Consider the following 144,179-nt stretch of genomic DNA (forward strand, 5'->3'; position numbering starts at 1 on the left):
TTCTAGTTAATTTGATTAGAAAAAGGAAAGAGAAAAATCAAATTGTTAGTCCCAAAAATGAAAATAGAGAACTCTCCACCAATGAAGAGGAATTCAAGCAATAATTAGGAGCTATGTTGCCCAACTTTATGCCAATAGATTTGATAACCTAAGTGAAATGGAGAAACACCTACAAAATATAGATTTCCCAGATTAACAGAAGAAGAAATAAATTACTTAAATAATACCATTTTAGAAAAAAAGAAATAAAACAAACTATTAATCAACTCTTTAAGAAAAAATCCCCAGGACCAGATGGATTTGCATGTGACTTCTACCAAACATTTAAAGAACAATTAGCTCCAATCCCATATAAATTGTTTGAAAAAATAGGAACAAAGGATCCTACCAAATTCCTTTTATGACACAGACATACTGATACCTAAACCAGCTAGGACAAAAATGGAGAAAGAAAATTATAAACCAATCTCCCTAATGAATACTGATGCAAAAATTTTAAATAAAATATTAGCAAAGAGATTACAGAGAATCATCCCCAAGATAAAACACCATGATCAAATAGGTTTTATACCAGGAATGCAGGGCTGGTTTAATATTAGGAAAACTATTAGCATAATTGAATATATCAATAGCCAAATTAACAAAAAACATATTATTATCTCAATAGATGCAGAAAAAGCATTTGATAAAATCCAGCATCCATTCCTATTAAAATCTCTAGAGAATATGGGAATAAATGGACTTTTCCTTAAAATAATCAATAGCATCTTTTTAAAACCATCAACAAAACTTCATATATAATGGTGATAAACTAGAACCATTCCCATTAAGATCAGGGATAGAAAAAGGTTGCTCCATTACTATTCAATATTATATTAGAAATGCTAGCTTTGGCAATAAGAGAAAAAAAAGAGATTAAAGGAATTAGGGTAGGTAATGAGGAAACCAAATTATCACTCTTTGCAGATGATATGATGGTATACTTAGAGAACCCCAGAAAATCAATTAAAAAAACTATTAGAAATAATCCACAACTTTAGCAAAGTTGCAGGATACAAAATAAATCCACATAAATCATCAGCATTGTTATATGTCACTGACAAAATCCAACAGCAAGAGATATAAGGAGAAATTCCATTTAGAATAACTGTTGATAATATAAAATATTTGGGAATCTATCTGCCAAGGGAAGATTCAGAAACTATATGAGCAAAACTACAAAACACTTTCCACACAAATAAAGTCAATCTAAACAACTGGAAAAATATCAAGTGGTCTTGGAAAGGTCGAGTGAATATAATTAAGATGACAATACTCCCTAAACTAATCTATTTATTTAGTGCTATACCAAACATACTCCCAAGAAACTATTTTACTGACCAAGAAAAATTAACAACAAAATTCATTTGGAAGAACAAAAAGTCAAGAATTTCAAGGGAACTAATGAAAAAAAAAATCAAATGAAGGTGTCCTACGTGTACCAGATCTAAAATTATATTACAAAGCAATGGTCACCAAAACCATTTGGTACTGGCTAAGAAATAAACTTGTTGATCAGTGAAATAGTTAGGTTCACAGGACAAAATAATCAATGGCCATAACAATCTAGTGTTTGACAAACCCAAAGACCCCAGCTTTTGGGATAAGAATTCAATATTTGACAAAAACTGCTGGGTAAATTCGAAACTAGTGTGGCAGAAACTAGGCACTGACTCACATCTAATACCATATACTAAGATAAAGTTGAAATGGGTTCATGACCTTGTGGTGTTCTTTTTCTTTTTCTAATATATGATGGTTCTCTCTGAGAGCAGGTTTCTTGGGGAGGTTTTCTGGAGGTAGCCTTAGTTTCAGTTCAATTGCCCCAAATTGCCCCAAATGCAGCCAGCTGTTAAAATCCAAAGATTTATTTTCTCCTTCCAAGTTTTGTCTCTTTCCTTGGGCCTGGTTAGCTTTCTTAGAGGCCTCTCTCCCTTCTTGGTTCCAAGAGCTCTTGCAGCTTGTCTTTTGGCTCTTCCAGCTTCTGCCTCTAGCTCAACTCTGACTCAATCTCCTCCACTGATTGACTGACTGACTGAAGCTCTAAGAGTTTCTTATATATGATCTCTTAAAGTTGTGAACCCAAAGGTTGACTCCTCCTTTGAGAGTGGGATTATGGGCGGTGTGAATTCACAAAGTTACAAAGTTTTGTGTATCTCCCATATATGTGAATGCCAATGTGTGAGCCAATGTGTGAACTCTCAAAGGTGTTAACTGAAGCATTGTTTCTATCAATGCTAGTGACAACACCTTGTAAGGATTTGCTCTAATGTGTAAACCAATAAGCATTGTATCAATTCCATTGAGTTAACACTAGGATTCTAACATGATCTAGACATAAAGAATAATATTATAAACAAATTAGAAGAACATAGGAGAGTTTACCTTTTAGATATGTGGAGGAGGAAGATTTTTTTTTTTTTGGCTGAGGCAATTGGAATTTAATGATTTACCCAGGGTCACACAGCTAGGAAGTATTAAGAGTCTGAGATCAAATTTGAACTCAGATCCCTTCTGACTTCAGGGCTGGTGCTCTATCCACTGTGCCACCTAGCTGTCCCAGTTATTTGTAACCAAAGAAGAACTAGAGATCACTCTTGATCACAAACTAGATAATTTTGATTACATTAAGTTAAAAAGGTTTTGTATAAACAAAACGAATGCAGACAAGATTAGAAGGGAAATAATAAACTGGGAAAACATTTTTACATTCAAAGATTCTGACAAAGGTTTTATTTCTAAAATAGAGAATTAACTCAAATTTATAAGAAATCAAACCATTCTCTAATTGATAAGTGGTCAAAAGATATGAACAGACAATTTTCAGATGAAGAAATTGAAATTATTTCTAGTCATATGAAAAAGTGTTCCAAATCATTATTGATCAGAGAAATGCAAATTAAGACAACTCTGAGATACCACTACACACCTCTCAGATTGGCTAAAATGACAGGAAAAGATAATGACGCATGTTGGAGGGGATGTGGGAAAACTGGGACACTGATACATTGTTGGTGGAGTTGTGAATGCATCCAACCATTCTGGAAAGCAATTTGAAACTATGCTCAAACAGTTATCAAACTGTGCATACCCTTTGATCCAGCAGTGTTATTACTGGGCTTATCTCCCAAAGAGATATTAAAGGAGGGAAAGGGGCCCACATGTGCAAAAATGTTTGTGGCAGCCCTTTTCATAGTGCAAAGAAACTGGAAACTGAATGGATGCCCATCAGTTAGAGAATGGCTAACAAGTTATGGTATATTACTGTTAGGGAATATTATTGTTCTATAAGAAATAATCAGTAGAATGATTTCAGGGAGTCCTGGAGAGACTCACATGAACTAAGTGAAATGAGCAAAATCAGATCATTATGACAAGGGTGAACCCTGAAACTGTGTCCCCTTTAATCTGTAAAAGAAGGGTGACTCTGGGTCTCAAGTTCTGCCTTGGGAAAAGCATAGTTTCCCAGACAACATCCTCTTACCTGAGTTAAGTGCTTTCATTCAGTTCAAAATCTTGTCCAGGAACTACTTGCACTTTGAGTGGAAGATTAGTCTGGGATCACTCTCAGTAGCTCAGACTCCTAAGATAAGTGATCTCTTTTCTATTAGAGATCTAAGCCCAGAGCATTGACAATAGTAAAGGAATCTCATTCAATTTAGAATGTAAGCCCAGTCCTCAGACTGCTAATAAAAGACAACTCTGAACTCCAAATCTTTGCAGAAGTCTGAAACAGGAATTTGCTTTGCCAAGGAAGCTCTCTTTTTGGTAAGATTGCCTGCCAGTACTTTTGCCCACTGTGAAGATAGTCTCTTCGCAGTGTTAACCTTTGTTACTTCCCTAACAGGACCTTTTTGCCCACTAAGAAGCCTGTCTTTTTAGCCAAGCTGGCTTTTTAGTGCCAATAAAAATCCCCTTTGCCGCTGACCAGAGGGGATTCCTCACACAATTCTTGCTCCTCTTCACTAACCTCATCATTTGCACCTCATCAATTACAAACAACAACAAGAAGACTAAATGTTGATCAATTCTGATGGCCATGGCTCTCCTCAACAATGAGATGAACCAAATCAGTTCCATTTGTTCAGTGATGAAGAAAGTCATTATATACCAGAAAGAGGCCTGTGGGAATTGAATGTGGACCACAACATAGCACTCTCACTCTTTCTGTTGATGTTTGCTTACATTTTGTTTTCTTTCTCAAGTTTTTTTTTTCTTTCTAGATCCGATTTTTCTTGTGCAGCAAGATAACTTAAAAATATGTCTACATATTTTGGATTTAACATATATTTTAACATATTTAACATGTATTGGACTACCTACCATCTAGGGGAGGGGTGAGAGGAGGACGGGAAAAATTAGTAACAGAAAGTTTTGCTTGCAATGTTGAAAAATTACCCAAGCATATATTTTGTAAATAAAAAGCTTTAATTAAAAAAAATAACTTGGTTTTCTGATTGAAGAATTTGTCAATGCAAGGAATTAAACAAGGAATTCAATCAGGGCCTACTGCAATTAAGGGCCACTTAGGATAACAAATGGCCTAATCCAATTCAAAAAGTCCACATAAAGAGATAATTGCATCAGGCTTCTCCCTCCTTGCCTTAGGTAATAGCTTGGCTTCCACATTGTTTACAATAATTCAGACTCTAACTGTTAATGCCCCTCCCTATGGTTACCTAGACACTGGTCTGCCAGTAGGGACATGGCTTATTGATGGTGTCTTTTTTACCCTCATCAATAATATTGCCATACAGAGATATTAAGATGTTTTCAGTAGTACTGAAGTTACTTCTAGTTTCAGAAAATATGAACAGGGAAGATCACAACGTACCAGAACCTGTCCAGGGGAGGTAAAACAAATACAGACTTACTAACTAGATGCCTACTCACAGAATAATTGCCGACAGCAATGGCTTGATTCCAAAAATGACAGCACAGAGATTAGCTGATCTAGAGTTCTCCCCAAAGATTAATCAATTGCTGTTCAGGCTGCTGTTTTGGAATCTGTAAGACTTATATGCAAGACCCTGAACCTTACAAAAATTACGCATTGAAGAGCAGCTGATTATCTAAATCTGGTCCTTGGCTGTGACCCTGAGAGAATAAATAGAAAAGGATGGTAAACAATAGTAAGAAATAAATGCAGAAAAAACACACCTGCCGATACATGTGGGGAACATTTTATTTTTTAGTATTCTGTGCGCATTTGGAGCAGGGTAAAGATATAAATACCAAGAACTTTTTTCTTGAAATAACAGTGCCTCCTCCTCCAAAATGAAGAATCTTCTTTTCATGTAAGAAGTTCATATGAGGTTCCTGAAGCCAACGGAAATGTATTCCATATGTTAGCATACTTGCAATATGCTGACTTCTGGGTATACTTAATTCCAAGGGGAGCAAGAAAAGAATCTCGTTTTGATGTGTCTTACTCTGTTCCCCTATCAGGAAGAACCCTCAATTCTGTTTGTATAGAATAATGTGAAGTTAGAGTCTACTGTTAATTCATCCATCCTGTCTCCAATCTAATGAGCATTTTTTAAAGACGTTCACAATAATCTTCGAGACAACCTTGATGGAATTCACGTTTCCCAAGCTGTTTTATTACCATAAGTTAAGAGAGTTGTGAATTTTATCAACCGTAACTGCATACAAAGATTAGTATAATTTTAGATAGATCTAGGACTTGAATTTGGTCTCAGCTTGTTTTGAGTAGAGAACACTGTTTTTCTCACTCTCTTTTGACTTGACCCCTAAACATAACACAGACCTTTTAAGGGTTTAATGGTATTGCTACTGTGGCATTACTGGGTTTGAAAATATACAATTTAATTGCATAATTTGGGAGTATGTTTCCAATTTACTATTCAGAATGATGGGGCAATTCAAGACTTCACCAATAGTACTTTAGTATTACTGTCCCCTCCACAAACCCCTAATAATTTTCATTTTTCTTTTCGGTCATCTTTGTCCATATGATGGGGTGGGAAGTGGAATCTCAATTGTTTTCATTTAATTTCTCTGATTATATAGTAACAATTGCAAATCATTAGAGTTAGAACATTTTACAGGATAGTTGACAGCTTATATGTCTTCTTTTGGACTACTTATTCACATCCTTCACCATTTATCTGTTGGGGAATACTTCTTATTCTTTGTATTGATTCCATATAAATCTTGTATGTTAGTCCTTTATCACAGCCATTCATTGTATGTTTCCTCAGCAATCTATTTAGTGTCCATTCTAATTGCTTTGTTTTGTTTATACAAAAATCACTTCAGTTTTATGTAATCAAAAATTACATAATCTGAATTTCTGTTGGCTCTTGGAAAACAAAAATTGCCTATTTTCAGGGTCAGCATGGATCAGATATGGCAAGACTTCAAATCTTCAATTGTTAGTTTTCCCAGACATAAAATAGCAATAAAAAATATCTGTATTATTTTCCTTTTTTCTCTAGTTTCAATTAAAATGCTAAATATGGATTATTTGATTAGAATTCACAACCCCAATCCAGAATAATCTTTGATAATAATAACATGAAGATGCTTGCCTTTCTGTTTTAAATAAATTTGAAGTAACCTTCATGAATTTTGACTTGTAAAATGCTTTATGTTCTCACATAAATTTTGTTCTATGAGTACAAAATGTTATGGATGCATTTATGAGTTATGGTCCTTGGCCAACCAGTAGAGTTGTTTAACTGCAGATGGAATAGTGATTAAGGCATAGAATTCAGTACCAGAAGTGGTTAATGCATATTGCATGAAATGTTTTTCTTTTTCTTTTTTAGATTAATTTTTGTAAATAGTTGTGTTTCTCCTTTTTAGTCTCCCCCTCACTGACGTGCACATTGGACAACTTAAAAAAAACAACTCATAACAAACACACATAATCCAGTAAAATAAAGTCCACAAACCAAATTTGTCACGTCCAAAAATGTTTGTCTCTTTCTGGATTTTTAAATCTCTCTCTTCAGGGGAGTGGGGTAAGGGGAGGAAGAAAAGGGTGGTATGATTCACCTTCAGTCTTCTGAACTAATAGTTTTTCATCTAAATGAAGTTTTCACAAAGCTGGGCATATTGGCAAAAAAAGTGGCAAAATATATTTTTTGTGAATAAGTATGAGATAAGGAATCAAAAGAAATGCACAAATAGTACTCAATTTTTCCCTGATACTACTATAGCCAAAAAGACTAATCAAACTCTAGGAATTATTTAGAAGTATCATGAAAGTAAATTGACAGCATAATACTTGTTCAAATCATGGGCATCCACAACTGAATGCACTTAATGAATTTCAAGAACATCATTAAGAAGCTAAAAGAATGAAAAGAATGGTAATTAAATAGATAAAATGAGTTGCATAAAGAGGCAGAAAAATTAAGATTTTCAATATTCTAAACAAAGTCAAATTGAATCAATAATTACTATAACTCAGAGATTGAATGGGGATGTGATTCACATGCACAAAATCATGAAGGAAGATATGAATTGGATAAATATATTCATAAGACTATAGATCTCAATAATGAAAAGAACTCAAAGGTCATCAGAGCCAATCCCTTCATTTCACAGATGAGGAAAATAATTCTCAAAGCTATTACATGCTTTGCTTAAGATCACACAGGAAATAAATGGGAAAAATAGCTTCTGAATTCAGATTCCTGGACTCCAAAGCCAGTCTTCTATATTCTATGACATGTAGCCTCTTTTACGTCTTGAAATGTGTATTTGTTACTTAAATGTTGAAGGAGCTAATTTTATAAAAAAATAAAAGGAAATAACAAAGGAACTTTGCAGCATTGTAAACGTAGAGCTGTTAGGAACTCTAATGCCTGGCCACAGTCTAACCCAGGAAGACTTAGTTTCAGGTCTTGCCTCTCACAAATGCTAACTAAATGACCTTGGCAATTTCTTTACCTCTTAGTATCCCAGGCAAAGCTCTAAGATTTTGAGTTACAGAAAGTTTATAGCAACCACTCTCAGAAGGCATTAAAAAATCTTATCAGAAAACAAAGCTCCTAATAAAAGTATAAGTAGTAAACAAATAAGGTTTAAATAGAACAAGAAACTCTTGAGGGTGGCAAAACTAGATGAGGGAAGGAAGATAGGGTGAGGAGGGATAACTTCATTATACCCCAAAGTATGGAATCCATGTGGGTACATCCATGCAAACTGTATTTGTGTGTGTGTGTGTGTGTGTGTGTGTGTGTATGCGCGCGTGCAGGTGGATCACTCCTTGAATGGCTCAATGAGCCTGAAACAAGGTTTCAATTGCTTGTGAATTTATTCAATTCAGAGTAGCAGTGCCCTTTCTCACTACTAGCTTACTGATGGCACACTTTCATCCATAGACTCTTATCGGAGAGCAAAAATCCCCTTCCCATAATCCTTCAATCCTCTCCTCTAACTGGGAAAAACTACGTAATATGGTTTCTTCCTTCACCACTTTACAGAAACTGTTCTAAATAAATAGGACAAAGGATTTTGAATGAGGAAAACCTGGGTTTAAATATTCTCACATATTTACTAGATGTATGATCCTCAGCAAATCATTTAACTTCTTATTTCCTCATCTATACAATGAGGGGCTTGGGTCCACTGGCCTCTAAAGTCCCTACTGGCTCAAAATTTGTGATTCTATTAAATCCACTGGATTTTCATCCTCTTTGACTCTATGATGCATTTGACATTTTAATCATATTCCCTGTTGAAACTCTCTTTCCATGGCTTTTCTAACACTGCTTTCTTCTGGTTTTCTTCATATATCTCTGTCTACTTCACTGAATGATTCTTCTTCATTTCCCAGCAGTTCTGTCTTTCTCTATGCCCTAAATGCAAGCAATCTAAACAAAAGGATTCTATTCTCAATATTTTTTCCTTTTCCCTTTCTACTCTCTTCTTTGGTAGTTTCATCTACTCACAGTTTATGTCAATAGAACTATTATACTCATTGGCCAGAAACCTCTAAATAGTTTCTGATTCTATCCTGAATGTCCAAGCAGTTACCAAGTCCTGTCCATCTTATACTTGGAATATCTTTTGGATTTTCTTTCTCTCTTTATACCTTCTACCACTTTATTTAAATGCTTCATTCCTTCTGTCATGGAATATGGAAAATATTTTCTCATTTTCTCACTTCAATGGGTGCTACAAAAAAGATGCCAGATTCATCTTAATAAAATAAATTCATAAAAGTCTTTTGGGTCCCTTTATACTTTGGTTGTAAACTATTTTCATCTTACGTTTGTTTTCATAGAGATTGAGTTAGAAACGAATTTTCTCCTTTTTTGGTTTTCATAGAAGCATAGATTTAGAACTAAAAAAGGGACTTTAAAGAAGATCTAATCCAAGGCCTTCATTTCACTAAGGTCTGGAAAGACCAAGTGATATCCCCAGAATAAGGGGCTTTCTGATTCCAGATATAGCATTTCTTCCTCTCCTTTATCATGACAATTCTGTACTATGTTGGAATGACAATTGTTTTAAATTTTAAAGGGAAAGATTTGCTGCACAGAAGGAGAAATAAAGCTACTAAAATTGCCTATTATTATTGAAAAAATGCTAATTAGTACAAACATAGCAATGAGTTGGAGTCTTTTTTTCAAAATGTAATGAAGCTAAGAAATAGCAAACATTTTGATCATCACCTAAGAGCCTGTAAATCTGCCAAAGTCAACAGAACCCATAAGGCTATATACGGAGGCTGACCAAACTCTGGACCCAGCAGCCAAGATCAAGGTTATCTCCTGATAAGAGTTAGCCTTGGACAACACTGGGAAGGTCTTTCCATACTCCACCTATCTAGGACATCATGACAACAAGTTGAACTTTCATTTAACCTTGATCCTTCATGCACCCAAATGCATTGATATACACACACACACAAACACACACACACACGTGTATATATATATATATATATATATATATATATACATACATGTGTATGTGGGGGTGGGAGGTAGTATGTGTGTATGTACCGGTATGTGTAGATAGATAGATAGATACGTAGATGGATAGATAGATGCGACCTGTGATTTCATTGCTTTAGGAAATTCCCTATAGTTTTAGAGAGATGCCTAGAGCTCTGAGAATTTGAATAATTTGCACAGGGTCATACAGCAGGGATATGTCAGAGATGGGAGCTTAATCAATTTTTTTTTGGTTCTGGGGTCAGCTTTCTATTACTATAATATGGCATATACATATACACACAGATTAGATAGATAGATAGATAGACAGACAGACAGATAGATAGGCAGATAGATAGAAAGATAGAGATATACACACAGATTAGATAGATAGACAGACAGACAGACATACAAACAAACAGATAGATAGGCAGATAGATAGAAAGATAGAGATATGTAGTTCTGAGAGGGGAAAGTTAAGGTTCCCCACTAGTATAGTTTTATTATCTATTTCTTCCTATAACTCATTCAACTTCTTCAAAAATTGAGATGTTGTACCATTGGTGTATATTTAATATTGATATTGCTTCATCATCTATGCTAGCTTTCAGCAAGATATAGATTTCTTCTTTATCTCTTTTAATTAGAATTATTTTTGTTTTTGCTTTGTCTGATATCAGGATGGTTATCTCTGGTTTTTTAATTTCAGCTAAAGCATAATAGATTCTTGTATAGCTCCTTACATGTGTATCTCTGCTTCAGATGTGTTTCTTATAAACAACATGTTGTGAGATTTGGGGTTTTGATCCATTTTGCTATCCTCTTTTGTTTTATGGGTGAATTTATCCCATTCGCATTTATAATTAGGATAACTAATTTTATATTTCCCTCCATGAGGGATGAAACTTTGCTCCTGTGTTGCTATGGAAACAGGGCATCCCTATTTGTAAGCCGTGGGAGTGTTGGTTAGCCTTGAGGCAGGGTTTCACTACTGGTTAGCAATGGGGTCAAGGCTTGGTTGATGAATAGTGCTGGGGGTGGGCTTCAAACATTACTTCAGGCTCCCTGCTATGAGACTGGCTGCTGCCACTGCTCTTAGACCTCACTCCTTTCCCATCCCAGTGAGACAGACCTTTCTTGTCCAGCTGTTAAACAACTTCCCTGCTCCTAGATCAATTCTAAGTTGATTTCAGGGGAATTTGGGAGAGCTATAGAGGATTCTTCCCTCACCATCTTGGCACTGGAAGTTATTGTATACATACGAATCTGCATATATGCATGTATGTATATACACACGTACATATGTTTCTGTTCTTTAGCTTAGCACATAGTAGGTGCTTAATAAATATCTAGTGATTGGTTGATAGATTGAAATTTATTTATGAGTAATTCATAATATTTGCTGTAGGAAATGGACTAGTTTTGTTGTCATCACCCAACAATATGGAAAGGAAAAGATCTGAAAATGGTTAAATAGATAAGGAAGAAAGTAAATGATAGGTGTATAAAAGTAAGTGAGGGAAAAGAGTAAGAGGCATGGGAACAGGAGTGAGTAGTAGCGAACATGTGTGGGGTAGAGTAGAAAGAGTGTTCTATCACAGGACCTGAATTCAAATCCCCATTTAAAGGATAATAGATTTAAAGGTGGAGAACACCTTTGAGGCCATGCTTCTCATTTATAAAAAAGAAAAATGGGGCACAGAGAAATTGTGGGTTGCCCAGTTATTCACCTAGCAAAGTCTGAGATAGGATTCAGATCGGGTTCTACCTGCCTCTGAGGTTTTCTCTCATCACTATGACACACACATACAGAACAAGTCACTTGATATCTCCAGATCTCAATTTCCTTACTTATAACATCAGGAAGTTGGGTCCATTGACCTCTAATATCCTTCCAGCTCTGGGATAGTATGCATGAAATATTTGAAAAAGCAGTAAGGAGGGATGAGGAGAACCCATAAAATGACCATGTCACACAAAGTTATCTGAAAAAGAACCCATAATAAGAAATTACATCAAAGGTAGAAGTTATGGAAAATGAATATTTAAAAAAAATTCAAGCTTGTCCAAAATAAGATTGATAGAGATGATTTCTCTGGAGCATTCAGCTTGAGTCGCTCAGTCTTTTAGATCCCTTCTTGGGAGTCTAAAACTTGGGACTTCAGAAGCAACCCCTCTCTGCATTATTATCCTACCTTTCTAGCCGCTTCTTGTCTCCTTTGATGACTTCTTGTCCTCTGTCAAAGTTGGTGTCCCTTCAGGCTGTTATCTCCAGGTCATTTTGTTAAAGCTCTTTCTCTTGAAAATTCTCTTTTTATAGCTTCAAACTCTTCTAAGCAGATGACTCCTAAATCTGTGTCTTTAATTCTGACTTTTCTTTTGGCAAAAAAAAAAAAAAAAAAAAAAAAAAAAGAATACAAAGATGTATTTCTACAGAAAATCTCTGTGTCTCCTATTAAAAGCTCAAACTGAGTCTGTCTGACTAAGCTCATTATCTTTTCCACCAAACTTGCTCTCTCTTCTTGATGCAGATCTAGTGATAGAGAATTGATGTGAGAATCCCCTCTTTGGTCCGAGGTGCAGGTCCAATGTGAAAGAATTCACAAACTCTAAATCTGAATGGCAGAAGGAAGTTTTGTTTTTCACAAAGAAGCTTTCTCTTAGTGGACAAATCTCTTACTGAGGAGATTTGCAAAGAATGTGTTAAGAGAAACCTATTTTATGAGCAAATCTTGGGTGCTGGAGGAAGTTTGAGTTGATTATCAGACCAAGATCTCCCAATTGAATGAAATTATTTTGAAGGCTTTCCCCCAGAAATTTGGAATTTCCTGAATGGGGATCCAGCTACCCAAAAAGATTAATGGGGGGTGATTTGCCCAAGATTTCCAATTGAAAGTATGCCCCCTCCCAGACTCTCTGGTGTCTGAGATCCCTGAATCTCCCTTCTTTTACAGATCAAAGGGGACACAGTTTCAGAGTGATTGTTTAACAGGTTAAAGGGGACAAAGTTTTAAAGTTCACCCCAGTCATTCTGATTTTAATATTTAAGTCAGTGACAGTTTTTCACCCAGTCTACCATGCTTAATTCAAGGTTTGATTCTTCCCTTTTTCTTATCTCTGATATACAAAGTGCTTACCAAGAAACAGAGATGCCAAATCTATGCCTTCACCACTTCACACTGCTGCCAATCAATCCATCAGTTAATGCCAGACTAATTTTATTTATCTATAGTTCTACTTATGCTTCTTCTCTAATCAAAAATCTTCACTGGTTCCCTATTGACAAGGGTGAACTCTGAAACTGTGTTCCCTTTGATCTATAAAAGAAGGGAAATTCCGGGTCCCAGACTCAAAAGAATCTTCCAGGGGGTATACTTTCCAGTCAGGCCTTTTCTAAGGTAAACAGCTCATTCAATTGGAGATTTTAGGCAAATCATCCCCATTGATCTTTTGGAGTAGCCTGATCCTCATTCAGGAAATTCCAAATTCTGGAAAAAAGACTTCAAAGTGATTTCATTTGGATCTTGGTCTGATAATCAGCTCAAACTGCCCCCAGTTCCCAAGATTTGCTCATAAAAAGGTTTCTATTAACACATTCTTTGCAAATTTCCTTATTAAGAGATTTATCTTCTAAGAGAGCAGCTTCTTAATAAAAATAAAACTTCCTTTTTTGCCACTTAGATTTCGGTTCATGAATCTTTCAGGTTAGACCTGTGCCTCCTACCAAAGAGGGGATTCTTACATCAATTCTCTAGCACTAGAACAGTATCACTGTTCCTCACCATATAAAATTTATTTTTATTTCAAAAATTTTTAAGTATATATCAAACTTAAGTACAAAATAAGAAAAGAAAAAGCCAACATTGTCATATAAAGAGTAGAATATAAGAGAAGATTCAATATAAAGCAATAAATTTCCATTTCCAGAAAACTTACATAATAAATATTACAAATTCTTTCAAAGCTATCCAGTCTTTCTTTGCCTACTTGTGGATTTTTGTTCTTTGCTGTGTACTTTTTACTTTATTTTCTCCCCTTCTCTCTGCATGCTTAATTGGGGGTGGGGGGATTTAGGAGGGAAGAATGTTTTTCTAAATCAGCCAGCTCATCATTTCCTCCACCACAGCAATATTCCAACTCAATCACATTCTGAGAAATGGTCTATGAAAAATTTTCTCCAATTTTTTGGATTTCGTCTATTCTTGGCTGTATAGATTTTATTTATTAAAGAAAATTTTAATTTAAAATAATAAAAATTATCCATTTTGCACTTCAACAATGGTCTCATCTTAAAATATGGTTTAAGATCTGGTACTACTGAATTTGCTTCCATTATATCTTTTCTCCTGGTTTCTTTGAAATTTCTGATTTTTTATTTTTCTAAATAAACTTCGTTATTATTTTTTTCTAATTCAGAAAGAATTTTTAGCAATATACTTATGATGGTATAACCTAAATAGGATAGTTAGGTAAATATGTCATTTAAAAAATCATATTGGCTTTACTAGCCATGAATAATAAATATTACTTCAATTTTTAGATCTAACTTTATTTGTATAAAAAGTGTTTTATGTTTATAGTTTTACAATTCTGGTGCCTGTTTTGACAAATATACTCTTAGGTACTTTAAACTAGTTATTTAAATGATTTGAAAAGTATTGAGTAATATGGCTAATACAGTGCAGTTTCCCTACTTTTTCTTTTTTGATTAAATTCATTTAAGCTTTAATGTTGTCTAAAATCATGACTGCTACCTCTGCTTTTTTATATAATAAATTCTGGACTTTTATTTTATGTTTATGTATATTTCTCATTTTTAGATATTTTCCCAAAAGCAACATACTGTTGAATTCAAATTTTTAATCTGCTTTGGATTCCTATTTTATGGATAAATTCATCCCATTGACATTCTAAGCTATAATTATTTGTATGTACTTCCTCCTTAATAGTATTCCTTACTATCTTTTTCACTCTATTCCTATTCCTCCTCACTCTTTTGCTTTACTTCTACCCACTATCTTGTCCTATTTCTTAAGATACCTGCCCCTGCATAAATCACTCCTTTATCCTTTTCCCTGAATCTAATTCTCTTGCTGTATTATTTCTAAATATAGAAGACTTTTATACCTTTCTAGATAGATATGTTGTTAATCCATTCCTGATGAAAAGGTTTCAGCTTGGAAAATGAATGGATGCCCATCAATTGGAGAATGGTTGAGTAAATTGTGGTATATGAATGTTAAGGAATATTATTGCTCTGTAAGGAATGACCAGCAGGATGAATACAGAGAGCACTGGCGAGACTTACATGACCTGATGCTAAGTGAAATGAGCAGAACCAGGAGATCATTATATACCTCAGTAATGATACTGTATGAGGATGTATTCTGATGGAAGTGGATCTCTTCGATAAAGAGAGCTAATTCAGTTTCAGTTGATCAAGGATGGACAGAAGCAGCTATACTCAAAGAAAGAACACTGGGAAATGAATATAAACTGCTTGCATTTCTGTTTTTCTTCTCGGGTTATTTGTACCTTCTGAATCCAATTCTCCCTGTGCAACAAGAAAATTGTTTGGTTCTGCACACATATATTGTATCTAGGATATACTGTAACCTATTCAACATGTAAAGGACTGCTTGCCATCTGGGGAAGGGAGTGGAGGGAGGGAGGGGAAAAATCGGAACAGAAGTGAGTGCAAAGGATAATGTTGTAAAAAATTACCCTGGCATGGGTTCTGTCAATAAAAAGTTACTAAAAAAAATAAAAAAAAATAAATTTAAAAAAAAAAGAAAGAAAAGGTTTCAGCTCTATTTACCCTTACTCCTATTAAGTTGTAATGTATCAATTTTTTTTAATTTTTTGTCTCATTTATTTAAGGTAGTTGCTCCTTTTTAATCTTTTCCTATCCAGTTTTATTTTTTAGAATCACCCTGTCATATGCAGGTCAACACATGCCTTTCTTTCAAACTATACAAATAAAAATTACAGTCATAAAAGAACTAATAATATTTTCCTATATAAGAAGTAAATAATTAGACCTTATTGAGTCTCTTATTTGGTCCTTAGTATTTACATTTTTCCTGGATGTGTGTGTGTGTGTGTGTGTGTGTGTGTGTGTGTATGTGTGTATACACACACATACACACACACACACACACACACACACACACACACACACAAAATACCTGCAAGTCTTTCAGTTCATTATATGTACTTTTTTCCCCATTCACTATCGATGTTATCCTTAGTCATAATCCCAGCTCTTTTATACTATGAAATAATAGCATTTCAAGACCTACATTACTTTAGGGTAGTAACTGCTAGGTTTTGTGTAATCCTTATTATAGCTCCACAATATTAAATTTTTGTTGTTGCTTCTTATGTTTTCTCCATAACCTAAAAGCTATGAAATTCCTCTAAGTTTTCTTCCTAGGTCAGTGGATTTTTTTTTTCTATTTCTATTTTTTTTAATTTCTGCTTTGCTTTCTAGTTCTAGAAATTCAGGACAATTTTCCTTGATAATTTTTTTGTAATATTGTATCAAGATTCATATCTTCAGGTTTAATGGAGTACCATGTAGTCTTCCATATATGTGGACTGCTCTGTTCCCTCTATTTCTCAATTCTGTGGTATAGTAGCAGAGTGAAGCCATCAAAGTCTGAGCAAATTTCTGCAATTTGGAGTTAGGATCTCTGTAGCATTTGGAGGAGGAAGGTGTCAAGGTGCAGCGCTAAGATCTACTGCAAGTACAGACATGTATCCCCCTGTTCCTTTGTTCCTTTACTTTATAGCAGTGTTGTAGCACAGAATGCTGCTATAGAGCTATCTCACTGAATACATTTTTGTTTGGAATTTAGATCTCTGAGGTGAGAGAGAGGTCTGAGGTGTGGAAGTGAGTTCTGTTACAAGCCATTGGCTTGTGAAGCCTTGCTGAAAGGAGCATGGTGGGTGGTAGGGGAGGGCAACTAAGTGAGTACTCATTAGGAGTTAGAGAATATTGGTTTTCTCTGCTCTTAATTCACCAATTTTTACATTGTTTAGCTTCTTGGTGTCCTAGACTGTAGAAACAACAAAAATTGCTAATTTCTATTTTGGAGAAGATTGAGAGGTTGTGAAAATCAGAGAAAATGTCTAGTCCTTCAAATGCCATTTTCTCCATGAAGTTTTTCTTCTTTCCCTTTTCTTCCCCCTCATGACTCTTTCCCACTCCCTCAATTGGTAAGGACATTTTTACCATGACAACTCACAAAAAACAAAACATAACAAAAACTTAGTTTCACATTTTTTCTAAAATGCTTTTAGCATTTTTTCCTCTGGAAAAAAAGGAATGGTTGTTTCCTAAGGAATATTTGAGGATTTAGAGAAACATAACTTCCCCTTATCTTCGACTATAGCAGCATTGACAAGCAGTTGAGACTGTTGACAATTTTGTGCAAAGCAACTCAGCTTTGGCCTTATTATCTGAGGGCAGATACCTTATTTCACCCCTCACCTACTGTTTTCCAGTATCCTGAGAGAACTGAGGAAAGAGAGATGTCTCTGTTCTGTGTCATTGGCTAGAGCCTCCAATGTTCCCCCAGTTTTAGGGAGGAGATAATTCTCCCCTCAATCCTTCCTTGGTTTTTGGGGAGAAGAGAGAGATAAATTTTATAGTTAATTCAATTCACACATAACATTATTCTCACTAAATTCAAGTCCTAAAATTTTCTGGGTTAATATCTGAGTCCCTTATTTTTCAAGGTTTCCCTATTGGGCTTAATGCAATATTAAGCCTGGAATCCTTGGCTCCAAGGAAACAACAGCTTGAGCTCTTGAGTCAGGGACTCCTCTCCTTCTACCTAGAACTGAAAAGGAAAAATGAAACAAAACTCCATACTTATTTTGGAGAGCCTGGTGACCTAAAGTCTGGGGGGGGTTGTCTCTTAGGTCCTTCTCTAACTATCCTTACTGCATAGTGTCACCTGCTTTGAGTGAATGAGTTCTTGAGTCCTTAATAGCCCTGAAAGAGAGTGCCCTTTGCTTAGTTTTTTAAATAAAGCGATTTCTGGCTACCAAGTCAATGGAAGAAGGTTACTTATTATTTAGTAATCCAGTACAAAATGTCCACACCTGTGCCAGTCTTCCAGTCTCCCAGAAGCAGGTCCCTGAAGTCTCCCACATATGTACTTTCATTTTAAGTGATCTGGGCATTTGCTAAATTGACAACTCTTATGTTATTGTTTATTCTGTGGTTTAAAGAAAAGTCTTCAGTATTTGAGAGATCCTGAAAGAGAAATTGGTGAGTTTTGTTGCTTATTAAACAAGAGGGAAGAATTGCCTTCCATGAGAGATACTTCTAGGTATCAAGAGAGAAAGAATTCCAAGGTTTCTAGTTATCATATCTGAACATGAATTGGTGACATGTTTTCTTTAGAAATTAGAAGAAAGTTAAGTATTTTGCTGTCTAAATAAATTTTGGCATTATTTTTATGGTAGTTATCTGTGTATATGTAACATCACCTTTGTGAAATATAACTCTATTAGGACAGGGAATATAAGCTTATCTAAATTTAGTATAGCGGTAGGTAAGTGGCACCATAATGCTGAGAGTACTAGGTCTGGAGTCAGGAAGATTCATCTTCCTGAGTTCAGATCTGGTCTCAGATGCTTACTTAGCTATGTGACCTTGGGGAAGTCACTTAATTATGTTTGCCTCAGTTTCCTCATCTGTAAAAGAACATAGAGAAGGAAATGGCAAACCACTCTGGCATCTCTGCAAAGAAAACTTCAAATGGGATCACAAAGAATCAGACATGATTAAAACAACTGAAAACCTAATATCTCTTCTAGTGATTTAACAATGTTTTGCACATAGGAGATACTCAGTAAATGTCTTTTAAAAGTATATGTTTGAATTTTTATTTTAGTAATAGATAAACTGAATAGACTTAATAGACTGAAGTCAAAGAAGGAATTGAATAAGCAATTGAGTTTAAACTTGAGTGGGAAGATTAGGAAGTATAGGGAAATGATACTCCAGTTTTTGCAAGCATTCATTGGTTTCTCTTGCCAGCTGCCTTGGCATTTTAACTCCCATGGTGGGTTGGCGATAACTCAGATTTGGCTAGTATTAAGAGATAGGAATACACTTAAATGAAAATACCTAGCAGGTGAAGACTGGAAGAAGAAATCCCTGTGTTTTGAAGCAAAAACTGTGATCATGCTGTTTTGTTCACTTAGCCTGTACTGCCTTCAGGAGATATTCCTAGAATGACCCAAACTTTTTTTTATTGCATCAGTGTGAAGTCATTCCAGCCCAGTCATTGGTAAATAAAAAGCTCTGAACCAAAGCTATAGGGAACAAAATGAAACTGAATGTCTGGGTTGACATTTTTTATTTTTTATATATATTTTATATATATATATATATATATTTTATTATATATTATATATATATATTATATATATATTATATATTATATATATATATATATTTTATTTTATATATATATATATTTTTTTTTTTAACCCCCTGCTCCTCACTTCCTCCTCCTCCAGTTTGGAGAATTACTTTGAGACCTAAAGGGACAGGAGCTAGATATAATCACATTGGATGGAATTGGTAATAATTTATTATGATTTGTACCATATAGTAGTCAAATGTCCTTTTAGAATAAGTTCTTGTAAACTTAAATTAAACACAAACAAGGGATGAAGGAATCTCTCATTTCTTGTCAGCTACACTGCTTTTAAACTTCTTTTAAATTGCCTAACATTTCATAGATCTAGCCTTGTGGTTTCCTTTTTCTCTGTTTCCCTCCTTTTCCACCTTCCTTTTATGTATAGTGTTCCTCCACTGGATTATAAGCTTTTTAAGGTAAGGACTGCCTATATTTATTTATATTTATATTTTTAATCCTTACCTCAGTACCTGACACATAGTGCCTAGACACTTAAATAAAAGTTTATTGATTGAGTTAGTGGGACTGGCCAATGGGTGGATTGGGTCAGAATTTGAGGGAACATACAAGCTAAGAGTTCTGATAGGAAGCCATAGATATACTCCTAAACTGAAATAACCTAATTTTAACCATAATGGGGCAGAGCTAAGGGGTGCCTGACAGCTAGCTATTCAGATTAGCTACAAGAGGCACAGAAAGGCTCTTTAGCACAGAATGCCCTCTTGTGGTAGATGGTACACCATGCTATGTAATATTCTAGGTATTTTGGAGATATAGAATCAAAAAAATAGTTTAAAATGTAATTCAAGAAAGACATTAAGAGAAACATGGAAATAATATAATTAGTAGAGACTTTTTCTGGTTACATTCTTGAAAGAAAAAAAAAAGCAAGTTAAAAAAAAGAGGAGCCGTAATGGCTTTCAGTAAAAGGAGACCTAAAGAGATTTATGGCTAAGATAATCAAGTACAATTAATGACTATTATTACTTACTGATAGCCACAAGCTACTAGAGATTGTTGTTGCTTTAAAAGGTCGAGAACAAATAGAAAGGAATAAATGTGGAATCAAAATTCAAAAATGACTCCTTTTTCAAAGACTACCTAGTAAGAGCACCAAACAAGCAAATACTGTTAATAAGATTAATTTCAGAGGAAAGTTTCTTAAAAAACAAGAAAGGAGAGAGGAGCCAAAGATTCTTGAGTGCCAGTAAAGAGGAAAATCATACAAATGACTTGAAAAATTCTAAGAATGAGTAGTAATAATAAGAGCTTATGTTGACATGGGATTTTTAAACTAAGTTTTTCTTATGAAAACCCTTGAGGTAAGTAGCACCATTTTACAAATGAGGAAATTGATGTTCTTCCTACAATATTTTCCTAATATATAGCATCTATGAGCATGACAATAGTAAGTCAGAAGCTGAAGGGAACTAAAAGCTTCATAAATTTGAGTGACATAGAGACTACATGACTTGCTGAACATCATCTAGTGAGTAAGTGTCTAAGGCCAGATTTAGACTTTAAGCCTTCCTGACTCCAGGCCCATGCATGTGAATTCTATTCATGTGAAGCCACTGAGGCTTCTTTGAGTACTACAAGTGTTACTACTACTACTACTACTACTACTTCTTTTCTTTTTTCTTTTCCTCCTCCTTTTTCTCCTTTTCTGTTTTCTTCTTTTTCTTTTCCTTCTTTATCCCTTTTGACATTTAAGCCAGGGGCACACAGACCTAATACTTTTCATAAATTAGAACTAGAGAAATTCAGAGCTGGAAAGGATCTCAGAGGCAAAATAATAAAGCTCTCTCATTCTTAATGAAAAAATGGAGATATGGAAACATAGAGAGGAGAAATAAGTTTTTCAGACTCCCACTTATCTCATGCAATTGAGGTCAGTGAAATTTGGATAATCTTAAATCTTCATATTAGCAAATGTTTTTGTTCTCTTCATTCTAATTTTTCAGAACAATACAAATAAACCTGAGTGTCAAAGTGCATTTACATAGCATTTTAAGGTTTGCAAAGTGCCTTACAAATATTATTTCATTTGACCCTACCAACAAAAATATCTCATTTGCCCTTAAAATATCCATGTGAAGTAGGTGATAGTATTATACCTTTTTTTTTTTTTTTTAAGAAATGAAAAGACTGAGGCAGACAGGAATTAAATCACTCACCCAGTGTCTTGCAGCTACTAAGTGTCTGTGGCAGGACTCTTAAGTTCCACACTCTAGCCACTGTGTCACTTAGTTGTCAATGGAATAGTGCTTTATTTTATAACTAGCTTTCCTATTCATTTTCTCATATGATCTTCACAATAACCCTATTGTTAATTTTCAAAATTCCTTAAAATGAATCACCTTCTCTAGATGAAAAGGAAAGGCCTGGATGTCACCTTGACTGGAGCTGTCCAAGACATGTCACACCAGCCAGAGGATTATCTCCTTCCTCAGAGTTTACAGGCTTCCTTGCTTATTACTTCCACACAATTGGTAGGAAAACCACACAAGCAAAGGAAACAGTTATGGGAATGTGTTCTCCTGTATTATCTCCTATTTGTTCTCAAGTAGTTCCATGAAGAAGACCTGGGATTTTTACCAGGAATTGCTAAGAGACCCATCTGAATTTAGATTTGTTCTTACCTGAGAGTTTTGCCTACACACATTTTCAGAGATACAAGTGAAGAAAAAATGGGAAAAGATAGGAATCACAGAGTTTGTGTGTTGAACAACCTCTACATGAAAGGAATCTCCACCATAATATACTGGACAGTAAAGGTGAACCATCATTTCTCCAAGTAGGAATTTACTTTATTGTGTAAATACACAATACACTTTATTGTGTAAAAATACAGGAATAAGAGCTACCGATTTCCTTTTCATTATGGATTGACATTTAAAAACCAGAATTTAGGTATTCTATCATCTTATCTAGTGCTCTTCCCATTGCATGGAGTTCATGTTTCCTTTTGGACCCTGATGCTCAGAAGCTTGTCTCTAGTATCTTTCCACCTCCTCACAATTCTTATACCTCTTCTACATTTTTGATGCTTCTAATTCTAGTGTTCTGAGATTTCCCAAAGTAGCATAACCCACCCAGCCTGCCATCTAAGGGAAAGTAACATATGGGAAACTCCCACTCAACCCCAGTAAAAATTTCAATCCTTGTTGTATCTTACTTTCCAACTAGCTATTAAAAAAGAAAAAAATCTGATAAAATAACTCAGATCAAGGTCATATTAACTGAGATTAACATCTCAGCATTAGTATTATCCTTGTCTGTTGTATCAATATTTTGAAAGAACTCTTTGAAAGGCAATATCTTAGTCAAAAGAATGACTCTCTAATTGTGAAATTTTATGCAGTCCCTTTGTCAAGGAGTGAGGTGGGAGGGATACTAGGGAAGGCATTTTTGATAGAGTTCCTCAGTTTAAGTGGCTGATGTATAGGATTAGATCTACTATAATTTATCACCTATAGATAGTACCTCTAAGGCTATGAAGCCAACTTTCTTTTTTGTGTGTGATATGGGAATATAATCCTGAAATAGTTAGAACATTTATGATATTTGCTCATTCATAGTTTGGTTATAGGAAAAGAAAAAAGCATAATATGCTCAAAATGAGTAATGAATTTAAAGTTAGATAAAGATCTGAATTCTGAATTGAATATTTTAGCCCACTTATTAATTGACCATAGATAAACCATACCCATTTCATGGGCCTGAGCTTCTTTATCTGTAAAATAAGATGGTTGAGTTAGATGATCTAAAGAGCCAAGCACTCAGGAAAAGTGGAGAGATGATAATAAGATTAAAGAAGATAATATTAGATAATTTGATTTTTTAAAATATCATTGAATCTTGAATGCCAGTTGGCTAAGCAAATTAAACCTCATCCCTCAAATGCAGTACTGAGTGTTCAGAAAAATAGAAGGACTTATTTGTAAATCATTGTCAAAGTGAAATAAGTGAACCTCTGTGTATTTACTTCTTGAATTTTTTGGACAGCAAAAAGGTAGTTTGATATAGAAATGGATCAAGAGATTCAGCAAAAAGATATCAAAGGACTGTGGAACTTGGTTCAAGTAAATGAAAAAGGCAAGGAGAATTTTGTTGTGATATGCAAAGAGAACTATTGGACAAAAATGTCCCTTACATAAACATTCCATATTCTGACTTTGTCTCCCATAACACTCTCTATAAGAGGTCCTGCCTGACTTCCTTCAGTTTTTGGTACCCCTCAAATTACTCTGTATTTTTTATCTTCTTCCCCCAATATGTATATCTTTTATTTATATATGTTGTACATAAGGTCTCTTTCTTCCTTGATCCCCCAGCTGAGTGTAAGCTCTTTGAGGGCAGAAACTATTTTTATTTTAGTCTTTGTATCCTTAGGACTTAACACAGTGTTTGGTACATAGAAGGTATTCAAGAAATGCTTGAGTTCAAGAATTGAACTGGAAAAAAATCAAAATCACACACTTAATTATGAATTTTTACAAGTATTTTGAACTTTTATTGTGGAGTGTAAGAATAATGACCTACTCCTTTAGCACTTTTCAGAAATTCAGTCCACCTTAAGAAGTTTGCCATGTAATTTTTTAATATGTCAATTTTTTTTTCCCTTTCAGGGATAGCTATTATTGTAAACTGTTTTCCAGCTCTATTTCTCCTTTTTTATTTTGGAGGCAATAATATTTAAGTGACTTGATGAGAGCCACGTAGCTAATTAGTAAATATCTAAGACTAGATTTAAATTCAGATCTTCCTGACTCCAGGGCTGGGGTTCTATCATCTCATCCCTATTCTTGAACCAGTTTATCACATCCCTTTTCACCTGGACTACTATAATAGCATTTTAAAGTAATTAAATTCAACAAATCTTTAATGCTATGTCATGTGCTAAGCACTGGGGATACAAATAAGAAAGAAAGTTCCTGCCTTCAAAAAGTTTACAATCAAATGGGGAAAGATAATACAAAAAAGCAAGCTGGAAAGGATTTGGGGAAGAAACTTAACAGGTATATAGAATTGAAACCAAGCAGAATTGCCTAGGGAAAGCCACATAGCTTTCAAAATATTTTCCAGAGGTTTAGGCAGCATGCTTATTCACTCTTTTGTTCAACAACCATCCCTGATTCCCTCTTAACTTCAAGTTACAAACTCTTTAACCAGTCCCTAAATTATATGGTGATAGCTATCTTTCCAGGTTTATTTTGCATGATCCCCTAAATACTCTGTGTTCTAGTCAAGCTGAACTATTATCTATTTTGGAAATCGACATTCCATCTTTCTTACTTCTGGGCATTTGCATGAACTAGCCCAAACCTGGAACAAGCTTTCTTTTTGCTGGTTATTAGAATCCTTTTCTTTTTTTTAAGGAAATACTTCAGGTGCTACCTCCTCTAAGTCTTTCCCTTATTACCATTGTCATTGAAACTTCCTTCTTCAAATTACCTTATATTTACCTGTATCCATATTGTCTTCCCCACTAGAATGTTAATTTCTTGAGGACATCCACTTATTTTTCGTCTTTGAATCTCTAACAGCTACCATTGTCTAGGTTCTAAATATAGTTCTGGATAGATATGGTTTATTTAAAAGAAACAGAGTAGCTAAAAGTAGTATTGTACACTAAGAACATAAATTCTTGCAAAAAAATCTAGGCAGGTAGGTGGTTCAGCAGATAGAATGCTGGAATCAGGAATCAGTGCTGGAATCTTCCTGCAATTAAGTAAAACTAAGGTCATATCCAGCCTTATGTGCCTCCTAGATGGTTGATCCTGATTAAGTCACTTAACTTGTCTGCCTCAGTTTCCTCATCTATAAAATGTGGATAATAATAACTTTTAACTCCCAAGTAGTTGTGAGAGTATTGTTGAGGTCTAGCTTTGAGGTACCTAAATGAAATTAGGGTTAAGGTCTAGTGGCAGGTTTGGGGTACAGATTTGGCACAAGGGGGTCTAGAGTTCCCAATAAAAGCATTTATTGGCCCGGAGAGCTAGATTGATAAAAGAGGTTTATTATTAGATAAGCAAAGTTAAAGTATAGGCGAAGGTAGAGATAAGGAGGGATAGAGGGTCCAGTGGACAGAGGGTCCTCACATGGTAGCCATGTTTGGAATCTCTGCAAATAGGGGTTCCCAGCGTGGACTTTTTATAATAGGAGACTTAGCTCGAGGGGCTTTCGGGTGTAGCCCCAAAGTTGGCTCATATCCGGGTGGGGCTGGGAACAGGTCAGATCTTCTATTGGAATTCAAAGGGACCAGGATTTGTGAGTTAAAGGGCAATTTACATTATTAACTAGGAGAGGGTGGGAATCTAGAAAGGAATCTTTCCCGCATCAGTATGAGATAATAATCATAACACATTTTACAAACCTATAAATGCTAACTATTAATTATTAAATCTAGTTACCAGATGGAAGAATGGTGAAGATCATTGTGGGAAGAAACAAGTAATTTTGTAATTATAACATATTACAGACCATGGGGGCAACAAGAGGCAATACATTAGAAATTATGATCTTAGAACAGAAACATCAGATAGTAGAAAAGAGAAATTTCAATTACAGATTTATCAGTCCAGACATGAACTAGAGCTCTGTCTTTGCTAAAAAGAGAGCAGTTAATAGGGTCTTGCTTGCTTGAATGATAATTTCATCCTTTAAAATGCAAAAGTATTAACTAGAGGAAATTCTACGATTTATCTGATTCTCTCTAATAGTGAGAAATTGCTTGCTGGGATGGCCCTCAAAGAGCAGTTGTTTTAATGGTTTGAAGCCAACTTGGCAGGTTTCCATTGGAATGCCTCAGGCACCTGTTCTTGACCTTGCATGATTTAGTTATTTTATTTTATTTTTTTAATGTATTAAGCAAAAAAAAAAAAAAAAGAATTAAGCACATTCTTATTGAAATATTTAGTTGTATGACAGATTTTTTATTAAAGCTTTTTATTTTCATAATATATATATGGATAATTTTCAACATTTACCTTTGCAAAACTTTATGTTCTAAATTTTTTTCCCTCCTTTCCTCCTGACGCCCTCCCTTAAACAGCAAGTAATCCAATATATGTTAAACATGTGTAATTTCCCTATACATATTTCCACAATTATCATGCTGCACAAGAAAAATCAGATCAAAAAGGAAAAAATGAGAAAGAAAACAAAATGCAAACAAACAACAAGAAAAAGAGTAAAAATACTATGTTGTAATTCACACTCAGTTCCTGTACTCTCTCTTGGGGCAGATGGCTCTCTTCATCACAAGACTATTGGAAATGACCTGAATCATGATACAGATTTTTAAAATACAGTTTTGTGGAGGGCTGAAATTCCGAAAAGGTGTGTTTAAATCAGATAATGAGCACTTAAGGCTAATTACCTATTCTGATGTGAGACAATGACTCTATTATCATATGTTTGGATAAATGACTCTTCTTACTGTTGAATGCTTGTGGAATGTTTGGTGTTATGATAATTATTGGCAAGGACTGGAGGTCAGAAAGAGAGGGGTTAGAGAGTCATTTGGTGGCAGGACAAAGACGAGAGAGGCTGGACTCAGGAATCCAGGATCCAGGAGAGCTGTTTGGCAAGTCTCGTGGCAGTTTGTAATGTGTAGAAGTGAAGGACTTCTCCCCCTAAAGACCAAGGACTTTAATTTATTCTGACTCTGGCTGACCCTGAAGCCCTCCAGGAAAGTAGCCTGTACTTTACACATTTTATTTCATTAAAATTCAAGATGAAGAGAGAAATTATAACACCAAAATTTCCTCTCTTCTGATTATATTAGATTCTAAATTTATATTAATTTCAATTCAATAGCATTCATTTTTTAAAATTAGTATTCTCAGATTTACATAATTTTTACATTTTTCAACTAGTTAAAAAGTGATCTTTATATATTTTTTAAAATCATACCTTGAGCCAACAAATGTCTTCATTAAATCTCTTGTTCAAGAATAAAATCCATTTGAATTAACAGTTCTCAAAAATATAAAGCACCAATAGATATCAGATGCCACATTACTTGCAGATTTCAGAATAAAATTGGCGATAGAATGCTTCTTTAATGAAATCTTTAGTCAAAATTGGACCTAAAAGCCAAAACAGTGTTCCAACCACCTGATAACCAATCAAGCAGATTTTTAAGTTTAGAAACATTAAGAAAGAGAAGTTCATTTATAAATATGCAAGGAACAAAATACCACCAATCCTGAGTCAAAATAATATTATTGAGAGAAATATAAAATTTAAGCTAATTTTGCTAGATCCCACAGTTACAAAACTCCCTCAGCATTTGCTGAGAATGTTGACTTTTGAAAGTGGAATATGGAAATTGCATAGAACTTTCATATAACACTGCCAATACAGTCCATTATTAAGCAAAATATACTGTAAAAAAAAAAATCGGTGGCCCCAATCCTATCCTGCCCACCCCTAACCTTGCCAATTACACATAAAAGAGAACAGATATATGAGAGAGACCATGAAAGACACAAAAAGATCCACCATGATCTGAATTAAGATTTGAACCTAGGTTTTTTCCTCTCAAAGGTAAAAGGCTAGTATCAACTCCCTGTAACACATTGCTCATTTTATAAAGGGAGAGAGGGAAATCACTGAGCTTTAAGAACTAAAGATAACTAGGAGCAAGAATAATGATCCAAACTCAAAATTTGTAACAGGCAATTGTTGGAATCCTTACTAACTGCTAAGTAATTAGAGTTGATCTAATCTTACAAGAAGTTGTTTTGGCCAGAACCTGAAACAAGGTACTAAGTAGAACTAATCAAGACAAGGCTTGTGTTCCCACCTTTACTCAAAGGAGTCCACACCTTAAAGCTCTTTGGGCCAGAGAGCACTATGGGAGAAAACCCATAATCCCATTCTCTCAGAAGGTTCACATATAAGGCGAGACAGCCATTCCAGAATACTCTTATTTCCTCTTGGCTGGCTGGTCGCAGAAGAAAGTTCAGCTGGACTCGAGAGGAGAGACTCTGGTGGCAGACGAAGGGTTTTCAGAGGATAAAGCTACGAGTGGAGAGTTCAGTGGACAACCAGATTCATCTTCATCTCACACCACTGTAGTTGGTGGCTGGGCTCCCCAGAAGGAGTCAAGAGAGACATTCCATCTCTGTGTTGGTTGGAGGCAGAAGAAAGCAGAGGCAGAGGCTGAAGGACAGAACCTTTGGATTTGGAGACATCCGAAGGGCTCCAAGCCTCTAAACCGGCTGTGCCTTTGAGAAGAACAAACTCCAACATTTCTTCTCAAAAAGCAGCCAGGTGATAAAAGTTCAGATCTTTTATTATCTGCAATATAGCCCGGTTAGCTTAGAGGCCTATCTCTCTGCTTGGTTCCAAGAGCTCTCTCCAAATGTCTTTAAATAAGATGATGTAGCCCCATAAAGAGTGCAACCCTTTTTCAAATCTTTAATTTTTTCCAAATTAAAAGGAGTGTATCTTCTCCCTTTCTGACCTGAGGAGTTGAGCTCTTCAATCACAGGATATGCATTTCTAACAAAATTTCTTTGTTGCACTCACCCTAATTTCTGGGTTGATGAGTCTTTTCCACTGGATCAGGATCAGAGGCTTTTCCACTTGAATCAGGATCGGAGCTTTTCCACTGAAATCCACCGAGGGGGTCTGTTAGCCCCACGTTCGGGCGCCAAAATGTTGTGCTCTAGTTCAGATGGATCTGAATCGGCCCCACGTTGGGCGCCAAATGTTAGAGTTCAAATGTTGGAGTTTGTTCTTCTCAAAGGCACAGCCGGTTTAGAGGCTTGGAGCCCTTCGGATGTCTCCAAATCCAAAGGTTCTGTCCTTCAGCCTCTGCCTCTGCTTTCTTCTGCCTCCAACCAACACAGAGATGGAATGTCTCTCTTGACTCCTTCTGGGGAGCCCAGCCACCAACTACAGTGGTGTGAGATGAAGATGAATCTGGTTGTCCACTGAACTCTCATTTCCTTCTCCAGCTCATTTTACAGATGAGGAAACAAAAACAAAGAGGGTTAAGCGATTTGTGTAGAGTTACACAGTAAGTGTTTGAGGTGCAAATTGAACTTAACTCCTTTTGATTCCAGGCCTGGAGCTCTATCTAAATGCCATCTACTTCTCCAAGCAATGTGCTGCTTCTTTTGGGAAAATTTCATTAAGGAATTCTATTTCTTCATAAAAATTCCTGTGTGGGTACCCTTGGTGGAAAGTTTTTATGAAACTCTTATGAAAAGAAACTTTTAATTGAGTTAAAAAGACTGCATTCTGTAGCAAGTTCCAGCAAGGAGATTAGTGCTCTCAAATTCAGTGATTTTATGATTTCTTAATACCAAGTTTTGTTGAGAAAGATTATATATGCTAATATTATTTGAACTACTTTTTGACTAGCACAGATCTTTAGTACTTGCTTAACTGATGATTTTGAGATTTTTAAAATGAGAAAATGTCCCATTGTAAAACATTGCTTGAAAAACAACCAAAATAATTATATTACATAATAAACAATAATAATCATATAAGAACACCAATATTAATGCAACTACATAATTTTTTAAAGTAAAAACATGGAAACTAACATGCATTGATCTTGGCTCTTTGGAAATTTCTAACTACAGGTTATCTTTTTTTTTTTACTGCTTGCGTAGAAGATTAAGCAATGAATTCAATTTAAAAAGAGAATGACAAACAAATCATGACAAGTGGCAATCTCTTCATAGGATCAGCCAAAGGGACTTGTTGACAAAGCCAACATTCACTTCAAGCTGGCTTGACTTCTATGTTATGAGTCATGCATGACTGCAGCTGCAGTGTCATTTGATTTTCTACAACACTGTGTTTAAGTTATTGTCTGTACTTTAGCACAGTTTATTAGCATTAACCGTTATTAACCTTATATTGATTTGAGATACCAGAAAAAAAGTCATAAAATAACTAATAAAATATTAGTGATTTCAAGTAATAGAGCATTTGAAAAAGGAAATTAAAAATATTACCTAAATAGCAGCTGGGACAACCCCTGCCCATCATGTGTGATCCCCAGAAAAGTAATCTCAAGTTTAAGGGACTCTTCAGAGTCATATTCACATGAACTTGATTTGCTTCCACAACTGTCTTTACTTTCACCAGTTACTCAAAGGACACAGCTAGTTAAAATTAAATGCATTTAATAAAACAGCAGTACTTGCTTTAAAGCAAGCTTTCCCACATCAGTAATAGTAGAATATTTCCCTCTTCTGCCACAAAAACACACTAGGAAGAATGTACACACTTAAGAATGGACACACCTTAGGAACAATTATGAAGGACAAACAATTATTAAAGCGCATCCAGCATCATGTTGTATACATGTAGGGAGCACTGATGAAATGAAAATGAGTTGCCAGATATATATGTGGAGAAACAAAGAACGTTTCTAACACCATAGGACTGCTGATGTGTTCTTGGTGATAATTATGCCTTTCACAATTATTGCTGGGCTTATATGGTGTGCAGTCTCTTTTTGATAATGCTTCATTAGTCTAATGATTATTGATGGTTAATACTCTTAATAGTTTTATAATCACTGCCAGGTGGGATTCCATTTGAATAATATGAAAGGAAACACACAGTTAATTTTAACTGTGAATGTGCATGGGATGAAAGCAGAAGTAGATAGCTGACTGGATTAGAAACCATAAGCCAACAATGTTCAGTTTTTAAGAAACACACATGGAACAGAAATATATCCACAGAATTAAAATAAAGATGCTTCTGAAGGAAAAATGTGGAGGTAGTGGTTATGATCTGAAACAAAGTAGAAGCAAAAATAAACCCAGTTAAAAAGATAAATAGGGAAAGAACATTTTGTTAAAAGATACCGTTAGACAATAAATTGATATCAATGCTGAACAGATAAGCACCAAATGGCATAGCATCTAAATTATTGGAGGAAAAGTTAAATGAAATACAGAGATAAATCATAATACTATAATGGGATGGGGACCTCATTTAATCCCTCTCAGACTTAGGTAATTAGCCATAAAATAAGAAAGATGTACAGAGATGAATAGAATATGATCAGAACAGATATGATAGCTATTTGAAGAATACTGAGTGGAAATAGAAGAGTATACTATTCTCAGGCAGTGTAGCACAACATAAAAATCTCACCACTGTAGAATTAAATAAAATTAAAGGAGATACAGTAATATTACATTATGATTAATGTAATAATCATTATTAAATAAATTAATAAATGTAATAAGTAATAATACATTGTGATTAAGCTTATACTAGGAACATAAATCTGGTTCAGTATTAGGAAACTATAAGCAAAATTGACAATCCAGATAACCAACCCCCCATTCCAAATCATATGATTATATTGATATAGAAGAAACTTTTGACAAAATACCCATTGCTGTTAGTTGATTATTTAGTTGTTGAACTTTGATCTTGAAGATGACTTCAAGTTACAGTGTATATGACTATTACCAGACTAATGTGAGCTTAGAATGCTCTATCACAGGTCAGACATAGTCCATGTGAACACTTGGGGTGGATTTTTAAAATTTGTGCATCTCCTCATTTTTCTTTTGAGCTGTTGTAATTCTACTTAGTTCATAGAGTATAGTGCCTTCTTTGAAGCAGACATGTCATGCTGGACAGTCTTTTGCCAGCATCTCTGTCACACAATCAATTCTTCAGAGACTTCTTAAAAGAGTTCTTGTATTGCTTCTGTTGATCACCAAGAGAGTAACTTTCTTGCATGAGTTCTCTGTAAAACAGCCTTTTAGGCAAGTCTTTTAGAAGGCAATGGAATAAATGGAGGTTTCCTTAAAATGCTAAGTTATATCTATCTAAAGTCAATTGTAAGCACTGATTATTATAGATAATACAGAAGCCTGTTCCAAAGGATCAGAAATGAAGCAAGCATATCTATTATCACCATAATTATTTAATATTGTACTAGAAATGCCAGTTATTGATATGACATTAAAAAGAAATTAAAAGAATAAGTATAGACAATTAAAAGGAAAAAAACTATTACTTTTACAATGATATGATAGTTTACTCGGAAAATCCTAGAGAATAAATTAAAAAACTAAAACACTAACTTCAGAAAAGTTTCAGAATATAAAATAAACTTACATAAATAATCAAAAACAGTACACTCAGAGGAATTATATGAATACAATTACAAAACATTCCATACAAATAAGGCCACAATGAAATAATTGGAGAAATATTAATTGCTCATGAATAGATGAAACCAATATAACAATAGTACCTAAATGAACTTATTCAGTACCATGTGTGGGGAAAATATCTTATTAATAAATTGAACCCATCTTTCTCCTATCATTTCAGTTGTACATCATTTAGGGTTTTCTTGGTAAAGAATGGATTGCCATCTTCATCTCCAGCTCATTTTCCAGACAAGGAGGTGAGGCAAACAGGATTAAGTGACTTGCCCAAGATCACACAGCTGGTTAATAATCTGAGGCTAGAATTGAACTGAGGTCCTCCTGACTCCAGGACTGATACTCTATACACTGTGCTGCATAACTGCCTATGAAAATAGCTTAATATCATTTAAAATTATTTAATCTGGACATGTTGACTTCAGAGATATTCTGGAGAAATTCTTGTTTTTGGATCAACCCCAAATACTTGTTTTTAGCCAACCAACGTGGGGAGTAGGTCCATCCAAAAGATTTGTGATTTTATGTTGTCCAACTGTTTATATTTACATTCTGATATACCCCTCTCAAGCTACCTTACTTGGAAGCTGCCCTTTTCTGGAAAATGTCTAATTTCCTATATATAAGTCTACCAGATGCTTGTCCTTAATGAGAGACTCTATGAGACACTTTTTTTTCTCCTTCTTGGCTCTTTCCTCTATTCAATTAATTTAATAAAATTCTTTTTAAAAAGTTTCTTAGATTTGGCTTTTGTTCTCAACTAATATTTGTGAAGTCAGCAATGGGATCTTTAAGAGCTTATTCCCATTGGCAGGATGACCAATATGGAATCAAATTGGGCATTGCAAGAACCCAGTGAGTAGATTGATACTTGGGTGGGTTGAGAACTAACCTGGTTATTCTTCTCGGCCTGTTTCTTGCTTTTTGTTTCTGTACACAAATGTTGAAATGTGTTTTGTATGTCATATTTGTATATATTTGTAACACATTTTGTTTTTCTTGCTTTTGCAATGGATGGAATATGAGAAAGGAGGTATATGGAACAGATACAGTGAATTTTATATTAGATTCTGGAGTTATCAGAGAAAAATTGGAATTTATTAAGGAGGTAACACAGACCTACATTTTAAGAATATTAAGGTAACTGGAGGATGAATAGGAGTAGGGAAAAGATAAAGCAAATAAAGGCAATAGAAGACTACTGCAATAGTCCAAGTGAGACATGATGAAGGCCTATATTCATAATAAGTATTAGACTTCTGAGTATTCTAAAAACTTTTGGCCTTTTAAAAATTTCTCAGTTTATAAGCACATATTCAAACACACATGCATATGAGTATGTACACACATATATATCTATCTATTCTCTCTCCTAGTTTTAAATTGAAATCAGCAAGTTAGCATAACATATTTGACTTGGTTTGGCGGATCATGCATTTAAAGCTTCAAAGGAGCTTAGAATCTATCAATTCCATTTATTTGGAATTTTACCTCATTTTTCAGATGAGGAAACTGAAATCTAAGGGAGTAGAGAGACTTCATAATTTCTGAATGGTAGAGCCAGAGTTCAAACACAGGACTTCTAAACTTCTATATTTCATAATAATGCCTTTCAATAATTTAGTTCCTTTACTTCATGTTAGTATGTTAGTTGCAACAAATGTTAGAATGTTAGCTATGATTATCTTCATGATGGTTTTTTAATGTATACTCATCATGAACACTGACTACAAAAGCAAGATGATTAAAGGTCCCACGAAATAGTTGCATTTAGATGTTCAATGAGATGAACTTGTTCAATTCTTACTTTTCTCTAAGTGAACCTGTAAATTCTTCTATTCAGTTGAAAGTAAAAAAAAAAAAAAATCATCTCATTAAAGTGAGCATATCAGTAGTGCTGAATGAATAAAGAGCTCTTATTAAATATTTAAAGTAAATATTAAATATTTACATAATATTTGCCAGGCATTGTGCTGATGACTGGGGAAACAGATACAAAAGCAAGATAGTCCCTGTATTCAAGGAATATACCTTAGGGAAAAGACTACAAATAATGGAGTAGTGGTCAGGGAAAAGTGTGGGCCTGGAAAGTCACTAGACTGGTTGTAATCAACTAATAATTACTTTTCAGAATCAATGGTAGTATTCATTCAATTACAGTTTCCAGAAATAGGGAAAGCTGAAAATATGTATAGATAAAGGTTGGGAGGCTGGAAAATGATTAGAGACAAGAAGAAGACACCCCCCTCCAATAATCTACAACTACATAAAGATTCTCTAAAGCTTGTCAACTCAACTTGGAATATGAACAGCTGGTTTCTATACTGTTTATCAATATACAGATAGTTTTGTTCTTAGGATACTATATACCTCTTTCCACCACCTTGTTACTAGCAGTACAGAAATGGAATAGGACTATGAAGGACATTTTCTTTCTTTTGTTATTGTTGATTTTATAAGCTGCTGTGATTAAATAATTCAGGTAATAATCTCATGTGATTTCTTCTAGGTCTTTAGTGTTTGAAAAGTAGGCTGAGTCTGGGGCTGGGAGTATATTCAAATTCTTTTCAACTTGATAATATCTAACAAAGCCTGTGTTTTGCACATCTTGGATATATCCTAATGATGTATCAAAGCAAAGTTTTTGTTGAAGACAATTATATTTTGAACAATTAGTTAAATACATATACCTGCATATACACATCTAATGACTTAATCTGACTCCATTCAAATAAAAATACAGATCAAAGAAAGTTTGAGTAAGAGAAACAGGGAATTTATCAAGTACAAATGTCTTTATTAATTAGCATAAACTGAAAAACATTGTTTATCATGCAAAACAACTATGACCTATTTTTTGAGATCCAAATTTCAAATAAATTATATTAACTCAATAAGCAAAAGGTCTTTCAGGAAAACAACATTCAACAAAGTAAAATAATATGAAGTATATGGTAAAGTTATCTCTTTTGAGGGAACAATTTTCTCTTCTTCCATGGGTCCAAGTATTTAGGAAGATTGTTAATGCACAATCATGACAGCCAATTTTATACATTCAGTTATGGCCACTCTCATCAAATGTAGAAGGAAACCCACAAAAATGAAATTTCAAAGAATATAACAGGATTTGGATTAAATTTCTTCACAATTTTTCATTTGCTTTTCACCAAAATGGTTCTTTCAAACTATTGGCAAAGTGTCAAGTGTCTCCTCTACTCTGAGTATAATTTGGGGATGAGAGGAGAGAGAATTCTCTCTCAAAGGGAAAGATTAGTAGCCTCATTATTAAACTTTCTTGTAGAGCCAGGCTGTTTATATCCAAAGGAAGAAAAAAAAAAATGAACTGCTTTCATAACAGCTTTGTAAACCTCACTTGCCCTAGTATTATAAATTTAATAAAATGGCAGTGACAAAGCAGACATACATTCCTAAATGCCCTTCTCATAGAAAGTGCTGCGGAAAGTTATATAAGCAAAAATGGTGACTTGGAAAAAAACCAAGAATTTAAACCAACACTTCACATGTAGCCTTTCATAGTCACTTATCCCTCCCATATCATTTCTAGTAACTCTTTTAAATATCTATGTGGACAGTATTTCAGATTAGAAGTAAATGAAAAGGACTACTATAATAGTAAATTTCCAGCTATAAGAGTTAGCTCTTTTTCTGGCAGTTCTGCTTAGGGTGGGGCAGGGCAGGAGGTAGTGTGTCCTAAGTTTGAACATGACTATAGATGACTTTAGGAAACAGTACAGAGTTCTACTAGTTTATAGAATTTGCCCACATCTCTACCTCTAGTACTTTTGACATTTATGTATTTTAGTTTGGTGTCTGAAATAGTAAAACAGAATAGAGCAAAATTATATATGCTTGAAGATCAAACTAGATTATATGATATCACCAATATACTCAATGCTTGATGGAGATACATATGTAAAAACTTAATGTGTTGAAAAATGACTTTGCATAATCAATTTGCTTCTAAATCAGAATATAGCTATATTTTCAATATAAATTATGGTAAAATTAAATTTCATTTAAGTTGATCAAGAAAGTTTTAAATGGCTTTTTGTCAACATAGCATCAAAATACTTTAGCGTAAATCTTACTAAATATAAGGTATATATTCAAAAACATGGTTCTATTTTTCCAGAGTTATGCACATTTTTAAAAAACTGTCATGTCACTGTGGAAATAATTAATTTTTAATCCAGGAATATGGAATTTATAAACATAAGAAGGCTCAGTTATAAAAAAAAGTCTAAAAATCCGAATGAATAATTACTGTATTGGACCAAATATTGGCTACTCCTGGATACAAGCTGTATCCCTCCTTTTTTCCCATTCAAAAAAGATCTATAGCTGAATGTTGGGGGAAAATTATAAGCTATATTCAGGTTTTATGCAAGCCATATTTGGAGGGAAAGTGTGGCCTTTATTTGAACCAACACAGAATAGAAAAAGTCTATTCATAAAATGGATTTAGATACACTGGAGCTGGAAGACAGAACAATAAAACTAAGATTGATCTGGGAAAAAATAGTTATGGTGATCCTATTTTTTTCTGCTGAAATGCTATTTTTTTCCTTTTAAAAAATATGGCACATTATTTATCCCACATGCTATTGCAGAGATAGGAGCAAGATCACTTTAGCTGTTGAAGAATCACAGTGTTAAGGATATCTGCTTCTTGAAGTGTCAGACTTTCATCAGTTAGCTCTTTGTTTGGAAATGATGTTACAAGAACAAAGCCAAGAGTTGCAAATTCAGGACGGGATTGTACAATAAATTCTCGGACATCCATGATCCTGAAGAAAGAACATCACAATAAGTTATGATTGAAAAGATTTTTTTTATTCTAAAGAGATTGAAGATATTTGAAAACAGAACTACAAATATTCTAATAATCTTATTTTATATGACTAATTTTTCACTGTGTAGATTTTGCCAAAAAAAACAAACAAAACAAAAGAAAAACAAATTCAAACCAGTCTCTTTTAGATTGATCATAAATTCTCAATTAGTGAAGTTCAAAATTACTAAGGGTTACATTATTAAATAATGATTCATATATTTATAATTTCTAAACATTCAATTCATCAATAATGCCTTTATATATTCTAGCTCTCATGTTTTAGAATCTATGGGGAAACTGCACTCTTTCTCGCTTTATTTTTGTCTATGTACTAAGATGTAGAAAACTACTTATCATGTGTGAAAACATTTGTTTCTTACACACTTAAAGGCACTTTTATTTTTCATTTTTTCAATGAATATTTATTTCAAAGGTAGCATACAAACCATTTATGTTTCTATACTATTAAAGTCATTTATTATTTTGTACAATTTTAAATCAGAATAATATATACGTATTTTATCTGATAGTTTAGACAGTACTATATTAGCTTACCTATGTGTATGGTTGAATCTTTGTATCAAGCGGCTTCCATCTGCTAACCTGATTTGAATTTTTGTTATTGGCACTGAATCATCAACAAGAACAACTGCATTTACTATTGACTTTTCCTCCTCTTCGGGGGAAGAAGGCGTACTGACTATTTCAGGTGTAAGACTAGGAGAAAACAGAAAGTAAAACGATTTCTGAACCAAAATTTGCAAGAAGCTAAAATTTTAAGCAAAAATATAATTAAATAAAACACTAACATTTCAGAAGAGAGAATTCAATCCCCCTCCCCCCAATTAATGTAGGAAAACTGATGATTCTCAATCCTCCTCCCCCCAAGGAAATTGTTATACACAACACAACTTCTGATTTTGCTGTTTTTCACTCTCTTCCTAGATTTTCAAACATAATTTTCATGGAATGGCTTTCATAATTCAAGAACAATGTCTCATCATTGATATTTTTATTTTTCATCTTTATTTCCCTCCCAACCCTATGCCATACATACACATCCATCCCCTGTGCCATACACATCTATCTATCTGTCTGTCTATAAAGAATTGTCTTTTTTCATGTTTTACCTTCCAAGTTTTTGCCCTTCTCCACTAAAAGCCTTGAATCGCAACCTAGGTTTTATGTATTCTTGTTCCTGGTGATCTTCCATATCCAAATTCACTTGTCCACCATGGACCAGTCGCTGAAGCTCCAGAGGAATTTCACTGGGAAGGGGGGGGCGGGAATTTAATGGTTATTATAACTAAATGGAGTGATGAGATAAAAAAATTAATACAGTAGCATAAAGTATAAATTTTCCATAAGGAAATTACAGATTGATAATATTCATTTCCTAAAACTATACTGGTTCATTAGATCATTCTAGAAGCTACCTTTAATTTTTAGCAGAACGCTGAACAAGTTACATTTGAATTTTTATTGATAAAAAATTATGGTAAAATTCTGATTGATTTGAAAAAAAAAAACTATTTTGTGATATAAGAACAACTCACATAGTTTACATGAGGTCACTTAGATTTACACATAATATTATGCCAATCTATGTTTTTTCTGTTTCTCACCATTCCTCTCTCAGTGTCAATTCTTATTGCAGTGAGAAAGGCATCACACTTGCTATTCACTTAGTAGCTGACTAGCTGAAGACTAGCATTGACCTGCTTCCAATCCCTGGTTCTGTCCCAGGCCACTACTGCTCCTGGTGAGCCACTATATCCAAAAGGCTGAAGAACAACTCTTCAGTCTTGATCCCTGGTAGCAACTAAGTGGTTTATTGACTATCACTAGTTAATGGCAGGATGGATTAGGGATTAGAAAAATATTAAGGCTCTCTTGTAGCTTGTTCACAAGCATTTTTACTTGAAAAAGAAGTTCTAAAAGTTAAAGGTGAATTTAAATAGGGAGTTAATGTGGCACTCCATTTACGTCAGTTCAAAAACTTTGGATCCTCAAGCTGTATTTCTTTCTAAAGACTCTTAACTAAACTTACCTTATGTTTCATTGACAGCATTAGCAAAGAGATTATTAATATATTTATAAAACATCAAACAGAAATGAATAAGGTTTAAATATAAGAACAGTGTAGTTAGCAGATACCTTCAAGGTTGATTAAAGTACAAATTCAGATCAAAAAGTTCCTGATAATTTGTGGGAAAGGAATATTTCTAATGTTTGAGATCTATTGATGAAAGTTGAAACTAAACAAAGTATTCAGTCTCAAAAACAATGCTTAAAAGTCTTAAACGGAATTGAACTTTTTTATTTATTAACTTTCTCAACCTATCATTTACCCTCACTGAGATGTCTAGTCCCTTGACTTCTCTCCACTCTGTCTTTTACTCAATTCCTCTGCTCCATTCTTTTTCTGGCTTTATTTACTTTTCTATCTAGGGTAAAATTTAAATTTAGCTACTTTAACTTTAATTAACTGTTTCATGTTTTCAACATCAGCTATTCTAAAAGTTTTACTCTCCCTTTCAGCCTCCCTATTGCTACCCTTATATATTCTTGGGATTTTCTGAGCATATTCTTTCCTTACATAATACCCCAAATGTTTGATAGACCTAAAAACAAACTACTGAGATAAGGCCTCCCTACTCAACAACAACTGCCAGGAAAACTGGAAAGCCTTTTCAGCAGTTATTAAGTTTAAATCAGCACCTTTTACACCATAAAGCACGATATGCTCAAAATGGACCTGAAATGAAATATTGCCCCTCAAAGTTTTTATAAGAGAATGGAAGGAAATATTCTGTATGGCTACACTTAGGAAGATAATTCTTCTGATAAAGTATTTTACATTTTCTTCTATTTTTAATTTTTTTGATTTTGTTTGATTGATTCTTGATGTCTCATTGAGTTATTCACTTCCATTTGTTCTGTTCTAATTTTTAGTGAATTACTTCCTTCAGATAGCTTTTTAAATCTCCTTTTGCATTTGACCAGCAGAACTTTTAAATCAGTTGCCTTGTTCATTAAATTTTTTCCCCATTTCACAAAATTTGCTTTTCAGGAAGTTGTTTCCTTTTTCCATTTCACCAAAATTATTTAAAGAGTGATTTTCTTCAGACAATTTCTGTTTCCTTTTCAAAAGCTTTCCCCATTTTTCTTCTCATTTAAGATTCTTTTTGAATTCTTCCAAAAGAACCTTTTCAGATAAAGACCAACTTATATCATCGTTTGAGGGTTCATCTGGAGACATTTTGCTTTTAGTGCCCCAGGATTTAAAGTCTGTTCTTCCCTGTCTCCATAAAAGCTGTCTATGGTCAGAGCTCTTTGTGCTTTTTTGCTCATTTTTAAAGGTTGAGATCTGCTCTGAGAGCAAAGGGGATACTGTCTCAACTTCCTCTACAGAAGACAGCAGCTACATAGCTGCCCTGGTGCCACTACCAGATTCCATCTCTACTGGGTAAGTGTGGCTAAGTTCCACTTATACTGAGCTGCAGGAGCTCACTATTTGCCTTTTGTAGTTGTGTTGGAGGTCTCATAGCTAGTCTGCTGATCCATTAGCTTCTGAACCAGCTTAGAGTAGCAAATGCTATTTTGACTAAGAGCCTCTCACTAGACTCTCTCTGCTTGCAGAGGTCTCTCTGCCCTGTATCTCAATCTCTATGACTAGTTATACTACATCTGCACTGGGCTGCAATCCACCCCCTGCCTGATTGAGACAAACCTTTCCTGAAATGCTTCCAAAATATCTTCGGCTGGAAATTTTTTACATTCCAAATATTTGTAGGTTTGGTTATCCCAAAACCCATTCAGAAGCTTGATGTGCTGTTGATTTGAGGGAAGCCAGGAAAAAGCTCAAAGACCTATTTACTCTCTGTCATCTTGGTTCCACTCCAGGAAAATAATTCTTAATCAAATATGGTATACATAGAAGTAATATAAAAAGTGATCCAAAGTAAAGGGCTTTACATGAAAAAAAAGCATTTCAGATAGAATAAAAGGTCTTCAAAGCAAGCATTTTTGATGAAAACTAAATATCCAAGACATATAGGGAACTGAAACAGATATATAAGAACATGAACAATTTTCCAAAACTTAAAGTGACCACAGGATTATAAAGAAACACACTATCAACAATCATCAGGAAGAATGCTCCAAATCACTAAGAATAAGTTAAATGCAAACTTAGACAACTCTGAGATTTCAACTTATACCATTACACTATCAAAAGTTAAAAAAAAAAAAAAAACCACGAAAATGTTAAATGTTGGAGGAACTGTGGAATGCAGGTTCTTTAATTTACTGTGGGTACAATTAAAGAGTTATTCAACCATTTTGAAAAAAAAGTGTAAATATGCTAGAAGCCACTAAACTGTACATACCATCTAACCTATCACTATCGCTGGCACATAGGCCATCGAGGTCAATGACAAGAGAAAAGAAAAATTAACACAGAAAATCATCATAATTCTAATCAATGCAGCTTCCAAATCTTGATTTCAAAAGGAATAATGCACAATGACCAGGAGTAGAATTTGTTAGAAAATAGGTATAGTAAGCATTGATTTCAGACAAAGTCAAACTTTAAAAAGACTCAATCAGAGAAATTGAGCCATATTAATATTGTTTTAGATGTATGTATGCTTTCTTGAAATGAAAATTGTTACATATTTTGAAATTTCCTGATTTTCTTCTGGGTACAAGACAATATTTTTTTCCCTTTTCTGTCTTTTTTTCTTTTTCTAGTTCTTTTTCTTACTCTGCATTTAAGTTTTAAATAAATGCCTTAAAAATGAAGGAAAAGAATGATTCATGACTTCTCGAAAAAAAAAAAAAAGATGACCATCTGTAGATGTGGAATGTGATGCATGTTAGTCTTGATTTATTCTGCCTAACTGTATACAATGATAAAAGGGAAGGTGGAGAGGGAAGTATCACTAGAAAGTGAGGGACAGTTTTATTTTATTTATTTATTTGTTTTGTGCTGAGGTAATTGGGGTTAAATGATTTGCACAGAGTCACACAGCCAGGAAGTGGTAAATGTCTGAGACCAGATTTGAACTCAGGTTCTCCTGATTTCAGGGCTGGTGTTCTACCCACTGAGCCACCTAGCTACCCCGAGAGACAGTTTTAAAAAGAATTCTAAAATATTAATGAAAGTTAATTTTAGAAAAGTATACAATTTCAAAATTTCACAATATTTTCTTCAAATATATCCATTTCCTTCCTTCCTAAGAGAATTGTCTCTTCCATATTTTCTCAGACCAATCCCTCCAATTTGTACTCTTTAAAAAAAAAAATTATGTAAGTATGTAAGTTTGTGTATATATATATATGTACACACATATATTCATGCCTGTATGTATAAGTGTGTGTGTGTGTGTGTGTGTGTGTGTGTGTGTGTGTGTGTGTGTGTATTCTTTCTTCCCTCAATTTGGGCAGCCAGGTGGTACAGTGGCTAGAATTTCTGTTGGACCTGGAGTCAAGAAGAGGAGTCTTCCTGAATTCAAATGTGATCACAGATGCTTACTAATTGTAAGACCCTGCGCAAGTCACTTAATCCCATTTTCCTTAGTTTCCTCATCTGTGAAATGAGCTGGAGAAGAAAATGGCAAACTACTCCGGTATCTTTGCCAAGAAAACCCCAAATGGAGCCATGAAGACTCAGATATGACTGAAATGATCGAACAAACCAAATAACAACCCTCACTCCCACCATTTTCCTTTCCAATTCAGAATGGAAGAAAAACAAAACTTCTGTTACAAATAAGTACAGTCAAGCAAACTAAATTTCCACATTTGCCATAGTAAAAAGGTAAAAAAGTCTCTGTACTCTGAATCCTTTAGATTTCTATTAGGAAATGAATAGTGTGTTTTATCATTAATCTTCTGAAATTATGGTTTGTCTTTATACTAGGTTCCTAATTCTTTCAGAGTTGATTGTCTTTACCATGTTGGTTGTCACTGTATTAGAACTGTATTTCTGGTTTTTGTCCCTTCACTTTGTATCAATTTATATAGGTATTCCCAAGTTTCTCTGAAACTGTCTTCTTTATCAGTGCTTAGAATACAATAATCTTCCATCACATTTGAATACTATTACTTGTTTGGTCATTCCCCACTGGTGGATACCCTGTCAGATTCCATTCTTTGCCATCTCAGAGGAGTTACAGATATTTTTGCATATCCACTGGTAGAATCTGTTTTACTTAGGACTAATATTTTCCTTCATTTAGCCTTATTCTAGGATTCTCATTCTTTTTTTCTCTTTCCTTTTTTTTTTCTGATGAATAAAATGTATTTTTATATAATATATGTGTGCATGTGTGTGTATTCTTCCCTTTAATGAACAATTTGGTCTGAAGATGTCAAGTGCTCTTCCCAACCTTTCCTTTTTCTTTGTAAATGTTTCCTGTGTAACTATAAGAATTTTCTTTGCCTGCTATTTTAAACTTTTTATTCTTTTATAGTGGAAGGTGCTAATTCACATGTGAACTTTCTGTCTGCTTGTAATATTTTTTAATTTGACCTGGAAATTCCCAATATTGGTTATAATGTTTCCAGAATTTTCATTTTGGGGTATCCACTAGGAAGTGACCAGTGAGAATCCTGTTATTTCTATTTTGTTTATGGTTCTAAGATATCTTAGTAGTTTTCTTTTTAAAATTTCTTAAAACTTTGAAGGGAGGGAGACTATGGCTTCAGGTAATAAAATGATTTTTAATTTTTTTTTCTCATTACATTTTCTTTAACATTTATTTCCCTGCAAAATCCAATATATTCTTTTCCCTCTTTTTCCATTCATCTCTTGATTATGAAGATGTTAACAGATTCCCAGCCCTTATTATTAGACTCTCTAAGATCATTGATGAAGATAGAGTTCTAAAAGAACACATCTAGCATCTCCCCATATTTGAATTTATATAGTTTAACATTGTTTAGTCCCTTGAAATTGTCCGTTGATGTTTATTTTTTATGTTCCTCCTTGATTTTTGTGTTTGAACTTCAGAGTTTTTATACATTTCTAGTCTTTTCACCAGAAATGCTTGGAAGACCTCTATTTCATTAAAGATTCATTTCCCCCCTCTGGGATTATACTTGGTTTTGATGTATAAGCTATTCTTGGCTTCACCTGTTATTCTACAGCTTTTTCATTCTTTTATAGTGTTAGCTGCTAAATCATATATGATATTTCTTTCTGGCTGCTTGTAATATTTTCTAATTTGACCTGAAAGTTCTGGATATTGGTTATTATGTTCCCATGAATTTTCATTTTGGGGTATCTACTAGGAAATGATCAGTGGGAGTCCTTCTATTTTCACTTTGTCTATGGTTCTAAGAGATCTTGTCAGTTTTTTTTTTTAAGACTTCCTAAAACTCTTTTTTTGGATATGGTTTTCAAGTAGTTCAATGATTTTTCAATTTTTTCCTCCTTTTTCTGTTTTGTAGGTCAGTTGTATCTGCCATGAGATATCTTACATTTTTGTTTCCTACCCCAGTCATTTTGACTTTGTCATAATATTTCTTGTTGTTTCATAGTCACTGACTTCTATTTGGTCCACTCTAATTTTCAGGGAGTTTGTAAATGGGATAAGGTCTTTGTGATAAAATAATCTAAAATAATCTCCCGTGCCAAATTCGGAATTCTTTTTTCAATTCTTTGTTCCATAGCTCTTGTTTCTTTTCCATTTTTTTTTCTTCCAGTAAGCACTCTTATTGAATTGATAAAAACATTTTAATTCTTTTAAAAAACTTTTACTTCAACTCTTCCAGGAATTGTAAACTTGTGCCTAGGAAAATTTATGGAGATTTCTTTTTATATTGATTACTATGTTAATTAGGCCTCGGTTTCATTATTTTCCTTTGGTCTCTCTCTTCACTGGAATCAGCAAGATACAGTGGTTGTTTGAATAATGATTCTGAATTCTAAGAATTTAAGTTCAAATCTTGCATATAACAATGGACAAAATCATTGATCGCCAGGGATTTCAAACAGTGATAGTCAGTCAGTCAGTCATCAAAGATCTATTAAGCGCTTTACTAAAGAAAAGCACAAGCATATTGTATATTTCCTTCTAATGAACTGAAATTGTAATGAGGAAGTCAATGTGCAAAAATAAACAAACAAACAAAAAACCAAAAACTATACACATCAGATAAAGAGTAAGTGGAAGATAATCTCAATGGGAAATCTCTAGTTGGAAGTGGTGAAACAAAGGAAACCCAAAAGGCCTCTTGTAGAAGGTGGGATTGGAGCTGAACCTAAAAAGAACCTGGGAAGTCAGGAGGTAGAATGAAGAAGAGAGAACATTACAGCCATGGGGGATAACCAGTAAAAAGGTGCAGAGTTGGAAGATGGAGTTTGTGATAAAGAGCAAGAAACTAAGAGTTGCTTGATCATAAGAATATTATATGAAGAGGGACAGCTAGGTGGCACAGTGGATAGAGCACCAACTCTAAAATCAGGAGGACCTGAGTTCAAATCTTACCTCAGACACTTCCTAACTGGGCAAGTCACTAAACCCCAATTGACTCAGAAAAAAAAAAAAAAGAATATATGAAGAGTAAAATTTAAAAAGATTGGGAAGTTAGAAACAGATTCAGTCTGGGAAGGATTTTAAAAATAAAAAAAGATTTTAAGTTTGCCCCAGGAGGTAATAGGGAGACAATTGGTGTTTACTATATAAAAGATAGAAGAATTAGGTGACAAGGTCAGATTTATACTTTAATAAAAGCCTCAAAGAGTGTTATACTAACTGGTTTGTAAAGTCCTTTCTAGTTTAATTTCTATTATCCTAAAGAAAACTATCCATTCTATAAGGAACAAGAAATGAATTTCCAGGAATATTTGTAATCAATGGTTCTACAGGTACCGGAATTGTTTTTTTTACAAATCTAGATTAGATAAAATATAAAAAGAAAAGTTATTTTCCATATCTTTCTATATTTTATAGGTATAAATAAGTTTATTGCTAGCAATGTTAATTTTTAAAACCAAATCTATATTTCTCATCAGTTTATTGAACATAAATTTAATGGATCTAGGAGTTATTTTCTCCTTTTTTCTAGATTATCCAATTATTACTATGAAAGAACAAAACTTTAATTAAAGCTCTTTTAATACATAAATAAGTAAAATTAAATTTGAGAAGCTACCAAACAGAAAACCTTTTCTGTTAATGGAAATAGTTTATTAATATTTGTTTAAAATAATATTTATATTTTAAAACAGCTGTGGTAGGATTCTGGCAAGCTTTCTCCTACTATGGGGCCAGGGAAAGATTAAAGGTAATAATCTTGAGTAATAAAAGTTAAACTAGGAAAAGTGGGGAGTTGTTAATCTAAGTGAGTTTTTTACTCCTAGTACCCTGGACTTCTGATTTATAAGCATTTAAAACATAATTTTAAGTTGTTTGATTCAAACCCACCATGCTACTTCTTAGCTATCTCTCTTATCAATTTCATACCCACATTTATCTTTTGTATAAGCAGTTTTGAATGCAAAAATCAAATCTATACTACAATCCTGAAAGGTTTGTCAATAAATTACCCTGTGATTCTTATCTTCTGACTTTTCTGTCCAAAAAAATTCACCTTCCACTAAAATATAAGCTTCTTGAGGGGAGAGACTTTTAGTCAACAAATTTTTATTAAGAACACTCAATATATGCCTGGCGTGCTAAACAATGAGGATACAGAGTAAAAACAAACAAAAAACCAGTTACTGCTCTCAAGGAACTCACCATCTAATGAGGGAAACAACATGCAAATAACTATGTACAAAAAAGATATATACAAAAATAAACTGGGAGACAATTTCAAAGGAAAGGCACTAATATCAAGGAGGTCTGGAGAAAGGCTTCTTGCAGAAGTTAGGTCTTCCACTGAGACTTGAAGGAAACCAGGGAAACCAAGAAGCAGAGAATTACAGGGATGGGAAATACTCAGAATTCAAAGATGGAATATCCTGTCTAAGATATAGTAAGGAGACCAATATCCCTGGATCACAGAGTACATGGGGACGGGTAAGATGTGAGAAGACTGAAAAAGTAGGAGAGCTCCAAGTTATGAAGGGTTGTAAAAGCCAAAACAAGGTTTTTGTATTTAATCTAGAGATAACATGGACATGCAAATTAAAACAACTCTGAGGTACCATGTCACATCCATCAGATTTGCAAAAATTACAGAAAAGGAAAATGACAAATGCTGGGAGAGGATAACAAAATAAGCACGCTAATACATTGCTGGTGAAGCTTTAATTCCAAGTATTCCAGAAAGCAGTTTGGAACTATGCCCCAAATGCTAAGAAACTGCTGATAACTTCAGATCCAGCAATACTGCTACTGGGCTTATAACCCTAAAAGATGAAAGAATGAGCAAATGGACCCATTTGTCCTTTTTCATATCAATTCATATTCATATCAGTTTTTTTCATGGTGGTAAAAAATTAGACACTGAGGAGATGATCATCAATTGTAGAATGATTGATGTAGTCTAACAGATTACTATTGTACTGTAAAAAATGTTGATAGTCATGATTTCAGAAAAAATATGGGAAGACAAATGAACTAATACAAAGTGAAGTGAGCAGAACCAGATCTACACAGTAACATCAATTTTATAAATAAAATAAACTGTAAAAGACTTAGTAATTATTATCAACACGATGACTCAACATGATTCCAAAAGAAACTGAAAAATGTTTTTTCACCTTTGTAAGGAAAACTGATGATTGAAGCATAATTTCTCTTTTTCTCAGAAAATGACTAATGTGAAAATGTGTTTTATACAAATATGCAATGGGTTTTATATTTCTTACCTTCTCAATGGATGGAAGGAGGTTGTAGGGAAGTGAGAGAAAATTTAAAACCAAAAATAAAATAAAACAATGAAAAAAATATGGTACAACACAAATTACATTATTATCAATTCATATTTGACAAGGGCTTGAAAATAACCTCTTTACAAATCCCTAACTACAGAGTATCTGAGTATAATTTGATTACATTTTTAAAAACTGAAAATATCTAACATTATATCCTCTTCTCGCACTAACCTTTTGAAATCTTCTGCCAGTAGTAAATGCCACTTAATAGATTTCTAACATAAGTTGCTGAATTTCAGGCATACATGCACTGAGAGTCACCCTGTCAACAGTAAGCAGGACAGTGGCTTAGTGGAGGGGAAGCTACATACTAATCATTTAGTGAATAGTATTAAATCATCAAGATTAAACAGATTTGGTATAAAAGAAACAAATCTCTCACTTAGAAACAAAGTATTTTTTATGAAACAATTTTCTTGTGAATTTTCAGGAAATGGCAACAATTGTCCCTTCTACTTCCCAAAGTTATTTACATTAACTCTGCCATGGTTCCTATAGCATATAAGCATTTAAAACATTGGCAACTTTACAGTAGATAAATTAAAGCATAAAATAAACTATATATTTAGGAAGTAATCTCTTGATTAGGAAGAAACATATAATGATTTTTCCTTGTATACCAAAAGCTTGATATTTCAGTAGCCACTTCGTGAAAACTCTTAAGTAAAGTACTGAATCATAATGGTTTAACTGAAAAAAAAATCCCCATTTTTTCAATACTGAATAAAAGACAGAATATCACTAACATATAGCTTACCCTCTTTTAACAGACTCCAGGAATTGGGCATTTGTTGGATCAGTGTAAGATCTTAATTCTCCATCATCTAAACTGAAGCCATTGCTCCAAAGTTTGAGCAAAATTTGCACCTATTGAGCAAAAACAAATCAATGAAATTTATTGTAAAAACAATACATTTTGATCAAATAACTATCTATATTTCAAATATAAACTTACTTAACAACAAACTGAGTCATTAATTTTTAGGATGCACTAATATTTATGTCAGTGCCAAGAGACAAAACATATTAGAAACAATTCTTTTTCTTGACAGATTATATATTTAGATTGCAGGATGGATATACTTTGCCAAAATTATTTGTGAGTCATAGAGTCCTGGATAATGTCTTTAGAAGCAAAACTATGTAATAAACTATACATATTACTCAGAAAGTTAACATTAATTTCATTTTTTATAATCAATAACTTGGATATCTTATAAAGGTAAATTTTATTAAAATATGCACTTCCTCAAATAAGTGATACTTTTTTTGGTACTGTGCTTTATTCTAATCTGTACTGAAATATATACATACTTTCAAATTCATAATTTTCCAGTATATCAGAGTTGGCAGGGACCTTAGTATCCAACCTAGCAAAATATAAACTTGAAAAAGAATTCCTTATATAATACCATATTACCTGTTCATTCAGCCTGTTTCAAAATCTCTAGATATATTATTCTTTCAAACTTGAGTGAACTAGATCCTTTTTCTATTTAAAATTTTTTTAAAAAACACTCCCAAAATGAAGCACCCAAACCAAAACATACTCTAGCCCCCAAAAGAAAAAAAATATCAATAATCCTTTTTGTTATTTGTCATTTTCTCCATCAACTCATTTTGAGCTTTTAGCACTCTGAACATTATTATTACACTATCATGACACACATTTATGCTCATGTATCACATTCTACATACAGTCTTTTCTGATTCCCCAATCACAAGTGCCCTCACTCCTTAATTAATACATCTTTATTCTCTCTATACTTACATATGTATTTGATCTTTTTTCCATTAGAAGGTATATTCCTTGAGTATAAGGATTGTTTAATTTTTGGTATTTGTATCCATAGTACCTAGAATAGGGGCTGTCACAGAGTAGAAATTTATTGTTTGTTGAATGAAATTATTTCTTGTGTTTTGTTCTAGCTTTTGTACAAGAACATTTGTAAGTCCACCAACACAAAGTTTTATTCTGATGTTCTTAGGGGTAGACAAGTAGAGAGCATATGCAGACTCTATTATGGTAGAAAGGCTTAGCATATAGGTTTGGTACTAGAATGAGTCTATTTTCCAAGTGTCAGTCTAATTAACTAATGAAAGTCATAATAGAAGTAAGCAGGCCACCTGGTGATGAATCTGTTTGGTTCAGGAAGCAATGAAACAAAGAAAAAAGTGGCTTTTAGTTTTCTGCAGTCTGCTTCTACATTTTTAGTGATGGTGGAAGAGAGGTAAAAGGTATTGAAGGGTGCGAAAAAAATCAGTTTTCAATAAGTCAACAAACTTTCATATGCCTTTTGGTATTCTAAATTGTGAGATGCCTGTCAAATGACCAAATGAGAACATATTGCTGAAAAAATCCAATGAAATCAATCTAGATATTCTTGTTATGAATGAAAAATAAAAGAAAGGAGGAAGGTATAGCAAAATGGAGGAATGGTTTATTGCTAAACTTGCTGAAGATGAAAAGAAAGGAGTTGATGGAGAGGATTTTACCATATATATCAAGATAACAAGAAACACAAGAAATTTACCATCCACTTATTGTAGCAAAAATGATAAATATTTGTAAAAAGGCCAACATGAAAATAACTGCAGTTTACCAAACAGATTTGTAAGGATGGAGGTCTAGATTAATTCTGAAAAGAAACTTCCACAAAAGAGATCAGAAAGAGTACACAAAGCACATTAGTCAGCCACAACAACCTTACTTGCCAAAGCAATGATGATGATGGCTATCAGCCTTCTCTAAGACAACACTAAGGAAGAATAAAAACTAATTTGTAAACTCTCACAGAGTATGATGGACAATTATGAGCAGCACTATTTCATAAAGCAAGAAATACAGTATAGGGTAAGAACCAGTTTAATGAAAATTAGCAAGATATCCAATTAATCAAAATTACTTCAAGTGCATTAAAGAAATGAAAATAGAAAAACTATAAGCAGAAGAAAAAGGGGGAAGATCTTTAGAAATAAATTAAATTTTAATCATCAAGAACAAAGAAACCACCATATTTGGATTCTAATACAGACCCAGATATTCTTTTAAAGGAAATAGAAATAGCATTATAGAGAATAAAGATGAGGAAAGCAACTGGAATATATCAAATGTTAGAGGGGAGATCCATGCTGAAGGAGATGTAATTATGAGGACAATGAAGGTCCTAAAAGCAGAAAAAGTTAAAAGGAAGGAAAATTTTCTAGATTTTATTCATACTAAAAAAGACAACTGAGAGAATATCAGTAACTGTTAAATTATATCCCTAATGTCTTATCTAAACAAAATCCTTACGAGAGTCATTTACACACAATTGGGAGTATTTTTATTATGGATATTAGCAGGGAACAAACAGGTTTATGCAAGTAATATTCAACAATAAATCATATATGGATTCCTGTGCTTACTGAATGCTGATTATTAAAAAACATTTGAATTAGCAGAACAAAATGCTTCCTTGAATTTTATAACAGATTGTTTCCCCTCCATTCATCAAAATCACTCAAGACTCTTTGGAAGACTTAACAAAAGAAATAAACCTCTTCAATAGTCCCTTGAGAATATACATCAGGCGAGGCATAAAATAGGAAGATGCTCACCAAAAGTATTCACTACTGTGAAGAAAAGAGATTTAGTGCAGAATCCAGGTCAAAGAGAGATTTCTTAGGGATGTTGAGATCCTCCATATGCTTCTGTCTGCAGACTGACACTGTGCTGATTACATCAAGCCCCAAAACATTGCAGGACTTCCTGGAAGAGATCTATAATCACTTAAGAGAATTTGTCTTTACTATGCACATAGGTAAAATCAGCCCGATGAAGAATGTCTATTGGCCAGGATATAAACATATCTGAACAAACAACTTGTAAAGTTTGTTCATCAACATCTATTATCTGGAATAGACAACATAGTTGCATGATGAGTTTGGTTCCAAATTAAATAGGAGGAAAATAACTTGGATGATATTCAGAAAATTTGCAAAGTTCCTTTACTGACCTCAAAGTTTGCATGTAAGCAAAGGGCCACCTTTTAACATCTGCATTCTACCTAGTACTGCTATATGGGAATAAGACATGGAACATGATGTTATTCAATGATTTAACAAATGAATGCTTCAATAAGAGCAATGGAGAAGCTTGTGTGATGTGAAGAAGGTACCACACTTAACCAGTAAAGAATTTGAAGAAAGCAAAAGTAAAAGACACCATCAAAGGATTGATAAGAAGAGAAGATGGTCTGGTTACATGGCAAGAGCAAGGGATAGCAGATGGTCAGCAGAAATGCCTTACTGTTGTCCTCATACTGTCAAGAGACTGTTAAGGAAGTTGGTTTGAACACTGGGTAGACCGCCAGTTGCAAATTTTATGTGAAAGCATGGACAAGACTTGCACAAGAGGAAAGGCATATGTGGGCAGCAATATGCTTTGTTGGAGGGAACTTCTTTGTAAGTGTGATCAAATATTTGAATTATTTAAAATCTAATTTAAATAGGGCACTGAATAGAAATTGAATTAAGAGCAACATTGGTCTCCTTAGACAATTCCTCTATTTCTTGCTCGGTAGAATTGTTTCTTTTTAAGTCTGAAGGATTTCATTCTTCAGAGTTTGTCATCCCTCCTAGGCAAAATTCCCTTGTAGTGCATTAGGTCAAAGGATTGCATCTATCCTTTCTTTTTTGAAATCTTTAAAATATGCTCTCCAAAATATAGGGTGCATATCGAACCATTTCTAATTTTCCTTTCTTTTTCTGTCACAAATTTTAAGACAAAGTGGCCAATTTCTCCTCAAAGGTCTTACCATTTCTATCTAAGCAACCAGTTCTTTCCTCTTGGTTAAACAGATACAAGAAAGATTGATGCTTGTTCTTTAGCTTTTTGAAGGATGAAATAATCATTAAGGAAACAACAGAAGGCACTCTAACATATATACTTGAAAGATGGAACATATAATATGGATAGTCTGGCCCACAGAGCATGCATAGAAAGTCTCTGCTTTGGTCTAGTTTACTACATGAAACTTTGGGTGCCTGCTTTTTGGTCATTTGTGACTGAAAGACTTATACTATGAGATGATGAAAAGTCCCAAAATTGGCTACTGAGCTAAAAAGAACAGATGACTCAAGAATTTGCAATGGAAGATGTCAAAAAGTTCCCAAATCAGTTGTGAGCCAGAATTCAATAGATATACAATAGGAGCAACTTGCCTCTCTGCACTATTTTTTCCTTCATGGCTATGACTGAGCTACTTCCCAAGAATTAGATGGAGGAGGGCAAGGGATAGTTAGCTTCTTTCTTTCATATGATTGTGGCAACCACAAGCACATTAATACCCTGCTTTGTACTCATTCCTTTTTGAATTTCAGTGAACAAGCAGCTCAGGATTAGAAATGTCCAGGCAACTGCGAAAGGTATGAATATTCTGATAAAATTTTGATGTGGTAGTTGTGGAATCCCAGTATTGGCAGTAGCTGGTGACAGGGGAAATGTCTGAATTAAGAATAAAGAGCAACAATAAAGTCACACGGGTGTATAGAAAAGTTACTCAAGGAATGCAACTGTTGTAGGAAACACAACTTCTTACAACAGAGAAAAGTACTGGTTATATACCCAAGAAAGGAGCTGATCCTCGGGGTCCATATGAATAACCTGCCCATCAGAGATCTACATTCAGGAAGAAATGTATGTGGATTCTACGAAGGAAGAAAGGTTACCAGCAGTACCAGGAGTTGTGATTTACCCTTCTGTCACAAGTATTCCTCACTTCATGTGCTTTACTGCCATTGTACTCAAGTTTGATTCTACTCTTTCCATGGATGCAGTATATATTTGTGGAAGAGTAAGATGGGGACTGGAAGGGAAATGTTCTATTCCAAGTGTTCTTACTATGTCGTTTTGGTAAATACCTTTCTTAAAAGCTAGTTAAGCTGATTATTTGTTAGAAGGAAGCATATTAGTGGAGGTAAAAGAAATATAGGTTGAGAAGTACAAACCCATATAATTATCCCTAGAACCTGAGGAGAGCAGATATACTCTTAGGTTCCAACTTTAGAGTGAGAACTGGGGGAGTGACAGAGGAGAGGATGTTAAATAGTAAGCAAGTATAAAATTTATGAAATGTATTGTTCCCTTGGGCAAATCACTAATCTCTAAAATAAAGGTACTACAGCAAAGTAACAGTTTGGTCATGTATACTTACTGTGTATGTAATTTATACTTTAATATATTTAACATCTACTGGTCATCCTGCCATCTAGGGGAGGGGGTGGGGGGAAAAATTGGAACAAAGGGTTTGGCAATTGTCAATACTGTAAAACTACCCATACATATAATTTGTAAATAAAAACCTATTTTTAAAAATAAATAAAATAAAGGTACTAGACATCTTTAATACCTCTGGGGTCCTTTCCAGCTCTAGATCTATGATTCAATGATGGGATGTTCATCACCTTACAAGAAAACCAACTCTATTTATGGATAGCCTTATTAGTAAGTTCTTTTTACTTCTGCCTCTCTGTGTTTTTTACCTATTAATTAGCCTTAGTCTTATCCCTTGCAGCTATATAAAATGTTTAATCCTTTTTCTGGATAGTTCCTTTAATAACAGTAGTATTGATATAGCATTATAAGGTATTGCAAAGTGCTTTACATATGCCATTTCATTTGGTCCTCATTATAAAAGGTAGGGGCCATAATTATCTCATTTGCAGATGAAATAGTGAGGCATAAAAATTAAATGACTTGCCTAGAGTCACACAGTTAATATATGTCTAAGGTAACATTCAAACAGATCTTCTATGCACTATACTAACTTACTAACTACAATATTTGAAGTAGATGTTAGAACCCACTGAAGTCTTTACTAGCTAGGCTAAACAAACTTAGTTCCTTTAAGTATTTTTCATCACCTGGTTTCAAGTCAATTACTTAATGTAATTAAGCAATCAAGAGTAAACATTCAACTTTTTATTATTCAGAGCCAATTTAAACTAATGAAGCAGATGATGTAGAGACATTTTAAAAATAATTTATAAATTATTCCCTTACATCTCTAGGAACTAGGCAGTACAAAAATATTAATTATGTAAATTATATTTCATCTTCTTCAAATTATTACCTTTTAAAGTTCCTAAATGATAATATTGGAAAGGGACTGCAAAAAGTAATTTTTGCAGTCATTAGTCACATGATGAAACTTCGTTCCCATCACCCTAACATGAAGCCTCTGAGGTCTTTGGAGATATATAGCATAGAACAGGGATTTTTTTAAAGGGAGGCTTTCAATGGTACAAGAAGTTCTAGTTGGAGAAACATCCTGTAACAGTGATAATGGGCAATTAAAAACTAAGAACTTCTGCATTACCATGAATTAGCATGACAGCGACATAATTAAGATTCTAGACTCAAGTTTTTTATTCCCCCTGATTGTCTTCTTTTTATTCTAATTTTTACATTTTTCTTTTGCTTCTTAGCACCAAAATTGGAGAAAATCAGAAGGCAAACTCATTATTTACACAATTCATTTAGTTACCTTGATAGAGTATAATATTAAAATTTGCATAGAAATTTAAACTTTGTTCCACTTTTAAATTGTACTTAACATTCTTCCTTAACTGGAACATTAAACTATGACTATTTTCTTTAGGAATCATAAAAGAATCTTAAAATTCTTTAAAGGATTAAATTAAGTTGATCAGATAACTTATAGTTAACGGAGATCATTATATTTTAAAAACATCATCCGTTATGTCCAACCATCTCAAGTCCAGTTTAAACTTAAGCTCATGATTCAGTCTAAGAACTAACCAATGGCCCTCTAAGATGCCATTTTATAGGATTATTTTCCTATGATATTTGGATTTTGCAACATTTAGAATTCCTGCTATCAAATTTCAAAACCATTTTGATAAATGGTGGAATACTGCAGAAACAATATTATCTCTTCTCATAGCCAAGATCCTTGGACAAACAAATTTTAATACATAATACATTATTTCCTACTAGCTTCATTGTAAGAAAATGCAAACTGTTGAAAAGCTATAAGGCAAGCTAACATTCTACTACAACAGTATTTATAATAAATGAAAGCAACCAGTATGTTGTCACAAACATGAAATTGAGAAAATTACATATATATATATTTAAGCATAATAGATTTAGAGTATGAAGTGACTTTGAAAGCCTTAGAACACAATTCGCAGAGTACTTGTAGAGTATATCAGAAGTTCTAAGTTTAAGTTCTCAAGCTGACTTTGTTATATGCAATTCATTTAAACTTTTTGGTTCATTTTCTCAGTTGTTATATGAGCATCATAACTGCAGCATTTATTTCAGAGTTGTTATGAGGATTAAATCTCATACACATACACACACACACACACATACACACACACACACACACGACTTTACAAGCTTTAAAAAAGTGCTATATGAATATTGGTTATTATCTTTAAAAATATTATAGTAAATGATTTGATTAGCTTAGGTTTGGTCTTATTTGGAAATATTACAAGACATATGTAAGTGGTCTTCCTTAAACATTTTTTAATGATTTATTTATATAATTTAAAAATATTAGGTTCTCCCTCCCCCCAAAATTTTTGAAATATTTTTTGCAGTAAAAGTTGTGAGTTTCATCTAGAATCTTAATAGTTTTTTCTACAGAGATAAAGCAGATCATGATAAAATTAAACTTCTAATATCAGCTGGGATTAAAGATAAGGAATGACATCTTTAAAAAACCCCCATAATGAAGGACCTCAATATCAATAGGTAGCCTAAGATTATGGAATACTTATTTAAGTCTTTATCTTTACAATTGGAATCAATCAATAATAATTTTAAAAAACCCACCAACAAAACACAGACTTGAAAAGTATATAGCTTATAAATTATTTTTAATTATTAATTTTACTTTGGGGGCAGCTAGGTGACCCAGTGAATAGAGCATCAGCCCTTAAGGCAGGAGGGCTTTAATTCAAATTTGGCCTCAGACACTTAACAATTTCTAACCGGTTGACCCTGGACAAGTTATTTAATCCCAATTGCCTCAGGGAAAAAAATCATTAAAAAATTTACAGTGAACAATTTTAAAAAGAAGACAACAGTAGTAGGGATTCTATATATATTTAGGAAAAGTTTTAATATAAAGTGTACTACTTTATAATAAAAAACCTAAGTTCCAAATACTAATTTTTCTATTATTCCCAGTATGATTTTTAGCAAGTCCCTTATCCTCCTTGGCCTAAGTTTCTGCATGTATAAAAATGAATGGGAGGAATAAAATGGTCTAGTAACTTCTAGCTCTAATTCTAAATTCTAAGATCCTGTGAAAAATTCAAAAATACCATAAACATTCTTAAATAGATAAAACAAACCAGAACCCCCAATCAAACAAAATCTTCCATCTATAGGAAAATCATGATTATTCTTTAAATCATAAAATACTGGTAACTACAAGTCAATTTTTAAAAATTTATAAATTTCAAATATTTCACTTACATCTTGCAGCTGATTTTCTCCATAGACATATTCTGATCTCTTTCGAGAAGAATCACCCAATCGATATCCACCACCCAAAAATGACTAAAAAAATTAAATTTATGTGTAAGCTCAAATTTTATTTAGTTTTAATGTTAATTAACACAACCATTTAAGAATTAAGATTATTTGTAATTAGGTTTGTTTGTCTAATTAATTTAAAAAGCTTAATGTGAGGCCAGAGACCTGTGATAAAGCATTAAGTTAATTTTTCTGTGGAGAAAAAAACAAGAGACTTAAAAGTTAATGATTCAGTTTAAATAATCTTAAACACCGAAAAGGGAATTAAGTAAACACTAACATTTATTTACTATGTGTATAGTATATTAGATTAAATTAACTGTAAAAAACTTTAAAAGTAATGGTTTTACAATAATAAATATCTCAAATTTGATTGAGATACCACAGAAAAGCACCAATTTAACATAGATTTTACAAGTTATATTGGAGAACTGACATTGAACTTATTTTTAAAAATAGTTTTATTTCAATGTGATGGCTCAGCTGTATCTGCAATTTTTCAAATTTAAGGTAATATAGTTTATGAGCTAAAAACAAGACATATGTAATGAAATCATCTACCTTATATTCATAATTTATGTTCTTGAAGATGGTTATTGAATAATTCTAAATAGATTCTTCTTCAGACCACATTTAGCTGTTCTTCAACACTGACAAGAAATTATTTAAAATTCTTAATAGAATATTTCAATGTGATCATTAGCAGTGAACTGAAAACTAAAACTTAAACTTCATTTGTAGCATATAAATTATGTAAGCACTGAGATAATGAGCATTCTTCACAATGCTCATGGCTCAATCTTAATAATTATGAAACCACAATAGACAGTTTGAATGAAATGAAATATTTTAAATGTCTGTAAGAACAAAAAAGAAAGAAATATATGTAAATATAATCAAATGAACATGTATAAAATACTGCATTATAATGCACAAAGATTATAAAAGTAGAAGAAGTAATCCAAATGAAAATCATGAAACCTTCTAGATTTCAATTAAGGTCTAGTTAAAAACATTATATTTGTCACTTACTTTAGATTTGTTACTATCACCTGAAGCTCTTGTGTTTTCATTTAGAGGAACTGCACCATGTTCCTTTGCCTCTTTGAAAAGTTCATTCACAATTTTTCCAGTTGTCTTTGAGGATCCTGATATATGTAGCCCACTGTACTCTTGTTCACTTGAGTATAATCTTTAAATATAGGAATATGAATACAAACTATTAACAGTAGAAGTAAATTACTTTTTAATGAAAACACCTAACTTTCCACCATATTATCAAATATTAATTTGTAACCAATCATGCTGTAAAATAAGTCATTTAATTAATTTTCTTGGTATCTTGTAATGTACAATGATGTTTATTAAAGCCTGTGAAGAATAGCAAATTCTTTTCTGTTACTAAATGGGTAGGGAGCTAGCAGAGGGGACAAACTGACATGTTTATATAGAAAACATCATAAGAAAAGGTATAATTTTGAGATTCTTTACCAGTATAGCTACTTTTTTGCTTTCATCTACATATTTGGAGCTAAAGCTTAGGTAGGTGACTATGTGTGCATGTAGACATGTAAAAATATGTAACAAAGTTATGGAAGCCAAAGCAAAAATTCAGATTATCAGATTATTAAATTTACTATTAGACTTAGTTTCCTTGGATTATAGGACATCATCAATCAATCAATATTTGTTACAGCCTACTAAGTGTCCAGGCACTAAAACAGATTTTAATGTCAAGGCAATGTCATAGATTAAGCATTAAATTTATTTCAAGATCATATCTTATTTGAGGAACAAGGAAAACACATTAAATAAAAAAGAGAAAAGGCCAATATTCTAATGAATAGGTGTGAGATATATATTTATAACTTTTTATCTTTTCAGATTCATGTCTCACTCTTATCAAAGAGTTCAGATTCATGCTCTTCTTGCCTTTCAATATTTTAATGTTGTTGCCTAAACATCTTTGTTATTTGGGTACCTTTGATTAATAATTTCTGAACATTCAGTTACCCAAAGTTGGTGTTACCTTCAGGCTGTCATCCATAAATGTGATGTCACTATTACTATGTTATTTCTAAGATCCTGAACTCTGAAATGCCTTTCTCTTATTCATAATTTCCTGCCCTTCCATCTATCCCTTTAGCTCATTCCCCCAAATTCACTTTGTCTTCACAATGAACTCCGGTCCTTTCATTCCTCCCCTTTTCACCAGTCTTACACTGTTGTTCTATTCTTACTTGTCTTTTTCAGTCTTGATCTGTAGTGAACCTATTAATCTACGTATATAGTGCCCAAAAACTGACGTCCCCCACCTCAATGCTATGTACTGAGATTACTCATATCTGCCTTGATAAATTTCAGGTTATCCTTATCATCTGCCTTTGACATAGAATTATTGATATTATGAAACTGATCACTGGATGCTAACATCTTGTTACAACATTCATGTCTCATCATCTATGATTACATCAACTGAACCATGGCAGGAGGTAGAAATTGCAAAATTCCCTGTGTACATTAGCTCTGGCAAAACATTGATTCATAATGAAATTTAGCTTCTAGTTAAAGAAATTTAGATTAAATTCTTCCTTTCTTCTCCCTTTTCTTTTGACCCTTTGAAGTTTGTCTAAGTATATTTTTATAATTATCTTTAAACTTCAAAAAATTTTAAAATAGCTCTCAAATGCTGACTTCATTACATATTTTGAAATCTACATTCATTTACTTATAGTTTTTCTTTCTGGTTGTTGTCTGATGAGTTTATATTGTTAAATGCTTTATTCATCTCAGTTTATTGTTTCCAAAGAAGACTCAAATTCCTCTTTTCTTGAATAAAAACCTTTTTTGATGATCAAGCTTAGATTTGTAGTCTAAGTTATATGGAGATGGAATTGAATTTTGTTTTTTAGAGTGTATTATAATTATTTTCCTTTGATTTTGGCAAAGCAATAATTATTTTTTGCAATTTGACTTCATTATTCTTAACACGTAAAGGGCTTTCCAGATGTCAATGACATTTTGACACTATATGTCTGAAGTCAGACCACACTGTTTCTCAGTAATTTTTATTATCTTTCTATAGCTTACTATTAGGCTTAGTTTCCTTGGATTATAGGACACCATCAATCAATCAATATTTGTTACAGCCTACTAAGTGTCTAAGCATAGAGGCACTAAGTATAGACGATACAAAAAAAGAGCAAATGCTAGTCTTTGCTCCCAAGGAGCTTAAACTCTAAACAAAACAACATACAAACAAATATATACAAAGCAAGCTATACAGAAGGTAAATAGGAAAAAAAACTGAAGGAAGACCCTGAAATTAAAAGGAGAGGAATAAAGTTTCCTATACAAATGGGATTTTAGTTGGGACTCTAAGGAAACGAAGTAGAGAAAGGAGAACATTCCAAACATGAAAGACACCTGGAGAAAATGCCTAGAGCTGAAAGATGGAGTCTCTTGTTCATAGAAAGCCGAGGAAGTCAGTGTCACTGAACTCAAGGGAATAAGTATAAAAAGATTTGATAAGTTAGGTTATATAGGATATATATATGATGCCAACATAGAATTTTGTATTTGTTCCTGGAGGCAAATAGAAAGCCACTGGGATTTATTTGGGGGGGGGGGGGAGTGAAGTGATCAAGCTCTCATTTTAGTAGCTGAATGGGATATAGATTTGAATGGGAAAAAGCTTGAGGCAGGAGGGAGGCATTGACAGTTTGTCCTAAAAGAATTTCTGTGAAGGAGAAGAAGGAGAGTTTTGGGGAAATTTTGTAAAGGTGAAGTTGACAAGCCTTAGCAACAGATTGGATCAACGGTATGTGTGTGAGACATACTGAGGAATGCAGGATGACTCCTGGGTTACTAAGCACAAGGGACTAAAAGGATGGTGGTATCCTTTACAATCATGCATTCATTTTTCCAAAAGTATCTTTGTTTTGGTCTTCATATTTTCTTTCCATCTCTGCATATTTTAAATATCAAATCAATTTATGTTTTCTTCTTTCAGGAAATCTGCTGTTTTGGAGAGGTTTTCTCATATTGTGTACTTTAAATCCTCTATTATCTTGTTTGTTTTTCTTAGCTCCTTCTTTGAGATCTTTAATTTCTTTCACCCTGATAGCCATAATTGGTTGTAAAATTGCATCTAAGATTTCTCGAACTTAATTCTTTCACGCCACAGCATTTATCATAACGAACATTTTTCTAATTGGTTTGCTGTGTTCCTTCTTTAACAATCTGTTTTTATTTTTTTCTGATGGTATCCTTAAATTCTTTGTTTTTTGCTAATATTGATTTTTTTTTCTATTTGGTGCAATATTTCTTTCTTTATGTTGTTGATTTCTTATACTTGATCACCTAGCCAGAAGTCAATGAAGTCTAGATGAAGTATTTTTCATGCAGCATGGTACAATGACTAGAGAGCTCTTTGAAAATATTACCCTGGGATACTTAAATTATTTTTATCTTCTTTAAAATTCTGGTTAAGTAGCAGTAATTAGAAATCTTTTCACAAAATATTAAGATTCTTGCTAACTCAAAATGGTTTCTTTGATCTCTTTTATTATTATATTCCATTTCCTTTTATAAGTCATTTTAAAACAATAAATATTTTAAATACATTGTCTTTTTTTTTTTTTACAACAGCCTAATGAATTGTTATAACCCATAATATGGGTTTACAATCCATTAACAGTTTTATAGTTATTTTCATATACAGAGATTTCTTTATCTCATCTTTAGTATAAAGTACAGAATATTCAAACTTCTAAAAGGACCTAATGGAGGTCACAGTATAATGGGAGGTTAATAAGATCTATCTGGGCCCTGGGAATCCTGCTTCACAAGATCTCCAGAGGAAACTGGAAAAGTAAGAAGTAGGAAAGTGAGGTACAGAATCATCTCAGTTCAAGAAACTGTATCAATGTTGGGCAGATCCAGGTTCCTCTCTTTTCTATTTCTACTTCTACTATACTCCCAGGATTATATACTAAATATTTCCAAATATTGGGGGGGGGAGATAATTGTGTAGGAGAATCTGACTTATGGTCACCCTAGACCATACTGTCTCAGTAGGTCTGAGAAGTATCCATTAAGTCCTCACAGAAATATCTATATGCTTTAAATTGATAAAGGTGTGGTCCTTAGTACTTTATTCCTTAAACAAGTACTGGCCAGAAAGATACCATATCTTCCATGCCACAGATGGTCAAAGGAGGATCCATGGGTCTTATATCTATGAGACCATCTATGCAAGAACAAGGAAATCATACAACTCAAAAGATGAATCTACAGTCAATTTAAACGTAGAAGCAAAGCTCTGTGTCGATGCAATAGCTAGAGAGGAATTCTAATGGATCAGAAAAATGAAAGGTACATAATTTCCTGGGCTTTCCTTCCACAGTTTACAGCCAAAGTATGATAGACAGGGTTCTCTTTACCCTCTGAAAGTTCAAAGGAGAATTGGGTACAGGACTACAGTGACATAGATTTCATTTGTGCATTTCTTTTAAACTCATATAGAGTTAATTGGCTTATATTTCTAACTCTTCTTATATGTTCTCCAGTCTTAATACTTCACAATTACAGTATCATGGTAAGTGGCCTGGACAAGGGTTAAATATAAAAGCTATTTATTTCTACATTTCTTCCTCTTCTTCAGTATCGAAAAGGTAGTTACTCTATAATTTCTGAATTGATGGTAAGAAAATATTTTCAGAGCTTCTCTGTGAGGTAAGATACCTGTCTTCAAATTGCTTTATTCTTGTTCACAAATCTTTGTCAACTACTACTAAGTGATACTCTACATTATAGGCATATCCCTCATCATCCTTTGTCAACTGAATCAATTTATACTTTTTTATCTGGCTTTGTCTCTTCTATAATAGCTGGTATGTTTTCTCAATAGGAATAGGAGTTAATTACAATCTAGCACTTCTCCCTTTCTCACATTGTCTAATTCTAGGCTTTCAGAGATGCACCCTGGAAGCTTGGATTTCATATGCTATATCAGGATAACTTAGTACTTTGCTACTACTCAACAGAATTTCACATTTCCAAGAAAGACAGTATAATTGCCAAAGACAAAGACTCAGAATTGAGATACTAGAAATGTCAATTAGACTGAGCCTCAAAAAATCCCATAGCATGTAAGGAAACAGATGAATTCTTTCAGTAAAATACTCAGTAAGTTGCTTCATAGCTCTACAAGTCACCCAATATCAGGAAGCCATCCAACTAGATCAAGAAGCTCTCCACACTGGAATTACAAAATCCTCTTAGAAATAGAACAAAGTAGAAGAGAAAAAAAATCTAGATTTGGCAGAAAGGGTGAGCATGGCCCTGGGGGTACTGACTGGCTCACACCATGAATCCCTATGGAACTCAATGATCTGTTTACAACTGTTTACGACTCATAAGACCAGGGCCAAAATCAAGTCTATTGGGGAAGACTGCTCTTGGTGCCTTATCAGAGATTCAGAATCTCTTTTCTAGGACCTATATATTTTCATATGATCTCTCATTACAATAACCCTTTGAAGGAGTAAAATTATCCTTCATAGACATTAAGAAACTGAAGCTCATTCACTCCATACCACACTGCAATGAAAAGAACATATTTCAGGAAATCAGGTAAGAAAATTTCTCCAAAATACTGAAAATAAAAGACAGATTGCAAACTGATAGAACTCATAACTTGCAAAGGTTAGGCTAGAAGTAGGATGATGCTGATGATTTCAGTAGTTTTGGGTTTACTCATTTGTTCACAGCAGTTAAATAGAATTGCTATTGGTAGTAGTGGAGATGTTGAAACTTTTTCCCCAAAAGGATGGCTCCCTCCGATCCTGTCTGCAAAGATCTCAAGGCTATTTATAAGGCTCTTCCTTTACTTTCTTAAGTTATCTTCATTACAAGCTGAGAGGATACAATGGGTCAAGGTGATTTGATACCATCTGATGTTTGGTACCTCCTTTCTATCTTAGGATGTTTTGTTGTTTCAGCTAGCCTGGTTTGCCTACTTTGTCAGTATTATTTAGTCATTGGTTGTTGTTGGGGATGATAAATCCTTTCTTCATAGTCACAACCTTGATTAATATTGCAAGGACTATTATGGACACAGAGACAGGACACTAAAGAAACAGTTATTCCTGAAGCTTTTGAGACTACTGATCTCTTTGTGGTACTTGATTGCTCATGTAGTAAGGGTAAGAAATGCTTTAATTGACAAGGATCTTTACAAATATGGAAAGAAATGACTGACTGAAATCAAAAGGAAATGGGGTTACCAAAAGGATTTTTAAAAATGGAAATAATATGTTGCCTATGGGAAACAATGTTGTTATATGTAAAAATCTAGGACATTGAGATGATTCACGCTTTAGTGAAAAATGACTTGAAGTTATTTTTTCCTAGTCTAAATTTCTAAACTTATTACAAACAGAATAATAAAAAATTTTCAGAACTTAAAGAACACTTACCTTTGAGGTGGTGTTCTGGGGCTTTTAAATACTTTAGCTTTGGGTTTGTCAGACTGAAATGATGATCTGCACTTAACTTCATCTTCATATAATTCTGCTAAGGCCAACTACAAGATAGAAAATGCTTATTGTAAATGTATTTAACACTAGAAATAAACTTTTTCTGGTTACTAAAAAGTCAAAGACACACAAAAAATACGTATTATTAATGAAATGGTAAAGATTCCTTCTTAACCAAAACATGAATACTTGACCCAACATATATGAGAAGAGAGGAACATTTTTCTTAACTATATAAATATAACTACTACTGAATGAGTTAGTTTAGAAATATACCATAAAGAAAAAATTAATAATATTGTTTAATTTAATGCTTAATGTTTCCAAACTCTAAAATTTAGTGAAAATAATGTTACTTTTAACTAAAGAAGTTTTTGCTCTCTTAAATGCCTTTGTAAATTTTTTCTAGATCCTAAGATTAAATTTTTTCCTCTCACATTCCATAAAATTATTTAATTAAGCTATTAATTACTGAAGTATAAATACTAAATAAACTCTAAGGTATCTGAATAATTTAATAATCATATTGTATCTGTCATATTTAAGTTTAAGAAAATAATTAAGTATTTAATAATAATACATGTAGTTATAATAATATACAACCATCTTACCACAAAGGCATAGCCTAATTCAGAGTACCACTTCATGTTTAAAACAATGCAGCAGCCTTCTAACTGATCCTCCTTCTTTCAATTCTCCCCCTTCTTTCACAAAGCTACTAAAATAATAATAATAAAAAAAAACTTCCTAAGGTATAAATCTGACCATGTATTCCTCTGTTCAAAAAATCTTCCAAAATTACTCTGAGCTAATAGGATAAAATAGAAACCTTTTAGTCTGGCAGACTTGGCTACTGCTTAATTTACTAGTGCTTTTTCATCTTATTCTACTTCAATCAATCAACTAGGATTTATTATTTATCATGAGCCAGGAACTGAGGATAAAGAACAAAAAATAAAACTATATCTGTCCTCAAGGAGCTCACCTTCTATTGGAGAATTCAACATGTATCTATAAATATGTACAAAATAAATATAAGATAACTTGGGGATTGAAGGAAATTACGGACTCTAAAAATCAGAGGTGAGGAGAAAGTGAATTTACAGAATGGAGATGATAGATGGAGTATCCTATAGATACAATGAGTAAAAATGCCAGTTTGCCTGGACAGTACAGAATGGGAAGGGGAGTAAAATATATAATAAGATTACAAAAGTGGTTTGGGACTGGGTTATAAAAGGTTTTAAAAACAAATGGAGGAGTTTAGATTTCATCCTAAGGGAACCACATGAATTTATTAAATAAAGGAGTGCCATGATTAATCCTAGGTGATTTGAAAAATGAACTGAAGTGGGAACAAGAGACTTGAAACAGAGAAACTATACAGAAGGCTATTATAATAGTAGAGGGAAAAGGTAAATACTCCATGCTTTATGTGGACTAGACTACTAACTATTCACCAAACTTGTTATAATATCTCCTTCATGTAATCATGAATGTACTCCCTCCTCATCACACCTTTCAAAATATTTCTCACTTGAGTTCTGGTGTTACAACTGTGATCTTCCAGGTGAAAATGTTCCTTACCTCTTCATATTTTCCTTTAATACTTGGTTTTTATTTCTCCTTTATGCTCCCAATATCTTGTACAATACTTATTTACATATATCTCTTCCACCTCTTCCAACCAAGCATAAAATAAACTCTTTGTAGGGAGGGACTATGTCATTTTTTTCATCATTGAAGTTCTAGCATCTGGCACAGTATGTACAGAGTCATTGCTTAACAAATATTTGTAGAGTGAATGGATCCAAATATTTACATACAGAAGTAAAGATAAGTTTGATTTTGAAATTGAAAATCAAAAAGGTTTTTTATATATAATACATAAATGTATATATACATGCATTTACATATGTATATACACATATATGTATATGGTTGTATACTACAGCTAAACACAGTATAAAATAGAAACTGAAAATAAAACTCTGGTTTTGGGAAAAGCCTTTAGAATCATCTAACTAATTTCCTTACTTAACAAGGGAAGAAACCGAGGCCCAGAAAGATGATTTGCCCAAATTCACATAGCTAGTTAATTAGTAAGAAAGACTCTAAATAGGTAAAGGAGAGTGAAAAATTGAAGAAAATGCTGAGATTATGAACCTGACTGACTGGAAAGATGATGGTACCTTTGACAAATAAGGAAATTTATAAGAGAGGAAAGTTTCAGGGAGATAGAGAACAAATTAAATCTAAATGAGTTTAAGAGTCTCTAGTATATCCAATTTTAAATGTCCAGTGAGAAATATGGGCAGCTAGCTGGTATAGTAGACCACCCTGTGGACAGGAGAATCTGAGTTCAAATTCAGCTTCAGACATTTACTTAGCTGTGTGATTTTGGTCAAGTCATCTAACCGTGTTTGCCTTAGGTTCCTCATTTGTAAAATGAGCTGGAGAAAGAAATGGCAACCTATCTAGTATCTTTACCAAGAAAATCCCAAACGAGTTCACAAAAAGTCAAATATGATGAAAATGATTCCATAACAATAAAAATATGAGACTGAAGTTCAGGGAGAGACTAGTGCTAGATATATGGATGGGAACTGTTTGAATAAACACAGGAGCTGATGAGATTACTTAAGAGAGAGAAGGCCTAAAAGAGAACCTTGAAGAACTTTCACACTTAGGGGGATGGTGTCAGGGGTCCTCAAACTACGGCCCGCAAGCCAGATGGGGCAGCTGAGAACATTTAACCCCCTCACCCAGGGCTATGAAGTTTCTTTATTTAAAGGCCCACAAAACAAAACAAAAAAAAAATTTTTAACTATAGTCCGGGCCTCCAACAGGAGGGACAGTGAACTGGCCCCCTATTTAAAAAGTTTGAGGACCCCTGACAAGTGAGGCAGTAAAGGAGACTAAGAAGTAACAGAGAGGTAAGAGGCAAACTGGGAGAGAATAGTGTCATGAAAATCCAGGGGAAAGACAAGTAGGAGAAAGTGGTTCACAGTCTCAAATCTGACAGACTGATTAAAAAGAATCAGAACTAAGGAAAAAAACTATTAGATTTGGCAATCTTTGCTCATTTGAAGAGAGTCAAATCAGTTAAAAGTCAGATTGTAGAGGAGTGACAAGAGGAAGTGGAAGGAGCAAGCTTAAGTATTCAAGCAAGGCAATTTTTTTCAAGTTGTTTGTGAAAAAAGCAAAAGAAACACAAGATAATTGTTTTGGGAGATAATGAGATCTAGTGAAGGTTTTTTAAAGAGGGGGTGACTTGAAAATGTTTGAAGGCAATAGGAAAGAAACTAGTTGATAAAGAAAGGCTGGCTATTTGGAAGAACATGGCAATGATTGAGGATGCAGATCACTGTGTGCATACACACACGCACACACACACACACACACACACACACACACACACACACACACATATAGGGGTTGTCCTTAGCAAGAAGATAGTGTTCTGGGCTTAGAATCAGGATAACTCATCTTCTTGAGTTCAAATCTGGTCTCAGACATTTAAGTAGCAGTGTGAGGGGTAAAGTCACTTAACCCAGTTTGCCTCAGTTTCGTCATCCATAAAATGAGTTGAAAGAGTAAAGGGCAAATCCCTGTAGTATCTTTGCCAAGAAAAACCCAGGGAGGGTTACAAAGAGTCAAACAAGAATAAAATGATTCAATAAAATTATATCTATATCTATCTATCTATCTATCTCTATATATCTATATCTATCTATCTATATATATCTATATCTATATATATGCATACACATATATATATATATGTATATCACAGAATGGTTCAAAGGTTCCAGAAAAGCCTTTCTTCCTGAGCCTAACTAATTCAAAAATCTATTCAACAGAACATTAAATCAGGTAGAAAACTTTTGATGCCCTCCTCCCCTCCCCCCATCTCTAAAGTGTTGAGAGGGTAAAAGGCAATCTAATAGGCTAGTCCGGTATTACCAAAACCATATTAGACAGTTAAAGAATTGAATTCAGAGTCAGAACTACTTTTATCAGTTTTCCACAGTAAATCAGATTCCTGGGATGAATATGTCATGAGAAAGTAATGATAATTTAAAAGTGATGAAGTCATAATTTATGCAAAACACAGTATTAAAAGAGAAAAAAATTTTTGTGGGGCTTTAACAATTAAGTATGATGCCAACTTGATAGACTGCAAATTGTCATTCTGTTCCTATGTTCTGCCTTAACAAAACACAATACTCCCAAAACTGGAACTTAGAAAATAAATTAGGGAGTGCACAGTGTATTTAAAATTTTTTCTTTGCTTGAAAAATATTCACCACAAAAAATTCTTTATGTAGCAAATTCACTGCAAAATGCTGACTAACAAAAATAAAAATAAAATAAATTGAGCAACACAACTTTATTTATAGCACAATAGAATTAGATTAGATTGTGAAGTTTTAGTCTGATGCATCAGAAAAATTATTTGAGTGGCTATATGAAGGATATCCTCTTCCAAATGAGCGCTGCTAGCCCTCTTTCCTCATCAGAACACATCTGGAATATTATATTCAGTCCTGGGCATCACATTTTAATTAAAATTATTCTAAGGTATGGGAGGATCTAATTAAAAATTACATGGAATAAAAAGGGTTGGATAAACTGAAAAGAATATATATTAATGAAAATATGAATAACCTAAAGATTTTTTTTCTTTTAAGAATTGTACTTAATTCAACAGTAGATTACTGATGTAAACTGAATGCTTTTTCCTGAGATACAGACTTTCAAGGCCCAAAATTGTAACTAGGTAATGAAAGTTACTTAGTAGAGAAGGTAAAGTTTTGAATTTTACTATACTGTCAGCTTCTTCCCCCTTCCCTCTCCTCCATGCTGGCATTTGTATTTAACAACTCTACCGTATGAAATTGTTTCTCTCAAGGATGTTTTCCAATCCAACTATGTTTCTCTCAACTGTATTCAAGGCTCACACTTATAGACTCTGACTTCATTTCTTTAAATTTATCAACTGGTAGTGATGGTGGATGGATCAGCTAGATGGTGAAGGGCTATATAGATGCAAAGATTGTCACTGAACTAATTAATTTCAATAGTGGGGTTTGAACCCAGATCTTCCCTACCAGAAACTCTACCCACTACTTTTCTGTCTATTGGCTTCCTTTAAATCTCAAACAAAATGTCATCTTATATAGGACATCTTTTCCAGCCCCTTAATTCTAATGCCCTCCTCCTCTTAATTATTTCTTATATTTCCTGTATATAGCTTATTTGTGTACATTTATTTAATTGTGAATTATTAAATTGTGAATTCCATAAGGGCACGACTTGTCTTTTCCCTTTTTATATACCCAGCGTGTAGTACCACTGTCTGAATTCCAGCAGACAATAAATGTGTACTGATTGACCAGGAACGCTACCCCTTGAGCCTCTCAAGGCTGTTATCACCTACTAAAATGGAAGGAAAAAAAGGTTATCTAGGAAAGCCCCTAAATTACTTAAAAAAATTTCACAGCTTTAAAGCAAAAGGCTACAGAAAAACGAAGATTTTTTTTTTAAGTAGTGATGCTTCTATGTGTACATCTTTTACATGGAAGTTTTTTTCTGGATAAAATTTGTAGAATCCGTGAGACCATGAAATTGGGGCCATAAAATATTCCAAAAGAATGCTTCTAATCTGGGTTTCAACAATGGCATACAGAGAAAATATGTTGAGATTAGAGGAGGAATCGGAAGAGCAATGTGGTTGAAGAGATGAGAAAATAAGATCTACGATCTAATTTCCACTAAGTTTTAACTTCCATAAGGTGACACTGGCCCTCATTCCTCCGGACACACGGATTATAAACACGGCGAAGGTGCCTTTGCATGGTGACAATGGAAAAGGCTCCGGGTGCCAAGGACAGACCCTGGCCTGCACTTTCCCACGTGTTCCTATAGAGTTCAGTCAGTACCTGAACCACCACCCAACACCGTGCCCATGCCCACTTTTTACTAAGAGCCGAATAGGTGATGAAGAAGGGTAAATAAATCAACGAGCCGGAGGTGAGGAGAGGCTCGTTGGAAAGAGGGAAGGAAGGCGGATTTATGAGCAAGACTTGAACCTAAATCCCAGCCTGGTGCAAGAAGAGGAGGGGGCACCCGTTAGTGGGGGAGGGGAGAAGGGTGGGCGGGAACCGCAGCCCCTCCCCTCTCTCAGCCTTCTCCTTTCCCAGGCTGGGCCCCGCTCCGCTGAGGCTGTCTCGGGTGCTCCTTTCCTTCCCTACCTGCAAATCGCGGGCGGTGGGGGGCCTGGGCCCAGCCCGCGACCCCGAGGGCTTCTTTTCCTGGCGATGCCCACCGGGAGTCGGCGGGGCCGAGGCCCGGGCAGCTGAAGCCTCCTCCTCCCGGTCTTCGCCCGGGTGAGCTGCCCCGCCCTCCGCCATCTTCCGCAGGCTCCGTAGTAGCCGCAGTAGATGCCGCTGCTACTGCCGCGGGTCAGGCTTGCCTTCCTCGAGACTCTGGGGACTTCCGGTAATGGGTTACCCAGGCAACCGCCGCCTCCCCGGCGGGAGGACGCACCTGCTCCCCGCGGGAGGACTCCTCCTACCCTAATCCCTCCTTCCCCTCTACTTCCCTCCTCCTGGAAGAGCTGGGACCGATAGGAATCTTCACCGACCGATCTCTTTTCCCGAGTCTATTTCCCCGCTTTTTCGGGGTTAGGGGGAGGGGAGGAAAAGAGGGGGAAGGGAAGAGTAGTACTCTGCTCTGGCGCTTCCTAGAATGTCTGGGGGGGACACCCAGAAAACTCTTACGTCATCCTACCTGCTTCCTGACTCCGCCCCTTCGGGGCTCCCGCCCTAGTTCTGGCTGCGGGCGTCGGGGAAGGGCGTTTTATGGGCAAGGAGTTGGGCAGGTGGCGAATTTATCCGGGTATAGAATTTCTGAGTTTCTAGGTCGTTTCTCTCAAGTACAACTCCTGAGCTTGTGCCCGACCACCTTCTGGTCCTTTTTGGATATCTCCTTTTATAACTCTGGTCAAGCAAGCCTATGGACTCCTTAGAGTAATATTTTTATTAGAAGGTAGCCAATTATATTGAAATATAATAACCTATATGTATGTATGTATACACACATGTATAATGTACACATTCACACACTCACACTTACAAATATGTTTTACAAAGAATTCTTCAACTGGTTTCAAAGCATATGCATATATTGTATGCTGAAAGTAGGGACCAGTATGTGATAGAGTTTCTAGCTTATGGTGTGTGCTTCTGGTAATAATAAAGCGATCATTTTTTGCCTGATAAGAAATCATTACTTCTTCAGGGATATTTATAGATACATTATATTTCCGTGTAAAGTCTCAGACAATAATGCAAACCACAATACAATGAATTAGGCCCCTATGTTCATCTTCCTTATTGGAAAGGCATTTGATACTTCTAACTTAATCTTTACCAAAATCAATCAAATCAACCAACCAATAAGTAATTATAGCTAAACTCTGGAGACATCAATACAATGAATCAAAGAAACCCAATTTTCAGTGGGTTTACATACATTTTTTTCTTTTAACCCAACAGCATTTATTAAATGCATTTTTTCTATGAAGCCCTGTACCTGTTAATAAAGATGCAGAGATTAAATAAGCATAGTTCCTGCCCTCAAAGAGGGTAGGAGGGTAGAAGTAACAAAATAAATATACACTTTTCATTATGGTGGTAGTCTGAGATTTGAGAAGAGATAAATTGCTTACATAACTATAATGATTATGTATGTCCACAAGGGTAGTCTAAATATAGTTTGCAGGGAGGCATAGATATCTCTATTTGGAATCTGATGTATCCTTATCCAAAACAAACTGTGACTCATGCCTTAAGGGGAACAGTAGAAGGGCCAAGACTGGCCACTCTGTTTTCCTCAAAGATCTTATCAGACTAGATTTGAGGAATTCAGAATGGCTTCAGGAAGGAGATGATGACACCTGACCTAAAACTTAAAGGAAGGGAAGGTTTTCAACAGGCATAGATGAAGCTAGGACATGGTGGAGAGGATCCTTTTTCAGTAATGAAAAAAAGTTGGAGGAGTTAGAAGAACTTATAGAGGACAAAAGGAATGGAAAATTTCAGTCCAGTTTACTTGATTCATAAAGTATGTAATTCATAAAGTATTATGAACCTGAGAAACCAGAAAGTTGGCAGTGCTTTTGAAAGAAATAGGGAAGTTAGGAAGAGGGAATGGTAATGAATTCACTTAAGTGCCTTCTCTGTGCCAGGCATTGTACCTAAGCACCATGGATACAAAAAAAAGCACCTCCCCCTAAAGATAATCAGAAACAAAACAGAAGCTCACAGGAATGGACATATATAGTTTGAAATGTCCAATAGGCAATTTGAGACTTAAACTTAAGGTATACAGTTGCATAGAAATGGCAGTTAAATACATGGGAGCTGATAAGATTACTGAAAAAGTGGGTCTAGCTCATTTGTGCCCACATAAGAGCATTATTATTATTAGAGAAACAAAATGGTATAAAAAGAATCCCGGATTTAGAGTTAAGAGAGACAAGTTCAAATATTACTTCTGATATTGGTATGACTTCATATAAATCACTTAACCTCTCTCATTTTCCTCATCTGTAAAATGGAATAATAATACCTTTACTTAAGATTATTATAAGGCTTAAAGGAGGTAATGTATTTTGAGTGCTTTGAAAACTTAAAAAAATTTTTTTTCATTGAAAATTTTAAGATGTCAATAAAATCAGCATTGGAATCTGAAAGAATTGTTTAAAGTCTTCCTCTGATACACACCAGCTTTGTGATTCTGGATAAATATTTAACCTCTGTGTGTGGCCTAATAAACTCCATAAGATTTTAAGTTACATAGTTGCTGTGTGAAAGAAACCATACCAGTTATCATCATTACCACTCCTACTCTGTGTATGAGAAAACTGAGGCTAATGGAGGTTGACTTCTGCTATACTACCTCTCATTTTGATGAGTTAGTGGATATGCGGAATGTAGAGAAAGGGAAAATCAAAAATGGCTCTAAGGTTTTGTGATTTTCTGTGAGACTATTTAGGCTATCAGCAGAAATAGGGAAACTCATGGGGTTAAGGGGGAGACTGTTGAATTGAGTGTGATGATGAGTTCAGTCTTGGACATATTGACTAAAGTAATACTAGTAATCCAAGGTACAGATAACCAGAAGTTAGTTGAAAATGTAGAATTAGATAGTGTTCAGGTAGAATATTTAGAGATTTAAATATTTGTTTGTATTAAGATAGTAACTGAATTCATTTATATAAATAAAGTTCCCCAAATGAGGGAATATACTGAAGAGAAAACTTTGGGGAATACTCAATTAAGGGCGATGAGGAGGAAGAATAGAACCTAAAAGATATAAAAAGAATGTGATGATAAAGAATATTCTCTCAATATACTGGTACTGTTTGTCTATAGCATAAAACGGCATTAACCACCTATGGCTAGATTGACTGTATGATTTCTGTATGTTCTTAGCCTGTTTCATTTGAATTGGGATTTACCTAAAACAGTGATCAATTTAACTGCCAACATGTATAAATTCCAGTAATGCAAAGAGGGATAGATTAGTTTAAATAAAAATTACAAAAATGTTCCTTCTTTTCTTCTTTAGTTTTTCCTCTCCAAAACACTTTGCACATTATCTCAATTGATCTTTACAAGAACTCTATAAGACCAGTGTAATTATTACCATTTGACATATGATGAAAATGGAGCAGAGATATATAAAGTGATTTGGCCAAGGTCACACAGCTACTCAGTATCTGAGGTAGGATTTGATTTCAGGTCTGTCTAGACTTTTAAGTCCATCACTCTATCCATCACTTAGAGGCTACAGTTTCTGTATCTTATTAATCACAGGATTATTGTGTATCTTATTAGTCACAGGATTATTGTAAGGATCAAATAAGATAGTGTATTTAAAGTGTTATATAAATATGATACTTTGGTGGGTCCATGAATATTTGTGTGGAGATTTCTATTCACACATATCAGAATCTCTCCATGCCTTTTCACCCAGAATAATGCTATGTTTTTCTATTTATTCTTCATATAGAATCTCTCCAACTATCTAGACGTCTTTCTCTTGTTCATTTAACATCTCTGGGGTGACAGATTCATTTTACTTTGTTCAAAAATGCTTTCAGAATTGCAGAAGAAGCAATTGCCATTGAGCAGCAAAAATCAGGTGGCTCAGTATATAGAATTTGGACTTGAAATCAGGATGCTACCTGATTCAGAATTCTACCTTAGATACTTACTAAGCTGTATGGTCTTGGGTAAATGACTTAACTTTTCAGCTTCAGTTGCCTTATATGTAAAATAAATGTATCCAGATTAAATGAGATGTTTATAAGTGCTTTTCAAAGCTTAAAATGTTATATAAATGCTAGCTGTTATTATAAGCTCTGTTAATGTGATTAACAGTCATGCTGAAAAAGCAAATCTTACTTTAATGAGCTTCATGGACGGATTATTATTATTATTATTATTTTTGTGGGCAGTCCCAGACATTTGCTAAGTGATTGGACAGCAATGGGGAATGTTGTGATTCTTCTATATCATATCTCTGGACCAGCTTTTTGAGACCTCATAGGTAACTTTGGTCTTAGATCTTCTTAAGGGAAGTATCAAAGATGACTCTTAAGCTTTTCTGTTTAGTATAGGAAAGACCTCATATTTGTTATATGATAATAATATTTCAATCATCCGCACTTTCCCTCACTTTCTAGGGGTGCTGAAATAGTGATTGGTGAAGCAAAAAGGTAATGTCTTTCACCTCTATTCCCAGATCTATGATTTGGAAATGATGAGTAAATATTTATTAAGAAACTACTATGTACCAACTACTATACCAGATTCTGGGGATATGAATATGAAAGTGAAATAGTCTTATGATTACTTACTGATATCAGCATCTTTCTGAAAAAGGAAAAGAATGTTTTGCAAGAAGATTTAAAAAAAAATCTCTTATCAGTAATTAAATAAAAAACTAAAGATTTTTATTCACTTTTAGGGTCTTTTCAGCATTAACTAGGTTGTCACAATATGTCAGATGCTGGACAATATCCATTAACAAAACCATATGTGAATTATAGCTGAGGTAATGTAACTGTAGTTGGAGAGGAAAAGACTTTTGTGTGGTTTTTATCATCTATTTTTTCACTTAGAAGCAAACTGGATGACTTGAGACCATAAGTGAAAATATTTTCTAAATGCCTTGAATTATATTTTAATAATACCTCTTAATTTGAAAAGCAGCAAAATTAACAAATATCTGTTGCCAAGATTTGCTGTAATCTCCTCATTTTAAAAGCTGAGTTAACAGAAGTTATTAATATAAAGATCATTTATGTTTGTATAACACTGCACAAAAGACACCTGCTAAGCACTCTTCTCATAATAACCTTGTGAAGTAGATAAAATTCTACTAACTTCAGTTTACAGATGAAGAAACTGAGGCTCTGGGAAATCAACATATTTACTTATAATCATGTACCCAGGGTCTGAGATAATTTAAACCTGGGAAGGCATTGTGAACTGCAAGCTTATTTTCTTAACTTTGCAATATGGCAACCAAACCAAAAAAAAAAAAAAAAAAAAAAAGAATTGTATTTTTAGACTTCACTAATTTGCATTTATATAGCTTTTTAGTACTTACAAAAGGCTTTTTTTTTTTTTTTTCACAACTCTGCAGCTTCAATTTGGTCTTCACTATCACAAAATTTTAGCAAGGGAGAATCCTTTTTGTTCTTTCTTGATGTTACCACACTCAGATTCATCACACTTCCAACTCTTCTCTTCCTCTTCAAGTCTCCTTCTTCACTTCCTTTTGCCAATCCCTTTCATCTTCCTCAACTGTAAGCCCCAACTATTACTTTTGGAGAAAATATCTGTGACAAACTCCCTCATCTTCCCTTCCCCTTATCTTGTAACTCCACTATCCCCCAGTTCTCTCTTCCTTTCTACTCTGGGGACTCTTTCTAAGATAACCCTATTTCTGGTGCCCTTGATTCTTTACATTTCCATCTTTATGAGCTGGCTGCTTGAATGATAGCTCTGTGTCTCTGTTTCTCTATTTTCAATCTTTTATTCCCAGTATAATGACTCTTTTGTGACCACAGAAGTATAACAATATCTCCCATACTTCAAAGACTTCACTTAATTGTGACAGTCACTCAAGCTATCAATTCTGTATATCTTCTTTTCATAGCCAGATACCTGGCAAAAATCATCTATACTTGTTGCTTCTTCCTTATATCCTGCTCACTGCTCAGCCCCCTTATAATCTGCTTTTCTAGCTAAAACTTATTTCAATGACTAACAATCTCTTAAATGATCAGTCCCATAGTCTCTTTTCAGTGCTCATGCTACTTAAATTTTCTGTAGCTTTTGACACTATCAATCATTCTTCATCCTGGATTGTCTTTTTTTTCCTTTGGATTCCATGACAGATGCATATTAGTTATCTTCCTTCCTATTTGACCATCTCAGATTCCTTTGCCTTCTTTTTCACTCATTCATTGATTCATTCATAGTAGGTTTTTAATGAATGCTTGAAGATTGAGAAGATAAAAAAGGTAGGCACAGACATTCATTAATTTTTTAGAACAGTACATTTTTTTGCCCCTCAAAAGATATTAGTTCCCTGGAACAAGATAGACTTTTATTCTCTCTTTTTAAAAATTTTCTTTTAAACATACTGAATTTAAAGAACACACACAAAAAAGACATTTATACAAAGTAGGATAGAAAAAAAGAATTATATGTGAAGCTGCAAATCTTTATTATGTACAGCTGGCCTTTTGAAAATAACATAACAAATTCAGCACATCATTTTCAATTATTTTGCTTGTCTGTTTTCTTCTATGATTTAAAAAATGCTTCAATAATCTCCTTTCTTTCCTTTTTTTTGGGGGGGGCAACACTATTGCTAGCTCCCATTGCCATGTAACTGCCTTCCAAATAAGGAAAAAAAAATCCTCACAATTCTTATAGCAGATAAGCATAGAGAAGCCAAAAAAAAAAAAAAAAAAAAAAAAAAAAAGCTCTACTTATTTTGCCTTGTGCAAAAATGTATGTCTTGTTGTACTCCTTGACTCTTATCACCCTGGTACTAACAGGGGAGTAATACACTTCATCAGTTCTAAGGAGTCCTGCTTGATCATTATATCAGTTAGAGTTTTTCAATTTTTCAAAGCTGTTTCTTTATAATGTTGTTACTGTTTAAAGTGTACTTCTGGTTCCACTGCTAAATGGTGTAATCAGTTAGAACAGAGGTTAGCCAATTAGTAGATATCCCGAGAACCGATTTGTTAAGATATTAGATGCAGAATAGGATAAAAAGCCCAGTCGTACAGAAAAGTAGCTTTCTTTTTACTTGTTATCCCTTGTGATTTTCCTATCCAGTTTTGAAACTGATAAATGAATCTTACCTACACTGGAAATGACATTTTTTTTTTCAGAGAGATTTAATGGAGTTCCAGACATCTGGGAATAGAACTTTGGCAACCTTCACTGTCAGTTTAATTTGCATAACATTAATATGGTCAGTACTTTCTTCACACATTTTTAGAGCAGTTAATTACAACTTGGCAGCTCTTTTCCCTACTTGAAAAATTAACCTATGTGTTTCTTGGTTTCTTAAATACTTTAAAATGATCTCATTTATATTTTCCCAAAGAGAAAGTGAGAGAGATGCTTTATAAAATGGAAATCTGTAGTGCACATTTGTAGCAATAATTTTGAAAAAGGGACCTTAATTTGGATGTAATTAACTCCTAATTATCTTTGATAATGGAGAAGAATATTTAGCATAGATGGCTGAAAATAGTGAATAATCTATCTTGGACTACTCTTAATCAAAGAATTGTACCTTATTCCCAAAGTCAGAAAAAGTCGGATTGTGAAAGAATGAGCCAAAGGAAGCAATTCTTTTTTTTTTTTTTTTTTTGGCTTGTGTTCTCTTTTTGAGGTTAATTAAGGTCAAACAATCCTTTTGCATTTGTACGGAATGTTCCTGTTGTGTGATTCTCTGGATTTTCTTTGGACAACAGTTTATTAATGTAGCCAAATGTAACAAAAGAGCATTGACCCAGGGTTACTGGGGATACAATCTCTACACTAAGAATACTCAACTTTGGGCACACATAGGGATTTAGAGAAACCTGGCCTCTAATGAGACCTCTCTGGACTTTATGATCTCTAAATCTTTATTCCTCCATTCTGGATCCCTAAGGAAAATCATTTTAAGCTTAGTTTTGACTCAAGTTGGGCCCAAAATGTATCAAAAAGCTGATCTGCAATACAAGACAACTTTTTATTTTCTCCATTAAAAAAAATACTTTGAACACAAAAGACTCATAAGCATGCAGTTACAAAGATTTAAAAGATGAAACTGAAAATCATAACACCTATTGTACTTTTTTGGAAGACTGACACTTAAAACATGAGATTCTTAGTAAGACTGCTAAACAATCATTTTACCTCTACCTTGGCTTTACACTGTCTGCATAACTCCCTCAAGGTCCATATCTCCTGAAAAAATAAGGGATGGCTTGGGTTCATCTTCCTGGCCTTGGCCATTTTTTTTTTTTTTTTTGAGAAAAATAGGCATCCAGAAGTCTGAAACCCTGTCTTATCCCCCATGCCCATTCTCCAGTATGTTTAAATCTATTATATGAGCTCTAGCTTGGTTATTAGAAGAATAAAATAGGAGAATGTGAAAGAAAAAAAAAACCTATTTAATTTTCTCCTTGATCTGGGACTACACTAAGACATTGCTTGAATTAGATACATCTTGTGTCTCTCTATTATTCTCCCCATTGAGATCAGTTCTAGTACTCTTTCCCAGTACCATTTCATTGTAGTTTACCCCTCCTCCAGCCCACAGAATGGGATGTCTGGAATGTTCAGGGAATATTAACACCACTGGTATATAACATATTTTTATGCACGTTTATGACAAGGTTCTCCCTTTAATTATCTGGAGACTGGTATATCTCCTTCTGGGGTGGCATTTTTGTAAGGCTGTCAGTTGATACTGTTGAGAGAACAGTATTCTGACATTTCCAAATGTGGAGAATTCAGGAGTCTGATTATCTTAAGTTTATGATAAAAGGAAACTATCAAAGTTAATGTTGTCAAAGTTAAATTTATGATAAAAAATTTACAATAAATTTTTGATAAACTATCAAAGTTAATGTCCCAAAGCAAGTAGTTATCATTTGTTTTTTTTTTTTGCCAGATTTGTGACATATTCATATTTATTAGCAAGTGTTTATCAGTTTAAGGGGATAGATGTCATCAGAAATTACTTATCAAATTTGGGTGTCACCCATTATTGCCAAAGTTACCATTCAAGTCTTATTATTAAAAAAAGATCATGTAATAACTATTTAGTCTGTAACATAGCATCCATGCTTAGCTGATGATTTACCTTTGCTTATGCTAACTAGGAGACTGAAATACTATTTAGACTTATAATTCTTTTTTTAATTAAAGCCTTTTATTTTCAAAAGATACACATGGATAATTTTTCAATATTAATCCTTGCAAAACTTGGTGTTCCAATTTTCCTCCCTTCCCCCCAACCCCTCCCCTAGATGGTAAATAATCCAATATATGTTAAACATGGTAAAAATATGTTAAATCCAATATATGCATATATATCTATACAATTATCTTACTGCACAAGAAAAACCAAATATAAAAGGAAAAAAAATGAGAAAAAATAAAATGCAAGCAAACAAGAGCAAAAAGAGCAAAAATGCTATGGTATGATCCATATTCAGTTCCCACAGCCCTGTCTCTTAGTGTAGATGGTTCTCTTCGTCACAAGGTCATTGGAACTGGTCTGCATCATCTCATTGTTGAAAAGAGCCACATCTGTCAAAATTGATCATCATATAATCCTACTGTTGCTGAGTACAATGATCTCCTGGTTCTGTTCATTTTACTTAGCATCAGTTCATGTAAGCCTCTCCAGATCTCTCTGAAATCATCCCGAAATCATTTCTTATAGAATAATAATATGCCATAACATTCATATACTATAACTAATTCAGCTATTCTCCAATTGATGGATATCCACTCAGTTTCCAATTTCTTAGCACTACAAAAAGGGCTGCCACAAATATTTCTGCACATGTGGGTCCCTTTCTGTTGTATTAGTGTCCCAGTTTTCTCATATCTCCTCCAACATTCTAGACTTATAATTCTTTATGCAGACAAACATTTTAATTAAAGAATGCAGGCAGTGTCTTTCTCTAAGAACCAATTGCCAATTTGATTATTTGAAGTTCCAGGAAGCTTCTTTCATAGCCAACTTAAAAGAAGATCTCCTAGTCAAGCCTTATGTAAATAATCTGATATCTAAGGACCTCAGGTAAGTTTTTTATTCTTTTAACTACAGATGTTCCTAAGTTGCTTGCCACATAATTTATTGTTAGCTTGTTACATGAATTGTTGATAATGTCATCATTGGTAGAGACCAATCTACTTTCTGGGGAGGGGGCCAATAAAGGAGAGTTGAGTTGGTGAGAGCAAATTAAGGAAATCTTCAGACTCATAATTCAGGTTCTTTCTGGTTTATAGTTTCAAAAGAGAAGATAGAAGATATTAATTCCGTCTTGTCCATCTTCTCCCTTGAAGCTAGAATCTGGAAGCCAAGAGTTCAAAGTGAATCGAAGAAACTAAAGAGACATAAAAAACTCCCAAAGAGATTGAAACTCTCCTCCCTCCAGCTCTCATCAAATCCATTGATCTTTATCAATGAAAAGAGAGTCTTACATCCATAAACTTTTGGGCTGTGGTTACATAAAGTTGAAAAAACAATCAGGTAGAAATTAATCTGCTTAAAGTCACAGAAGTAGGAAAAAAACACAGGCAAGATTTGAAGTCAGTAAATCAACCAAAAAACATTTATTATTTGTACTAGTTCCAAGTACTATCATAACCACTGTATATACAGAAAAAGCAAAAGCAAAATTCTTGTCCTCAAGGAGAGCAGTGAGAGAGAAAATATGCAAACATCTATATACATATATTTTGTTGTTGTTTCCATCATGTCTAACTCTTCATGATGCCATTTGCCATTCTTGTCAAAGATACTGGAATGGTTTAACATTCCCTTGTCCAGATCATTTTACAGATGAGGAAACTGATATAAACAGTGTTAAGTGGCTTGTCCAGGGTCACATGGCTAGAAAGAGTCTGAGGCCAGATTTGAACTCAGGAAGATGTCTTCTTGACCTCAGACCTGGTACTCTTGCCTATAAAAGATAAATACAGTGTAAATGGAAGGTAATATTTCCCAATTTCTTCCCCAATTATGTAGAGAGCAGAAATTCTGAAAAGGTATACTTGAATCTAGGTCAGCAGGGTGCTTATAGTTAAGCACCTACTTAATATGAGATAATGGTTCTCTATGGTGATGTAATGGTTGCATATGTTCAGTATGTTGTAGTGATATAATTGTACTGAGGTATTTAAGGGAGTCTCAGACACAGAAGATTCTCTCAGCTACAGCCATAGAGAAGACTTCAGGCTACAGACTCCAGATTCCAGACTCCATCTTTGACCAGTCTTGTGATGGCTCCCCTGCCTTCTTCACTCCTCCTGTAAGACCAAGGACTCAGGCTGATCCTGAGGTTTTCCAGAGAGCTAGTCTGGACACTGCACAATTACATTTAAATTTAGTTTTAAAAGGGACTATATATGACATCCTCCATATTAAAGTACTTAAATTGGACACAATTATCATAGCAGTACTAGATATCATTATTGTAGAGTCTTGAAGGAGTGATGAGTTGCCTGAAGACTGGAACACATATTTAGAATACCTTTCTTTAAAAAAAAAGAAAATGAATGTTGATCCTGAAAATACTCATCAACTCAACTTTTATGTTTGGAAAAATCCTGGTCCAAATGGCTTTGAATAACTGGTATTAATTTTTACAAGCAAGAAACCAAAAGACAATGAAACATCCATGGATTTATTTGGAAATTTTGTCCTCTCATTTTTGTAAATCCTTGGTATTTATATGGAAACTTATTACATGGATGAGCTTGATTTAGTTTGGTTATAGGTTTAATAATAGTTTATTAAGAATATGACAGTAAAATGAATGAGTTCTCACTAGAGCCTAGTAAGATACTTTCATATTAGTTATTTAGTCTTTTAGTATACAAACTTTTTTTCCTTCATAAATGACAAAATTATATCAAAGTATTATAGGATAAGAGAGTAACCTGAGCAAAGACGCAAAAATGGTAAAGACTTTGATTTATATGCTTGTTCTATAGTGGCAAGACTGTGGGTTTGGGATTAAGAGATGTGAATATGTATCCCCAACTTCAGAGTTTATGAGCTATCTTGAGAGAAAGAAAGGAAAGGGCTGGGTAAGGCTTCCTATAGCATCAATTTCTTTTGACCATAATAGATAGCAAACAGTTATCTTATCCTCTGTCCAGTGTCTAGATGGAAGAGAAATAGGAAGAAGACTGATGCAAAATGAGGGCGCTGAGGCTCCATGCTCTGGGGCTGCTTGCTTAAGCCATAATATTCTCAGAAGAATCTCAGAGGGATCTGAGTTTTCTGCATTGAATCAATGACAAGTCTAATAGCTGACGGCCTACAAACTGATCAATGTAAGTTTTTTTTTTTTTTTTTTTTGGATTATTAGTAAAAAGCCCCTGAATAAACATCCTAGCTGGCTCCTCCTGGGAATGAATGGGGAATGGAGCTAAGCTTCCAAGTTTTCAATCTACCTGTCAGTGGAGGGTTCATGTGAGAAATAAAAGAAGGTTCATTAATGTTAACTTAATTTGATTAATTTCTATTTTCCAATTAGAAAAACTAAGCATGATTTCATAGGAACCTTAAAAGAAATACAAAGGTCAGTTTCCCTAAATAAAATGAAAGCTGAGTAGTTAATTCAATTATCTATATAAACCTAGGAGGGAGGAGGAGAGAGGGAGAGAGACATAGTGGGGGGAAGGGGAGAAGGAAGGAGTGAGAGAAAGAGAAAAGATGAAAAGGGAGAGAAAGATAGAGGAAGAAAGAGAGGGAGAGGAGGAAGGAGAAGGAGAAGGAAAGAGAGAAGAGAAATAGGGAAGAGGGAGAGGGAAAAAGAGAAGGGGAGAGAGAGGGGGAGAGGGAGAAAGAGAAGAAGAGGGAGAGAGAGAGAGAGAGAGAGAGAGAGAGAGAGAGAGAGAGAGAGAGAGAGAGAGAGAGAAAGAGAGAGAGAGAGAGAGAGGAGAGAGAGAGAGAGAGAAGAGAGAGAGAGAGAGAGAAGAGAGAGAGAGAGAGAGAAACAAGAGAGGCAGAGAGAGAGGGAGAGCTCCCACTCTCTCATAAGATATAACAAAGAAATGACTGGCAGGCCACTCTTAGGATGAAAACAAAGGGAGCTTCAAAGTTATCACTACAATGCCCTCTATTGTTGTTTGTTGAGTATGACAGAATGGGCTTAATATTGGTGCTAGATGCTGAGCAGGACCAGGCATTGATGGTAAAACCCTGACTCCTTCTTTTAAGCATTTTGTCTGGTTGTCCCTTATGCCTAAAATATTTGCTTTCCTCTACTCTAATGATTTCCCATTCCCAAATAATACCCCTCCTTGGGACAACTTTTCCAATCCTTAATTTTAGTGTCTTTCCTCTGTTAATTATATCCTATTATTCTGTATATAACCAATGTTATACATATTTGTTTTCTTGTGTCACTCCCATTATATTATACACTCCTTAAGGACAGGGACTACCTTTTGCCTCTTTTTGTATTCCCATTTTAACACAGACCAAGAACATAATGGGTGCTTAATAAATGTTTATTGATTGATAGATTGATGGTATTACATGATGATCAATTAGTATAGGCAAAATAATCTTAAAATGAAATTTAAAAAATTATAATGTCTCTGCAGATGACTTCAACTACAACTTAGATTGAACTTTGAGATATGCCAAAATGGGTTTTGTCTTCCTCTTCCCTAGCTATTCTCAGTTTCTCTTCGCAGAAAGTACCACTATCAAGTTTAAAGACTATATAAGAAAATAAAAGAAAAATATTTTGGTTTACTATAATAAAAAAGGCATTGATTTTGGAAGAAGAAGAATTAGATTCAAGTCTCACTTATGATTATTACTATATGGGACTAAGTTTTCCTTTCTGAGTTATCAAAATCCAGTGATTGGACAAAAGTCTCATTTACAGTATGTGAAGACATGTAAATCTTCCTCTCCAATAACTTATTGAGGATCCTCTACATGTAGTTCATAATCTGTAACCTGACTCAGTTTAGTTATAGAGTTTGACTAAGTTTGTTTCCTTTGGGAATGTATGATTATGAATGTGTTATTTAAATTTAACTTTTATGACATTGAAGAAAGTATGAAATTATAGATCTTCTCTTTAATTTTTATAGTCTAAGAAGGAGTGCATAAGATTGCATCATATGAAAGAATTATTTTTCTGTCATCCTGCCTGACGTAATTTAAGCCATAAGAAGCCTCACCAGAATCCTTGTGATTATTCAGTGCTGTATTTTCACTGGTTTCTGCTGTACTGTCTTCATGAGGACTCATACTGATTTCTGGGCCATAGTCTCAGCTGACCATTATTCTGTAGTTTTCATCATATTTACTGGGATGCAGTCTCTATTGGGTGTTACTTTTATCTGCTACCAGCTTCTGAGCTTTATCTTTTCATGGGCACTTGGGAACATTCCAGCTTCATTTTGCTAGAAAACAGTAGCTAGAATAGAGTAGGCTGGTAGTTCTTTAATTCATTAGGGTCTAACAAAAGCCAGGCAGAATGACCCCAGGCTAAGATTAATTTTTTTTTTTTTAAATCTCTCTGCAGGGGAAGAAATCACAATCTTTTGTCCCAGATAATTATCTATCAAGTTAGAAATTCCCAAGATTCTTTTTGGTGGAGAATACAAATTAATTTAAACTAAAATAAAAAATAAGCAAACATGGCAAACCCATTCTTGCCTTTGTTATATATTTATCATTCATCAATAAGACTTTAGCTATGGTTTTACATTTAACATTACTATTTCCCTATGTTGCTAAATAGTGTGGACTTTCTTAGTCATTATTCTCCTTGTTATCTATCTCTCTAGTTTTTAACACTACTAACCATTTTCTCCTTCCGGAGAGAATTTCTTTCCTTGACTTTCTTGATGGTGTTCACACCTGCTTCTCCTTTTTGCTTGTCTAACTACTCCTTAAAAGAAAGCAAAACAAAACAAAAAATAAAACAAAGCAAAAACTTCTTTGGTAGGTCTTCTCTGTGTAGTTTACCTTATTTCATTGTGTGTGCAATTATAATTTTTATTCAGATGACTCTAAAATTTATATGCCTATCTTCAATTTCTCTTCTTGGCTACTTCTTTTCCTCTCCATCTGTATGTATTACCAGCATCTCAAACTCATGTCCAAAGCTACTCATCACCTTGTTTCTGTTGAATGCCCAACCATTCTCTTTGTTATCTAGGTTCTTAGCCTCTATATGATACTTGTCTTTTCTACTATCAATCATTAAATAATGTTGGTTTTATCCAAATCTCTTGAATCTATATCTTTATTTCTATCCAGAAAGTTACAAAATTTCAGTCAGAAGAGACCTCAGAGGCCATCTAATCTTTCATGCCTGAAAAATTACCCTTTCTATAATGTTAGAAGCATGTCTACAAAACACCATGGAAATTCTAAGATACTACAACTTACACATAGCTCCAGAAAAAATTCAAAGACATGCTCCTTTTCAATATTTAGGATATGAAGTGTATCCTAAGGTGCTCACAGTATAAAAACTTTCCTTAAGAACAGAAAAGTTAAACTCCTTAAATGACTTTCAGAAATTGATAAGAGATATCTAATGGATGCATCCAGTGTTAGACTTGACTACCTATCAATTGCATATATGATATTTTAAGAGGAGACAGTGCTTTAAACTCACCATGCCAGCTTACAAAAAAAAGCTCAAGAGGCTTTGAGAGAAATTGAACTGGCTTTATCCAATGTGGTTGAAAGAGTCACTCAAAAACTCTTGGAAATATCGGGTTTTGCTACATAAGAGACACCCACAGCAGTCCTCCATCAAGGAGACAGTGTGATAGAGTGGGTGAACCTCCCAGCACAATCAGAACAAAGCCTTACTCCTATTTTATTAAAGGCCATTAAGCGAGCAGTACAATTCTCTGGGATAAGACTTGACAAGATATACACTTTTTATACTAATGCACAAATTAATGTATGCTGTGAAACCATCCCAGAGTGGCAAATTTTATTGGCCATGCTCCAAATTTTGCACATGGGTCTCCTTTAAAGATAACCAGACTATTATATAATTGGGGATGGATTCTTGAAGAGAAGGTTTCTAAAGTTCCTCTTAAAGGACCAAACTATTTTTACAGATGCATCCAAACATAATATTTGTGCTGTATATTCTCGTGACTTAACTATAGAGTAGTCAAAACTTTTTTTCAGTCCACTCAGCAGAATGAATTGTATGCAATCATTCTAGCTCTTACTTATTATCCGGGAAGTATAAATATAATATCTGATTTGGCCTATTCAGTAGGTGTGATACAGAGAATTGCCACAGCCCAATTAAAATTTGTAGCCTCTAATATATATCAACTCTTCAAGGAACTTCAAGAGCAAGTGAGAAAGCATCCAGGTAAGATTTATATCTTGCATGTCCACTCTCATAGTGGACTTCCAGGTCCAATTTTTGATGATAATGCAAAGACAGATAGCCTTTTAACTATGCTGGCCAATACTCCTTTATTCCAAGAAGCCCAAGCATCTCATTATAAATATCATCAGGCTGCTCGAGCTTTACGTTTACAATTTGGAATAACAAGAGAGGAAGCTAGGAGCATAGTAAAAGCCTGTGTGGCTTGCCTTCCTTTCCACGCTCCTACACTGCCTCCAGGGAAAAACCTTTGTGGTTTGAGACCCAGTGAAATTTGGCAAATGGATGTGACCCATTATAAATCTTTTGGTCATCTGTCTTTTATCCATGTTGTGGTAGACACTTTTTCAGGATTCACTTTTGTGATACCAGCAGCAAAAGAGACAGCCCAAGTGGTCACTGAGTTCCTTATTCAAGCATTGGCAATTATGGGTGTGCCACAAGCCACAAAAACAGACAATGAACTTGCATATACTTCTAAACATTTTGCACACTTTTGTGCACAGTATAAGATTTTACACACCACTAGCATACCCTTTAATCCTCAAGGACAGGCAAGAGTAGAGAGGAGAAACAGAGATATTAAGACGCTCCTCCAAAAACAAAAGAAAGGTAACCCTAGAGAACTTCTAAATCTAGCTCTTTATACAATTAATTTCTTGACTTTTGACAAAGATGCACTGGCTCCGGCAGACAGGTTTTATAACCCACTGGAAGGGCAGTGTCCAGTGCAAGCAGCTCCACTATCTTTAGATAATCGCCAGGTGATGTGGAGAGACCTAAAAGTGGTGAATGGAAGGGACCAGATAGGTAAACTGCTTCAGGGAGAGGGTTTGCTTGTTTTTCCATAGGTGGAGAAGGAATCAGATGGGTGCCAACGAGCCGTATTCGCCTTGTCCATTGGAGAGAGATGGAGCAGACTCTTGAAACAAAGAAGACCTAAGAAACATCCGATGGTTTCATTGCTGACTGTGCCCACCACTGAAAGAGCATGGCAGTTATGGTATTTGACTCATGGACATCAAAAATTGTTAGACTTCAAAACCCTCAAGAATCATTGGATTCTCTGAGACACAATAAGATTGTTGTAGGACTTCAAAACCCTCAGGAATCATTGGATTCTCTGAGACATGATAAGACTGTTGTAGGACTTGAAAACCCTCAGGCATCTTTGGATTTTCTAAGAAATGATAAGACTGTTGCAGGACTTCAAAATCTGCTGGTATCATTGGATTACCTAACACATGAAAAGACTGTTGCAGGGCTTCAAAAACTTGTGGGGATCATTGGGTTCCCTGACACTTGAAGCAATGGACAATAGATTGATTTTGGATTATTTCTTGGCTGCTGAAGAAGGCGTATGTGTGATTGTTGTTCACATACCCTCCTTCGAGGACTTCTGAAAATCTCTTATAATACCATATTGATTTATATTGTTTGTTATATCATTACTTGCACATACAATTCATGTTTGTTGCACCACATTGAGCTGTACTGGTTGTGGGGAGAGTCACCATTAATAGCCTCTGTGTTATTGCTATGTGCTCATGTAATACCTCCCATGCTGATGGGTTTGTGCATACCTGTTTCTAATAAGAGCCTTCAGCCCAGAAACCCGCTAGCAATCCCCACTTCCCTTTGATGCTTTTCATCTCCCTTCATGAGATGTCAGGGACGGCATGATCACCACCTTTTTAGTGCTTTCACCTCCCTTCCTGAGAAGTCGGGGGGGCGTGATCACCTCCTTTTTGGTGTTTTCACCTCTTTTCCTGAGAAGTCAGGGATGGTGTGACCACCTGTGTTCTAAAACAGAAGAAAACAGGAGATGTAAAGGGCTGAAACTCTTGGGTTGATGCCCTGAGGTCGGGACTGCTGAGCGCTTGAGGCTAACTACTGATTGGACAATACTCTATGGACATATGCTTGGAAAATGGTTCTTTCCACTATCTGTACTGGTTCAATGATTGGTGTATAGAGGATTGTAGGAGGGACTAGGGGGTGGAGTAAGACGAGCCAGGGACACACTCTTGGTGATAGACATGGGAGAAGGGGTCGCAGAGATTCTGCTTCCATCCTGTCCAAGCCTGTGGCTAAGACCAAGAATAAAGCTGGACTTTTGCTTATCCTGATTCTGGCTGATTCTGGCGTGTCCTGGGTGCTAGTATAGTCGTTACATTATAACATTCCCAAAAAAATGGTTGACAACCTATTTATAAACTCCTAGTGAGGGAGAAATCACTTACCATGACATTCCATTTCATTTTTGAAAAATATCAATTGTTAAAAATTTCCCCCATATTTATTGAAGCCCAATTATGGCTTTCTACAATTTTTACCTAGTTTACCTTTTGGAATCAAGTAAAAAAAAATCTAGTCCTTTTTCAACAAATCAGATTTTAAATTTGTCTAACCTGTTTTCCTTTCTCTAGGCTAAACATACTCAGGTCCTTTGAATTTACTTGTGTATGGTATGTTTTACTGTTCTCTCACCATCCTAGTTACCATCTTCTGGACACACTCAAAATTTTTTAGTTATTTGCAAAAAAAATGCTGCTATAAATAAATACAAGCTCCAGATGCAGAGAAGAATAATGTGGAGTTATGACCTCCTGTTTCTGGTCATGCTTTTCATTTCATGTAGTCTGTAGCATCAATTCTTTTGGCTACCATGTCATACTGTTGCCTCATTTTGAGCAAATAGTGTATTAAATTCACAAATCTTTTTCATATAATGTTTAGAAGGCATATTAAAGCATTTTTATCCTTCTCCCTGAACCTCCCTTTTTCCAATATTTTTCTGCCAAGAGTATCACCATCTCCCCAGCCCCTTAGACTCATCCTTGATTCCTCACTATTTCTCACCCTCCTTTATATCAGTTCTGTTGCCAAAGGCTGTCAATTTTACTTCTGCAACATCTATTAAATACATTCTCTTTTTTGTAATATTGTTATACCTTATCTCCTCATGCCTAAAGTATTGTAAATATGTTGATGAAAGGAAATTTTTTTCTTTGAACTTTCACCCTGATTAATGTTATGAAACTCAGTACAAATAGAATTAAAGGGGGTTAAATATCAAGATATCTAAATTGAGGGGTTGATCACTAGAGATCAATGATGATTTCAAGATGAGGCCAGCTTTTGTTGATAATTTTTATGGTGAGATAAAGACAATTCATATAGATTCACATCATCAGAAGAGGTTGGGCCTTTCAATTCAGATCCTCATCAAGGTAGCGGGTAAATAACAATTTCCAAATAGGAATACAATTGTCACAGTATGAGACAAAGAGCAGGTAATGCAAAAATCTGCAGATTCAGTGTTTCCCAAAAACTTTTTAAAACCTGATTGACAAATAGACCTGAGATCAATGGGTCACTGAGTCAATATAACTTTCAATATTTCCCCCATTTGTTATTACCTATAAATGGAAATGATTGAATGGCTAAACAAACGACATATGGTTTAGCACCTCATTTAGGCTTATATCACATCTTTATCGCCAATTCCATCAGCCTAATTTATGTTGTTTGTACCAAATCAGTGTTACAAATAGTACAATGCTTAAGCAAGCATTAGTAACTATAAATTTAGAGAACTTAAACTTGCAAAAGGAAACAAGTGTACTGTGTCCATAAGTAACACAAATCATAATCCTATATTTCCATCAATGTCATAAAGTTAAATAAACTTTGATACAGAGTCCCAATTTCATGGATCCCTCAGAGACAAACCTTGTCAAAGAGGCTCTGTGTGTAAACTAAGGCAAATGAGAGATCAAGATATTTAGAAAACATATCATGTACTAATTTTCAAGACAAGAGATACATGTCAACAAGATGACCAAGAAACTCAGTAAACATAAATGAGATGAAACAAATGATGAAAGTCATAGAATAATGATCATCAATATCAAATAGTATTGATATTCCTTATAGCCTAGTAATCAACTCCTAATATTCAATTAATCAGTACATTTTATCTTCCAGAGTTATAAGAAGAATCAGTTTAGGAATTCATAAGCCACTTGAAATATCAAAGAATTTCAGTTATCATATACCACTTAATGTTTTTGTCTTCTTCTTTATAATTATCAATGCAATTTTATTTATAAAATCCAGAACCCAATTTCTAGAACTTCTTTTCATAACATGCACAAGGTCGTACATCTTAAAGACACATAATCATTTGTAGCTGACATAAAATTATCTGATTTTGTTACTTTTTCAAAATTTTCCACTCTTGTTAGTTTTCCCTTTAGGAAAAGGATATATTTCAAATCTCCAGTTGTATAAATGAATACATATCTAGTTCTTATGGTAAGTAAATGCTTCTCAATCCTAGGTTTACATTATGCAAATGAATTTGTTTTTAAGATGCTTAATAACAAACAACAAATTATTTGGCATGGAATGTGTAAACCCGAAATTGTATACAGTTTATATAAAACATGTTTAAATAAAACAATACATAAAATGTGTTCAAATGGATATAAATTTAGACTACTGCCTTTTACACAATGGGAACATCTTTAATCTACTTTTGAATAGTCGTGTGCATTTCAGGACATATTCTGCAAACAGATTCTACTTCAATTTTAAATAACAACCCTAACCTAGAGAAACTTAAGTGAACTGATGCTAAGTGAAATGAACAGAACCAGGAGATCATTATACACTGCAAACAAGACTATATGATGATCAATTCTGATGGACGTGACTCTTTCCAACAGTGAGATGATTCAGGCCAGTTCCAATGATTTCACAATGAAGAGAACCATCTATACCCAGAGAGAGGACTGTGGGAATTGAGTGTATATGATAACATAATATTCTCACTCTTTTTTGTTGTTGTTCATTTGCATTTTGTTTTCTTTCCTTTTTGACCTGATTAAAAAAAAATTATATATATATATAACATATATTACTTGCCATCTAAGGGAAGGGGTGGGGAGAAGAAGAGGAAAATATGGAACACAAGGCTATGCAAAGATCAATGTTGGAAAATTATCCTTGAATATGTTTTGAAAATAAAAAAAAACTTCAATAATAATAAAAAAGGGGAAAAATAATAACACTAAGTAAAATCAGATTTCCCATTATAAGTTACTTTCTACTAAGTCAACTGATTATACTGAACTTCTATTCCTTAAAACAAAAACAGAAGAGATTTCTGACTAAACTCACAAATTGATAGATTTACCTTTGTTTCATAAGCTTCTTTGTGTTTGTCTAACTCTTCTCATATTATTTTGAAAAAAAATGATAAGCTTGAGGATTTAATCTTAAACATGACAAGTTTAAGTACCAATCTAATTCTTGCTTGAGCCATGGAATGATGACAAATTCAAATTGAAAACAGTAAGAGCTTTGTCACCTTCAGGCTATTATAGAAGAAGTCTTAGTATTAATCTATTATTCACTGCGATGATTAACTTCCAGCCTTTTCCTGCCCTGATAATAACAATTTGCTATGAGAGAAAGAAGCAGGGACATAGTTATAACAGTATCAAAACTTGTCCTTTAGACCTAACCCCAAGGACACAGTATGACTCAATATAGGTATACCAGGATAAAATATTCTTAGCTCTGTTTGAATTCAGATAAGAATCATAGTTAAGTTTCTGGCAAAGTCCCACTTTAATTTTCAGAGTGCCAAAGCCAGACCCAATATTTAACCAGGTGAGAAAGATTTCTATTCAAAAGGAATTAATAAAATGGGGAAACTGAATCAAGCAGCTCCTATATTCAGTTATGCCAAGGTTGTCCTCTCAGCCTTTCCCAGATATAGATATCCCACCTGGAATAGTTCCCAGACTGCAATCTCTCTGGATGGCACATGACATGGTGATAGTGCAGACAGCCACCTGAAATCAAAATAATATCAAATTACAGTCCCACAGGATTTCCACTCCAATAGCAAGTTTTACTAAATGAAGCTTAGAGATAAGTTACTATTATTCTCTGATGGTGTTGCAATAATAAAGTTTACCAAGCCTTTAAAATTTTACTCAATAGCCTTTTCTTTCTTTTGTTTTCTTCTCCTAGAATTTAAAGACATACTGTTATAAAATCTAGAAAGTTTTCTGATTTTAGAATCATTCTGGAATCCCATATAGATAGTGAATATATGATAGTTTACTCAAAATCCTAAAAAAGCAACATTGGCAATTGCTACCAACACCTATTGACACATATGTTCATTTCTTGAGATATTGTATATTCACCTCTTAAAGCAAAATAAATCTTTAAGACTGGCAAGACTATGTTGGGTCATGATGTAACTTTAACAATATGATTCTAGTACATATATTGTTTTAAAAAAAACAATGCTGAGAAGAGGGAGAAAAGCAGAAAAAGCAATAATTAAACAGGAAAGTTAAAAACTACAGACTGCCATTTTCATATACTTGTAGAAGCAATCCGTACATAGTCACAATCTGCAGTCTCATATATAATCCTTTATGGTCCTACTATGTCTATTTGAATGCTAATTTTGTTTGGTGTTTGTTAAATTCAGAATAAAAATAAACTTTAGTATATATAGATAATATGTTATTCTAATACATACTAAACTTAGAAGCTTCATAAGTGATAGGCAAATAACCTTAGATGAAATTCACTCTGTTATAAGCAGCCTATAAAATTTCACCCTCATTTTGTGCAAGGAATATTTGTATCTTATTTACTCAGTAGGAATTTCACAACACAGCAAACTTTTGCACAGGGGTGATAAGAGTTTACAACATAATGATCCCAAGAAATCTTATAAGTTTACAAAGATTTTATAAAATCTTCTCTTTGTATCTTTCCCTACACAGTAATTATACATAAATAAATCAAAGTATATACAAAATAATTGGGGTTAGGAGAATATTTGAGACAATTAGGAAAGGTCTTTGACAGAAGTTAAACTGAGCCTTAGTGGGAGAAAGGGGCTCCAAGAGACATATGCAAGAAATTAGATCATTCTAATAGAGAAACAGTCTTTGCACTACCAGCCTTAGGAAGTGGAATGCTGAGTGTGGAGGAAGAGCAAATAGGCCAATTTTATTAGAGTGCTAAGTGTGTTCTGGGAGTAATGTATAATCAACCTAGAAAGATTGGCTGGGACCTTTGTGTAAAAGGCTTTAACACAACAAACAACTGATTTGTATTTTATACTGGAGTTAATAGGAAGTCACTAAATTGAACTGAATGTGTTCAAAAGGTGTCTGGGATCTGCTTAGTAAAAACCAGGAAGTCACTCAGCTATAGCTATATAGATCCTGAAACTATCTTGTGCTGTTTCTTTCAGAGACAAGGGTAGGGAAGTGATACAGTAGCTAAACAAAGCAACATAGGAGCTATATTCTTATATCCTCTATGTACCACGTGGTGTATTATTGAAAAGCCTAGTAGTTAAGAATATAATGGGGAACTGTGCCTCTATTCCCTTGAGATCCAGTCTGAAATAGTTCATTTGGTGAAAGAATAAAATTTTAGAAAATAAACCCAATTTTCTCACTAAGAATGAAAGGCAAGGAGTCTGTTACTCTAGCAGTATGTCTTCCAGTTTAGGGGAGTTCTGGTTTCCCATTAATGTCAACTATTCATCATCTTTCCATCTTACTGTGCTCAATTTTATTATTAAAACTTTGCATTAGTAATCCTTTCCTCTTTTCTCAGATGAGCACTTCACTCTTTGTTTTTACTCTGGGTTACTAATTTGGATTTTGGATGTATACCATACTTAAACATACACATTCTTTACTTTTTAATACACCAAAAGCAATATCCCTGTAATATCTACCACTTAGTTGTACACTACAATCTGAAGAGTATTATCTACCGTTCCAAGGAGCTTTCCACAGAAATCTGGAAAGGATTTCAAAGAAAAAGAAAATATTTCCTCTTGTCCTTTTTTTTTTTTTTTTAAATTGGTGAGGCAATTGGGGTAAAGTAACTGGCCGAGGGTCACATAGCTAGTAAGTGTTAAGTATTAAATGTCTGAGGTCAAATCTGAATCCAGGTTCTCCAGACTTTAGGTCACACAGTACCATCTAGCCGCCCCGTGTTTCTTAATATCTCTAAGGAAACTAAAATGGTGGATTTAAATAAATTTCCACAACAAAAGAGTGTTTTTTTTTTTTTTTTTTTTTAAAGAGAGTGACAGAGAGGAGAAAGAGAAAATGGATTTTTGTTAATTGAAATTAAAAAAAAAAAAAAAAAAACTTTCCTTTATTAGGATTGGATAGAAAGAGGGGAAAAGTAAACTGGCAGAGTCCATACCGGGGTTGAGAAAAAAACTGTATTAAACATATTTTGGAGTACTTTCCATGTAGTTGAGTCACCTCCGCCACACTGGACATGGTCACCATGCCAAAGAAAAACAAGGTTGGAGCCTAGCTAACTTCCTAGTTCCTAAGTTCCTAGTTAGAATCTGCAGTTCACAGTTCTGAGGCTTCATATACAAAACTCTGATCTGTTTTTATTAAGTTGATTAATATTGATTGGAATAGAATAGGGGTCCAAATGAATTATTTCTCACACACTAAATAGCTCATTTTTTAAATCAGATTAATTGCTGCCTTTTGTGCCTGGATAAAATTTAAGAAAACCTATCAAGTTGGCAAAATTTAGAAAAATGAAAATAGTAATTGTGAAGAGCTAGGGGACAAGAGTATGCTGGCTCTTATTTTTTCATCTTTTGCCCTCCTGCATTGTTACCTTACATGTTTCATTTTCTTTTGAAGTGTCAGAAATTGTATATTCATCTCAGCCTTCTCCACTCTAAGTTAAACCTCCACTAGCACCACTCAAAGGAGAGCAGGTGAGCATCTTAGAATTAGATCACCCAATTTTTGATAGTTTGTACTATTTCCTTTGCCTAATGGAAGAAGAAGCCTGTCCATCTTGTGTGAAGATATACCTTACTTCATTCAACTTGTGATCCTGCTGACATATTATTTTGTTATTTTAGCTTACACATCGCATGTCAATCAAATTATCCTGTATTTGGTATAGATAACTATACTTGAATGTCTGGACATCTAGCCCTCTAAAAAATTTAGGTTCCTGGAAGGAGAAGGCATCTCAGATCATGAGGAACATCTTTTGTCTATTTCATTGGAGCTGATCATGAACAGTTTAATAAAATGCCATTGGCTTACAGCTCTGCCTCAGTCTCTTTTATTATAGGTGGGGTAATTTTAATCCCCACTAATGTGTCACAAGCTCATTATAAGTCAAGCATCAAGAACATCATGTAAGTACTAAAATAATGAGACAAAACAAATTTCTACAAATTTTGTATTGATAAAATTCAAAATATAATAATTGAGTGCATTTTTTTGGTAATACAAATGAGAAGAATGGAATTCTTTTTTTGAAGATAACATTTTGCTTAACTGGGACTTAAAATGAATATTCCTTGTCATCAAAATTGATTGCAAATGTTCATCTGTTAATGCTGATCAGCAATGTAATTTTATGTATTTCATCTTTGAAAATGTCTTTTTACACAGATTGGTGTTGCCAAATACTTATATCAGTCTGTGAATGTATGATTTTAATTGAGCATCTTCATCATTTGGAAGACATTTATAGAATTCTAATAGATTCCTTTTTTGATATTTGCCTTTTAACATGTCATTCCATTGCAGATTAATCACTTCCAATTGAAGATCAGGTGGGAACTCCTCAAATGCACAGTTAAATGGTTTTTAAAATATGGAAATTTCCTTTTCATTTGCATGGAGGTCTGAAAAACACAGCTGGAACTGTAGAATGAGCCCAGAAAATATATCTGCTGCAAATTCATGTAGAAAGCGAGATCTTGCTTCTTTTAATTTTTGACAACAGGAAAAGTGTGTAAAGCAGCTGGACAATACTTGAGATTCAAATATTGGTTATTGTTGAATTGATTTTATCATACAAATTTTGCATGTAAGTTCAGGTTTGTTTTGTAATTTTAGGTTGAAGTCATTAAGAAATATTATTGAGTCTGCAGTAAAAAATAATTTCCCAAGCCATTTGGTATTCAATAATAGAGGTGGAAAATGTTTCCTCTTATTTAAAAAAATCAGCTTTAGCTCTGAACTTAAAAAAAAGCATAATAAAACATTTTATTTATGTCTGTCTCTATGGATATATAGACTTCTCTTGATCTATATATTTAGATATACAATTATGTATAATATATATAAATATGTACATACAGAGAAAGAGTATATGGGTGTGAGAGATGTATAGATGTGTGTGAATTCTACATATATCTTGGATCTCAGACTTTTATCAGTAATATTTGATGAAAACATTTTTCCCAACTGATAATTTTTTCTCAACTACGAAACATCCCTTACAGAAATAACTAACTTCATTAGTTTTGTACAAAGCTTTTAAATTATATGCAATCGAAGTAATCTATTTCAGTTTTTTATGATCACCTACATCTATTGTTTCTCTTAGCGTTTTGAAGCTATTAAAGGTTGTTTCTTTCCCTTCTTTTCTGTTTTTTAATTATATGATTTTAAGATATTCAGGTCACATCCATTTGGAGCTTGTTATGGAATATGATGTAGGATATTGGTTTGAAACATAATTTCTATTGCATTGCTTTCCAGTTTCCCCAGTTGTTCTCGTCAAATAGAGGACTTTCCCCTACTAATTTATGTGGTTGGCTTTATTCAATAATAGGTTTTCATTTTCTCCTCTTCTTGGTTCTTTCTTAGTCTATTCCAATGACTTTTTTGCTTTAAAAAAAAAACCCATTACCAAATAATTTTGATAATTGTTTCTTTATAACATAGTTTGTCACACAATAATACTACATTTCCTCCTTCTTTTTTTTTGTTTCATTATTCCCCTTATGGTTCTAAAACTTTTGCTCTTCCAAAAGAGTTTTGTCATTGTTTTGTGTAGTTTTGTAAGTTATCTCTTTGATAACTAGATGAATAAAATTAGTACTACATTTATAAACTAAATCAGTACATATCACCATGTTAATATATTAGTAGTACAACTATGGCAATGGACTTTTCTCTAGCTGTTTAAGTCTTCCTTATTTCTATAAATAATATTCTGTAATTATATATTTAAGGAACTGCTTCTTTTTTATAGTGACATTCATAAAAAGGGGCAGGAAAAAAGGGTATTCGTGTGACAAAAGGGATTTGAGACAGTTCTGAGACATTCAGATAAATGTACTGAAAATGCCTTATTTGAAAGCAGCTCAGAAGCATACATACTAATTAAAGATGGAGATGACTCCTAGGCATCGACATCCATAAATTCAGGACTGTTTGAAGACAATGGGAATGGTAACTAAATCTGGAGTCTGGGAGATTTGAGTTAAAATCCAATCTCAGATATTTATTGGCTTTATAATCTGGGAAAGTCACTTAATCTGTTTTTGCCTTAGTTTCCTCATTTGTACAATGAAGATAATAATAAGCATCTATCTCAGGATATTTGTGAGGATCAAATGAAATAATTTTTGTAAAGAATTTACTTAGCACAGTGCTTGACACATAGTAGGTACTATAAAAATATTTTTCTCCTCTTCTTTCCCTATTAGACTTCAGTGAACTGGCAAATTTATTTTCATCCTATTAGAGATTTACAAGGAGGCATTGTTTTGAAGTATTAGAAGTTAATCGGAGGTGAGAAACTGAGAAAGCAGGAGGAAAAGTCATAGCAGCTATTGTAAGAAAGAAGGTGGATTTGGAGACTCCCCTTTGCTATTTGAAAATAGTAAATCAGAGAATTAGAATATAAAATCCACTTTTTTTAGGAAGAATCGGCTGAGAGAACCTGCTGAAGCCAAACAGACTTTGTAATTGCTGGAAGCTCATTGGAGAAAAGCATAATTTGCAACCTGTGTGAAAAAGCAAGTTTATTGCTGTTTCTTCCCATTTAGAGCCCAAACGGGGAAAATCTTAAATTGCCTTGCATTTGTTGTTCTTTACTGACCTCTATGGCTTAAGAGGGAGAAGCAAAGTTCACTTTGCTGAACTGAACTGATTGGAGAAGAGGCATTGCTTTGTTGAGAATTAAATGTAAAAAAAACTTAACAAAAAGATGCCAGCAGCATTGTATTATCATTCTCTCCACCAATCAGAACTCTTATTCTGCATATTTAGTGGCATGCAGAATTGAATTGATAGAACACTTCTTTCCACATTGCAGGGTTTAGATATATGGAAATTAGTGTAAATTATTTTGGCTCTCCATACCAGAAAAGAAGCCTGAATTATGATGTTAAAAGATAAAATATGTTGATCTTTAATATTGTACAAATATTTTATGCATTTCTGAATTTGTAAACTTTTTTGTGTTTTTTCTGCTGACCTTAAATGTGTCATCTACAGCTTCTACTAAATTCCCCTAAAATTCCTATTTAATTTCTTATGCCAACCCATGATATATTGAAATAATGATAGGGAAAGTTGTAATATAGATGGGAAAACTGAATAGGCAGCGAAGTATCATAGTCTCTATATTGTTTAAGTAAGTAAATCTTTATTTTAAATTCTGTCTTAACACTAATTAGCTATGTAACCCTGAGAAAGTCACCTAACCTTCAAAACATGATTCTAGAGGCCTATTGATAAAGAATGCCTTCATATCTCCTAACAATAGACTTGAGATGCAGAATAAGACATGCAGTTTTTGAAATGGCTAATGTGGAAATTTGTTTTCTGGTTATTATGAGGGTTTGGTTTTCTTTATTTTCTCTCCCTCTCCCCCATAGTAATTGGGGAATAGGTGGAAGGAAGAAAAACAATTCATGTTTTTGAAAAATTGCTTATAAAAAATTAAATGGGAATGATAATGTTGCTGTAGGTACCAAATGAGATATCAGATATAAGGCATTTTGCAAATTTAAATTGCTGCATGAAAGATAATTATAATTATTGATAGTAATAGTAGGTTCATTAAATTAGAAGGCAAAATCAGTGATAAAAATATTATTGGTGTAGTTTGCAGGCTAGTAAACCCACTAATAAGATAAGTTTGTGGGTAGACTGCTTATAAATAAAATAGTGCTTTTAAATGAATGACATACTGAAGGTATAATTATAAAGCTAAGTGTCATTTTTGATAATGGATTGACCCCCAGTGGATATATAGGAGCTATAGGAAAGACTAGAGGAATACTGTCACAAAGATTATGTCTGAACATTGTAGAAAGTAGTCGAGTGACAGAAAATCAGGCAAACCTGACCACTTAATGCCTTTTTGGCTACGTTAGCTTGATCAGACTGTTCCCAGACTGTTATCATTCAAGGACAGAAAGGAACTTCCTGGACTTACAAACAGTGTTGGGAGGTCACTGATAGTAGTATAGGTAGGCTTTCTCAATCTGAGTTAATCAGTTTTAATAAACATTCAATAGATTCTTCCTATGTTCCAGGTAGCAGGAGTACAAAGAAAAGTAAAAGACAATCCCTACCCTCTAGGAGCTCACAGTCTGATTTGAAAGATAATATATTAAGAAAACAAACAAAACAACTATATACAATCTATTCACAAGATAAATCAGAAATAATCAACAGAAGTAAGGCACTAGAATCAAGAGGTTAGGAAAAGACTTCTTGTAGAAGGCAGAATTTTATTTGGAGTTTGAAGGAAGCCAAATAAACTAGGCAGAGATTTGAGGAGAGAGAGCATTTCAAGCATGGGAAACAGTCAATGAAAACTTCCAGACTCAGGAGATGAAGTATTTTGTTCCAGGAACTGCAATGAAACTAGGGTCATTGGATGGAAAATTACTTAGGAGGAAGTTGGAAGAAGATGATCATAAAGCATGATAAGACTGGAGAATGAGGCAGGTGAAAGATGAAATGATTGAGGAAACAAAGGTTCAAGTTTCTAGGCAAAGTGGTTTATTAAGCAATACATGCCAATTGCACAACAAATTGGGACCAGGCTTTCCTCAACTTTGGCACAGAACCTCAAATGCAGGAGAAGACAGACTTTTATGCATCAAAAATCGATTAAACAAGACCAAGTAATTTAAAGAAAACAACCAAGATACAAAATTAGATAATCTTTTTTTTTTTTTTCTAATTGGAAAAATGATTAGGGGCTTTCTACATAGGGAAGAGGAGAATGAACAGATACAATTTCCTCAAATCAGAAAAAAGAGATGCTCTACTCCCCCAAATATCTGGATTCAGTCACAGGAATAAGGAAATAATAACTTTTTTTTTTACCAGTACAAGATGAATTTTCAGATAAGACATAGGTTATGTGAGATGCATACCTGTGAGAAAACTCCTTGCATCATGATGTCTTTGGATTTCATCGAGTTTCTGGCCAGCATAATCTAGAATGTTACTTAAAGGGCTTTAAGCAGTAAGTAGAGGTAGTCTAACTTCTCAACTGTGCAGGGCTGAGTTCAAACAATGCCCATAATTGAATAGAATTTTCTCACAAGATAGAGATTGGACTAGATCCATAATTGATTAGCAACCTAGATACATGAGCTAGATCCAAAATTCAGTCATAATATAGAGTCAATGTGGTTCATTCAATTCTCATAATTCTCCTAAGAGATAGAGGAGGGGAGTTAGGTTATGAGGACTGTAATGTCAGAGGATTTTATATTTGATCCTGGATAGGATAGGAAGCCACTGGAATTTGTTGAGGAGGGAGGTGACATGAATACTGCTTGTACTTAAAGAACCATTCTGACAGTTGAATGAAGGATGAACTGGAGGTGAGGAGAGACTTGTCGCAGGGAAATTAGCAGGGAATACCCTCCACTAAGATAGGTATAAGGTTAAAAAGTACCTGAACCAATTAAACAATGAATAAACATTTATTAAGCACCTACTATGTATCAGGTACTGTGCTAAGTGCTAGTGATACAAAAAGAAGCAAAAGTTAATTCCTGTCCTCAAGGAGCTTACAATCCATATGAGGGAGACAGCATGCAAACAAATATATACAAAACAAGCTTATATACAGGATAAATAGAAAATATTTTTTTAAAATAATGAAATAAAATAGGTAAATAATATAACAAATAATAATAAATTAAAATAATAATTTTAAAAAGTAAAACACTGGAATAAAGAGGGATTAAAGAAGGCTTCCTATAGAAGGTGGGATTTTAGTTATCACTTAAAGGAAGTTAAGAGATGTCAGGAGTCAAAACAGAGGAGGGAGAACATCTCAATTTTAAAGAGGGAAAGCACAGGAATTAAGCAGGATTAGGGAAGGCTTCCTATAGAAGATAGGAATTTAATTGGGGCTCAAAGGAAGCCAGGGAGGTCAATATTCCAAGTTGAAGGGAGAGAGAATTCCAAGGATGGGGGCCAGAAAATGCCTGTATTCAATGGGACTGTGGAAAGGGGCAGAGTAGTAAGAAGGAATGATGCGTTCCCTTTAAGATACTTTATATTTAAATTTTATTATTCTATTTTGTTTTTATAACAGGCTTATTTCTGAATATAAATCTTCCCCCTCTGTCTTTCATTTTCTTGTAACAAAAAATAAAAAAAGAAGAGAGAAAAGCAGTTTAGAAGAACTAGACTACACATTACAAATGTCTAATTCTATGTGCAATAGAAAACTACATTAAGAAGGGATTGATAATGTATCTGGAAATACATTAGCAGTTAACATCTTTTTCTTTGTTTCTTTCACTAACATTTTAATTTGGTATGGCTACCTGTCTCATTTTTGACTTTGAAAGATCAAAATTGATTACCCAATCCATATATTTGGAATTTTGGAGATGAATTACCAGTCAGAAAATGCTAAGAAAGTAACAAGATTTAAAATAAACCCACACAAATCATAAACCTTTCTGTTTATTGCAAAAAACCAAAACCAACTAAACATAAATTATAAAGTAGAGAGAAGAATTCTACTCACAAGTACTATAGCACATGCAAAATATTTTGGAATCTGCCTTATAAGACATATAACAACTATGTAAATAGAGATATAAAATACTTTTTATGGAATAAATACGTATCTAAATAAATGAAGAGATGTTAATGGCTCATGGTTGGGTTAAGCCAATATAATAAGGTACTTATTAGTATTAGCTCTTAAATGTTACTGCAAAGCAGTAATTCTCAAAAACATTTGGTATTTGGTTAAAAAATAGAAAAAATAGATTAATGGAACAGATCAACTATGCAATAAAAAATTAGTGATTGACTAATCCAAAGATTCTAACTATTGGGATAAGGATCTATTATTTAACAAAAACTGCTGGGGGAAAAAAACTGGAAAGCAGCCTTTCATAATAAAATTGGTCTAAACTTAGACCAACAATTCATAACATATATGATAATAATTTCCAAATGATAAATAAATTAGATATTAAAAATCATATCATAAAGAAATTAAAGGAGCAAAGAAGAAACTATTTCTTTTAATTGCTGATAGGGGAAGAATATCATAGGACAAGGAATAGAAATGGACAATTTTGATTATGTAAAATTGATTGTTTTTGCATAGAATCAATATACTTAAATTTATTTTTTATTCTAAATTTATCAAACATAAATGAGTACTTCTATAAGCAAAATAGAACACACAAAAAATTTGTACATGAAATATAGTTAAAATTAGAAGGAGACAGTTAATCCAGGAAAATCTTTTCTGCAAGTTTCTTTAACAAAAATTTTGACAAAGTTCTGGGAATTTTTGATTTTCTTTTTATTAATCAGATCTTAAACACAGTTCTCGCAATTTTGGTTACATCAAAACCTGTGTCTTAATATTACTCTCACCTGACCATAACTTGTCCTTGGGATGTGAAAATTTATTTGAGATCCTTAACTATTCTTTAGATAAGAAGCCTATTGCAATCTTCTAAATGTAGTTTCATCTCTAACCTCACTTAGTTTACCTGTGGAGTTTGTTTGATGAAGTTTGTTCCGTGAGGAGAAATATGAGGTTATGAATAACTAAGTTTGTTCAAATTTTATGATATTAAAAGAAATATGGCACTGTAGATCTATCTTCTCTTTGATGACCTAATGGGAATATACAAGAGAGTGTTATAAGTAAAAGAATTATTTCTTTCCCACTCTGATGCAATTTTGCCTATAATTAGCCTTGTTAGTATTTTCATCATTGTTCAGGTTTTCTCTGAGGCCTGAACTTATACTTGAATAAAATGATAAAACCTAAGTTTTTAACCTGCATAATTTCTGTGTTATGGTAAATATATATAGTATATACATATAAATTTGGCAGCAGTTACTCATGTGAATTGAGATATTCAAAATTATCTCAGTGAGAGATTTCTCCCTTAATAGGTCTAATATAGAAGATAGGTAAGGGACTGATTCAGATACTTAAGAATGACAGTCCAATGTATACTTATTTTGTATTTAATTTATACTTTAATATATTTAACATGTATTGGTCAACTGCCATCTAGGGGAAGGGGGAAGAAAGAGGGGAAAAACTGGAACAAAAGGTTTGACAATTGTCAATGCTATAAAATTACCCATGCATATAACTTATAAATAAAAAGCTATAATAAAAAAAAAAGAATGACAGTCCAATAGATAAATGCTCAAAGAATACAAAGAATACAAAAAAGTTCTCAACTGAAGAAACTTAAGCTATCAATAGATATGAAAAAATGCTCCAAATAACTAATGATGAGAGAAATTCAAGTTAAAACAATTCTGAGATTCCATTTTATAATGAAATCAGATTGTTAAAGATGAGAAAAAAGAAAAATGACATTTATTTGGAGGAGCTGTGGGAAGATAGACACAGTATTGACTGTGGAATTCTGAGTTAGTCTGGCCATTTTGGAAAACAATATAGAACTCTGTCTCAAATGTCACTGAGTTATATTTGGACTGTATCCTAGCAAATACCACTGCTAGGCCTACACCCCAATGAGACCAAAGAAAGAGGGAAAATATCCTTACATGCAAAAGAATTTATAGTAGTTCAATAAACAAAAGAGGCACCCATCCATTGGGAAATGGCTGAACAAATTATTTTATTTGAATGTAGTTATTATTCAGATGTTAGAAAGGGATGGTTTCAAAGAGATATAGGAAAACATGAATGTTCAGAATCAGGAGAATAATTTTAACAATAACAATAATATTGTAAAGAAAAACAACTTTGAAATACTTAAGAACTCTCTCTGATCATTGTAATGATCAATCATAACTTCAGAGGACAGATCTTACTTGTCTCTTGGAGGAATGATAGCATCAAGATAGAGAAAAAAACACATCCTTTTTTGTTTGATTTTTATTTTGTTTTGTTTTTTTGTTTTTGGACATGGCTAGTATATGTATTTATTTTGCTTGATTGTAATTGTCTGATACAAAGACTGGACTTTCCTTTTGTATTTGAAGAATAAATCTGGAAAATTTGGGAGAGCTGTTTAAAAATAAATAAAAATTTTAAAGTGCTAAGGATGAATAACAAAGAGTTAATGATTCTCAGGAATAAATGGTTGGATTAGATGAATTAAAATGTGATGAGTTGAGTGTCCTAATAACAAAAATCTGATGTAGGATCTTCTGTCTTGGCCTTATAACAAATTTTTTTTTGTCTATAAGATCTAAGCTATGGCAAGAGAACAAGGAAATGGGACAGCTAGATGACACCATGGATAGACCATAGACCTGAAGTTAGGAGGACCTAAATTCAAATTTATCCCTAGACACTTGACAATTATTAGCTGTGCCACCTTGAGAAAGTCATTTAACTCACCTCCTTCCAAGGGAAAAAAAAAGAGAGGGGGGGGGGAAAGAGTGAAAAAATTTTCTGTCAATGTGGAATCAGTGAGGGATTGCTGATGATGGTGCTGGGGTAGGGTTAAAGGCTCTGAGAATTCTTGAGAAGATTTGAGTAAAATCCTCTTAGCAATTTTCTTTCTATTTACTCATTTGACAAAATATACTGGAATTGCCTTTGGAAATTCTCCTTTGTTTTAAAATGTGTTCTGGGTGTATTATCATTTTTAGGAGACAAAAAATGGGTTACAGGATTGAATACTAATAGCAGAAAATCAAGAAAGTAAAATATTCTAATTCTGGAAGTTTCTTTGTGTAAACTGAGAGCAAATGATTTCAATTGGGATCAGTTACTTAGGGATTAGATTTGATGAGTGGAATATCCATAAAATACTTATTGCTTTATGGGTCTGATTATCAGAATAGTAAATAAACATTTGTTAAACAGCCACTATGTGTTATGGGTTGATTTTAGTTCAGTGTAGCCATTTTATAGTCAAATGCTTGTGGAACATATTTTACTATTCAAGTAACAATGCAGACTTTCTACAACCCCTTTTCTCTGGCCTTTTGAATCCAAGATGTTTTAATCTCTGCTTTTTCTGAATGCTGAGGTAGCAAGCTTGTGCTTGCCAAGATGAAGTATAGTGGATGCTGAAGAAAATGCAGATTAATAGAAAATAGGAAAAAAAATTATTATTCAAGGGAAAATATCTGCAGAATTTTGTTGATCCTAGAAGAAGCACATTTGGGTCATGGGAACAATTGAGGAAAATTTATAGGAAGGTTCACGATCCCAGAGCTCTTGATTTACAAAAAATAAAACCACCCAATTCCTTCTCCCCAGCAAAACAAAACCTTCTGCCATTCTCCTGGATCCAAATAAATAACACTTCTTAACACTGCATTTTGTTTGACCCTCTGTCTTAATTTGACATATAGTGCTCTACTAGGATTGTGTCTTGAGCCCTGCTCATTCTGTAATGAACTAAGCCCTATTTCCCTGTCTTTTTGATCTGTTTCTTATTTCAGGGCGGATAGATTTCACTTTGAGCCATCACATAAATACTTTCAAAATGATTTTGTTCTGCCAAAAGCTCAAACTTCACCCTTCCAAGAATCTCTAACAAAACTCTTTTTAGGCTTCTTTTGTGTCATGGGTACATAAAATAAAATATATAGAACTAAAAAGATAACCAATTATAATTGGAATTCAGTCATCAAAATATTTAAAAACTTAAACATTCACTAGGGATCCTAGGCTAAGGACTCTTGTCTATTGCTGTATCCTTCAATGCCTCCATGGGGACAATACTCTTCAGTACCAATTTCTAACCTTTGTGGCATGTTTCAATAATCCTAAATTAGCTCAAGATTCTAACCATCTTTTCCCCACATAATGTACTTCCTATTTACTAGTTCTAGCTTCTTTGTATCCTCATTTTCCCATAGATTTCTCTACCATAGACTGTTAAGAGTTCAAATGTTGGAGTTTGTTCTTCTCAGAGCGCAGCCGGTTTAGAGGCTTGGAGCCCTTCGGATGTCTCCAAATCCAAAGGTTCTGTCCTTCAGCCTCTGCCTCTGCTTTCTTCTGCCTCCAACCAAGACAGAGATGGAAGGTCTCTCTTATCTCCCTCTGGGGAGCCCAGCCACCAACTTGCTGCGGAGAGAGGGCTTCTGGCGTAGCTCCCCTGGAATCCGTCAAAAGTGTTCTCTGCACCAGAGTCATTCCTCTCGAGTCCAGCGCGATCAGCCAGCCAAGAGGAAAAAGTGTATTCTGGAATGGCTGTCTCGCCTTATATGTGAACCTTCTGAAAGAATGGGATTATGGGTTTTCTCCCATAGTGCTCTCTGGCCCAAAGAGCTTTAAGGTGTGGACTCTCTTGAAGTTAGAAAGTGTACTTTGTGAAGCTAGCATACTTGTGGACTCCAATGAATAAAGGTGGGAACACAAGCCTTGTCTTGATTAGTTCTACTTAGTACCTTGTTTCAGGTTCTGGCCAAAACAACTTCTTGTAAGATTAGATCAACTCTAATTACTTAGCAGTTAGTAAGGATTCCAACAACAGACTCATTTATGTTTCAGGATTAGTCATTCATTGGATTCACCGCATTGGATTGAGCACTGAAACTTGGGGCATATAAAATTAAAACAACACTATCACCAGAATGTTTTCTGTCCAAAATAAATAAATGTAAATAAAACCAAAACTACCTGGAATTCTCAAAGAATGGACATCATTATGGATAATGGAGTTTTGTGTGTAATTATATCTGTTTTGTTATGGAAGTATTTAGTATTTTTTTAAATGGCAGTTGACCCCTCAAGGGAGTCTGTTGCTTGAAGATATTGATTGTAGTTCTACTATGTCTATGGATTCCAGAAATTTAATTCACCATAAGAAGCTGGGATTAAGAATGTGTGGTTTGGACCCAGTATTTCATTGGTATCCTTTAATTTCCTAGTCATGGGCCAAACTCCTAACTCATCCTCATAGAATTTTCTCTTTCTATACCATATCAGAGAAACCTGATCAATATGGAAACTCATTCCATCTCTGGACTATTTTCATATCGTAAATACCTTCTAACTCTGAGAGTTCAGGTTCTTATGAGTTTGTTCTTTTCAGAACTTCTATTTTTTTTAAATTTTTATTTAATAATTACTTTATATTGACACTCGTTTCTGTTCCAATTTTTTTTTCCCTCCCTCCCTCCACCCCCTCCCCTAGATGGCAAGCAGTCCTTTATATGTTGGATATGTTGCAGTATATCCTAGATACAATATATGTTTGCAGAACCGAACAGTTCTCTTGTTGCATAGGGAGAATTGGATTCAGAAGGTATAAATAACCAGGGAAGAAAAACAAAAATGCAGATAGTTCACATTCGTTTCCCAGTGTTCTTTCTTTGGGTGTAGCTGCTTTTGTCCGTCATTTATCAATTGAAACTCAGTTAGGTCTCTTTGTCAAAGAAATCCCCTTCCATCAAAATATGTCCTCATACAATATCGTTGTCGAAGTGTATAATGATCTCCTGGTTCTGCTCATTTCACTTAGCATCAGTTCATGTAAGTCTCGCCAGGCCTCTCTGTATTCATCCTGCTGGTCATTTCTTACAGAACAATAATATTCCATAACATTCATATACCACAATTTACCCAGCCATTCTCCAATTGATGGGCATCCATTCATTTTCCAGTTTCTAGCTAGAAATAGGGCTGCTACAAACATTTTGGCACATACAGGTCCCTTTCCCTTCTTTAGTATTTCTTTGGGATATAAGCCCAATAGAAACACTGCTGGATCAAAGGGTATGCACAATTTGATAATTTTTTGGGCATAATTCCAGATTGCTCTCCAGAATGGTTGGATTCGTTCACAACTCCACCAACAATGCAATAATGTCCCAGTTTTCCCGCATCCCCTCCAACATTCATCATTATTTTTTCCTGTCATCTTAGCCAATCTGACAGGTGTGTAGTGGTATCTCAGAGTTGTCTTAATTTGCATTTCTCTGATCAATAATGATTTGGAACACTCTTTCATATGAGTGGTAATAGTTTCAATTTCATCCTCTGAAAATTGTCTGTTCATATCCTTTGACCATTTATCAATTGGAGAATGGCTTGATTTCTTATAAATTTGAGTCAGTTCTCTATATATTTTGGAGATGAGGCCTTTATCAGAACCTTTAACTGTGAAAATGTTTTCCCAGTTTGTTGCTTCCCTTCTAATCTTGTTTGCATTAGTTTTATTTGTACAAAGGCTTTTTAATTTGATGTAATCGAAATTTTCTATTTTGTGATCAGTAATGGTCTCTAGTTCATCTTTGGTCACAAATTTCTTTCTCCTCCACAAGTCTGAGAGATAAACTATTCTATGTTCCTCTAATTTATTTATAATCTCGTTCTTTATGCCTAGGTCATAGACCCATTTTGATCTTATCTTGGTATATGGTGTTAAGTGTGGGTCCATGCCTAATCAGAACTTCTATTTTAAGAATGCCCATGTCTCAATTCTTCTCCAGGAGGTACTTCTGATTCATTTCCAAAGGGCTTTCTCTCCCATCCCATCTTCTGGGATAATTTCATTTCCCTTCCCCTATTTCTTTTTCAGTTTTTTTTTTAAGAAAAAATACATATTATCTTCCCCCATTAACCTCCTCTGGGACAGCTCGGTGGCATAGCATGAAGTTTAGAGTCAAATTCATATTGCTGAATTTAAATCTGGCCTCAGACATTAACTGTATGACCCTGAACAATCACTTAACCCTGTGTGCCTCAGTTCTTTATCTGTAAAATGAGCTGAAGAAGGAAATGGAAAACTACTCCAGTATCTTTGCCAAGAAATCTCACAAGGGCTGGTGAAGAGTCTGTCATGATTAATATGACTGAAGAACAACAACAAAATTAACCTCTGTTAGAATGTAAGCTTCTTGAGGGCAGCTTCTTTCTTTCTTTTCTTTTTTCTTTTCTTTCTTTTTTCTTTTCTTTTCTTTCTCTCTCTCTCTCTCTTTCTCTCTTTCTTTCTTTCTTTCTTTCTTTCTTTCTTTCTTTCTTTCTTTCTTTCTTTCTTTCTTTCTTTTTTCTTTCATTCTTTCTTTTTCCAAATTTAATATCTTCCTTCCCTCTCCCATCTCTGAGACAGTAAACAATTTGATATAGGCTCTACATATAAAATCATGTAAAGCATTTCCATATTAATCATTTTGTACTAGAAGACTTTGAACAAAAAAGAAGGAATAAAAGGAAGGAAGGAAGGAAGAGAGGGAAGTAGGGAGGGAGGGAAGGAGGGGAGGAGGAAGGAAGGATGGAAAGAAGGAAGGAAAGAAGAAGGAACAAGAAGTAGTATATTTCATTCTATATTCAGATACTTGTTTTTTCTCTGGAAGACAGGAAATGGACTTTTGGATTTACTTTATTCTGTAGTTGTTGCCTGACATGGGTTTTACAACTTCATAGAACAAGATGCCCTTTATTGGAGTACTTCCCCACCTTTTTCTGACTCTTTTTGTGTTCTGTCTGTTTCTCTCTCTCCCTCTATTAGATTATAAGTTTTTTGAGAGCAAGGAATATAGTCTTTCTTTTACTAATTGTAGCCCCAGCACTTAGAATATACCTGGTACATAGTAGACATTTAATAAATTTTTATTGGAAAAAGATCCTTGATTTTACAATAGTATTTCCTAGAGATATACTTTAATATTAATACATCAAGGTGTGAATAAAATAGCCTTGTCTATTGCCTGTGTGCTGTGTGTGTTAGCTTCATGCCTCAGTGATTTCAAATGACAAAGCATTTTTTAAAATTACTATGTTTAAAACAAAACTAATTAACTTTCCCTCAAATCTCCTTTTTTGAACCTTCCTCTTAATGACCAACTTCTCAGTTATGGAGATTTGCAACTTTAATGTCACCCTTCACTCATTTATGTTCAGCCCACATAGCCAAACTGTTGCCAGTCCCTGTCAACTCTACCCTTGAAATATCTCACCTTCTTTCCACACATGTAACTGCAGTCTTGCTTGGTTGGTTGGAAAAGGACCAAAATGACATTGCTTTGTTAAGAGTTAAATTAGTGTGTCCAGCTGTGGCTGATCAGACCATTATGAGCTTAGAATGCTCTGCCAAAGGTCGGACACAAATAGTTACTATGGACATTTGGGGGGGATTCTCTAACTGTGCACATCTCATATTTTTTCTCTGAGTTAATTCAATTCTGCTTTGGTCATAGAGCACAGCATCTCTAATAAGAGCATGCCAGGCTGGATGGTCCTATGCCAGTATCTCTCATGTTGTGCAAATTTCTTGAGAGACTTTGACACTATCCTTGTACCACTCTTCCTGACATCCACACGAGACTTGTCCTATGTGAGTTCTTCATAAAATAGTCTTTTTGGCAAGACATTTGAATAGTGTGGCCAGCCTAACGGAGTTATGCTCTCTGCAGTAAAGTTTGAATGGTTGGCAGTATAGTTCAAGAAAGGTCCTGAATATCTGGTATTTTATCCTGCCAGGTAATCTTCAGAACTTCATCAACTCATCTCTAGAGTATTTCAATAACTTGGTTTGTTTTCCTGCCTTGAATCCAATCTATCCTTCATTCAGCTGCCTAAGAGTTCTATCTAAAGTGTATTTCTGACCATTTAATTTCATTCTTACTAAACTCAAAAGGATCCTTATTATCTTCAAGATCAACTATAAAGTACTCTGTCTGGATTTTAAAGACTTTTATAACTTGAACCCATCCTACCCTACTTCTTAGTCTTTTAATCCTCCCCACGTATTATATGATATGACAGTGACCTTTTTGGCTGTACCTTGTCTATGACATTCCTAATCTTTTCTGTGGTTGTCTCTTATACTTGGAATTTTTTCCTACCTCATCTTTAACTGCTGCTTTCTTTAGAATTCTTTAAAATTTAACTTAAATAAAAATCTCCCCTTCTGTATGAGGCTTTTTACTATTCGCTGTCCAGCACTAGAACCTTCTCTCTGAAATATCTGATTCACATTATACGTACACAATGATCTACATGTTGCTTCCTCCACTAGAATATGTACTCTTGAAGTAAAGAATCATGCTTTTTGCCTTTTATTGTATCCCTGGTACACTACACAGTATCTAACATGTCTGTAATCACTAAATACATATTTCTCAGCTACAGTTTTACTCTATGGACTATTTTGACATGAAAGAAAAATCTTTGAAAGGAAAGAAAAGAAATAGCTAGATATGTTGAGAGGATTAATACTATGAGTCCATTTAAAAAGATTAGAGATAGATTCATTCTAGAAGCAAGATTATTTCTGTACCTCATTTAAAGAAAACTAGATATATAAAAAGTCCTGAATACAAAATTGATAAATTAGAGAGTGATTATTTGTATTATAAGTAAATATTTTGTTTTGCAGTGGAATTTATCTTAAAGATCTTTAATTTCAATCCAACAAGAATTTATTAAAGACCTATTCTGGGTTCCATGCCAGGCTCTATGTTAGGCAATAGAAAATTTTATACAAAGTTTTTTGAATGAATTTAAATTGATATAACTGACAGAAATTTGATTCACACTTATACCTCAAAATATATTTTGTGCAAATAAAAAATTAACTTTTAAAGTGTGTCATATTATGAACATTATGTATATATCATTTTTTCCATAAATTTATTTTTGCTGCCATTCTGATGAAAAGATGACTAGAAATCATAAGTTATTAATGTTATTAGTGTTGCTTTTTTTTTTGGCAAGGGCGTAGGTGTGGTGGAGCAAGAATAAAACCAATTTTTTTTTTCAGGAAACCTTAATTTTTAAAAGATTTTTTTGAGAATTAATGATGATGATTACAATCATCTGTCAGTATTGATTGTGTGCCAGGAACTAGGAGAAATGTTTTATAATTATCTCAATTATCTTCACAAAAACCTTGGGAAGTAGGTGTTATTATCCCCTTTACAGATGAGGAAACTGGAGCAAAGATTAAGTGATTTGTCCAGAATCACACAGTTTCAGCTCACTTAAAATTGTATCATCTTCAGGATAGATGGCCTCTGTCTTGGTCTAGTCAAATTTTTCTTCCTGTCTTTCTTTTCTTTATTTTATCTTTTCTTCATTTTCACTTCCTCATTTAGTAACACATGGACTTATAATACTAACATACAAATGGAATGGCTCTAATTTCATTGATGATAAAAAGGTTATGAAAATCTGTACATATTTTCCATTTTCTATCTTTTTTTAACCTCCTTTCAGTTTTGTCTTTAAATATTCTTGGCATGACTTAGTTTATCTAGGTACTCTTGCCAAGTTTTTTTTAATGCTCTTTTTCTTTTTTTCCCACCAGTTTCCACTGTTTTATAAAACCACGATGTTTATAATCTTCTACTATATAATTTCTTGTTTATTTTTTTGACAGGTATTTGGGGTTAAGTGATTTGTCCAAGGTCATCTATGAACCTTGGTGAGCTGAATGCGGTCCTTTAGGATATGAAAGATTAAACATCGATACCTTGTATATCAATGCATTTAAATGGGAATGGATGAATTTAAAACAGTTGATCATTACATATGCTACTGAAGGCAAGAATCCCTTAGAAGAAATGAAATAGCCTTTATAGTCAATAAAGGAGTAAGAAAAGAATTACTAGAGAATGATCTCAAAAGTAACAAAGTAATATCTGTTCAAATCCAAGGCAAACTGTTTAACATTAACAGTAATACAATTTTATGTTCCAAAAACTGATGCCAAAGAAGGTTGCTAAATTCTGTGAAGACCTAGAACAACTTCTAAAAATAACACCTCCCAAAAGTCACATTTATCATAGGAGATTAGAATCTAACACAAGAAATCAAAAGATAAGTCTAATAACAGACAAGTTTAGCATTAGAATGTAAAATAAAGTGGGACAGAGATTAACTGAGTTTTGTCAAGATAACATGCTGATCATAGTAATCACTTTTATAACAACCCAAAAGAAAATGCTACATGTGGACATCAGCAGATGGTCAATATTGAAATCATATTGACTACACACTTTCAGTCAAAGGAGGAGAAACTGCATATATTTAATTAAAACAAGACTTAGAACTTACTGTGGCTCAGATCATGAGCTTCATATTGCAAAATTCAGACTTAATTGAAGAGAGTAGGGAAAACCATGACATTGTATAGGTATGATCTAAATAATATCCTTTATAAATATGAAGTGGAATTGGTGAATAGATTTAAAGGATTAGATCGGGCAGAGTGCTTGAAGAACTGTGGACAAAGGTTCACAATATTGTATAGGAGGCAACAACAAGAAAAATTCTGAAGAAAAAAGAATAAGAAAGCAAAATGGCTCTCATTAAGCTTTATAAATATCTGAGGAAAGAAGAAAAGTGAAAGGAAAAAGGAGAGAGGGAAAGATATACTCAACTGAATGCAGAATTCCTAAGAATAATAAGGAGAGATAAAAAGGTTTTCTTAAATAACAATGCAAATTGTTGGTGGAGTTGTGAACGAATCCAACCATTCTGGAGAGTAATCTGGAATTATGCCCAAAAAATTATCAAATTGTGCATACCCTTTGATCCAGCAGTGTTCCTATTGGGCTTATATCCCAAAGAAATACTAAAGAAGGGAAAGGGACCTGTATGTGCCAAAATGTTTGTAGCAGCCCTATTTGTAGTGGCTAGAAACTGGACAATGAATGGATGCCCATCAATTGGAGAATGGCTGGGTAAATTGTGGTATATGAATGTTATGGAATATTATTGTTCTGTAAGAAATGACCAGCAGGATGAATACAAAGAGGACTGGCGAGACTTACATGAATTGATGCTAAGTGAAATGAGCAGAACCAGGAGATCATTATACACTTCGACAACGATATTGTATGAGGACATATTTTGATGGAAGGGGATTTCTTTGACAAAGAGACCTAACTGAGTTTCAATTGATAAATGACGGACAAAAGCAGCTACACCCAAAGAAAGAACACTGGGAAACGAATGTGAACTATCTGCATTTTTGTTTTTCTCCCCGGGTTATTTATACCTTCTGAATCTAATTCTCCCTATGCAACAAGAGAACTGTTCGGTTCTGCAAACATATATTGTATCTAGGATATACTGCAACATATCAAACATATAAAGGACTGCTTGCCATCTAGGGGAGGGGATGGAGGGAGGGAGGGGAAAAAAATTGGAACAGAAATGAGTGCAAAGGATAATGTTGTAAAAAAAAAATTACTCTGGCATGGATTCTGTCAATATAAAGTAATTATTAAATAAAAATTAAAAAAAATAACAATGCAAAGAAAGAGAAGAAAGCAATAGAATGGAAAAGATGAGTATTCTTCAAGAAAATTGGAGATATCAATGGAATTTTCATACAAAAATGGGCATGATAAAAGACCAAAAATGGTTGGAATTCAACAGAAGTAGAAAATATTAAGAAAACGTGAGATTATACAAGAAGGATTTTAACAACACTGATATCCACAACGGTATGGTAAATCAGTAGATTTAGAGCCAGATATCCTAAAAAATGAAATCAAATGGGCCATGGGAAGCATTGCTAACAATAAAGCTAATGGAGGTAACAGAATTTCAGCTGAGCTTTTTAAAATCCTAAAAGATGATGCAATTAAAAGAACTGCACTCAATAAGCCTACAAATTTGGAGAACTCAGCAGTGATCACAGGATTGGAAAAGATCAGTAAACATCCCCAATACTAAAGAAGAGAAATGCCCAAAGAATGTTTAAATTGCTGAAAAATTATACTAATTTACATGCCAGCAAGATTATGTTTGAGATTCTGCAAGCTAGACTTTAGCAATATATGAACCTAGAATGACCAGAAGTGCAGGCTGGTTTTCAGAGGCAGAGAAGTTAGAACTTAAATTGCTAGTATTCACTGGATTATGGAAGAGGCAAAGGACTTCCAGATAAACATCTACCTCTGTTTTATTGACCACAGTAAAGCCTTTGTGTGTAAATCACAATAAAATGTGGTAAGTCCTCAAAGAGATAAGCATAACAAATTATCTGATGTCTCTATGTGGGTCAAGAAAAACAGTCAGAACTGAACATGGAACAACTGATAGGTTTAAAATTGAGAAAGGAATCCAACAATGAATGCTAGATATTGTCACCTTATTTATTTAACTTATATGCACAGTGTATCATGAGAAATACCAGAGTGGACAAATCAAAAGCGAGAACCAAGGTTGCCAGGAAAAATAATAACAATCTCGGATATGCAGAAGATACCACTCTAATGGCAGAAAGTGAAAAAGAATTAAGAAGTCTCTTGAAGCTGAAAGAAGGCAGTATAAAATCTGACTTGAAGCTTAACAAATAAAAAAAAATCACTGCTCCCATCACTTCCTGGAAAATAGAGAGAGAAAAAATGGAAGTAGGGTTAGATCTTTTATGCTTGGGATCAACGGTCTTTGTAGACAGGGCAACAGCCATGAAATAAAAAGATCTTTACTCCTTGAAAGGAAAGTTATAGCAAATCTGGGCATCATATTCAAAAGCAGAAATATCCCCTTACTTCAAAGGTTTTTTTCAGTAGTAATGAATGACCGTGGTAAGGTGAAAGGAAAAGCTAAGCATTTCAGAATTGATACTTTCAAATAGTGATGTTTTAAGATTCCTTGGACAGCAAGGAGATCAAATAAAAATTCATTCAGACTGTTCATTGGAAGGACAAATACTAAAGTTGAAACTTAAATATTTTCACCACATAATGACAGGACTCATTAGAAAAGACTCTGATTTTGAGAAAGATTGAGGGAAAAAAGGAGAAAGATATAACAGAGGATAATATGGACAGATAATGTCACAGAAACAAGGAACATGAGTTTGGATAACCTTCAGGAGATAGTAGAGGTTGGAAGGGTTTGGCATGCTATAGTCCATGGAGCCATGGACTAAGCAACAAGAACAAGAGGAATTAGATGGCCTCTGGGAGGTTTATTGAACTTAAGCTTCTCCCTTAAAAAGGTCTTTAACTTTAGCACAAATATTTTTCCAATCTTGTGCTATGGCAGTGAGTCATAGAATATTAGTTTCTGAAGATTTGAAATTGAATGCCCAAAGAGCCGTAGAGAAGCACATGATGGGATAAGTAGTATGCAATACATTATATCTAAGGATTTGCGAAGGAGAGAGTATGTAAAGGCTATATGATCAAAGAAATGTATTACTTAAAAAAAGGAGTAAACTAGTAACATGAGAGGAAAGATAATGTCTAATGAATAGTCTCTTCTACTCTACAGTTATCCTCATAATATAAAGAAAGATGGAAGAAAAATTCTTATCACTGTGGAGAGCTTTTGAGAATTCTTAGGCAAGAGTTGCACAGGATGGTTAGGCAAATATGGAGTCAGATTTGGCCTCCAACATTTATTAGCTATGTGATCCTGGGGAAATAATTTAACAGAGTTCTGCCTGTCTCAAATGAAGTTATATTCTTAATGTGTAAAATTTGGATAATAATAGCACTTATTTCCCAGGATTATTATGAGGATGAAATGAGATAAAACTTGCAAACCACTTACCTGGCACATGATAGGCACTTAATACATTATTATTATTTTTATTGTTGTTTTTATTATATTTTTCATCTAGCATCTAGCATCTAGCAGTAGTAAGAGTCATAATAGCATAGTAGTAGTGGTAGTAGTAGTAGTATGTGCCTTGTATGAGGGAATATTTACATTGATGAGAAATATTGAATATTCCAGGAAAATGCATAATTTGAACAATTCTGACCCAAAAGACAAAATCCAATTAAACTTCAAAGAACAATAATAGTTCACATTTTCATTAAAATTTATGCTCTAAAAATCTTTCCTTATAACTATTGTATGAAATAAATGGTTAAAAATGATTATTTTCTCATTTTACATTGTGAAGAAGCAGAGACTGAGAAATTTAGTGACTTGCTCAAAATTACATAGTCAGAAAATGTCAGAGTAGGAAGCAAACCCTGTTTTTCCAAAGTTTGTTTCTATTTACTTAAATATCTACTTTATCTCTTAAACTAGTGATTATGATAAATACTTTTAAACAACTCACATTTCTAACCTATAATATGTATTTTTTTTTTTTGCTCAAATGCCAATTAAGAAGGGCAATTATACAGAAGCCTTGAAATGGAGAGAAATAAATTTTAAACTACAGTGTTTTGTCAGAATAAGATACCTCTCTGGGGACTCAAAGCCATAGAAAGAAAAATCATTGATTCCAACTTTCATATACATCAGAATATTTTTATAACGATATTAAAGGGGAGGGAGTAAGGTTGTGACTGAGGATGGGAGAAGTCTTATCCTAAGATGGAATAAGAGCTTAATAGCATTACCTTGAACTACATCTAGACTATCTAATATCATACTACTGCTGGTAGAAAGGGAACCTAGATTCCAGCCCTGGTTTTATAGTTAGTTAACTATGTCACTTTCAGCAAGGCACTTAATGAATCTGAGCTCATCTTTCTCACATTTAAAATTAAAGGATTAGCCAGATAAAGTCTAAAGCCCTAGTTTAAAAATCTTACAATTCCAAAATAGAAGAAACTTCCCCAATTTAGTTCACCACTAGGTGGTGGTATTGCAATGCTAAAATAGGGGGTTATTCTAATGATCTAATGTTACTTCTCCTTCGTTATTTACTTCAGGAAGATTCTCTTTCTTTTTTTCTAAGTATAAGATATTTAATAGGCTGTATACAAGGAGGATAGTTTTTAAACTTATCACTCATCATAACTTGTAATCTAATATCTACTGCTAAAATGTCAGCTGCATGCTAATGTGTTTTTTTCCAGCCTATAGAAATTGATTTTGACATCCAAGCAGAAGAATTAAATAATATGATTATTGAGCAAATATCTTTCAAAGTTATCTTGATTTTGCTATTTTTCTAAGAATATCTAATGTTGGCTATATAGGATGATTAAAGTGAATCCATTTCTTTGACCTTACTAAGGGAAGGTATAGATATATCTTATCTGATTTTTATAGTATTTTGTAGTAATATACTAAATCACACCCTTAATTTCCCTGGTATAAATGTTTCCCAGGGAAGGAAGGTCAAACAACGAAGATCAGCACTTACTTTGAGATTTCCTTATACAGAGTCATACAAACTGAGAGTCCCAAGAGGAATTTGTATTGTCCTATCTGTGACATGCAGATAGCTCACAATGTTAGTCCATCATTATATCTTGAACAGATCCTACACACAGTCAATAAGCTAAGCCCAGAACTATGTAGATGGGAGCCTGGGCTACATTGCATTTAGGAAGTGATCCCAAGCTCCTCACTACTACAAAAGCTCCTCTCTTTAACACTGCTTATGTCCCAATGATGCTGTAAGTCAGTGAATCATGAATACCCCAATCTAAGAAAAACCAAAATTATAAGTGATTCAGAGAGAGAGGAAATACACATTTATTAAATACCTACTAAGTGCCAGGCTTTGTGCTAAGCATTTAAGCATTTGATCCTCACAAGAACTGTGGGAAGTTAAGTTTTTATTATAAACTCTATTTTACAGCGTGAGGCTCCAAAGGAAAATGTGGAAGAGAAGAGATATTATACTATCTACCAAATTGAAGTTCTTCAGAATTGTTAATGCTGACCTCATGGTTGTATTCTTGGGAAACCTAGATAGTATACTACTGCCATCTCAGGAAACCAAATCCCTGATATTTGGATTGTCTTAGGAAAATCCTGAAATTCACCTGGCAAGATAAGGTAACAGACATTTAGGTCCTTTCTTGAACTGAATTGTCAAGCATTCAAATTCTATTGTAGATAATGCAACTTGGATGGGCTGGCCATGTTGTTTTAATGCCAACTCTACATTTACTTAAAAAATATTTTATGAAGAACCAACACAAGACAAGTCCTCACATGGTGAACAAAGGACACTCTCAATGTCTCTCTGAAGAACTTTGAAATCAGTTGTGTGACATGAGAAACACTGACATAAGGTCACCCAATATCGCACATCCACATCAAAGAAGGCACTGTGTTCTATGAGCAAATAAGAATTGCAGTAGACCAATAGAAACATGAAATGCACAATTTTAGAGATATCCCTATTCCAAATATTAACATGAACTATTTGTGCCTGACTTGTTCTGAATTTAAATTAATCTGATCAGCCTCAGACATAGTATAACTTTACTCCAACAGAATATTGTCATTTTGGTCCTCTTCAAGAATGAGGAACAGCAATTAACCAATTAACCAACCATTTTATAGTTGAGGAACCTGAGATAGAGAAAGATTAAGTAACTTTCCTGGGGGTGGGTGGGTCATAAAAATAAGTGTCTGACTGGTTTTGAATTCATCTTCATAACTCCAGACCCAGAAGTATTTCCAAGTGCTTCTAAGTAAATGGAAAGAAGCATGATGGCAATAATAATGGTGATACATTTAGAAGGACAATATAATAAAGAAGTGACAAAAAGACATTAGCAAAGAAATATGGAACAAGAAAAGAAGATACCATAGATGGGCCAGCTCTATGGTAAAAATGAGAGGCAACTGATCGTCAGATTATGTGCTATTATGCTCATGATATTGAAACAGTCACTAGGAATACTTAACATTGAGTGGGACCTGTATGAGAGATTTATAGAAGGGATTGTCAAGAATCATTGAGATTAAGATGGTATGGATGAATTGGGGAGGCAGTACCCACAGACATGAGGTCACAATTCCATCTAAACAAAGCGTTAGGCCATATTTTTCATTTCAATAATCATGTCACCTGCTAACAATTCAGAGGAGTGACATACATTCTATTTTCTATAGAAAGAACATTTTTTGGAGGGGAAGGGAGAGAATTATGCTGAAATGAGACTACATTTTCTTTAGTTCTAGCAAATCATTTCTCATTGTAATCTGGTTCTTCCTTACTTAAATCAAATTCATTTTCAATCTTGTCATTGTACTTAATTGGGCATTAGACCAAAGTTCATTGAAGATCCAAAGTCAAGAAAACTAATGTATATGGCTCCTATTGGCCTTACCTTTTTAAGAAAATGTGGCAGGGGCAGCTAGGTGGTGCATAGAGTATCAACCCTGAGGTCAGAAGGACCTGAGTTCAAATCTGGTCTCAGACACTTAAACACTTTTTAGCTGTGTGACCCTGGGCAAGTCACTTAATCCCAATTGCCTCAGCAAAAACAAAAAATGTGGCAGATATTTTGCTACCATGTATTTTCTATAGAATTAAGCATTTAGGTTGATCACAGTCTTGGTTGTTCATTATTTAATAAATAGTAAGTTCCTACTTTGAGCCAGGAACTGAATTATTGTTACAAAAAGCTAGGTGACACAGTGGTAGAGTGCAAAAACTAGAGTCAAATAAATCAAATTCAAATCCAACATCAGATGCTTCCCAGCTATATGACCTAAACTAAATCTAAAAATTTAATTAAGAGATTTTATAAAACTAGAATTTATTGAGATAATATTTATTTAGTGTGTAGCATAGTGCTTGGAAAGTACTTAATAGATTTTTAATAAATATTTCTTCCTCCCCCTCTTTCCTCAAAGGATCGAGATTATCCAAGAGCTGTTTGAAAATGATGGTCTAGGTATTACCACTTATTTTGACTCTTGTTACAAGAATTCCTAAAAAAGTTTATCTATCAGGAGAAGCTGGTATATTGGAGTCAAATGAAACCAGTTAGAGAAAGTGATTGTGAAATTTTCAGTGTGGCATTTCTACTTTAGATACCAATCAAAAGCTACCTATTGAGTCTTGATTTATTTTATTGATTGTCAAGACTTAAGAAGTATCAGATACTTTATTAGCTGTGAACCTAGAAAAGTCATTTTACCCTCTTTACCTCAGTTTTTTTTTTTTTTTTTTTATCTGTAAAATGGGCTGGAGAAAGAAATGGTAAAACACTCCAGTGTCTTTGCCAAGAAAACATCAAATGGCATCAAAAAGAGTCAGATATGACTGAAAAACAACTGAACAGACTTAGAAAAGTGATGGTGAAAAATGTTAATAATGTGGATTAAACCTTAAACATATATTTTTCTTTTTCTTTCTTTCTTTCTTTCTTTCTTTCTTTCTTTCTCTCTTTCTTTCTCTTTCTTTCTTTTTCTTTCTCTCTTTCTTTCTCTCTCTTTCTTTCTTTCTCTCTCTCTTCCTTCCTTCCTTCCTTCCTTCCTTCCTTCCTTCCTTCCTTCCTTCCTTCCTTCCTTCCTTCCTTCCTTCCTTCCTTCCTTCCTTCCTTTCTTCCTTCTTCCTTCCTTTCTTCCTTTCTTCCTTCTTCCTTCCTTCCTTCCTTCCTTCTTCCTTTCTCTCTCTCTCTTTCTTCCTTTCTTCCTTCCTTCCTTCCTTCTTCCTTCCTTCCTTCCTTCCTTCCTCCTTCCTTCCTTCCTTCCTTCCTTCTTCCTTCCTTCCTTCCTTCCTTCCTTCCTTCTTCCTTCCTTCCTTCCTTCCTTCCTTCCTTCCTTCCTTCCTTTCTTTCTTTCTTTCTTTCTTTCTTTCTTTCTTTCTTTTTCTTTCTTTCTTTCTTTCTTTCTTTCTTTCTTTCTTTCTTCTTTCTTTTCTTTCTCTTTCTTTCTTTTTCTTTCTCTCTTTCTTTCTCTCTCTTTCTTTCTTTCTTCTTTCTTCCTTTCTTCCTTCCTTCCTTCCTTCCTTCCTTCCTTCCTTCCTTCCTTCCTTCCTTCCTTCCTTTCTTCCTTCCTTCTTCCTTTCTTCCTTCCTTTCTTTCTTCCTTCCTTCCTTCCTTCCTTCCTTCCTTCCTTCCTTCCTTCCTTCCTTCCTTCCTTCCTTCCTTCCTTCCTTCTTCCTTTCTTTCTTTCTTTCTTTCTTTCTTTCTTTCTTTCTTTCTTTCTTTCTTTCTTTCTTTCTTTCTTTTCTTTCTTTCTTTCTTTCTCTTTCTTCCTTTCTTTCTTTCTTTCTTTTTCTTTCTTTCCCAGTTATTATTTGGAGAGTGAGGATAACTAACTCTGATTAGGGACCAAGTTTGCCTTGAGACAAGGTGGTGGTGATTGGTGGTATCTAGCTATATCTTAAATGCCACAGTGCTGATTTCAAGGAAGATTTTTGCTTTCTGGTTTAAGAAACAAATTCGTTTCCCTTTTCTAGCATAGCATCTGGCACATGATATCTAATCTAATCTTTTAAAGCAGTTGTTGCTTCAGTTTTGTGTTATATAGAGGAGTTATAGAGGTCAATTGAGTTCTAAGGATTGTGCTAAAAATATCCTGGATATAGCATTACTCCAGATAACATCTCATTCTACACTGGGTGAACATTTTTACATGGTGATTGGATACAAAAGAATAGTAAATGAGATCATGTGTCTAATTGGACAAGAGTGAAAGCCTTTAGCTAATTACTGATAGGCACTCTAATAGTAGCTATTTCTTGTCCTTTCTGATGGGGTTCTGATAGAAATAAGCCTAGAAATACTGCCATTATCCTTTAATATTTAATATTTCATGGACTATTGAATAAGTGACTAAAATAAGTTATTTTTGTCATTGAATAAAAGCATTGGGATTACAAGTTCGTCCTCTGTAAGCTTACCACAAGCCTCCTTGGCACTCTTTCAGTACTAGAGAACTCAACAGGCATAATATGTACCTCCTGCTGTTCCTACATGATTTTGATCTCCCCTGTTTGATTTCAAACCTAATCATCTGAAATTTCCCACCATGTAGCTTGGAGATTATCAGTACATTTCATGGCAACATAATGATCTTCTTAAATTTTTATGCATTTATATTATGTCTGGGACTTTCTGGGCAACAGTTTGTTTTCTCATAATGGTCTGGTTCCATTATAGTTAATTGGTTGTGTTCTCCAGGATAGTGAGGGGTCTGTCTTTGTAGTGTGGTGATTTTTTCCTTTTGTCTATGAAATATAATGAGTACCTTCTAGTCAATTGGTTGTGTGTTGTTTTGTATTTGGTAGGTCAGTCAGATAATAAATGTTTATTAAGTACCTACTATGGGCCAAGTTGGGATAGCTAGCTAATGTACGGGATACAAGGTAGGACCTACTATCAAAAAGACCTGAATTCAAATCCAGCCTTAGATACATTTCCTGAGCAAATCACTTCACCCAGCTGGCCTGTTTCCTCATCTATAAAATGAGTTGGAGAAGGAAATGACAAATCACTACAATACCTTTGCTAAGAAAACCGCAAATGAGAGTCACAAAAGAGTCAGATGAACTGAAAACAACTTTAAAAGGTGCTAGATCCCATGCTAAGCTGAGAATACAAAAAGAGGCAAAAGATAATTCCTGCCATCATAGAGCTCATGGTTAGGTGCTGAGATTTCTTAGCTTGAGGAAATGTGTTTCACAATTTCTTTTTTTGTAAATTATCAAATTGTGCATACCCTTTGATCCAGCAGTGTTTCTATTGGGCTTATATCCCAAAGAAATACTAAAGAAGGGAAAGGGACCTGTATGTGCCAAAATGTTTGTAGCAGCCCTGTTTGTAGTGGCTAGAAACTGGAAAATGAATGGATGCCCATCAATTGGAGAATGGCTGGGTAAATTGTGGTATATGAATGTTGTGGAATATTATTGTTCTGTAAGAAATGACCAGCAGGATGAATACAGAGAGGACTGGCGAGACTTACATGAACTGATGCTGAGTGAAATGAGCAGAACCAGAAGATCATTATACACTTCGACAACGATATTGTATGAGGACATATTTTGATGGAAGTGGATTTCTTTGACAAAGAGACCTGAGTTTCAATTGATAAATGACGGACAAAAGCAGCTACACCAAAGAAAGAACACTGGGAAACGAATGTGAACTATCTGCATTTTAGTTTTTCTTCCCGGGTTATTTATACCTTCTGAATCCAATTCTCCCTATGCAACAAGAGAACTGTTCGGTTCTGCAAACATATATTGTATCTAGGATATACTGCAACATATCCAACATATAAAGGACTGCTTGCCATCTAGGGGAGGGGGTGGAGGGAGGGAGGGAAAAAAAATTGGAACAGAAACGAGTGTCAATATAAAGTAATTATTAAATTAAAAAAAATACCTCAAAAAAAAAAAACCAATTTCTTTTTTGTTGTCGTTTTATTGAAGCATTTTGTTTTTACATTACAAACATTTCCTCTGTGACATCTGTCTTATAACAAAGTAAAACAATTAAGCCAAATTAATAATGCAATGACCCCATCTGAAAGTACATGCAACATTCCATATCTCTAGTATCTTCAATCTTTCTATTTTAAATGGTCATTAAAAATTAATAATAGCAATAACAAACAGCAATTGATAACATTTATATAATGCTTACTATGTGCCAGGCACTGGGCTAAGCACTTTCAAGTTATTGTTTGTCCTTTGTTTTCAAAGAGAGCCAATGTCATCTCAGATGATGTCTGGGACTTTCTGGGCAACAGTTTGTTTTCTCATAATGGTCTGGTTCCATTATAGTTAATTGGTTGTGTTCTCCAGGATAGTGAGGGGTCTGTCTTTGTAGTGTGGTGATTTTTTCCTTTTGTCTATGAAATATAATGAGTACCTTCTAGTCAATTGGTTGTGTGTTGTTTTGTATTTGGTAGGTCAGTCAGATAATAAATGTTTATTAAGTACCTACTATGGGCCAAGTTGGGATAGCTAGCTAATGTACGGGATACAAGGTAGGACCTACTATCAAAAAGACCTGAATTCAAATCCAGCCTTAGATACATTTCCTGAGCAAATCACTTCACCCAGCTGGCCTGTTTCCTCATCTATAAAATGAGTTGGAGAAGGAAATGACAAATCACTACAATACCTTTGCTAAGAAAACCGCAAATGAGAGTCACAAAAGAGTCAGATGAACTGAAAACAACTTTAAAAGGTGCTAGATCCCATGCTAAGCTGAGAATACAAAAAGAGGCAAAAGATAATTCCTGCCATCATAGAGCTCATGGTTAGGTGCTGAGATTTCTTAGCTTGAGGAAATGTGTTTCACAATTTCTTTTTTTGTAAATTATCAAATTGTGCATACCCTTTGATCCAGCAGTGTTTCTATTGGGCTTATATCCCAAAGAAATACTAAAGAAGGGAAAGGGACCTGTATGTGCCAAAATGTTTGTAGCAGCCCTGTTTGTAGTGGCTAGAAACTGGAAAATGAATGGATGCCCATCAATTGGAGAATGGCTGGGTAAATTGTGGTATATGAATGTTGTGGAATATTATTGTTCTGTAAGAAATGACCAGCAGGATGAATACAGAGAGGACTGGCGAGACTTACATGAACTGATGCTGAGTGAAATGAGCAGAACCAGAAGATCATTATACACTTCGACAACGATATTGTATGAGGACATATTTTGATGGAAGTGGATTTCTTTGACAAAGAGACCTGAGTTTCAATTGATAAATGACGGACAAAAGCAGCTACACCAAAGAAAGAACACTGGGAAACGAATGTGAACTATCTGCATTTTAGTTTTTCTTCCCGGGTTATTTATACCTTCTGAATCCAATTCTCCCTATGCAACAAGAGAACTGTTCGGTTCTGCAAACATATATTGTATCTAGGATATACTGCAACATATCCAACATATAAAGGACTGCTTGCCATCTAGGGGAGGGGGTGGAGGGAGGGAGGGAAAAAAAATTGGAACAGAAACGAGTGTCAATATAAAGTAATTATTAAATTAAAAAAAATACCTCAAAAAAAAAAAACCAATTTCTTTTTTGTTGTCGTTTTATTGAAGCATTTTGTTTTTACATTACAAACATTTCCTCTGTGACATCTGTCTTATAACAAAGTAAAACAATTAAGCCAAATTAATAATGCAATGACCCCATCTGAAAGTACATGCAACATTCCATATCTCTAGTATCTTCAATCTTTCTATTTTAAATGGTCATTAAAAATTAATAATAGCAATAACAAACAGCAATTGATAACATTTATATAATGCTTACTATGTGCCAGGCACTGGGCTAAGCACTTTCAAGTTATTGTTTGTCCTTTGTTTTCAAAGAGAGCCAATGTCATCTCAGATGATGTCTTTGAATTGGATTTAAATGGGGCAAAGTTGTGCAAAGTTGTCAATCTCACTCTCTTCCAGTGTCATTGATGTTCAGTGATAAGACAAATGTCAAGATGACTGGTGATGGCCTGGGATGCAGTGGATGACCTTAGCATTTTTGATGTCTGAAGTTCTAAGTGCTTCACAGGGCCTACTTCAGTTATTTTCATGGCCATTAGAACAAATTGTTCTCATCTGCCCATTTTGCCAGGAGAAGTCTTCATATGTTCAACATAGGTATTTCCTAACTTACTGATGGATTTATTCTGAATATAGTTTAGCCCATCTGCCAAGATAGTTTTACCAAGATCTGGCCACGTGCAACTTGGAACTCCAGGTGAGAGTCAGGTGACAGGTAGATACCAAAGATGAGCAGCCCTGAAAAAACTTCTGAAAGCCTTCACACCATACGTTAGTCTTCCCAGAACACCCTAATTATTGGGCAACCTAGTTAATAAAAATCTCTTTTTTTTTTTTCTGTTTACCTGCCATTCCATTGAAACAACAAAGAAAAGAAAAACAAATTTCTTGTTAACAAGTCATATTTTCTTATTCTCTTATTCCTTTAAAAATCTGCACTAATATATATAAGCCCTGGCTCCTTAAAGATGTTTTTTTTTCTTAATTTCTGGTAGCAATGATCTGGTCTTTTATTATTCTCAGGAACCCTGACATTTTTATGAATTAAAAGCTATTTGATTGCATTCCTTTAGGTATTGTCCATGATGAGTCCTTTGATTCTACTCTTGGATTTTAACATTCTCCTAAGCTCTGCCCAGAGGTAAAAGGATCATTTACGTTCAATAAGCCCAGTGCTGTGTTCTATATCATAATTTACTTGCTCCGTGAAGTAATATCTGCTCAAAAATAATTCCTTGTGTTTTTAACCTGTTTATTTTATTGTCAGAGAATACAGATCTCTTCTTTTTGACAAGTAAGTTTGTTTTTCCTCTGCTTACCTTGGGGTAAAAGACCATTTATTTCATCAATATTTTATAAATTTTTATGTGGATTCTTTCTAAATCCTACATCACAGTAGTATTGTAACCAATATTATTGATTGTTATTGAGTGAATAACTTAATCTTCTAACCTCTAGTTCAGATATTTTCCCCATGGAAATGAAGACTTTTCTTTCATTTTGTTTTCAGACAAAAAAAGAATAAGCCTTAATTTCTTATTTTCTTCCTCTGTGCCCTAACCCAGCTAACATACTGAGTTATGTTTGTGGTTTGTGTGGCTTGGTGTTATCACTATCTGCTCTTTCATGTACTCTGCAATACTGGCCTATTTCCAGTGTGCACTATGCAATCTATCTTTTGACCTTCAGGGTTTGCATTGGCTTTCTCCCATTCCTGGAATTCTCTTTCTCCTCATCTCTATCTTCTAACTTCCTTGGCTTCCTTCAAGTATCAGCTAAAATCCTATCTTCTGCAAAAAGTCTTTTTTAGTATGACTTAGTATTAGTGCTTTCTCACTGAGATTATCCTTAATTTATTCTATTTGCATATGATTTTTAATGTATTATCCCCCACCCCCAATCATACTGAGCTCCTTAAAAGCAGGGACCATCTTTGTCTTTCTTAGTATCCATAGTATCCATTGATCTCTAGTAGATGCTTAGTGAACACTAGTTGAATGACTAATTTTAGACAGATAACATAATATTATTAAGGTGGCTGACTGGTACCCAAGAGGAATTATCAGGTTACCTGCCATATGTGTCAAAGAATTTCACTTTTTACTTTTCTTTGTGATGGAGAGGAACACACACATTTGTATATATAAAATATATATTTGTAATATGTATATGTATGTGTATAGCAACTAGTGGGTACAGTGGATAGTCAGGGAGACTCTTCTTTCTAAGTTCAAATCTGACCTTAAAACACTTATTAGCTATGTGACCCTGAGCAAGTCATTTAACTCTGTTTGCCTCAGTTTCCTTACCACTGAGTTGGAAAAGGAAATAGGAAACTATTCCATTGTCTTTGCCAAGAAAATCCCAAAAGGAATCACAAATGATCAGATGTAATTGGAAAACAATTGAACAACAAATATATGTACATATAAATGTGTGTGTGTGTATGTGTACAGAGAGACTCACACACACACACACATATATATACATATACATACACACATCTATATCTCTGTCTATAGGTGTGTATATATATGTATATATATATATATATATATACACACATTCCCATATCAAGAGATACAAGAAAAATACTTTCACAAAAAAAGTTTTAATATATAGGATTACTAATACAAAGCAGACTTATTTCTCTATTTACTCCAAGAATATCCTGATGAGATATCTGTACTTCCCTTGTGGCTTAGTTATATATGAAATAGAATTATGAACTTTCTCAATCTTATTCTTAGACTTTGATATTTTTATTTACTAGTTTAAGAATGAGAGCTATTTCAAAATCATCATTTATTTCTTAAAGTGGTAGTGCTTCTGAGACTCTGCAAATTAAAAAAATGAATTCATCTGATATTGTATAGTCAGATGGGAACTTCTTAACCCAATAAGCCCAGTTCAGGTTATACAAATATTAAGTATATGAGGTTAGATCTGAACTCAGGTCTTCCTATTCACCTTACAACTTAGCTGTCCCCAAATATTTTGGATCTAATCTTATTTCATTGCTGTAGTAAACTTTTGGTAAATCTATTTCTTCTGCCAATATAGATCAATGCCTGCTGTGTAACTTTTAGTCTTAATAGTTATAACCTAATGCAATGTAATTTGGGGTGGGGATTGTGAAATTGTTAACAGCTACAAATAAAAGAAAAACTTTCATGTTTTAGACACATTATATAGAGGGCTACAGAGCTTTTATTGGAACACAGAATATTTCATCTTTTCAGCAGGGTTCCTGATTCAAGCTTTAGGCTATGACATTGTAATATTCACAGGACATTTTTCTTGCAGGGAGGTATCACTCACTGATTATGAGAACCAGTTATCTATTTGGAAAAACAAAACAAATAACACTAAGTAGAGCAAAAAAAAGCAACCAAAATGGCCCTTAAAATAAAACTAATTAAAATTTTAGCAATCCGGTGTTACATAAACTACCATAGGACATCTTAGCGTACCAACATAAGAAAAAACAGACTCCTGGAAAACCCTCCTGATTAGGAAACTTCTTCAGTTAATCAAGAAGTTATTTCTTATGTATTTACTATTGCTAGAGCTTTACAAGGTGCTAGAATACAAAGAACAAAACAAATCCTACCTACTAGGACCTTACACCTTAATAGAGGAGACAACAAGAATATTTATAAGCTTATAAAGTAAAAACGTACAGAGAATAAATACAAAGAAGTTAAATACAGGGGAGGATGCTTATAGTTGAAGGGATCAGGCTTGGTTTCATGTGGAAGGTAGTGCTTGAACCTTGTCTTGTGAAGTGAATGTCAAGATGAAATGCCTTCCAGGCATGGGAGACAACTATGCAAAGGTACTGAATGGGAAATGGAATAATTTATGTGAGGAACAGAGAAGGACAGTTTGGCTGAATCAGAGTATAAGAGGGAGAATATGTCTAATAAGGTTTTTCAATGAAACAGACAGCTTAATCTAAATGTAAGGCATATCTCCAGGTTTAAGTTATTGTGAATACAGCTAATAATTTTTGAGATCCAGTAAAATGGCTTTAAAACAACTATCCCACAAGGCTAGTTCCACATCCAGCAATATACTTCACATATTTTAAATGAACCAGATTGTCTATTGTTTATTAATTTATTCTTTTGATGGTGAAAAAAAGTAAGGGCTGCCCTGTTCGGTTGCCTTAGAAGCCACAGGAGGCACTCAGTAGTGCCTTGGTTCTTGGGCTTGGGTTATTGCCAGCATACAGGATAGACGATGTTAAAGCTTGGAATGTGAGTGCTAAAAAAAATGTCTTAATGGGAGCTGTGCTAATGATTCCACTTTTAGAAAACTCTCCTTACTCTCAGTCTTCCTCTAATGGGCCAGTCCCCAAAGACTTGCTCCAGCCAGATGGTTCGCTTGCACCAGTGATAAAAGCAGGCACAAAAGGGATAGCAAGACTGGAATTTATTTGAGCAGAGTTGTTTTGTATATATGTAGAAATTGCATGTGCTTAGTTTGTCACTCAGATGTCTGGCTGGTGAACTGCTGTAGATTTTTTTTTTTTTTAAAGGAACATCATTAAGCTGAAATTTGGCACCTACAAATGGGCCAGCATCTGATTAGCTTATTTGAAAGCTGAGATCTTGGTTAGAACTTCAAGGTTTTGCATTTTTATTATTGAAAAAAAAGTGTGTGTGTGTGTGTGTGTGTGTGTGCGTGTGTGTGTGTGTGTGTGTGTGTTGGGGGGGACATGAACTACTAAGTAATGTGTGTTTGATTTTGATGGAGCACTAGGGAACAGGGAGGGAAAATTATTAAAAGAAAATAAAACAACTATAGGCTATGTTAATTACTTATAGTGGAACTTCCAAGATAGAAGAATATCCAGGAAAAAATCCAGTCAGGCCAGCTAGTAGAATTTATACATTGTTTTCAAGGGGCATAGTAGGATTACAAAGAAAGTTGGTACAAAGGAAGTTATTCTGCTATTTTAGGAGCTAGTAGTCCAAGGACTTAAAGCTATTAAGCAGATAACTAAGGTGATATTTTGCTAGAATCAAGCAATCCAAGGTAGGAACCCTTTCTCCTGTTTTCACAACACACATAGGAGTTAAAAATCCTGGCTTTTGGGAAATAATATTTGAAAGACCCTTCCTAATTCCCCTGGGACAATCTTTATTAGGCAGAAAAGGGAAATGGAGTAAAAAGTTTAATGCTCATCCTTCTCTTTGTGTGTGACATGGACTCCTTCAGTAGTAATAAATGCATCTACAACATAGAAGTTTTGTTAAAGAGGTTCCTCTCAGAACTATTTTCCTTGAAATTCTGCTTTGCAGTTGACATTTTCATGGAATTCATGAATTCAAAGTATAAAGATAGGTTTTGAGGTTTTAGTAACAGAAGAAATGCTTCATTTATCTAGAGGGCATTCATTCAGCAAATGTTTACTTAGGGTCGACTAGGTGCAAGAATTTATGTAAGCTGCTGAGGTGGGTACAAAGATATAGAAGGCATAATTCATGAGCTCATGGAACTAACAACTTTAACTATCTTATTTCCTGACCACAAACCAGGAAATAAATGAAAAAGGCTTCTTAGAAGCAGAAAGCTGCCACAGTGTCGATGTGGATGACTACATAAGTAAGGATTAGCTACCTCCTATTGTACTACACATGAAAGAGTAAAAGTTTGGAAATAATAGGACACATTGGCAGCAGATAGAAAAAAATATCTGATAGTTAAAAAAGAAGATAAAAAATGATTTTAAAGGCCATAAAAGCAGAGAGTCAATAAAGATAATAAATAATAATATAAATAATAATAACTAAATAATAAAGATAATAACCTTTGATAGTCATTCTGTCCCAAACCAAACTCATTTTCTTTCCTCTCTTCTCAACTTTCTTATTAGTGTTGGGGGTTCTACCATTCTTCCAGATATGCAGGCTGTATTTTAGAAAGATTTCATGTGAACTTTCGTTGTTCAACTATTAGGAAAATTCCTTCATGTGAAAATATTCTAATGATGCTAAATAAATGAAGTATCATTGTGTGCCAACAATAATGCTTTATATTTATATAACACCTAAGTTTTTCATTCTTTTTATTTTATAATATTTTATGATATTTTATTTTTTTTATTTTATCATATTATTTTATCATCATAACTTTCCTCATAAGTTGGTAGGACTGGTATTAATATGTTTGATATTTGGCATACCTGAATAGTGAAGTAACTTGTCTAAATTCATGGAGAAAGTTAATGGAAAGTCTGCACCAAGACCCCAGTTTTATAACTATCAGAAATCTTTTTATCATAGCGGTTTCCAGGCTCATCTTTTGAATTCTTCTCCTAGGGTATGATAAGATAACTATAAGGTCATATCTTGAGTTCAATATAATTTCATACAATTTGAAACAAATTTGATAAAAATTAGGTGTATATCACAATTTCACTTGTGTTAAAATCATTTAATGAATATAATTGCCAAAGTAAAACATTCATTCAACAAATATTTGTTGAATACCTGCCATGTGCAGGGCACTATGCTCATTGCCAGAGTGAATACAAAGAAGAGTGAAAGTACATCTGGGCGCTTAGTATTTAACTAGGGATTTAAATGTCCTTTGGTGTAATATTCTAAAACTCCAGAAGATGGGGATAACATACCATGGAAGAAGAAGATAATAGTGTCCACAATGTAAGTAAAATTTTTAAAATTCTGAAAGACAAATTCACCCTACATTTTATTCAGTTCTAAAAATCACAACAGAATATGCTGAGAAAAAAGGGAAAAAGCAATTTAGGAAAGTCAGTAATGTATAGGAAACCTAGAGATTATTTTAAAATTACCTTCTTGAAAGTTGAGAATTATAGACGCACCCGCAGGCGCCCGCGCACGCACATACACACACACAAAATATGGTGTCTTCACTTGTGGTTAAGAATAGGAAGAAATCCATGAGTTCTCTTTACATTTTACCACTTAATGAAATAGACATAGAATCCTGAGTAATATTGACTTTTATTTTTGTTTCCTTTCTTCTGCCTATCTTTTGTTAAAATATTCAGCTATTGGGAGCAACTCTAAAATTAAGAAAATGTGTTTTGTACCCTTTAAATTATAGGGACATCCTGACAGCTTCTTCTAAGAAGAGTTCATAAATTTGTTAAAGCAATTTCTTGGATTTCTAAGGAGTATTTTAATTTATATATTTAACCCACATACACTTTGTTTGTAAATAGTTGTTTACATGTTGTTTTTGCTATTAGATTATGAACTGTTTTGGCATTTCTTTGTATTTCCAGAATTTAGCAACTTGCTGGGCACATAGTAAGCACTTAATATGTAATTACTAATTTGATTTGACTGAATTCCTATTTCAGTAATGCTTTGATACTTTGGTAAATTCATGGGTATGGATTTCCTCTTTGTTCACTACAACTCCTTCATATCTTTTTACTAGATTTTTGTCTTTATGTTAACATAAATAGCTCATTCTTTTTGTGTCTCACTACCAATGTACAGGGTTGTGCTGGAACCAGTTCATACTGGGCACTCACAAGGAGTCAGTGTTTATTTATTGTTTTGTTGTATCAATTTAACAAAGTGATAGAGAAAATGTTAATGCAGATTAAACTTAAAAGCTTGTCATACATTCTTTTATCCCCCAGAGAATTTGTTGTTAAAAACATTATCAGTTAAACAAAATTATCAGTGCACTAATAGCTAGCATAACATTTGGACTATCTGTCTATTATCATTCCTTCTCTCTACATTATCAGTTATCTTTTTTTTTTAAGTCATCCATATCTTTATGTCTTTTACCCTACTTCTTTCAAGTCAAGAAACGGACATACTGTACCTTGACCCTGACAATCATGTCATTTGATCCTCTTTAAGCATGAAAAATAACAACCAACCAATCAATCAACATCTTGTTCTTTCAAGTGAATTTTGTTATTAACTTTTTCTAGCTCAATGCAATTCTATTTTTTTGGGGGGGAGAGGGGATAATAAATTTAATTGAAATTGCATTGAATAAGTAGGTTAGTTTAGGTAGAATTGTCATTTTTATTATATTGGTTCAGCCTACCCATGAACAATTAATATCACTCTAATCATTTAAATCTGACTTTATTTATATAAAATTTTACAATTATATCCCTATGTTTCCTGGATTTATCTTGGCACTCTATACTTCCAGATATTTTATATTGTCTACTGTTATTTTAAATGAAATGTCTCTTACAAGTTCTTCTTACTGGGTTTTATTGGTGATATTCTTTGAGTCCTGATTGACTCAGATTGAATAGCAATCATTTCTGCTTTGACCAGAAATCTTGAGGGTCTTCCCCTCCCAGATTCATTCATTTATTTATTTATATAGATTTTTTTTTTTTTTTTTTTTTGGATTAAGTGAAAGAAGAGATTCTTTGTCTCAATTTGTCTTAATCACTGAATGGGTGTGGCCTCAGTCAAATTGAGACTTGTTGAAGACCTAACTTAAAAAGACTAATGTCTCCATTTCATCCAGGGCCATCTTTACTTGTCCTGATTTAAAAAAAAAAAATTAGGACTGGATCCAGATGGCTCTGGAGGGGAAAATAAGGCAGGTGACCTTCTACACCCCTCCCTCACTTAAATCCAATTCACTTGGCATGTCATAGCATCATTTCTCTGATGTCATGGTCCTCTTTGAGAACAAAAGACAAACAATAACCTCTGTTAGTGATATACATAGAAATGCTGATGTCTTCTGTGGGTTTATTTGGTATTCTCCTATTTTGCTCAAATTATTAATTATTTCAATTAACTTTTTAGTTAAATCTAGGATTTTCTAAGTATATCATCATATCATCTACAGAAAGAGAGAGTTTTATTATCTCATTGCCCATTCTGATTCTGTAAATTTATTTTTCTTTTCTTATTGCTATTGCTAGCATTTACAGAACAATATTGAATAATATTGGTGATAATGGGCATTCTTGTTTCATTCTTGATCTTACTTGGAAGACTTCTAGCTTATCCTCATTACAGATAATGTTTCCTGATGCTTTCAGGGAAATATATTGTCTTTTTAAGGAAAAAAATCTATGTGTCTGCTTTTAAGGGTTTTTTTTTTTTTTAATGGGAATGAGTACTATATTTTCTGTACATATTGGTGTAATTGTTTGATTTTTGTTTACTTTTGTTATTGATATAATAATAAATTACATTAAAATGTTTTCTTATATTGAACCAACCCTACATTCCTTGATCATTTGATCACAATATATAATCACTTGATCACAACATAAAATCTTTGTGATATTTCATTGTGGTTTCCTAACCAATATTTTATTTTGAATTTTTTCATCAGTAGTCATTAGTGAAATTCATCTATAATTTTCTTTCTCTGTTTTTACTCTTCCTGGTTTAGGTATCAGCACTTTATTTGTTTCATATAAGGAGTTTGGTGGGACTCTTTCTCTGCCTATTATTCCAAATTATTTATTTACTATCAGAATTAGTTGATCTTTAATTGTTTGGTAGAATTCACTTGTAAATTCTAGTCCTGATACTTTTTTTCTTAGGAAGTTAACTTATAGCCTATTCAATTTCTTTTTCTAAAATAGATTTATTTAGGTATTTGATTTTCTCTTCCATTAATCTGGGCAAATTATATTTTTATAAATACTTTTACATTTCACTTAAACTAGTAAATATATATATATTTAATGTTGATATTTTATTATCTATGCTACCTTTTAACTTAATATAGTTTCCCTGTTTATGTCTTTTAATTAAATCTATTTTTATTTATAACTGTCTGAGATATGACTATTGCCCCTGTTTTGTTTTTTACTTCATGTGTATCTCTCATTTTAAAATGTGTTTCTTGTAAACAACATGATGTCAGGTTCTGGTTTTTGGTTCATTCTGGTATTTATTTCAGTTTTATGGGTAAATTTATCTTATTTACATTCAAATAGAATGTTGTAGATTTCCTTCCATCCTATTTTTTCTTCACTGTTTATCCTTCTCTCTCTTTTTACTCTTTCTCCCCTCAGAAATCTAATTTATTTCTGATCACTGCCTCCCTAATGTTCTAAGAATCCCTCCATTATATTATCCTCTTTCCCTTCTACTTCTCTATAGGTTAAGAAGACTTGTATACCCTACTAAATATATACATTATTCCCTCTTTAACCCAGTTCCAATGAGAATAAGGTTTTCTCACTGTACCCTCCACCTTTTCCCGCACTCCAGTGTAATAGTTTTCCCATTCCTTACCTATTACATGAGTTCATTTCTTCCATTTTGTCTTTCTGTATTCAATTTTATGTTTTAGGATCTTCCCATCATAATCAATTCAACCCCGAGTTTTCAATCTATGTATAATCTTTTGACCCACCTTAGCAATGATAAAATTCTTTTTTCTATACTAAGTATGTTATACTTTCTTTGAGGCAAATTTGATGAGATTAAGATTAAAACAATGTTCATCTCTCTCCTTTTTTTCCTCTACTGTAATAGGTCTTTTGTGCCTCTTCATGCAATATAATTTAGCCCATTTTACTTTATGTTTTAATTGTTTCTTTCTGGCTGCTGCGGTATTTTCTCCTTGATCTGATAATTCTGGAATTTAGCTACAAGATTGCTTGGAGTTTTCATTTTGGGGTCTCTTTCAGGGGGTAATTGGTGGATTCTTTCAATGATTATTTTAGCCTCTAAGAGTTCTAGAATATCAGGTCAGTTTTTCTGGATGATTTCTTGAAAGATGTTTTTCAGGCTCTTTTTTTTTTTTTTTTTTAATCATGGTTTTCAGGTAGTGCAATAATTCTTAGATTGTCACTTCTGGATCTTTTTTCCAGGTCAGTTGTTTTTCCAATGAAGTATTTTACATTTTCTTTTATTTTTTCATTTAACAATATTTGTTTGACTAATTCTTAATGTCTCATTGAATTATTCTCTTCCATTTCTCCAATTCTAATTTTTAGTGAAGTATTTTCTTTGGTTAGCTTTTTTACCTCTTCTTGCATCTGGCCAATTATACTATTAAAGGAGTTGTTTTGTTTAGTTGATTTTTTTCCCCCCATTTCACCAATTTTTTTTTTTTTAAGGAGCTGTTTTCTTTTTTTTATTTCACCACTTCTAGTTTTTAAGGAGTTGATTTCTTTAATATATTTTCCCCCATTTTACCAAATTTACTTTTTAAGGAGTTATTTTCTTCAGTATTTTTTTCCCTTTTCACCAAATTTATTTTTTGTGGAATTTTTTTCTTCAATCAATTTCTGTGCTTCCTTTTCTAAGCTGTTGGCTTTCCTTGCCCCAAACTTTCATAATTCTCTTGCATAGCTCTCATTTCTTTCCCCCATTTTTCTTCTATCTCTCTATAAAGATCCTTTTTGAGCTCTTCCAAGAGAACATTTTGATCTTCAGACCATCTTTTAGGCTTCACATATATGCATTTTACGATTGCTGTCCTCTTCTGGATTTCTGTTTTGATCATCCCTCTCACCATAGAAGTTTTCTCTGTTTTTTTTTTTTTTGCTCATTTTTGCTTTTTTGCTCATTTTTTTAAAAAAACTTGAGCTCTGTAAAATAATCACAAGTACAAAAAGAGTTCTCAGAAGAGCTTTAAAAAAATTTTAAAGATCAAATAAGAGAAGTTCAGGAAAAATTGAGGAAAGAAATGAGTAATGCAAGAAAATTAAAAATGAAAAGAAAGTCAACGAATTAGCAAAAGATATCTAAAAACTTACAAAAGATAATAACTCCTTCATAATTAGAATTGGATAAGGAAAAACTAGTGATATCATAAGATAAACAATAAAGCAAAATTTAAAAAATGAAAAAATAGAGGTGCTTCTCTCATCTCTTGAGCCATGATAAGGGCTACCAACACTATTACCACTATAAATAATTTTACTCTTGCTTGCTGTAGATCCTCAGGCATTTTTGTTTATTTTTCTGCCCTGGAATCAAAACTAGATACCCAGACCTCATTCATCAGTTATGTTCACTCCTTGCCCATAGGTATAGCTTGGGATTGCATCTGGTCAGTGTACCTGGGCCCTGAGTCCACTTCCAGTGTAACCCTTCCGCCTCCATCCCCAGCAATCTTTTCCTGACCAACCCTGGGACCCTCCACACTATTTAGGATATCCATGAGAGTGTAAATTCTGAAATCTAAAACTGCAATCAATACAGCTGATTCAGGACTTGCTCTTTGCTATTTCAGAGATATCTGCCCAGTGGTATCTGTACTTCACCAAGACCAGACCAACACTCCCAGTGGTCAGATCTTTGCTAATGTCTTTCCAAGTTGTCTTAAGCTGGCTGACTGCTTTACCCTTACTTTTACTTATTCTGTAGCTCTAAATTCATTTAATTCACTTTCAGGAATCTTTTATTTTGGGAGGGGGAGGGGGAGATTTGGGAGAACCAGACAATTTCCTGTCTTTTTCAACCACCTTCCACATTTCCTTCTGGCCTTCTTCTTTCAAGTCCTAAAGTCATAGTTGTTGGCAGAGAAAACAGCAGAAAAATTAAAATTGAGCAGCTCTCTCTTCTCTATTATCTCCTTGCTGAGCAATTCTTCCCTTATTCTTCCTCTTTTTATAGTTTTAAAAAAAACCAACTTTTTTTGTTGTATTTAGCTTCAGTTCATTCTGAGATTTAATGGTTCTGAAAATATTCTTTAAAAAATTTTTATTCTCTATTTGACAAATACCAAATAGAATGAGTATTTATATATCTATATCTATAATACATATGTATGTACACATAAAAGGATTGTACATGAAATTATAGAAATCTATTGTGTACAGCTTATTTTTCTTTTTAAATATATGAGGAATTTGACATTTAACTTTGAAAATTTTTATGTTTGTGGTTCTTTATGATCTTCTCTTTAGTTTATTTATTTTTCAAAAGAATGTATTCATGATCTTTTCTTTCTTATTTTATGCTACTTATTTTGCTATTGGCTTTCTTCCTCTCTTCTAACCCTGACTCTAGCATGGGAAAAAGAAAAAGAACATGTAACAAATATGCATAGTCAAGGAAAACACATTTCCAAACTGATCATAAGCAAAAATCTATTGCTGATTCTGCATCTGTCATCAGTTAAATAGTATACTTCACCATCAGTTCTCTAGAATCATGATTGGTCATTGCATAACAAAATTCTTTAGTCTTTCAAAGTATTTTAATTATGACATTGTTATTGTATATGATTCACCTAATTCTGCTCACTCCATTCTGCATAATTCCATTCAAAATTTCCTAGATTTCTCTGAAATTAATGCCTTTTTTCATTTCTTATTGATCAAAATTGTATTTCATTAAATTTGGATACCATGATTTGTTTAGCCATTCCCAACTTTTAGTTCCCAATTATTTTTATATATATATTCATAGTTTTCCTCTTTGATGTCTTTGAGAGTATGAGCCTATCTTAGGGTGTTTTGGGGGCATAGTTATATTACTTCGCAGAAAAGTTGGACTAATTCATAGCGCCACTAAAATACATTAGTTTACCTATTTCCCCAAAGCTCTTCAACATTTCTGATTTTATTTTTTGTGATTTCTGCTAGACTGAACAGTTTAAGGTAGAACCTGAGGGTTATTTTAATTTGTACTTTTCCAATTATTAGTCAACTGGAACATTTTTTTTTTTATTGATAACTTGGATTTCTTCCTTTGAAACTGCTTTGTTCACATTCTTTGATTATTTGCTTATTGAGGAATGGCTTTGATGATAAATTTGAATTAGTTCCTTATATTTATTTTAGATGAAATCCTCATATTCTGCTAATACTACCCATCTTGCACTTTTCCATGTTACTCTTGCTTCCATCTTCTCTACATTTGTTTTAAAAATCTAAGTTGGTTGATGGGTTCTCAGTGGATTTGCATTCATCTCTTCAAACAATTCTTTCTTTTTCTTCTCGCCAGAATTTTATTCTCTGTGTCACAGGATTTTATTCTTTAGAATTTTCTATCTCTTCATTGCAGAATTTTAATTCTTGGTATCCTACTTACCCTTCCTCTGGATCTTTTGAAACTGATAAGTTGGTTGCCAGATTTTAGTCAAATTACCTCTTTTCTATGATAAACTCTAAGAAGTACTCCTCTCCAAAGTACCCATCATTTCTAGTTCATCAGGTGACAAGTATTATTAAATGCCTATTACATATCAGGTAACATGCTAAACACTGGGAATAAAGGAAAGACAATCTAATGGAGGAGACAACATGCAAACAACTAGACACCAATAAGATGTACATAGTATAAAGTTGAGATAGATGATAGCTATCTTTCAGGAAGATCTAGGATCGTGAAAGTAAGATTTTTAGCTGGTATCTAAAGGAAACCAGAAAATCTGGGAGTGAGGGGATGAAGAGAGAAAGAATTCCAGTTATTCAAGTAAACAGTTTCTTCCTATTGGTAAAATTAGGTTCCAAGTAGAATTTCTTTTCATTTATTCCTCTATTTTTGAAGGATGAAAATATTGCTAGTGAAAATTAATAAAAAATTCATTTACTACTAACTCTCTGTGGTGTGTGTGTGTGTGTGTGTGTGTGTGTGTGTATGAGAGAGAGAGAGAGAGATAAACAGAGATAGACAGAGACAGTCAGATAGATGGGGCAGAGAGAGACAAAGACTCAGCAGATGTCCAGATAATTGAATTCTATTATTGCCACTAAATCATGTCTCAATGTAGAATTATAATTTATTTAATGAACTGCTCATTTATATCTTCTGTCTATCATGATATCTGATAACAAAATAATTTGTTTCATCCTCATCAATTTATACTCTCTCCTACATTTTCCTTCTTTGCCTATATTTCCTCAAATGAGTATCACTTTTTAATGTAATTAATACTTTATCCTTTTTATTGCACACAGAACCAAATTTCAGTATTTTTAAAGTAAGTCTCAGTGCTACCTGTGAGTTCAAATTTGCTTTTTTGGGTTAACACCTCTAGATGTTGTTACCCATACTTTCTTTCTTGGGTTTTGTCTCTTGTATAATTCTAGATGTCAACTGCTATCTACCCCTCATTCCTTACTCCCAAGATTGTAGTTTCTTTTTTTTTTTTTTTTTTTAATATTTATCTTGGTAGATATACATAAGTAGAATTTTTTCTGTGTCTTCCATTTTTGTTTAAAGTCCTTTTGATGAAATTAGAAAGATCCTGAGCTAGTATATTCTTACTAATCTCATTCAGTGCATTCCAAATCCAGTTAAGAACCTCCCATTTTGGTATTTTGAAGCATTAATTAGATGCCTGTGTTAGGTACTAGGAAGACAGTAAATAGAGGAGACAGAAGTAATCTCAAACATCTAAGAGAATAATGACACTTACCATGATACTTTGTTAAATGCTGTTCTTAATGGGTTTCCTTTTGTATAGGTTAGAAAAATAGATTAGAAAATAGCTACATGCCTATTAAAGAAAAATATAATGTTTAACCTTTTAAACCATATTGCTTGGAGTTTTTGTTTACTTTTCAGTTACTGAGCTTTTACATTTTTCTTTTATTTTATGCATTAGAAGACTTTAAATATCTAGGAGTGGGAATTTAAAATAAAGATTAATACCACTCAGAGGAATACTGCACTTTGGGCCCTGAGAGATTTGTCTAACCTGGATTAATTTACCTATTATTTTACAAATACTAGAGATGAAAATAATAGAAATATGGAAGCAAATTTTTTTTTGTTATTGTTTAGAAACTAAAGTGACCCAGGTACTTTAAAAAAAGAATGTAATTTAGAAAATGACAAAAAGGGACAAATTAAGATACCTAGGCTCTAGTTATTAAATGTATGTATACACAAATTTTAAAGTCTGGACTAGCTCTCTGGAGGATCTCAATACCAGCCTAAGTCCTTGATCTTAGAAAAAGAGTAAAGAGACAGGATCCACATAGAGGATCTACCATGGAGTCTGTTTATTCCATATTCTCTCAGGCTTATATACTCTAATATCCTTACATAACTATAATACACTGTCATGCTCTAACTATGTAGTGCACATGTGGGACCACATAAACAACTTGCTATTATGTGTAGATGAGTCTTTGCCACTTGATATCATTCTGCTTTCATTACAATACAAGTTGTCACTGCCCT

General features: G+C 33.9%; 1 protein-coding gene and 1 long non-coding RNA gene across 3 annotated transcripts; both read right to left on the minus strand.

The window, feature by feature from the left end:
* Positions 1-35,353: 35,353 nt before the first annotated feature.
* On the minus strand, positions 35,354-72,131 carry UBXN2B (UBX domain protein 2B). 2 transcript variants are annotated; one of them, XM_051970163.1, is made up of 8 exons: positions 71,684-72,118; positions 65,367-65,473; positions 58,918-59,077; positions 57,826-57,909; positions 49,084-49,193; positions 38,563-38,700; positions 37,988-38,149; positions 35,354-37,385 (listed from the first exon to the last, which is right to left on the minus strand). In XM_051970163.1, the coding sequence occupies exons 1-8, from the start codon at positions 71,840-71,842 to the stop codon at positions 37,223-37,225; spliced, it is 1,083 nt and encodes a 360-aa protein (XP_051826123.1). In that variant the 5' UTR covers positions 71,843-72,118; the 3' UTR covers positions 35,354-37,222. The 2 variants fall into 2 exon arrangements, with proteins under 2 accessions (XP_051826123.1, XP_051826124.1); XM_051970164.1 differs by lacking the exons at positions 35,354-37,385; positions 37,988-38,149 and adding an exon at positions 48,498-48,588 and having other exon boundaries at positions 38,615-38,700; positions 71,684-72,131.
* A 44,147-nt stretch (positions 72,132-116,278) lies between these two features.
* Positions 116,279-126,341, minus strand: LOC127543845 (uncharacterized). The gene is made up of 2 exons (XR_007949319.1): positions 126,238-126,341; positions 116,279-116,428 (listed from the first exon to the last, which is right to left on the minus strand). It is a non-coding gene; the product is annotated as an uncharacterized LOC127543845 (long non-coding RNA).
* Between the last annotated feature and the right edge of the window lie 17,838 nt (positions 126,342-144,179).

Source organism: Antechinus flavipes, chromosome 1 (genome assembly GCF_016432865.1).
Source record: "Antechinus flavipes isolate AdamAnt ecotype Samford, QLD, Australia chromosome 1, AdamAnt_v2, whole genome shotgun sequence".
Classification (NCBI taxonomy): domain Eukaryota; kingdom Metazoa; phylum Chordata; class Mammalia; order Dasyuromorphia; family Dasyuridae; genus Antechinus; species Antechinus flavipes.

Bases quoted from the DNA above. Each gene is read 5' to 3' on its own strand.
- UBXN2B (XM_051970163.1), bottom strand. From the start codon at position 71,842: ATGGCGGAGGGCGGGGCAGCTCACCCGGGCGAAGACCGGGAGGAGGAG. The intron at 65,474-71,683 runs GTAGGGAAGGAA...TCTATCTTGTAG, and splicing joins CCACCGCCCGCGATTTGCAG to TTGGCCTTAGCAGAATTATA. The intron at 38,150-38,562 runs GTAAAACATGAA...GTTTTCTCCTAG, and splicing joins GAAGGGCAAAAACTTGGAAG to TCTTACACCTGAAATAGTCA.